Genomic DNA, 144,179 nt, shown 5'->3' with positions numbered 1-144,179 from the left:
CCTATGACGTGAACGTAACCTACGCCCAACCCTATTCACGTACTACGTAACTAGCTTACTTTTTGCTTTCTGATGGAATTTTCTAATGCTTTCGATGTAATACTTTTTTGGTTTATTCGTTGCTCTACTCGCTACATTGTTACATTGTTATGTACTCATCCTGTTCATTAATCAATATGTTTATCGCTATTTGAATATTGTACCATCATTCCTGTATGTACTCAATTTGTCAATATTTGTTATATTTAAAAATAATAAACAAATTTGACGAGAATATGGTCCTTGCAGTTTAGTGGTACAGGCGATACTCCTGGAGGTGCATATTACATATTAAAGACGCATTTTGACTTTCTTGTACAAACAAGGAGTCAAATATCTCTGGTGAGTGCGGTCTATGTTAACAAGTGGTGAAGTGGAGCACTTTTCATCATCAACTTGTCACACACACGTGGGAGAATATGGAGCACTATATATACGGTATATATCATTTGTATGCTATATATGGACTTTTTATGGACTTTAAACACATATATTTTGGTGTGAGTGCTGTTCTCATTTGTTTTATTCATGTCTTAATATTTTCAATTGTAAATTTTAGCTTGAGCTTGAGAGTTCTGTTAATATTAATATTGTTTTTTTTTTTTTAATATAAATTCTTTATTTAAGTAGGAAAGACATGCAGGAATACAGAGACATCTCTGAAATACATTACAGTCAGCAACACAATTCCAAAACAGACACGTCACAATGCATACAATAGATAATTTGTGCATTTGGGGGAATCATAGAGCATATCCAGGGAGTATGACTCCTCTGCATCCCGCATGGCCAGTTGCACGGCCAACGCCGTGCTTTTTTTCTTTTAACCTTTTTGTTTGAGAGAAAAAATAAAATAAAAATAAAATTAATTAAAGATTGAGTTCGAGCCTGGTGAGAACCAGCTCTACAAGCACAGCATACCCGTGCTAACATAGTAACTGAAAAGTGAAAAGCAAAGAAAAAAGATGAAAGGAAAGCCCAGTAAGGAACACAAGGAAGAGGGATAAGAGAGAAGGAGGGGGGAGGAGAGAGAGAAAGAGAGAAAAAAAAGGGGGGGGCTTGGAAAAAGAGAGGGACGAGGACAACCATCTGGATGCGACCACTCCATCCGGGGAATCAGCAGAATCAAAACTTTCAGGAGGACCGGTCCATCAGCTGTTTTTTTGTTTTTTTAACAGAGGTGCACATTAAAAAAGCAAAGAGTTCCACCTGCTAGCTACATACAGGGCTGGTGCAAGGAGTTTTGACACCCTAGGCGAAACCTAATTTTGCGCCCCCCCCCCCCCCCAAGCACGCACGCTCTGCCCCTCACTAAAAATGTTGCGGCACCCATTTCTTCAGCCGTGGTCCACAGGCTTGCACATGTGCCTCTGGACCTGGCCCGAAGACAAATCGTGGATGGCACTAGCTCACTTCCTCACGCCAGTCGTGGTCCACAGTCCACTGTGTAACTGCCTGTCTGTACAAGCAGACAGATACGCTGACAATGCTTTACAGGTTCTTACTAGAAACAATAATAAATGCACATTTTTGTATCTTCAAAAAGATCTGGATTTATTTTTATTTTTTTACAAAGGTGGACTTGAACCGTTAGAGCCCTTTCACACTGGTGCGTTTTCGCGGTAAAAATAGCGCTATTAAAACGCTCCCCATGCCCCTCTCCATTGAAATGAATTAAAAACCGCTGTAAAAACGGAGCATAAAATTGCAGTAAAACACAGCAATTTTACAGCGTTTTTACCACATTTTTAATTCATTTCAATGGAGAGGGGCATGGGGAGCGTTTTAATAGCGCTATTTTTACCGCGAAAACGCACCAGTGTGAAAGGGCCCTAACACCCCCTCTGTACCCCCCTGCACACACACATATCTGTTCCCCCTCTGTACCCCTGCACATCTGTTCCCCCCCACACACATCTGTTCCCCCTCTGTACATCTGTCCCCCACACACATCTGTTTCCCCTCTGTACCCCCCTGCACACCTGTCCCCCCCCATACACATATCTGTCCATCCGTCCCACACGCACATATGAGTGCCCCCTGCACGTCTGTCCCCAACCCCACACATATCAGTACCCCCTTGCACGTCCCCCCCCCCACACACACATACCATTACCCCCCTGCACGTCTGTCTGTCCCCCCACACACATCATTACCCCCCTGCACGTCCTCCCCCCCCCCCCACACACACACACACACACACACATCAGTACCCCCTGCAAGTCTGCCCCCCCCCCACACACATATCAGTACCCCCATGCACGTCTGCCCTGCCCCCCCCCCCACACACATATCGGTACCCCCCATGCACATATCAGTACCCCCTGCAAGTCTGCCCCCCCCCCACACACACACATATCTGTCCCCCCCTGCACATATCAGTACCCCCTTGCATGTCTGTGTTCCCCACACACACATATCAGTACCCCCTCTGTACACAGTGCAATATGCTATTAACTTAAAAGCAGTCAATATTTAATTTTTTTGTGACGGAGTGCTGCCTGTAGTGTTGCCACTATACCTGAGCCAGAGGTGGGGGATTACTTTACTCCGGTCTCCAGGAGAGTTGCGCTGCGCCTGTCCTTGCACACTAGATCCCGGGTGCCCAGGAGAAGGGGGGGAGCGGATATCGCGGCAAGCCCTATGTAGTTGCATGCAGGGCTTCCATCTCGTCCTCCTCCACCGATCACACGGCACTTCCGGCCGGCTCTCTCCCCACATCTCCTCACTGTCGCCGCTACACTGCAGGCTGGGGATAGAGCGGTCCGTCCGGGATGACAGGCGCAACCGCCCCCTAGCCTGGCGGCTGGCGCCAATGCGCCATAAGGCATGCATTTAAAAAAAATGCGGGTCCTTGAGGTATTTAAATAATCTGAATCCCCCAGCAAGTGGCTGGGGATCCGGATTTTGCCGCTCCCGCTACCCTGGCGCTCTAGGCAGCCGCCTGACCCGCCTATTGGTAGCGCCGGCCCTGGCTACATATGAAAATACAGTGGAACCTCGGATTGCGAGTAACGCTGTTAACGAGCGTTTCGCAATACGAGCACTGTATTTCCTAAAATCCTAACTTGGTTTGCGAGTGTTGTCTCGCAAAACTTGCAGGATTCAACGGGTGATGATCGTCGCCATTCGAAAATGTCCGGAAAGGCCGTGAACAGAGTCTTTCCGAGGTTTGCCTGTCCTTGGGCCTTTCTGGCCATCTCCGAGGCTCTCCGGCGCCCCCCACCTCTGGCCGCATGCGGTATCGCATGCCATTGAAGTCAATGCAGAACAAATTATTTTAGTTTTCATTGATTTCAATGCGGAAACTCGCTTTGATATGCAAGTACTTCGGATTACAAGCATTCTCCTGGAACAGATTATGCTCGTAATCCAAGGTTCCACTGTACCTGCATTGCATTAAAAATACCCCACAGTAAATAAATAAATACAGCATTATGTTTTACAAAGCCACCACTTCATAATAAAATACTGTATTAGTAATATTAACAATATAAGTGTTAAGATTATGAGAAACACCTAGCAGCCGAGTTTCGACCTAAAGTTGGCAAACAAGGGAATAATGCAGTCTAAAACCTGCAGTGCGCATCGCCTTACTAAACAAGTCCATTTTAGGCAACTTTATTTATTTTGGTTTTGTGTATTTTAAGTTTCAGCATATCCTCAGTGTAGTTTTATTTATAAACATAAATAAATGTAATAAAGGGGATGAAAGTAGTTGAATAAGAGTCCTGGAAAGAAAAGAGTGCCATATGAATAATGGCTCGGGCTATAATTACATGTATATTTCACAGCGACTGGGTTTCCACTCTGCATCCTTTTAAAAGGTAAAAGAGACAAAATGGATCTACTCTACTATACTGGATATATGGTACCTTTAACAAGAAAGGCGATAACTATATACCACCACAAACTGCTTTGCTACAACATCTTCATTTGTGCATAAATATGTATTATCTTTTATTGCAGAGGAAAAAATTACTATGACGAAGAGGACCACTATACCTAGGCATTGAGTATAAATAAACTATAAAATATAAACTGATAACAATTTCAAATACCTTCCTAAAACAGCAAATTATACAATTTAAAGCAGACCTCGACTTTTTTTTATCATAAAAAAATATATTCACAACAAATACAATTTCTTTATTTGTAGCATTTATTTTTTCATCTGTAACCTGCTTCTGTTCTACATGATTTGTTCAAATTCTTTATTTATTAAATTAGATAGAACAATAACATAACATAACATAACATAACTGTCACAACACATATCCGCAGAAAAAAAAAATATATATATATATATGGTGCTATTTCGGAAGAGCCATGGGTATAAGTTAGCATAAGCTAGTCTGAGAATGAGTTGCTCAATAGCAGGTTAGTGTGACAGTGCTTACAGTCAGGTATCTTTCTCCCTTCAACCAATTAGATTGTACTCATGTACATGTCACTCATGATGAGCGAGTGGATGTTTCAGTTCTATGTAGAAGAGAACTATAATGTAAAGACGTATAGTCACCCCTTAGGCCCCGTACACATGGTCGGACAAAACCGATGAGAATGGTCCGACGGACCGTTTTCATCGGTTCACCTCTGAAGTGGCCGTACGGCCTGATGTGTGTACACACTATCAGTTCAAAATCCGATCAGGTCAGAACGTGGTGACGTAAAACACACGACGTGCTGAATAAAACGAAGTTCAATGCTTCCTAGCATGTGTCGACTTGATTCTGAGCATGCGCAGGTTTTGAACCGATGCTTTTCTGTACTAACCATCGGTTTGGTCCGATGGGGCAGCGGTCCATCGGTTCGGTTTTGAAGCATGTTTAGAAATTTTGGACCGAAAGAAACCAGACCGATAGCCTATACACACAGTCGGTTTGGTCCAATGGAAATAAACTTTGGTTCATTCTCATCGGACCAAACCAACCGTGTGTACGGGGCCTAAGGGTGTCCCAGTGGGGGAATAGTGGAACAGATGAGAAAAGGAGAGCAAAAGGAGGTGGGGGGAAGGGCCAGGGTGATGAAATGTGTGGGTGCAACAGTGCAATTGATGGGAGGACCTCAATCCTTGGTGTGCTACATTATTGATGATGACATGAAGGGTAGGGGGGCTAATAAGCTAATGCAGATCCATTTTAATGCTGCAGGGGCCAGAGACAAGCTTACCACATAAATAGGTCATTTGCGTTTTAATAACCCAGTATATAGTCAAGTTTAAAGTGTTAAAGCGGAGTTCCACCCAAAAGTGGAAGCTCCGCCTATCTGACTCCAGACATTTGGCACCTTTCTTGAGAGGGGGGGAGTGGGTACCTGTTTTTGACAGGTACCTATCCCCACATCTAAATGATCTCGCTGCGGCCCCCCTCCTTCTTCCCCTGCCGCCTGGCTATTCAGAAAGAACACAATGCTCATCCCTACTGACGGGGAGACTCAGCTGGTGGTCCACTCGGAACAAATAATCTCGGCATATTTTGCACCGAGCAAATGGCAGGATCCGGACGGCCAGCTCCGAACAGCAAGGGCAGGACAGTCCGAGGGCCTCTACGCCACCACTGGAGAATAGGACAAACTTCCCTTGGGTCCTCATTCGGATTCCTGTATCAGTCAAGGTGACTCCGGTGGCAGCAGGCATCGGGACTCCCCCAGCATGCACAACGAGGCTCAACCCTCCTGACTAGCATACTAGCTCATTATAAGGTACTTACCTGAGATCGAAGCCCCCGCAGCGGCCCTCGTTTGCCTCCTCCGTCGCCACCATTACTCCCGGAGTGACTTCCAGGTATTGCGGCTCCGGCGCTGTGATTGGCCCGGAGCCGTGATGACGTCACTCCCCCGCATGCACGCCGGAGCCGTCAGTGACGGCACGATCGTCTTCACTAACGGCACACTCAGTGAACCTGTGCCGTTGTCTACGGCATGCATGCGCCGTAGACATCGGTGCAGGCTTTTCTGCAAATATCTCCTAAACCGTGTAGGTTTAGGAGATATTTCTTGTACCTAGATTAAGGCTTACCTGTAGGTAAAAGTGGTCTGTAAGGGTTTACAACCACTTTAACAGCACTATGCCCACTCAAGTGTATGCTCTGATAGAGTTCTCCAGCATTCTGGCTACCCACCAAAACAGCATTCTCCCACAGGGGAAGCCCATTACATATTCTCTACATTTTAGGAAAGTTCCCACAGGGGCTACAATCAGGGCCGGCCTTTGGGGTGTGCAAGCTGTGCGGCCGCACAGGGCGCCATGGGCAACAGGGGCGCCGTGTGGCCATCACAGCTCGCAGAATATGAGTCACAGTCAGTTACTCACATGATCATCACAGGAGTCTGACTCCTACGAGTCGAAGCAGCAGGCGCTGCCAGGTCCCCCTGCGCGCTTCCAGGTCCCCCTGCCGTGGGACTGGGCGAAGAGCAACGCATCGGCTGCGGCACCTGAAAAAAATGGCTGCTGCTGACCTCGACAGGCACACTGCGCATGCGCCGCTGCTGCTCAGGAAAGCCCGGAAACTCTCGGCTATTCTCAGGCAGACGGCGCATGCGCAGTGGCGTCTAAGTGCCGGGTGGCGCCATTTTTAAGGTCATAGCCACACCATCCACCGAAAGGTAAATCACACTGAGCCCCTGGCCCTGCTGCTTTTTCAAATAAAAATAACAAATAAAATGTATTTACTTTTTATAGCCAGCCTACACACAAAAGGGGAGGAGGATATAAGGGACTTAACATAAGAAAAAAAAAGATGTAAAATACAATTATTATTTGTTACAAATATTTTTTCCTCTTTGTGTATGTTTAGGTGACTAGGGGGCGAGGGGTGAAGATGGGGGGGGGCGCCACAGGATTAGCTCGTACAGGGCGCCTGAACACCTAAGGCCGGCCCTGGCTACAATCACCACTTTAGTTATTAGAGGCTTTTCTGCTACACACTCTGCCAATTATACCCCCCCCCCCTTAACATATCTCTAAATTGGGCAGGAAGTAGGGACCTCTAGTGGGCAACCAAGTAAAAACTAACCTTGTCTCCAGAAAGAGCTACAAAAGGGCACTAACAAGTGTAAACGGTAGATGGTTGTCTGGCTCATATAGGTTAACATCGTGTGACAGGACTATTAGTTTTAAAAAGGCTGACAGGTTTGCTTTAAGGCCCAATTTGGCTCAACAGTTGAGGGATTGTGTAGTAATTTTACTATGTTGGTTAATCCCCTTGACAAAACAGACATTAAATCCTTTAACAGCTGGGGGAGGGGTGGTAGTGGTACAATTTTCAGGATTTAACAATTGTCTAGAGACAAAGGGAAGCAACTAAAATGAGAAATTCGTTTTCCTTTTGAGACCATTGAGACAAGAAGTCATCTGTGTGTTTGGAAACATCATTTTCCACTAAATAGCCTTCATTTTTTAAACTACTACGCTTGTTAGTTGCAGTTTTGTACACGTAAAAAAAGACAACATAGTCAGGTATCGGTACAGTATCTTATCTTTCTACTAAAACAATAACAAAAAGCGTAAACCAGAAAACATGAAGTCTACACTATTCAGAGCCAACATCTGTATGACTGAGATTAAGGGAGAAAGGGAAAGATCAATACATGGAGGGGGAACAGGGGAGAGGGAGCAAGGGATACAAATTGGGGTGTAAGTTTCCTCATCAGATTAATACAGAAAGAAAATAAGTAAACTTCATGGTGCATCTGAAGCAATGTCATCTATTATTCAATAGCCAATGGGCCCAATCATTTAAAAATTTTGACCATTTTAGGGAACAGTTGGGCAAAGAGAATTTTGAAGGAGGTGTGGACATTCAGGATTTTTAGTGAGTGAGTGAGTGAGTGAGAAACTTGTAAAGCGCAACACATGCGAACTGAATCGCCTCTGGGCGCTGTATCCATTTCATGGGTAAGGAACCCCTTGACCTCAGAAGAGATGGGTTTTAATCTTACTCCTGAAGGCCAAGTGGTCCGACTCCAGTCGGATGGTGGTTGGTAGTGCATTCCACAGGCGAGGTCCCTGGCCTGGACCTGGTTTAGGACCAAGGGTTTGTTTCCTCTTTTTGTTACCAATATCTTGCCAATGCTATTTGGCTACAATATGTGTATTAAAATGCCATGCATCTCAAAGCCAAGTATTAATTTGTATGTCCAATAATAATAATAATAATAATAATAATAATAATAATAATAATAATAACTGAATTATATGTTGTCAAAATTGGTATTGAAAGAGAGTAAGCCCGAATTTTGGGCTGAATTCAGACCTGAAATGAAAGAACGTGGAATTCGCACTAGAGCCGCTCCGGAGATGTGTGAACTGACTCCATAGAGAGTCGGTCACAATCCCTGCTATGCGAATTGGATGTGGGGAAAACCAGCATCCAATTGCACTGGTGTGAACCCAGCCTTAATGAGGTTTCGTATATGGGATAGTATAAATATTTTAGCTGGTGCTATACTGCCTGCCCAGGATGGCAGTGTGTTCAAGGAATGTAAGGTTTATAACTAAGTAGGAAAGTTGAAATGAAGGAGCGCAGGAGAAAGAGCAAATATGAGAAATATCTCTTTTTATATGAGATGAGAGGTGCTCAGGAAGCATAAACAATTTAGGGTTGTTAATTATGTATAGGGAGGGAGAGATGCCCAAACTCTGAGAAGATTTTGAAAGACTGGGAGAGAGCTTATAGGATTGGTCATGGAAATTATTATGTTATCTGCATAAAGTACTATTTTATGCTCTATGACACCCATTATCAAGTCAGAGAGATCTGATTTTATACAAATGTATTCTGCCAGAGGTTTGATAATTAATGCAAATATAAAGGGGTAGAGCAGGCACCATTGTTTTGTGCATTAGTTATATTAAAGCGGAGTTCCGCCTGCAAAAAAACAAATAAAAGTCAGCAGTTACAAATACTGCAGCTGCTGACTTTTAAAATAAGAACACTTATCTGTCCAGGGCGCCCGCGATGTCCTTGCGATGTTTCCTACTGCACATACGTGGGTCACGCTGCATCTTCTTACTGGTCCCTGCTGTCTTCTGGGACATGTGTGTCTCCCAGAAGATGGCGAGGGGAGGGGGGCAGGACATGGTCTAGTTTGCTGTCGATTCTGTGGCGCTCTTTCCCCTTAAGTGGGAGCAAAGACCTGAATTAGACAGGTATCAGCTCCCCCTAAATGGTACCAAATGTGACACTGGAGAGGGGGAAGATCCCGATCAGCAGAAGTTCAATTTCTGGGTGGAACTCCGCTTTAAATATATTAATATTAAGTTATAACAAATGGGTTAGACGCATACTAAAGTTCCAAATCTGTGCATCAGGAGAGGTAAAGAGTACTGTAATAGTGGATCCAGTGGAACAAGCAAGACCAACTTTGGTTAGTACCTCTCTAAGTTAGCCCCAGTGAATGTCTTTTCTTCATCTAAAGATAGGAGCAGGGAAGGCATTGGACAATAATCTGCCCATTGAATTGAGGCGATAAGGTATCTAGTGCCATCAGGGGCTTGGCGGTCAGCTACAAATCTGACTTGGTCAGGTAGGACCAGTTGGGGTATGATTGGAAAATAGCAGTACCAATTTGACATATATTTTCATATCAGGAATTTGGGAGGCAGAGGGGTCTGTAATTTTCTGGGTCAGTTTGAGATTTTTCTGGTTTAGGAATTGCAACAATAAGTGCTTCTAGTGATTTTTTGAGAAATAGGCCAGTGGCTGCTGCCTGACTTTGGAATAGAGCAAAAGTGTGGTGCTAGTACGTCTGTAAATGCTTTGTAGTATTTATTTCATAATTGAATGTACAGCATCTGGGAACAATAAAAAATGTATTATTAATTAAGTTAGAATTGTATGTAATTATGACAGTATTGAGCATATTGTCCATTACTGCATTGTCATATAATACCCCAACCTCACCCTGTGTCGGTTACCACATATCACATTCGCTGCCTTTGTTGGTAAGTGTGGTTGATCAACCATCAATATATAGTCATTTTCCTTGACATTTTCCCTCTCTATTTAGAGAGTGGTTTATTATATTTATATATACCATAGGAATTCCTGTCGCATCTGCTCCTGATGAGTGGAGATATCCACAAACCGCGTCAAGCTATATTTGATGCCACAGTCACACCATACATGGAATTCTACCCATCCACCAAGTATCATGTTTGACAATGCCACCAATATTTGGACTCAGCATATTTTGATATATCATGTCATCATATATCACTGATATAAGTATTGAGCATGCTGCCGTTGGCATTTAGTAGGCAATGCCACTTCATGCATTTACTTCAATTTTTATGTATTTTTATTATGACTATGTATGGACGCATGTACTGTACCCATTTACTGTATATGCTTATACCTTGTGCAGGCCATGTGTGTATATATATGAAATTATATTCTTTCCTGGACATATATCCATGTTATGAATTAAATATTTTTTACCTTTCCTACCACCGCATTTCAATTGCTTCATTCAAAGTCCCAAAATTCCCTTTCCTTATTTGCTCGAACTAGGGATGGGAGGGGATCCCCCCCTTCAATTCCATTAAGGTATCCATATATGATCAGGTCGACTTGGCGATATTGGTTGATTTTGCAAAACAGGCCTTTGACAACGGTTTTCTGATGTATATTCGGGGCGCATCATTTTACTATAGTAACTAATTTGTTGTTGATTGAAGCAGTTAGAACAATTTACCTCTCATCAGGGTCTGAAAACTTGATATGAAGTTAGAAGCCTATTTTTTTTTTCTCAGAATTAGCAAAAATAAAAAAAAATAGTGAGTAAATCTGGGGAGTTTACTTACCATCAGTTTCTTTTTGCCAAAGTGAGTCTCATTTTACAGGTTGTTGAGCTCTTATGCCCTGTACACACGATCGGTTCGTCGGATGAAAACGGTCCGATGGACCGTTTTCATCGGACGAACCGATCGTGTGTGGGCCCCATCGTTTTTTTTTTCCCATCAGTGAAAAAAAATAGAACCTGTTTTAAAACTTCCTGATGGTTAAAAAAAACGATAGAAAAAAAACGATCGTCTGTGGGGAAATCCATCGGTCAAAAATCCACGCATGCTCAGAATCAAGTCGACGCATTTTTCTCAGCACGTCGTTGTGTTTTACGTCACTGCGTTGGACACGATCGATCTGATGAAAAAATCCATCGGTCCGTTTTCATCGGATGAACCGATTGTGTGTACGTGGCATTAGGCATTTTGCAAGGTGAACTTAATCATGGTTTCACTTTCTTTCTTTTTTTCTTTGAATAATTTTATTGTTTTTTTTTTTTTTATAAGTGACAATAAATTACAATAAATCAGTATTGTAAGAACAGATTTCAAATATAAAATCTAAATATACAAGAAAGCTTCTCATGTAAATAAAGATTAATAAAGTAAAATATATATATTATGTCCTATAATAATAGATTGTATAACAAATAATGTATCATATTATAATATTTCTAGATTGTAAGCTCTAACGAGCAGGGCCATCTGATCCCTCCTGTATTGAATTGTATTGTAACTGTACTGTCTTCCCTGATGTTGTAAAGCACTGCGCAAACTGATGGCGCTATATAAATCTTGTATTATAATAATAATAATATTCATATTCAATATGAAATAAGATGAGATGCACGGAGTAATACATTTTTTTATTACAAATATAAGATCAATAAACAGGTTTAAGTATAAATGCTAAATATTAAAAACAAAGAAATGGGAAAAGATAGAATAATATTTTAAAATATTATAGAGTAATGGGGGATAACAGATTCACTTTCATTTTTATTTTATATTTCTAATAATTGCCTGAAACATTTACATTTAAAATTCTATCACATAAACCAGATTATGAAAGTGATGTAGTTCTTTTTTTCTTATAGGTTTATGATGTCAGTTTTGTACAATCATTACTTTATATCCCCTGCTAATTCTCAGCATCCAGATGGAGTAGCATTTCTGATGTCCCTATGTGGCACAGGCCAGTACTGCACACTGGTAAGTCAACTGTTCATCCATTAGTAATTGAATGAGCTACTACAGTTTTTTTTAAATGATCAAATATTTATAAAGCCTTGTGAAAGGTGATGTTTTATGAGGTAACAAAAATTGCTTTCCTTAAATAATATCCCATAATAATTCAGTCACTAGTCATGCCACTCTGGATCCCGCTGTGAGATGCACTGATTTATTTCGACTTGCTTTCCCCTACACGAGAAGTAATTCACTGTGCAGCCATCTTTGGTTATTTGCGGCCTCATTGCTCATACAGTATTTTATAAAGTATAAAACATATCATACATTTTATATTCTGCTCATTGCAATTTCAGGCTAACTTTGAAGCATCTGACTTTCTTCTCTCACTGTTATGTCATGAAAAAGATGACAAATTTTAAATTTACAAAACACCTTTCCCAACGTGTTTTTTTAATGTCATCAAGGTGCTTTGCCTCTTGTAACATGTTACACCCATATTCACAAATGAAACGGACCCTGACACCCCCCCCCCCAAAGTCCCTGTTTTGACAGCGCCTGGCCATGTTATTTATTCACAGTATTCTGTGAATAGGAAAACTACAAGTACCGACAGCCTTTGCGGTTGTTGGTTTGTACAGTAGGTCTCAATAAACTGTCAGGGTGCTGTTGATCACTCTTGGTAGTTAATTGAACTTCCTGTCAGAGTGTAAGTGCCTACCCATACATGAGGTACAGGGAGACAGTTACACGGAGAGTCTGTGGCATTACACCCACGATCTGCTCATCATGGGTGCAATGCTTTACAGGTTTACATGAAAAAAATTGCATTTATTATTTTAAAAGGTGAAATTATCCTTTAACTGCATGTGCTAATTACCAGTTCAGTGGTGTCTGTCTCAGTTCAGGAGACCTTTCGAACCTGTGTACGCTGATAGACTTTGGGCTTGTGTTGATGGCATCAGTTTGACATAATTTCTAGAAGCTTCTGAGATCATTCAGAATTCTTTAATGGGTCATTTGACCTGCAGCTGACCACTTTCTGAACTGTATTGGACCTGCTTCAAGTGGATCTTGCATTTCCATGGACTTATAATGGAATGCAAAACCTGCTTAACCACTTATCTATCGCCCGCTGTCATATGACGGCGGGACGAAGACCCTCTCGTTCTGGACGGATGTCATATGACGTTGGGTCTTCCCGAGCCACTAGAGGGCGCGCGCATGCCCGCCCCGTCACTGGGAACCCGATGTGCAATGTCCGCCGGGCACCCACAATTGCCCAGTAACTGAGTAGGACCGTGGATCTGTGTGTGTGTAAACACACAGATCCATATCCTGTCAGGGAGAGGAGACCAAAAGTGTGTCCCTTGTACATAAGGACACCGATCGGTCACCTTCCCCAGTCAGTCCCCTCCCCCCACAGTAAGGATCACTCCCTAGGGAACACATTAACCCCTTAATCGCCCCCCTAGTGTTAACCCCTTCCCTGCCAGTCATGTTTATACAGCAATCAATGCATTTTTATAGCACTGATCGCTGTATAAATGTGTCAAAAGTGTCCGATGTATCCGCCGCAATATCACAGTCATGATAAAAATCGCAGATCGCCGCCATTTCTAGTAAAAAATAAATAAATTATAAAAATGATATAAATCTATCCACTATTTTGTAGCCGCTATAACTTTTGCGCAAACCAATCAATATATGCTTATTGCGATTTTTTTTTACTAAAAATATGTAGAAGAATACGTATAGGCCTTAGCTGAGGAAATGTTATTTTATTTTTTTTAAATGGATATTTATTATAGCAAAAAGTAAAAAATATTGGCCTGGATTCACATACATTGGCGCATAGTTATGCGGGCGTAGCGTATCTAATATACACTACGCGGGCGCAGCGCACAGATGCAAGCACAGTATTCACAAAGCACTCGCCCCCAGTCGCTGTTAAAGATACGCTGGGTTTCCTCAGCGTAAGCCAGCATAGGTAGAAGTGGGCGTGAGCCATGCTAATGAGGCGTGACCCCATGTAAATGAAGGACTGAGCGTCATTAAGTTACGAATAACGTACGGTGCATGCGCCGTCCCATGGACGCATCTCTGTGTGCATGCTCAGAATCACGTTGGAACTACTCCCTAAGATACGTCAAATCACTGCTTACGACGTGAACGTAAACGTTTACCAGACCGAGCGCTTCCATCTCGTACTTGAATTTTGTACGTCGGAATTGTCTACGCAAGATCTAAATTTACGAGAACGGATTTTGTTGTCGGAAAATTTGAGAACCAGCTCTCAAATTTTTGTTGTCGGAAATTCCGACAGAAAATGTCCGATGGGGCTTACACACGGTCGGAATTTCTGACCAAACGCTCCCATCGAACATTTCTTGTCGGAAATTCCAAGCGTGTGTACGCGGCATTAGGCTTATATTCTTTGTAGTCTAACCATAGATACAAATCACTTGATAAAATGCCCTAATGAGTTGCAAAGAGAAACAACATCTTTTCAAACATAAGGGGCCAGATCCTCAAAAGAGATACTCCGACTTAAGTGCTGTTCAGTCTGTGTGTAACTTTGGAAACGATCCTCAAAAGGCTTTTTTCCAAAGTTAGACAGAAGATCCGGCATGTGTAATTGAATTACACTGCCTAATTTTAGGATGCAGTACCGCATCCGCCGCTGGGGGCATTTCGAGTCGAAATGCCGTTGCTAGTATGCAAATTAGCACTTAAGGCGATCCACAAAGCTTTCTAGCTTCCTTTTTGCGCCGTAAGTGTTATTTTGCAAGTGTAAAATTAGGGCTCGTTTTACAAAGTGTAAAGTTAGTCACACCTTGTAAAGGCCCATTCCAGCGACGGCATTTGGTATGCTTTCCCGAGGGAGAACTCCACGTCAATTTGTAAAAAACAAAACCGGCATGGGTTCCCCCCCAGGAGCATACCAGGCCCTTAGGTCTGGTATGGGTTGTAAGGGGACCCCCCTACGCCGAAAAATCGACGTAGGGGGTCCCCTACAATCCATACCAGACCCGTATCCAAAGCACGCTACCCGGCCAGCCAGGAAGGGAGTGGGGACGAGCGAGCGCCCCCCCCCCCCTCCTGAGCCGTGCCAGGCCGCATGCCCTCAACATGGGGGGGTTGGGTGCTCTGGGGCAGGGGGGCGCACTGCGGGCCCCCCCACCCCAGAGCACCCTGTCCCCATGTTGATGAGGACAGGACCTCTTCCCGACAACCCTTGCCATTGGTTGTCGGGGTATGCGGGCGGGGGCTTATCGGAATCTGGGAGTCCCCTTTAATAAGGGGGCCCCCAGATACCGGCCCCCCACCCTAAGTGAATGGATATGGGGTACATGATGGAAGCGCGCCTTGCATCACATTTATATAGGCATCACCGTCCCATCATGCTCCGGTAGGTACCCACGTGGTGGGTGCCTACCCACGTGCACCCACCACGTGGGTACCTACCGGAGCATGATGGGACGGTGATGCCTATATAAATGTGATGCAAGGCGCGCTTCCATCATTACAGCGACAACAGGCGACGAGGCAACATCGGAAGACCAGAAGACCCTGGCGTCACAGAAGACCGCGCCGGCTGCCTGTTTGAAATCGAGCTAACACACAAACATAGCAGGCAGCCAGCGCTGAAGAAGAAGGCACCGGAGAGCTGCAGAAGAACCGGGGTTCGCCGAGTCAAGAGCGGAAGAGGGGAGAAGATGGAAGAAGCCCCCCGGAGTCCGGAGAAGCCCCCCCGGAGTCCGGAGAAGCCCCCCCGGAGAGCGGAAGACCCCCGGAGAGCGGAAGACCCCCGGAGAGCGGAAGACCCCCGGAGAGTGGAAGAAGAAGCCCCCCCTGGTAAAAGAGCTAATAACGAAGACAGGGGGGGCGTCCGGAGCAGAATAATAAAATATTTTAAAAAGCCTTGTGTTGTGTGTTTATTAACTTTTACTTTTTGCCTCCAGGTGAATGGATAGGGGTACGATGTACCCCATATCCATTCACTTAGGGTGGGGGGCCGGTATCTGGGGGCCCCCTTATTAAAGGGGACTCCCAGATTCCGATAAGCCTCCGCCCGCAGACCCCGACAACCAATGGCAAGGGTTGTCGGGAAGAGGTCCTGTCCTCATCAACATGGGGACAGGGTGCTCTGGGGTGGGGGGGCCCGCAGTGCGCCCCCCTGCCCCAGAGCACCCAACCCCCCCATGTTGAGGGCACGCGGCCTGGCACGGCTCAGGAGGGGGGGGGGGCGCTCGCTCGTCCCCACTCCTTTCCTGGCCGGCCGGGTAGCGTGCTTTGGATACGGGTCTGGTATGGATTGTAGGGGGACCCCCTACGTCAATTTTTCGGCGTGGGGGGGTCTCCTTACAACCCATGCCAGACCTAAGGGCCTGGTATGCTCCTGGGGGGGGAACCCATGCCGTTTTTTTCTTTGAAAATTGGCATGGAGTTCTCCCTCAGGAATGCATGCCGCTGTCATTTTTTTTTCCCCGACGCAACTTTAAGCCGTCGCGATCCTCAAAAACTCGGCGTAACGTAACTTCGCGCATGCGCAGTACGGCCGGCGCGGGAGCGCGCCTCATTTAAATGGGACTCGCCCCATTTGAATAGGAACGCCTTGCGCCGGCGGAATTTTAGTTACACAGCCTGAAATTTCTAGATAAGTGCTTTGTGGATCAGGCACTTAGGTAGAAACTTTAAGGCAGTGTAACTTAAATTGGATTTTTTAAGTTACGTCAGGTTTTTGTGGATCTGGCCCAAGATGTGTATGTTTTTAGGTCAGCTAACTCATGAATGAAGAATAAAGACAAAAGCATACAGTAGCACAGACACAGAAATACTTTTTTTAAAACTGCATTGGTGAATCACAAGGAAATCAATAAACTTCTTATAAAACTTTGTTTAGAAAACAGTGAATTATTTATATACAGAAAGTTTGTCAGGTTGGGACTTGCTAGCTATCTATCTTCCAGCCTGCTCCACACTATTGAATAAAATACAAACACATGAATGAAGTAATAAAAGGAAACCTGATTGAAAGAGCATGTGTTCTTGGCAACAATGGCAAATAATTAATTGAAGACGCTTGAAGAGTTTGCTGAACATTTTCAGCTGTGATATTAATTGCTTGTCATTTATTCTATTAGAAAAATAAGTTAAAACTAGATTGACAAAATCTGTCAACAAACTCAAACTGCCAGTACAAAACCTCCATATATCTTGGCCTTTCTCAATCTTTTTACCACAGAAGAACCCTTGAAATAACTTTCTGGTCTCAGTGAACCCCTGCTAATAATTACTATGGGCCAGATCCACGAAAGAATTACGCCGGCTTAATTTCAAATTTTGCGCGTCGTATCTTTGTTTTGTATCTACAAAAAAAGATACGACTGCATCTCGGATCGATCCGACAGGCGTACATCTTAGTACGCCATCGGATTTTAGGTGAAATTTTTCGGCGGCCGCTAGGTGGCGTTTCCGTCAAATTCCGCGTCGAGTATGCAAATTAGCTTGTTACGGCGATCCACGAACGTACGTCCGGCCGGCGCATTTTTTTACGTCGTTTGCGTTCGGCTTTTTCCGGCGTATAGTTACCCCTGCTATTATGAGGCGTATGGCCGTCGTTCCCGCCTCGCATTTTGAATTTTTTACGTTGTTTGCGTAAGTCGTTCGCGAATAGGGATTTGCATAGAATGACGTCACCGTCATAAACATTGGCTTGTTCCGGTTTCATTTTGAGCATGCGCACTGGGATACCCCCACGGACGGCGATTGCGCCGTTCAAAAAAAACGTTGTTTACGTCGGGTCACGACGTATTTACATAAAACACGCCCCCATTACATCCATTTTATTTCCGCACCCTTACGCCGCCAAAGATACACTACGCCGCCGTAACTTACGCTGCAAATTCTTTGAGGATTTGAAAAAAAAAAGAAAGTTACGATGGCATAGTGTATCTTAGATACGCTGCGCCCGGCGGAAAGATGCACCGAGGTACGTGAATCGGCCCCTATACTGTATCTACAGCTCACAGTACATAAGCATGATGGTGAGAGGGAACAATGGGGGTTATTTACTAAAGGACAATACACTTTGCATTGCAAGTGCACTTGGAAGTGCAGTCAAAGTCCGTCTGAAAGTGGACAAAATAGGAGAAAGTCGGACTGATTGTGATAGACTAATCTGGGAGAGGTTCTGGAGAAGTCCTAGAGGCGAGCATGGGATGAGGTAACAAGAGAGATAGAGAGAAGGAGGTCTTGGGAGGAGTGAAGAGAACGATTCGGTTGGTATTTTGAGACTAGGTTAGTGATGTAGCTCGGGGCCAGGTTGTGGGTGGCTTTATGGCTTTTTAAGTTATTATCTTGAATTAAATTTGTTGGTTGAGTGGCAGTCAATGGAGGGATTGGCAGAGAGGTATAGCAGATGTTGAGTGGTTTGTGAGGTGGATGAGCCTGACAAAAGCGTTCATGATGGACTGAAGTGGGGATAGCCTATTTAGCGGTAAGCCAATGAGGAGGGAGTTGCAGTGGTCGAGGTGAGAGATGTCCAGGGAGTGGATTAGAAGCTTTGTGGTGACATTGGTTAGAAAGGGGAGTATCTTGGAGATGTTGCGGAGGTTGACGCTGTAAATTTTGGATAGCGATAGGATGTGGGGCCGAAAGGTTAGTTTGGAGTCCAGGATTACAAGAGTTACAAGTTGATAGTTGAGCCATTGATATTGACAGAGAAATCAGGGGAAGAGGCACCTGGGGGAGGAAATATTATGAGCTCAGTTTTGGATAGGTTGAGTTTGAGGAAGTGATGTGACATCCAGGCTGATATGTCTGCTAGTAAGCTTGTGATGCGTGAGGAAACAAATGGAAAAAGCTGGGGGGGGGGGGGGAGATTTGGGTGTCATCAACATAGTGATAATATTGACACATATTGTCACTTCGGATACTTTTGACACATTTTTGGGACCATTGGCATTTATACAGCGATCAGTGCTATAAAAATGCACTGATTACTGTAAAAATGTCACTGGCAGGGAAGGGGTTAACACTAGGGGGCAATCAAGGGGTTAATTGTGTTCTCTAATGTGTGCTCTAACTATAGGGGGGTGGGACTGACCTAGAGGAAATTACAGATCGTGGTTCCTAGCTATAAGGAACTCACAATCTGTCTTTCCTCAGCTCACGGAACTGGGATGTGTATGTTTACACACACGTCCCTGTTCTGCCTCTCGCGCCTGCTAGCCCGCTTAAAGCAACCGACGTACAGCTACGGCGGTTCGCGCAGCAGAGCCAACCTGCCGCAGTATAACTGCGGTGGCTGGTCCATAAGCGGTTAAAGGAATATTTCATTTTTATTGTTTAGCTTTAAACTTAAGTGTTAAGCTTAAAATCACTGCTCCTTTAAAAACGATTGTTTTAAAAACTTTTTGTTGTATTGATACATGGGCAGTACCTGGGTCTACATACACTTTATATGACAATAACTTGCATATAATTAGGACTTTTGATTTTTAATGTTCGTGTCCCATAGACTTTAATTGCGTTCGCATGTTTGCTAGAACTTTTTTTTTTATTTTTACAAATTATTTTTGGTACAAAGAATACATGTAACAAGATACAACATAAAGATATATTCATTATATCAGATAACATCATATATTTCAGCAGACGAAACTCGTAAATTAGATGCATAAGACATTTTGGCCCGGATTCACAGACAACTTACGCCGACGTATCTGTTGATACGCGGCGTAAGTTCAAGGATGCGTCGTATCTATGCGCTGTATTCAGGAAACAAGATACGCCTGAATTTTGTCAAGATACGACCGATGTAAGGCTCATACACCGTCGTACCTTGGGTGCATATTTACGCTGGCCGCTAGGGGCGCTTCCGTTGATTTACACGTCGAATATGTAAATGAGCTAGATACGCCGATTCACAAACGTACTTGCGCCCGTCGCAGTAAGCTACGCCGTTTACGTAAGGCGTACGTCCGGCGTAAAGTTACCCCTGCTATATGAGGCGCAAGTAATGCAAAGGTATGGACGTCGGAACAAGCGTAGAATTTTACGTCATTTACGTAAGTCGTACGTGAATGGGGCTGGGCGTAGGTTACGTTCACGTCACAGGCATTGAGCCGGCGTATCTTTGGGAGTAAATTCAACGTGATTGTGAGCATGTGCGCGCATGCGCCATTCGTTCGGCCATGCATTTACATGGGGTCACGGTTAATTTTAATACGACACGCCCACTGCCTTGCTACTTTGAATTAGGCGGGCTTACGCCGGCCATTTTACGTTACGCCAGCGCAAGAAAGGGAGCAAGTGCTTTGTGAATACAGTACGAGCCTCTCTAAGTTACGTCGGCGTATCGCATATCAGATGCGCTACGCCGCTCTAAAGATACGCCGATCTCTCTGAATCCGGGCCTTTGTCTTCAAATCTTTCTGTATTTGGTAAAACACAACTAAAGCAAAGCTATCTATGCAATAACACAAGTACATAAAAAGAGAGAAAGGAAAAAAAAGAAAAGAGGGAAAAACATAAATACAAAAAAGAAAAGGGTAAGGAATAAAAGCACTAAGGCATTAAGATTATCTGTGTATGTAGACAGGGAAGGTCAAGAACCTTAAAAACCATAAGATGACCAAGAGGCCCATTTTCTATCATATATCTGCATAGTGTCCATGAGGCCGCGTACACACGGTCGATCCATCCGATGAGAGTGGTCCGACGGACCGTTTTCATCGGTTCACCGCTGAAGCAGACCGATGGTCTGATGTGCGTACACACCATCAGTTTAAAACCTGATCGGGTCAGAACGCGGTGACGTAAAACACACGACGTGCTAAAAAAAACGAAGTTCAATGCTTCCAAGCATGCGTCGACTTGATTCTGAGCATGCGCGGGTTTTGATCTGATGCTCTTGTGTACTAACCATCGGTTTTGACCGATGGTCAGCCATCCATCGGTTCGATTTTACAGCAAGTTCTATCATTTTTGTCCGAAGGACAACAGACCGATGGGCCGTACACACGGTCAGTTTGGACCGATGAAACTGGACTTCAGGCCGTTTTCATCGGTTTGGACCGACCGTGTGTACGCGGCCTAAGAGTGTGGTAAACTCTCTTTATTAGTCTAACAGCTTCCATGCCTTTTAACACTTGGTCCCAGGGGACTAACAAAGAGCGCCAATGGAGCGCTATTGCCCATTGTACTTCACTAAATAGAGTATGGGCCACTTTCTGATCTGGGGGGGGGGGGTAGTATCTGGAAGTTCTGCAAAGAAAAGGCACATCTGGTAATTCAGGGTGAGTTGAGTCCCCGTGATTTGTGCCACCTTGGTAGCTACTTTCTGCCATAGAGGCTGAAGCACTCTACAGCTCCAAAAAATGTGGAGCTGTGTACCCCTGTCTGGGCAACCTCTAAAGCAGTTCCCGGGGACCAAGGGTCAAAATCTGTTCAGTCTGGATGGAGTATAGAACCATCTAGTATGAAGTTTTGCCACCATCTCCTTAACTGCCATAGAGTTTGTGCATATTGGAAATCATGTTCAACCAATCCTCTGGAGCTATCTCTTGGCCTGTTTCTGCTTCCCAGCTAAGCATTGCTGATGATTTAATGGGGAGGTGAAGTTAATTTAGATATTGATACATGGTGGAGATAGTATCGTTATCTCTGGAGGAGAATCTACACATATGTTCAAATGTATTAGTAGAATTTGTCAGCCTCCAGGTGGTATGGAGTAAAAGTGTCTGATCTGTAAATATTTGTAGAACTCTGTCTAGGAAGGGTATATTTCCTTTTCAGGGTGGTAAAGGAGCTAAATGGGGGTTCCTGGGAGAAGACTTCCAGGGTGGTTAAGCCATGCAATGTCCATAGGGAGAAATCATGTGTATCATTGAAAACCGTACGAAACCAAGGGTCACCTAAATATGAGGCCAAACAAGTTTGTGGGGTACCAAAGAATATTTTCATTTAAAGAGACAAGATTTGTAAAGACTGAAAATACACTCAAATTAAAGGAGTTAAATCCTTTGGTCTAATTTGGTCTATCCATAGGAGACCTGGAAGGTAATATTGGTTTACTGAGGCCCGTTCAAAACGGAGCCATGGTATATCTTCTGGAGGGGCGTGCCATTGTGCTAATTGTGTCAACCTAGCAGAAACATAATATAGCCATAAGTTTGGTAGTCCTAACCCTCCCAGGACCGGAGGTGTATACAGTAGTAGTTTACTCAGATGAGTATAAAAACAGTCACCTCTTTCTAAATCAATTCTATGGTCTGGTGGGAAACATATAGAGGTAAGGATCTAAAGTAGAAGAGCAGCTTTGGGAGAAAGAACATCTTGGTAGCCTGTATCCTGCCTAAGAATTAAATATGGTAAGATGACCATAGACGTAATAGTTGTCTTATGCAGAAACACCTTTGAGTAATTGAAAAAAAAGTAAAGTTTACTGCGAGAGAAGGGACCAGTTTGATCCCCCAGGTAAGGTAATGATTTCCCGCCAGGGCTTTTTTCAGGGGGAACTTGGCTCTGGCTCAGACCCTTTGGTGCCTGCTCACCGCAATCACTTGTAAACACATAAGTCTGGTTTCTGTGTTTACAAGTGACAGCTCTGCACTCTGTGTGTAACCACCTGATCTCTGCATTCTGTATGTAATGCAATCCTGGTATTTAATGCCCCTGTTTGTTCCCTGTTTCCTGTTTGTTCCCTGTATGACCCTTCTACTGTTTTTGAAATCTGAACGGGGTCGTGGTTGAGTTCCTGCACCTATTTTCTGAGAAAAAAAGCTCTGTTTCCTGCACAATGCAAAATAAAATTTGGATTGAATGCCAGAAAGTGTGGACAGTAGGGTATTGATCGTAAGTGCAGCACATTTTGAAAGGTTGACCCCCAAACCAGACAAGTTTTGAAAGGTTTCGCTGGATCTTTTTGCCTGTTCTGGTGTGAACTGAACTGGGGGGGCCCATCCCTAATCCTGACTGCTGTACTCTACACTACAATACATGCCCTGCACTCAATATAGTATGCTATACATAACATACTTATGACTCTCGCACTTCATTTGCTCCATTGAATACTATATATTATTGACCCCTGCATGTCTTATGCTTTGTTGTACATTACATACTACTGCACTTCCTATGCTGAATTGCACATTACATACTCCCGACCCCTGCACGCTATGCATTTTTTGCCTGAGTAAGTGAGTGAGTGAGTGAGTGAGAAACTTATATTGCGCAACACATGCGAACTGAATCGCTTCTGGGCACTTAGTATTCTTTCCCTACTGTACTTTTGCCCTCAGAAAAGATGGGTTTTGAGTTTTTTTCTGAAGGCCAGGTGATTCGCCTCCAACTGGATGCTGGTTGGTAGAGCGTTCCATAGTCTAGGTCCTTGGATTCCAAATCTTCGTTCTCCTTTGGACTTGTATCTGGCTTTGGGTATCTGGAGTAGATTTTGGTTGGTGAATCGCAGAACGCGTTTGGGGCTGTGACATTTTAATTTTTCGCATAGATATTGGGGGGCATTTCCTTGAACACACTTATGTGTTAGACAGAGTGCCTTAAAAGTGATTCTGTCTTTTACTGGCAACCAATGAAGGGATCTCAGTGAAGTTGAGATTGATTCCCATGTTTTTTTCCCAGTCACGAGTCGAGCGGCCGTATTTTGAACGACTTGCAGATGAATGATTTGGTATTTTGGGAGTCCGAGGTAGAGGGCATTTGCATAGTCGAGTCTGGAGTTGATAATTGTACCCACCACGACTGCTATGTCTTCTTTCGGGATAAAGGGAGTGAGTTTACGTAGTAGGCGCAGCAGATAGTGGGATCCGCTGACTACTAACCCTATTTGTGCATCCATTGTCATGTGGGTGAAAAATGACTCCGAGACTTTTGACTTTGGTGCTAGGGGTGATGGTTTGTCCCAGAATGGGTGGCGGTGTCCATTATTGGTGCGGGAAGTCTCTTTCGGTTGATGTGAAACAGGAGAAGTTCTGTTTTTGAGCCGTTGAGTTTAACCACTTGCTGACGGCCGTACGACTTTGTACGGCCGCAGCGCGGCTCCCAATCTCTAACAGGCCGTCTTTTTACGGCCGCCCCTTTGCTCGTTCCCCGCGTGCGCGCGCTCCCGAGCGCGCAGCGGGGAACTGCTGTGCTGGCCGTGTCCCTTGGACACAGCCAGTCACAGATCGCCGTCAACGCCCAATCGGAGCGGCCGTTTCCTAGGCGATCTGTGCGGCCAATGAGAGATGATCTCATATGTTTACATATGAGATCATCTCTCATTCCCGGCTCTCGCAGACAGCGGTGCTGTCAGGGGAGAGAGGAGACGGATCTGTGTCTCTTGTACATAGAGACACAGATCGGTCACCCCCCCCAGTCACCCCCCTTCCCCCACAGTTAGAACACTAATATTAGGGTACACATTTAACCCCTTCCTCACCCCCCAGTGTTAACCCCTTCCCTGCCAGTCACATTTATACAGTAATTAGTGCATATTTATAGCACTGATTGCAGTATAAATGTGAATGGCGCCAAAAATGTGTCAAATGTGTCCGCCATAACGTCGCAGTCCCAATAAAAATTGCAGATCGCCGCCATTTCTAGTAAAAAAAAAAAAAAAAAATAATAATTCTGTCCCTTATTTTGTAGGCGCTATAACTTTTGCGCAAACCAGTCGCTTATTGCGATTTTTTTTTTTTTTTTTTTACTAAAAATATGTAGAATACGTATCGGCCTAGACTGAGGATAAAAAAAAACGTAAAAAAAAAATTGAGCTATTTATTATAGCAACAAGTAAAAATTTTTTTTTTTTTTTTCAAAATTGTCGCTCTATTTTTGTTTATAGCGCAAAAAATAAAAACCGCAGAGGTGATCAAATACCACCAAAAGAAAGCTCTATTTGTGGGGAAAAAAGGACGTTAATTTTGTTTGGGAGCCACGTCGCACGACCGCGCAATTGTCAGTTAAAGCAACGCAGTGCCGAATCGCAAAAAGTCCTCTGGGCAGGAAGGGGTTTAAGTGCCCAGTAAGGAAGTGGTTAAGGTATCTCTCCGTCATCCAATTTTCTATCAAAGTAAGGCATTTCTCTAGTCCGAGATAATGATCCTTATTGTTGCAGATGCGAAAATATAGTTGCGTGTCATCCGCTTAGGAGTGGTAGAGTAACTTCTGGTTACTGATGATTTCAAAAAGAGTATTGTAATGAGTGACTGTTTGTAGCCCATGTATTGTAAGAATTTACATAATTTATTCTCAAGTCAATGTTGTCTGTTTCAAGGATCATATTACTATACACTACAGTGTATATTAATCCCACATTGATCTTTCACCATCAAACCGTATTACTATTTACAACAAGTTTTGCTACAGCAGGCTAAGTGCATTTCTCATAAATCAATGTGCTGTGAATGACTACATGTCCCAGGCTTGCTAACTGGTTTGCTAAGTATGCCTTCACCTCTAATTTATTTCCCCTCAACCCTCTACATTGGCCTTGTTGTGTGGCCATTTCTTATTAAGGTGTTACTAAACCCTACAACAATAAAGTCAGTAAGTATCAGTGGTGGCTCATCCATTAGGTGCACATGGGCGCCACCCCCCCATCCATGCGTCCGGCCCCTGATCTACATGCAGGGCGCCAGATGTATGGATTCCAATGAAGGGTGGGCTCGGGGCGCAGAGCACTGCACTCTGAGGCCATCCAGTTGTGTGATAATAGCAAATACATTTTTGCTATTGTAACACTGATTCTCTTTCTTGCCAATCAGGAAGCGGGTCGTGAGATCCGTCACCCGATTGGGGAAAGGAGATCCAATCACATTGGCCACCAGGAGGAGGAAAGAGGAGATGCAGGGGAAGCGAGGAAGTATCCGAGAAAACAGCTGATGAGAAAAGGTATTTTGCACTTGATATTTACTAAAACAATTGAATTTCCATGTTCTGTGTACTGTGGGAAACAAAATATAATGAATGCAGGGTCCTGGGTTTAGTAACACTTTAAAGGAGTTGTAAAGTCTCAAGGTTTTTCACCTTAATGCATTCTATGCATTAAGGTAAGAAACCTTCGGTGGTGCCCCCCAAAGCCCCCCTTTTACTTACCTGATTTTTCCAGCGACGAGAACAGCCAGCTCCAGCAGCTGTCACGGGTCCTCATTGGATAGATTGATAGCAGCAGGAACCATTGGCTCCCACTGCTGTCAATCAAATCCACTGACATGGGGGGCAGGGCTGAGTCCTGCTGTCTGTGTCAATAAACGCAGCAGCAGGACTCGGGAGTTTCGCCGACACGAGTGTCCCCATGGGAAGTGGGAGCACTCGACATGGAGTAGGAGCCAAGAGCACCGCCAGGGGGACCCCATAAAAGGAGGATTGGGGCTGCTCTGTGCAAAACCCTTGCACAGAAGATGTAAGTATAACACGTTTGTTATTTTAAAAAAAAAATTACAATCACTATTTTTTTATTTATTTTTTAAACTCCTGATGGATTTTTTTTTGGCCCACTGGGGAGACTTCTTTCCACTTTCTGTCCCATAGCCAAAACAGAAAGAGAAAGAAAATCCTTCCAAAGTGAGGGAATCCCTGGTTGTCACCACAGTCACCAGGAACACCAGTGTCCCCATTGGAAGATATACCCTCTATTCCTGTTCTGGTGACAACTCAAAATGTAGGATTTTCTTCCACTTTTGATGATATTACCTTCAGTACAAACAGAGAGGGTGAATCTCCCTAACGGTGACACAGATGGTGATAAAAAATCACCCAGGTGTTCCAAAAGCCTCTCCATGCTATCCAAAACCAAAGACAAAAAAAAAGAAAAAGTATGCCTATACTTTAAGCTTGCTGGCTCAGATTCACAAAAGAGATACGACGGAGTATCTCTCAGAGTATCTATGCGACTGATTCATAGAATCAGTTACGCATAGATAGCCCTTAGATCCGACAGGTGTAATTGTTTTACACTGTCGGATCTTAGGATGCAATACCGCGGCCGCCGCTGGGGGGAGTTCGCGTCGTAAACCAGCGTCGGGTATGCAAATTAGGAGTTACGGCGATCCACAACGGTTTTTCGCGTTCGCTACGTCGCTGCTAGTCTAGTTTCCCGTCGCAAAGTTAGTCGTCGTTTTTGGTGGCCGTCGTTCCCGCGTCGAAATTTAAAAATGTTTCCTTCTTGCGTAAGACGTCCGAGAATACGGAAGTACGCTACGCACGTCGCCGTTCGAAAAAATGACGTCACTTCGCGCAAAGCACGGCGGGAAATTCAAAAGGGAGCATGCGCAGTAGGACCGGTGTGGGAGCGCGCCCAATTTAAATGGCACACACACCTTTGAATTACGCGGGCTTACGCCGGAGGAAGCCGGCGTAGGTTTTCATTGCAAGTGCTTTGTGAATCAGGCACTTGCGATGAAAACTTGCGGCGGTGTAACGTATCTACGATACGTTACGCCGCCGCACTTCTCCGTGAATCTGGCCCGCTATGTTTAGGTAATTTATATGTACTGGTCCTTGCAATATTCCCTGTACCTTCTTTGTTATAACATTTATCTAGTACAAGGCCAAAGGAAAGAATGATACATAAATAGCTTGATGATAATAATAATATTGCTTTATTATTAGTAGTAGAAGTAGTAGTGGTAGTAGTACATACCTCCCAACTTTTTGAGATGGGAATGAGGGACACCTATTGGCAAAAGTATGTAGGTATAGGACACACGCCCCCTTAACCATTTAAGTACCGGAAGCATTTGCCCCCTTAATGACCAGGCCATTTTTTGCGATACGGCACTGCGTCCCTTTAACTGACAATTACCCAAACAAAATTGATGCAATTTTCTTCCCACAAATACAGGTTTCTTTTGGTGGTATTTGATCACCTCTGCGTTTGTTTTTTTTGCGCTATAAACAAAAAAAGAGCGACAATTTTGAAAATAAAAACATATTTTTTTACTTGTTTCTATAATAAATATCCCACCCCCCCAAAAAAAAATTCTTCATCAGTTTAGGTCAATATGTATTCTAAATTTTTTTTTTTTTAACATTCAATACTTTTACAAATTTTGAAAAAAAAAATCGCAATATTGATTGGTTTGCACAAAAGCTAGAGCGTCTACAAAACAGGGGATAGATTTATGGCATTTTAATTACTGTATTTATTGGCGTATAACACTCACTTTTTTACCCTGAAAATAGAGGGTAAACTGTGCCTGCGTGTTATACGCAGGGGGCTGTGGAACTTCCCTCTTAAAGTTAGGGTGCGTGTTATACGCCTGTGCGTGTTATACGCCGATAAATACGTTATTAACTTTTTTTTAATAGTAATGGCGGTGATCAGCAATTTTTAGTGGACAGATTGGACATTTATGACACTTTTTTGGGGGACGACAGTGCTATAAAAATACACCGATTACTGTATAAATGACACTGGCAGGGTAGGGATTAACACTAGTGGTGATGAAGGGGTTAAATGTGTTCCCTGGGAGGTGTTTCTAACTGTGGAGGGAGTGTACTGACTGGGAGTAGAGGGAGATCGCTGTTCCTAATCACTAGGAACAGACGACCTCCCCCTACTCCCCTGTCAGAACGGGGATCTATTTGTTTAAATTGACAGATCCCTGATTTGACTCTCTGTAGAGCGATCGTTGGTGGCTGGCGAACATCGCGGCTGACCGCCACACGCATTGGCTCCCCCCGCCGTGCAACGGGCGCCTGCTCTAGCTTCTAAAAGAGCTGATGTGCACCTACGCTGATTTGCAGGAACAAGCCAATCTGCCGCAGTATAATGATAGTAGCTGGTCGGCAAGTGGTTAACCACTTCCCGTCTGGCCTATAGCAGAAAGACGGGTGCGCGGAGGTTCAGTTATCGTATATATTAGTGCGACTCATAAGTACCCATCAGCAGGGCTGGACTGGGACAGAAATTTGGCTCTGGACTTCATCCAGACTGGCCCACTTTGACAGGTCTCTCCCATGGCGGCCGGACAACTTAGCACCTATCCCCCCCCCCCCCGGCCACCCAAATGCCCTCTCCCCCTTCACTAGCCACTAGCTGCTCTACTTTATTAGAGTAGAACAGCTGGTACTGGTACTCTTATAGGCATTACCAGTGGGGAAGCTAGACATTATTTCACCCGGGGCAAAGAATCAGTTCGGTGCCCCCCCTTATGGGACAAGATTAGGCAGAAGTGAGAAACTCCCAGGCCATAGCTGTTGAGTCAGCTGTCTGTCCCCTCCCTCATACTCCTCTGTCCCCTCCTCCATGCTCCTCTGGTCCTCCCCCTGCTTCTTTGTTCCCCCCAGGTGAGCACTGCGGGGAGGAAGAGGAGGTGAGCGCTGCAGGAAGGGAAAGACAGAGGAGCGGAGGGGGGTGGCGGTCCGCTGTCACTGAAGCCGGCCCACTGAGCCATCGGCCCACCGGGAAACTCCCTGTAGTCCCAATGGCCAGTCCATCCCTGCCCATCAGTGCAGCCTTTCAATGCCCATCAGTGTCACCCATGAGTGCCCATCAGTGCCGCCTATCAATGCCCATCAGTGCTGCATACCAGTGACCAAAAGAAATGTTTAGTTATATAAGTACTTTTTTACCACTACTATTCCTTTATATTGACTTTTGGAATTTACAAATCCAGCAATGAAAAAATTGGAATTAGCACTGGGAAACACTTTTTGATAGATAGAACACTTTATATACAATAATATAGATCAGACCCAGAGAGACAAATGAGGGACTTTGTTGGGAATGAGGGACAGTTGGGAGCTATAGTGGTGCTATAATTGGTGTTATAACATTGCTGTAGTATGAGGCTGCAGTTTTACATTTTACCACACGATGGCGGCATATGACAACGATCATGTGTATACTTTAGACATCCCTTCCGCCAACCAAAGTACAACCAAGAGACGTCGGGGCACGCTGAGCGCAGCGTGACAAGCAGGTCATGTGATCGGTGTCAGGTGACCCGCTGGCAGAGACTGTACAGGTATGGGAATCGCTGAGGCAGGCTGCCGGTTCGGGGTGTCGCTGTGTGTCATGGCGGTGACATGTTAGTTCCCGGTAAAGGAGTGAAGGGGGGAGTCCCTTGTGTGTGTGTGGAGAGGCACTTTGTACATACAGTGAGCACACGGAGAGCTTGCTATTCCAATAAAGGGTGAGGCTCAGTGAATGAGCCCCCCTCCCTCCCCAGGTGAGGATTGTCATCGCCTGTCAGTCATTATGATGCACAGTACAGGCCTGGAGAGAGCAGACTGTCCTTATAAGTAGTGCTGGGACCTCCAATGTAGAGGAGGATGCCTTGTCCTGAGGAATGAGCCCCGGACACTCAGTGATGGAGAGTGAAGGTGGAGGACAATGATGACAGGGAGGTGAGCAGAGGATCTTGGTAGTCACATCAGGGTTCCCTATAGCAAGAATATGTTAGATCAGGGGTGTCCAACCTGCGGCCTCATAGAGTTCAGCTTTGTGCCCCGGACCTGTCTGTAGGAATGGCGGCGATTCTGTGCAAGAATAGCAGCCCCGGAGGGCCGACACAGACAAGCCCCGCCCATGCTCATCTGTAGGCATACTATGCAAACATAGCTGCAGCAGCCTACATTGCCAGGCAAATGCATGTCTGGAGGGATGCCGGGGCTTCCATGTTTGTAATATCACCGGCAGCAGGGAATGCTGGGCACCAGGTAAATAAATGCTGCATGGCCAGATCTGGGGGTTGTTGGGGTGGGCTGTGTCACTCCCCCAGGTCACTGGTGCAGTTTGGTTTAATGATGGACAGGTAAAGGGAGTATGGGTGGGCCGTGTTCTATACAGAGACATTGGACTCTAAAGTGACATACACGCCCTTGCACTTTTCATGCAGGGGGGTCTCATTATTATTAGGGTTGTCCCAATACCGAGCATTTGTGCGAGTACTTGTACTCGCACAAATGCTCCCGATACCTGGGATGGGAGTGGCAGCTTTTAATAGGGGCGGAGTCAGCATGCGAAGCCAAGATCGAGTCCTCAAGCAGGTAAGCTGGCCTGGCAGAGATGCAGGGTCCATCTGCATCATCCATCATGATCGGTGGCTGGAGCCGTCACATTCGGTAACTGAAGTGACGCTCCGTGTTGCCTTCAGCGCTTGGACATCCCGACGCCCATCTTGGTACGCCCCAAACTCGGCCACATTAAGCCAGCAGTGGACATCTTGCTACACCCAGCCTGAACTATATGGGCTGGGTGTAACAAGATGTCTGCTGCTGCTTTTATGCGGCCGAGTGCAGAGTGTACCAAGATGGGAGTCGCAGGCAGCATAGCAAAATACTAGTTTAGTTCTTTTCTTCTCATGTCATTTATTTCAGTGGCCATAAGTGCCAGCCACCTGTCAGTGCTCAGCTGTCGGTGCCATTTGTCAGTGTCCATCCATTTGTGCCAGCCATCAGTCAGTGCCCACCCACCAGTGCCACTGTCAGCCATCAGTGCGTGCCACCTATCACTGTCAGCCATCAGTGTGTGCCACCTATCAGTGCTGCATAATCAGTGCCAGCCTATCAGTGCCCATCCATCAGTCCCGACTCCCAACCATCAGTTAGTGCCACCTTTTAGTACCCATCAGTCAGTGGCATCTATCAGTGCCAGCCATCAGTGCGTCGCTGTCCAATGACATTAAAAAATAGTATCGGTACCGGCGAGTAATTGGGGGGGGGGGGGGGAGTATCGGTACTTGGTCTTAAAAAAGTGGTATCGGGACAACACTAATTATTATTATACAGGATTTATATAGTGCCAACAGTTTGCACAGAGCTTTACATATGTGTACATTACTATACAGGAGGAATCAGAAGGCCCTGCTCATAGAGCTTACAATCTAGGAGGAAGGATCAAGTGATACGAGAGGTAATAACTGTGGGGGATGAGCTAATGAAGTAAATGAAAGTTCAGTTGTTAGGTGGAGGCAGGATAGGCTTCTCCGAAGAGAGAGATGTTTTCAGGGATGGCCTAAAAGAGTTGGAGATAGTCGGATAGATTGGGGTAGGGAATTACAAAGGATGGGAGAGGCTCTGGATAAGTCCTGTAGGCGAATATGGGAGGAGGTGACAAGGGGACTAGAGAGCAGGAGGAATGAAGAGGACGATTATGTTGGTATTTTGAGATTAGGTTAGTGATGTGGATGGGTTTCTAAGTTGTTAGTATTTTGAATTTCATTTGTTGAGCATCAGCCAATGGAGGGATTGGTAGAGAGGAGTAACAGACGCTGAGCAGTTGGTAAGGTGGATGAGTCTGGCAGCAGCATTCATGATGCACTGAAGGGGATGATGGATAGTCTATGTAATGCCCGGTACACACGGTCGGAATTTTCCGATGGGAGCTTTTCATCGGATATTCCGAGCGTGTGTATGCCCAATCGGACTTTTTCTGTCTGAAATTCTGATGAACTTGGAGAACATGTTCTCTATTTTTCCGACGGAAAAAATTCCTATTGGAAAATCTGTTCGTCGGTATGGAATTCCGACGCACTGAAAACCATGCATTAAATGAAGCAGTTAAACCAGGGGTGTCCAAACTTTTTTCAAAGAGGGCCAGATTTGATGAAGTGAACATGCTCGAGGGCCGACCATTTTGTCTGACATTCTTTGAACCATTAAAATTAGATCTAAGTGTGTTCGTCTGAGCTCTAATACACTGCCCAACAAGAATTCTCTTGCCTTTGTGGCTGTGTGGTGAAGAGATGAGCTTGGGCGTGTTATTTGGATATACTTTATATATTTCTTTTGTGGCCCCAACGAATCCCAGAGCGCTGCTTAGGACTAATGCCGCGTACAGACAGTCGTTTTTTTGTGATGAAATAAAACAACGTTTTAAATCATGAAATAAAACGACGTTTTTGAAACTTCATTTTCAAAAACGACGTTACCTACACACCATCGTTTTTTCAAAATGCTCTAGCAAAGCGCGGTTACGTTCAGCAGTCTTTTCCATTGAAGCTAGCTTCATAACTTGCTTCTGAGCATGCGCGGGTTTAAAAATGTTGTTTTGCCCACACACTATCATTTTCATTGACACAAAAAACGACGTTTTGAAAAACGACACAAAAAATTTAAGCATGTTCGATTTTTTTTTTGTCGTTTTTCAGAAGACATAAAACAACGTTTTCCCCACACACGGTCATTTTAAATGACGTTTTTAAAAACAATGTTTTTTTTCATCACAAAAAACGACCGTCTGTACGCGGCATTAGGATGAGCTTGGGCATGTTATTTGGATATATTACGTATTTATCGGCATATAACATGCATGGGCTCGCCATTGCCATGAATACAGCCTTACCAGCCTTACCATTGCCATGAATGCAGCCTTACCATTGCAACCAATGCAGCCTTACCATTGCAACCAATGCAGCCTCACATGTGCCATGAATGCAGCCTCACATGTGCCATGAATGCAGCCTCACATGTGCCATGAATGCAGCCTCACATGTGCCATGAATGCAGCCTCACATGTGCCACAATTGCAGCCTCGCATGTGCCATGAATGCAGCCTTACCATTGCAACCAATGCAGCCTGACATGTGCCATGAATGCAGCCTTACCATTGCCATCAGTGCAGCCTGATTGATGCCCATCTGCAGCCTCGGAGGGAGGGGGGCGGGACGAGTGCCAACAGATTACAAACAGGGGAATTTCTTGTTTACTCTGTGGCCTATTTAATACAAAGTTCCGCCTCCTATGATAGACAAAACAGTCATCCAATGGCATCCCAGGAGACGGGACTTCCAATACAGACGGTGCTGAGTAAACAGGAGATTCTCTTCATGTAATCTGATGGCGCTCGTCATGCACCTCCCTGTCCCCTCCGATAATAACGCTATATATCGTTTGTGGCCCTGGGGGCCACAAACAATATATATATATATATATATATATATATATATATATATATATATATATATATATATATATATATATATATATATATATATTAATATATATCTCCAAATCCCCAGGGGGCCATATTAAATCAACAGGGGGCGTGCATTTGGCCCGCGGGCCGGACTTTGGACATGCCTGAGTTGTGACAGCCAGATACCCTGACATTCCTTGATTCGTATCTCCTACCGCAAGCAGTGATGGTGAGATCCGTGTCTCCACGTAGCGCACTGGGACTGTAATGTTTGATTGTCGCTGCGACAACCCTGTACGTTTCGACGTAATCAAAATCATCAGAAGGCGAGATTTTCCAATCCCTGGTGCATAAAAATAAAACATTTCTGTCAAGTTAAAAGTGAGCAAATTGTATATTGAAATTCACTTGTTTTTAGCTCTTTTCTGATTGCAGATTGGGAGCCGTATGCTGTGGAGACCAACATGAGACTAGTAATTCTGGATGAGTATTCCCTGGCGAGTGAGTGGGCAGCAAAGTACATATGTAATCGTATCATCCAGTTCAATCCGGGACCAGACAAATACTTCACTCTCGGATTACCCACAGGTTATACCCCTTCAGTTTTATTTGTTTTTGTTTTTATAGTGCTGTTTATACTGTTTTAGGCCGGGTTCACACTATTTACGGAGCTCCTCGTGAATTGGATGCGGGGAAACCCACATAAGTGTGAACCCAGCCTTATTCTTTAGGCTTGTTCCCACATGCAGCAGCCCATGCTGCCCCTCTATCTGTGTTGGATCACTTTTCAGAAGGCGTTTCACAGGCATTGAGGGGTGATATGTTGTTTCACCCTAAAAAGGCAAATGCTGAACCAAGCCACCACTGAATGTTACATACAGTTTACTTTTTTGCCCTGGCTGTGAAGCAAAGCATCTTGGGCAAGGCATGTGTACACCTCGGAGGGGTGCTGCACGCCTTTCCTTAGGTGGGTGGTAAAACTGAGCTCAATTGCTTTTGCTGATCCCTGGCTGTGTGACTGAGCCTTTTAATTGTAATTTTTATAGCAAAGAAAAAAGATAATTAAAGTGGTTCAGAACTCTAAGGATGGGTTCACACTATTGCTGCAGGCTGCTCACAGCACGGGGTCCGGTGCGTCCCTGTTCACTGTTTCACTGAATTTGAACCTGAAACAGACCAAAAGATGCACAGGACCCCTGTGCAATTTTTCACCGGAGTCGCAGTGGAGATACGCAAAGCCGTTCCATAGAGAGCCGATCACAATCTCCTACCATGTGAATTGGATGCGGGGGGAAAACCACATCCAATTTGCATAGGTGTGAACCCAGCCTAAAGGTTTTTTTTTTCCCATAAAGTAGTTGTAAAGGCAGAAGCAGGAAGCTATATGGCGGGAAAACATTAAGTGGCTGATTTCTTTAACCACTTAACCCCCGGACCATATTGCTGGTCAAAGACCAGAGCACTTTTTGCGATTCGGCACTGCGTCGCTTTAACTGACAATTGCGCAGTCGTGCGACGTGGCTCCCAAACAAAATTGGCGTCCTTTTTCCCCCACAAATAGAGCTTTCTTTTGGTGGTATTTGATCACCTCTGCGGTTTTTAGTTTTTGCGCTATAAACAAAAGCGACAATTTTGAAAATTTTTTATATTTTTTACTTTTTGCTATAATAAATATCCCCCAAAAATATATAAAAAAAACTTTTTTTCTTTATCGTACATCACGGGACACAGAGAAGCATAGTAATTACTATGTGGGTTATAGAGAGTACCTTCAGGTGTGGACACTGGCACGCCCTTAAGGCAAGAAGTTCCCTCCCCTATATAACCCCTCCCATACCGGGAGTGCCTCAGTTTTTTGCCAGTGTCTAAGGTGTTGGTCACGAGTGAACATGTGCTCCAAGGAGCTCCACTGGAGGGATCCATATTGGATGTAAAAAGCCTCCATGAAATCCGGATCCGTCCAAAGTGCTTCTGAGCCAAAGTGGACGGTACCCGGGCCCCGGTTAAGAAGAACGGGGTTTGGCCTTTAATGCTTCTCTTTGAGAGCTGGATCCTGGTTATTCAGTACTTTGGTCAATTTCCTAATACCAAAAGTTTACTGACAGGGTGCGATATGGGTCCAGGGGTGTGGTGTTCCTGTCCATGGACCCCGGTCCCTGAAGGTCTATAGACGCTGCTCTCCGTGATGGGTGAAGATTGGACTGTCTGTTATGCAGAGTCCTGCAGCGTTGGATCAGGTAAGTGAAGGTGCTTCAGGACTTGGTCCTAGGAGTAACCTTCCTTTATTTGAGCCATTATGTTTGCCTAAAGCTAACTGTCTGTGCTTCTCCTATATGGTCCTGTGTGTTGTGGGGAGGAGGGGTATCTCTAGTCAGGTAGTTAGCCCCTCCTGTGCAGGGTAAAAGCAGAAAAAAGTTGTCCAAAATGTTTGGCTTCACTTGGCTTACCTGGTTCTCACATGGAGCTGTGGTGTTCCATCCTCATGCATGAGCGCGTAGCGTCATGCGCGCGACATTGATGTGTCTTAGGCGCACGCGCGCGCGCAACTGAATTTTTTGTACGCTGCTTCGATGCGCACGAATGTGCGCGGCGTGCTCCGTGAGATGCGTGTGACGACATGTGCGCGCGTGCGGCTACGTGTGCGCGCGTAGCCTCGTGGTGCACGCCTAGCAGCGGTGCGCATGCGCGCAGGGGGTCTATCTCAGCTGTTCTCTATGAGACTTGAGATTACAGGACAGAGCAGGTCAGGTGATACACCTAGTCCTTATATGCTCCAGTCCACCTAACTGGTTCTGGCTGACGGTGGACACAGAGATCTTGTGCACATACTTCAGTATTTAGTACTGGTGGTGGACAGTGACATTTGCTTAAGGCGCATAGTGGGCTCTGCACCTTGCCAACCATCAAATAGCAGCGTCAGTGCTGGTCTATAGGTTCGCAAGTAGTTGCAACTATTGTGAGTACCTCAGCTTTATCATGGCTAAAGGCTCAGGGACTAGAAGCAAAAAAGCAAAGGGATCGCCATCTGGCTCAGAGGATCTCGGGCATGCTCCTGCGGCTGCTTCCTCTCCTGAAAAATTGAAGGAGGCCCAGGGTGAACCATCAGGGCTGTCAGATGCCTGTTCTGCCCTTGTCCCACTTGCTCCAGTTTTTTGTAACACAGGAGGCTCTGGCCTCAACTATGGGGGGTCTGGAGCAGAGATTAGCGACCTTGATTGCATCCTCTCTCTCAAGGGAAAAACGCACAAGGTCCCCCTCTCCCTCTGAGGAGTCCCTCGATTTGGGGCATGCATCCTCAGAAGAGGTTGATTTACCCTCTGGAGATCTGGCAGAAGGTCAGCTGGAAGTAGTGGACTCTGAGGATTCCACTTTGGGAGAACCCTTTTCGGCGTCGCAATCCGAAAAATTGTTGGTCCAGTCCCTCACTGAGATGGTCCGTTCGGCCTTCAAGTTGCCACTTTCAGAGCCAGCTTCAAGTGCAGTCTCATCTTTAGGCTCCTTAAAAGCTCCTCAAGCTAATTATTCCTTCCCGGTTCACCCCCTGCTGGAAGGGCTTATCTACAAGGATTGGGAACATCCAGATAGATATTTTCTTCCTCCTAAGAAGTTTTCGGTTTTATACCCCATGGAGGAACAATTCACTAAAAAATGGGGCATCCCCAAGGTTGACGCAGCTGTGTCCTGCGTAAACAAATCTTTGACCTGTCCAGTAGACAATGTTCTGGTATTCAAAGATCCGACAGACAAGAGATTAGAGACTTTATTAAAAACCTCTTTTGCTTCGGCGAGAGGAATAACCCAGCCTGCAATTGCGGCTATTGGGATTTGCCAGGCCTTGAAGGACCAGTTTAAAGGGGTCTTAAAGGAATTGCCGGCACAACAGGCCCAGAATTTGGCTGAGTTTCCCAGAGCATTATGTTTTGCCATAGATGCTATTAAGGACTCCATTCAGCAGTCCTCACGTCTCACTCTCTCGCTAGTTCATATGCGCAGGTTACTCTGGCTGAAGAACTGGTCTGCTGAAGCCCCGTGTAAAAAATTACTGGCGGGGTTTCCCTTTCATGGAGAGCGTTTGTTTGGGGAAGATCTGGATGCTTACATTCAGAAAATTTCCAGTGGCAAAAGTACACTGTTGCCAGTAAAGAAAAGGTTTAGGGGGTTCCCCCTCCTTTAAGCGATCCTCCTCTCCTATCCCTAGTACTTCCGGTACCAGGCAGTTCCGACGGCCTCCTGGACGATTCAATACAGGTGGGAAGCCACAGGGCCAGCCTCAGGCTTCCAAAAAGCCTTGGAACCGTAAGCCACAGGCCAAGCCAGCAACTAAGTCAGCATTATGAAGGTTCTCCCCCACTCAGCCGGGTGGGGGGAAGGCTTCAGCTGTTTGCGGAGGCTTGGCTAGACAGGATCCAAGACAGGTGGGTCCTCTCTACGGTCTCCGGGGGCTACAAGCTGGAGTTGAGCGAATTTCCTCCGCCGCGCTTCTTAACCTCGAACGTCCCAAAGGACCTCGGCAAAAGAAGGTCCTTAGCATTGGCCTTAGATCATCTGTTATCCCAAGGGGTAATCAGAGAGCTGCCAGTGGAAGAACAAGGTTTGGGGTTTTATTCCAATCTCTTCACCGTCCCCAAACCAAACGGGGATGTAAGACCCATCCTGGACCTCAAGGCCTTAAACAAGTTCCTAAAGGTCCAATCATTCCGGATGGAATCGATCAGGTCAGTGGTGGCCTCCCTGCAAGGAGGGGAACTACTAGCGTCCATCGATATAAAGGACGCATACTTGCACGTTCCTATCTTTCTCGACCATCAGAAGCTGCTTCGCTTTGCGGTAAATCAGCGCCACTTCCAGTTCGTGGCCTTACCTTTTGGTCTGGCCACCGCTCCTCGTGTTTTCACGAAAGTATTGGCTCCACTGTTAGGCTACTATGGATATGCCTTAGACCTTAGATAGGCTATCTAGACGACCTATTGGTAGTAGACCGGTCAGTGGCCGATCTAAACTTAGCGGTACACAGAACCGTAAAATTTCTGGAATCCATGGGTTGGGTTCTCAACCTGGACAAGTCAGCCTTAATGCCTGTGCAAAGGCTCGAATATTTGGGTCTACTCATAGACACAAAGCTAAAAAGGGTCTTCCTGCCCCCAAGGAAGTTCGAGGCTTTAAGAGAACTAGTTCAACTAGTCAAAGCAAAGCGTCAGCCTCCCATTCGCCTCTGTATGAGGTTACTGGGAAAGATGGTAGCCTCGTTCGAGGCCGTCCCATTTGCGCAGTTCCACTCAAGGGAGCTTCAACATGCCATTCTGTCCGCTTGGAACAAAAAGGTTCAAGCCTTGGATCTCCCTATGTCTCTCTCCCGGTCAGTCCGGCAGAGCCTTTGTTGGTGGCTGGTTCCCCGGAACCTGCTAAAGGGGAAGTCCTTTGTTCCCGTGACATGGCAGGTTGTGACCACGGACGCCAGTCTGCTAGGCTGGGGTGCAGTCCTGGGAGGTTTGTCTCTCCAGGGGAAATGGTCAGCCTCCGAGAGGTTTCTACCCATAAATCTGCTGGAAATTCGAGCAGTCTGTCTAGCCCTGTCAGCTTGGTCAGACAGGTTGAAGGGTCTTCCGGTCAGGATTCAATCCGACAATGTCACTGCCGTGGCATACATAAATCACCAGGGGGGCACAAGAAGTCGTGCAGCCCAAAGAGAGGTGAATCGAATCCTGACCTGGGCAGAGAAATATGTCCCATGCATTTCTGCAGTGTTCATTCCGGGAATAGACAATTGGCGAGCAGACTACCTAAGCCGCCAACAGGTGCTTCCAGGGGAATGGACTCTTCACCCCGACATCTTCCAGAGCATTTGTCAGAGGTGGGGAACACCAGATGTCGATCTCTTTGCATCAAGGTTCAATGCAAGGGTGGGCAACTTTCTGTCCCGGACAAGGGATCCACTTGCTTACGGCACGGATGCACTGGTGTTCCCATGGGACCAGTTCTCCCTAATGTATGCGTTTCCTCCGCTGCAATTATTACCCCGTCTTCTTCGCAGGGTAAAGTCGGAAGGAAGACCAGTGATTCTGGTGGCTCCAGCGTGGCCCAGAAGGGCCTGGTTCGCGGACATTGTAAGGATGTCCGTGGGGCAACCATGGTCCCTGCCGCTTCGGCCAGACCTATTGTCCCAGGGGCCAATATTCCATCCTTCCTTACCGTCTCTCAATTTGACGGTCTGGCTATTGAGTCCCATATCTTAAAGAAAAGGGGTCTCTCTAATGCGGTGGCATCTTTGATTAATGCCAGAAAACCGGCATCCAGACTTATCTATTACCGAGTTTGGAAATCTTATGTGGCCTGGTGCGAGACCAGGGGTTGGCATCCCCGGAGGTATCTCATTGGCAGAATTCTGGAGTTTCTGCAGTTAGGGGCGGACATGAAGTTGGCCCTAAGCACCATTAAGGGCCAGATCTCGGCCTTATCGATTTTTTTCCAAAGGCCACTAGCTACACATTCCCTGATCAAAACCTTTTTGCAAGGTGTGATCCGGCTTAGTCCACCAGTCAAGATTCCCTTGTGTCCATGGGATCTGAATCTGGTCCTTTCTGTCTTACAGAAACAACCATTTGAGCCCTTGGCTCCTATTCCTTTGGTCCTTCTGACCAGGAAGGTGATATTTTTGGTAGCCATAACCTCCGCCAGGAGGGTTTCGGAGTTGGCGGCCTTGTCTTGTAAGGAACAGTACCTTATATTCCATAAGGATAGAGTGGTCCTACGGCCCCACCCGGCTTTCCTACCTAAAGTTGTTTCGAAATTTCATTTGAATCAGGATCTTGTTCTCCCGTCTTTTTTCTCAGAACCTAGTTCTGCAAGGGAGAAGTCTTTACATACGCTAGACGTATTAAGAGCAGTTAAGACCTATCTTAAGGCTACTGCTCAGGTCCGGAAAACTGATACATTGTTTATCCTGCCAGAAGGTCCCAGATGTGGGCAGGCAGCGTCGAAGTCCACTATCTCCAAATGGATTCGGCAGGTCATTACTCAAGCCTATGGCTTGAGGGGAAAGGTTCCCCCGTTTAAGGTTAAAGCACATTCCACTAGAGCGGTGGGTACTTCCTGGGCAGTGCATCATCAAGCCTCCATGGCTCAAGTCTGCAAGGCCGCGACATGGTCGTCTGTCCATACTTTCACTAAGTTTTATCAATTGGACATAAGAAAGAATGAGGAGAGCGCCTTTGGGCGCAGTGTGCTGCAGGCTGCAGTTTGATTCCTCATGTCTGATGGCGCCCGGCTTATTTCTTGGGGTCTCCCTCCCCTCATAGCATTGCTTTAGGACGTCCCACATAGTAATTACTATGCTTCTCTGTGTCCCGTGATGTACGATAAAGAAAATAGGATTTTTATAACAGCTTACCTGTAAAATCCTTTTCTTTTTGAAGTACATCACGGGACACAGAGCACCCGCCCCTCTTTTGGGGTATTTGGGACACTTATTGCTTGCTACAAAACTGAGGCACTCCCGGTATGGGAGGGGTTATATAGGGGAGGGAACTTCTTGCCTTAAGGGCGTGCCAGTGTCCACACCTGAAGGTACTCTCTATAACCCACATAGTAATTACTATGCTTCTCTGTGTCCCGTGATGTACTTCAAAAGAAAAGGATTTTACAGGTAAGCTGTTATAAAAATCCTATTTTTCCTCAGTTTAGGCCGATACATATTCTTCTACATATTTTTCGTAGAAAAAAAATCGCAATACGCGTTCATTGATTGGTTTGCGCAAAAGTTATAGCGTTTACAAAATAGGGTATAGTTTTATGGCATTTTTATTAATATTTTTTTTTACTAGTAATGGCGGCGATCAGCTATTTTTATTTTTTATATTTTTTTTTCGGTACTGCGACATTATGGTGGACACTTTTGACACATTTTTGGGACCATTGGCATTTTTATAGCGATCAGTGCTATAAAAATGCATTGGATTACTATAAAAATGCCACTGGCAGTAAAGGGGTTAACACTAGGGGGCCCGTGCGAGAGCGACGTATAGCTATGGGCTCTCGTGCAGGGGAGCCTGGTGGTCGGCAACCAGTTAACCACTTAAGGACCAAGCCTCTTTCTGAGATTTGGTGTTTTATCATTTTTTTTTGCTATAATTTTTTTTTTAGAAAATTACTTTTTTAATAAAAAAAAATAAGGAAACAGTAAAGTTAGCCCATTTTTTAATATTGTGAAAGATGTTGCGCTGAGTAAATTGATACCCAACATGTCGCGCTTCAAAGTTGCGCCCGCTCGTGGGATAGCGACAAACTTTTACCCTTAAAAAATCTCCATAGGCGACATTTAAAAAATTCTAGGGCTAGAATAATTTCTCTCACTTTAACAATCGCAGCGATGCCTTGCATGTGTGGTTTGAACACCATTTTCATATGCGGGTGCTACTCACGTATGCGTTCGCTTCTGCGTGCAAGCTCGTTGGGACGGGGCACCTTAAAAAAAAAAAAAATATTCTTTTATTTATTTTACTTTCATTTTTTTTTTCTGCCCAGAACTGTACTGGAACGCATCAAACGTGCTAATGCGCGTGCAGGAACGCATATGGAACTAATCTGGAGGATTTTATATATAAATTATATATAATTTTTTTTTTTTTATATAATCATATTGTGTAAATGTTTTAAAAATCTGCTTTGTTGTGTATAATTTGAATTGTATATGTGTATGGGGAGCTATATTTTCTCATTACATATACAGGATTTGCTTTGTGTCTTTCAGTGCTACACGTGGCCATTTTCTAGGTAAATTTATTTCTAAAGGTGCTATTGACATAAATTTGTCACCACATGTTGGTAACAATCCTTGCAATCCATACATACAAAGAAACCAAAACAAAAAAGTTCAGAAATTGAAGCGGCGTTCCACCCAATAGTGGAACTTCCACTTATCCGTCTCCTCCTTACTTTGGTGCTACATTTGGCAGCTGTTTTTGACCGGTTCCATTCCCCACTTCCAGAGACAGCGCCACAGCACTATCTCTTGGAAGTTTGGCCCTCTCCTCCTTCCTCCCCGCCTGGCCAATATGAAAGCGCAGCAGGAAACCGGCTGCGAAACCGAAAGGCTTTATTGCCGGGTTCCCTTACATGGAATGGTGGTGGCTGCACAGCTGATACGAAGATCGGCTGGGGTGCCGACATTGCGGGCTCCCAGGACAGGTAAGTGTCCATATATTAAAAGTCAGCCGCTGCAGTATTTGTAGTGGGGGGCTAAACTTCCTCTTTAAAACGTGTGTAATAAAATGGAATGACACGGGGAAAGCATTGATTAGGCTACGCTTTATTTAATACTCCGTACAAAATCCTTTGGTGATGACAGCTTCAGGACACCTCGTGTATGGAGAAACTAGTCTCATGCATTGCTTGGGTGTGATTTTGGCCCATTCTTCAAGTCTTGAAGGTTCTGTGGGCCTATTCTATGAACTCTGATCTTTAACTCTTTCCAAAGATTTTTCTATTGGCTTCAAGTCAGGTGATTGGCTGGGCCATTCTAGCAGCTTTATTTTCTTTCTTTGAAACCAATTGAGAGTTTCCTTGGCTTTGTGTTTGGGAATATTGTCTTGCTGAAATGTCCACCCTTGTTTCATCTTCATCATCCTGGTAGATGGCAGCAGATTTTTATCAAGAATGTCTTGGTACATTTTTTTCATCCTTTCTTCAATGATATGAAATTTGCCAGTACCGTATGCTGAAAAATACCCCCACACCATGATGTTCCCACCTCCAAACCCCACTGTTGGTATGGGGGTGTTTTTGGGGGGATGTGCAGTGCCATTTGACCTCCAAACATGGTGTGTATTATGGCATCCAAAGAGTTACATTTTGGTCTCATCTGACCAGACTATATTCTCCCAGTATTTCACAGGCTTGTCTAAATGTTGTGCAGCAAACTCGAAACGATCTTCAACATGCATCTTTTTTATTTTTTCCAGCAGCAATGGAGTCTTGCGTGGTGAACGTGCATACAGGCCATGTAGGTTGAGTGCATGACAATTGTACCTGCTATTTCCAGGTCTTTCTGAAGCTCTCCGCAAGTGGTCCTTGGCTCTTGGACAACTCTCCTGATAATTCTTTTCACTCCTCTGTCAGAAATCTTGCGAGGAGCACCTAGTCGTGGCTGGTTTGTGGTGAAATGTTCTTTCTACTTCCGGATTATGGCCCCAACAGTGCTCACTGGAACATTCAGAAGTTTAGAAATCCATTTGCAACAATAAGGGTGGAAAGGTCTTGAGAGAGCTCTTTGCTTTTACCCATTATGAGATGTTTCTTGTGTGACACCTTGGTAATGAGACACCTTTTTATAGGCCATTAGTTGAGACTGAATCAGCTGATATTAATTTGCACTGACAAGGGGCAGGATTTATTTCTAATTACTGATAGATTTCAGCTGGTGTCTTGGCTTTCCATGCCTTTTTTGCACCTCACTTTCTTCATGTGTCCAATGCTTTTTCCCTGTGTCATTCGATTTTATTACACATAAGTTAATTTCTGAACTTCTTTTTTTAGTGTCTTTGTATGTTTGGATTGCATGAGTTGTTATCGACATGTGGTGGATTTTTCATGTCAATAGCACCTTTAGAAATATATTAACCTAGAAAAATGGTGACGTGTTCAATACGTATTTTACCCGCTGTAAGTCAAGCCTAAGTGATTGAAGACAATGCATTTTCGGACTGATACCTTAATTGGTAAAGTGTATATATAAACCCCAATGTTACACATTGCAGCAGTCCTTTTTGATGCAGTGGCTGCATTAGTTTTCTTTTTCAGGCTTTTCTTCTTTTATTTTCACAGGGTAATGTGGCAAATAACACATCTCCTGTCCCAGGGTGGCTATTTATTCCTGCACTAAATCTATAGAAGTGCAACTCAGCCTGGACTTAAACATGTCTGCTTTTGTATTTTTCCATTACGTAGGAGTTAATTTAGATTTATAGAAGGGAGAAAAAAAAAAATACAAATTCTGCAGTTCAGCCTACAGTAAGTGACAAGTACTGGCAAGATCAGCAGGTATTAGCTGTACTTGCTAAAACATTTCTTAGCCTGAAACCTATAAATGAGTGCAACCGACACATCCTAAGACTAGTAAGCTGCAATATACTACATATGTTTTGCTTTTAGGAGGAAGGCAGTGAATGTAAATTGTTTGCGCCCTCTAGTGGCTAATCTACAAATCTCTAAAATGACCAAGCTTGTCAAATTGTGAAAACCGCATGAAAATTTTACACTGAAATGATGTATTCAGTAAAAATACACGATCCTGTCTCTTTAAAGGATGGCACATTTTTTATTTGCTTAGTATTAAATAAGCACTTCAGTATATTTGTGTTTTCTTGTTATTCAGGCAGCAATAAAAAGTATACTTTATTTTTGTAATTCAACTTGACTCTGTTTCTCTTGGTTTTGTGTGAGAGTAGGGAAGGGTTAGTCCTCTTTTTTTTTTTTTTTTTTTTCCTATCTGTCCTTATAGGGATTTACCCCATAGTCACTTCTCTAGTAGGTGAAGGGATGAAAGCATTATTTTTGTAGAATGGTGAAAGTTTAGAACCTTTGCCAGAAAAGTATGAACCCAAACTTTTTTTTTCCTTTATGTATACATTTATACTTTCTAAGGCCCCTTTCACACTGGGGCGTTATTCGAGCGAAGCCTCATCTGCAATCCCAATGTGCGGGTAAAGCACTGCTAAGACCCTAACGTATTTCAGCCAATCTAGTACTCCAATGCATGTTTTTACATGCCATGGACAAGTAGTCTTCCATAACAATGACATACAGAACATGGAGCAAAGTCTATTTGAAGGGAACCAAAGTCCACTTTTCTACTTTACTTTGTGCAGACCCCTTCACAAACCCCTTTTTGCAGTGCCTCAGTGTAAAAAGGGTAAGGCGTTTTTACAGCGCTTTCAATTCATTTCAATGGAGAGGAGTGTTTTTTTTCAGCGCCCAAAAGCTGCTCCAAAGATGCTGCTTGCAGGACTCAGTGTGAAAGGGTCCATTGAGATGAATGGAGAGTGTTTTAATAGCGCTATTTTTACCGCTAAAACGCTGTAAAAACGCTTCAGTGTGAAAGGGGTCTAATAATTTATTTGTGAGGGGGTCTGCACAAAGTAAAGTAGAAAAGTGGACTTTGGTTCCCTTCAAATAGATTTTGCTCCATGTTCTGTATTTCATTGTTATGGAAGACTACTTGTCCATGGCATGTTAAAACATGCATTGGAGGACTAGATTGGCTGAAATATTACACCATACTGTCATTTGTTGATGGGTGGCGATTGTGACACGATTAAATTTATGTTTTAAAATCAGTTTTTTATATGTGGATTTGGATTTATTTTATAGACTGTGTATATTTGTTTTCTACAGGCAGCACACCATTGGGATGTTACAAAAAACTTATTGAGTACCACAAAAATGGGGACTTATCCTTCAAATATGTGAAGACTTTTAATATGGATGAGTATGTAGGTGAGTTGGTACAAATTGTGTGTGTGTGTGTGGTGTTTGTTTCCTTTTTTATTTATTTTTTTATTTGATCTCTGCCCTTCTTTGCACTGAAATGACTGTAACTGGATACACGGGGACTACTGACAGTATAACAGGGAGATTGGGCCAAGAAATATTTCCAAAATAGAATTATTAGTTTTTGATTAGTGTGCCATGGTGATGATCTATTATGAAATCCATTCCAAATAACAAGGAACAACATTTTGGCTTACTGTCGGTTTTTAATTGATCTGTGTTTTTTTTTTTTTTTTAGGCGTTGATAGATAGAAAATAATACATAGTATAGTATAACATTATTATATACTATAAAAAAAAAAAAAACTTTAATTTTTATCAAACGGTTAGAACTCTAAGTCAAAATAAAACATGCCGCAGCACAATAATGGTATGAAACTAGTTATTAAAGCCAAATCCTAGCAATTATTAAAGTGGTTGTTAACCCACCAATGTAACTACACTATCCTCTCTGGTTATGTATGCAATATCCCCCTGTGATTGTGCTTTATAAAAATAATGCAGTATATGCAGCGGGCACTGATCTGACCCGCTGCCACTCTCAGCACGACAGATGCAGCGGGCAGAGCGGAGGATCCCCCACTGACGTCAGTCAGGAGGGGAGGAGAGAGGTGGCCCCGCCTGCTGCAGCTGTAATGCGAGAGGAGAGGCTCGAGGGGGTCAGATCAGTGCTCTGTAAACAAGATATATACTGCATTATTTTTATAAAGCACAATCACAGGGGGATATTACATACATAACCAGAGAGGATAGTGTGAGAAATTTATAGAAATTAGAGCAGCCGGAGCGGAGGGGGCGGGCACAGACATGGAGCTGACAGGTGGGGAGAGAGCACAGAGGACACAGTGGATGACAGAGGCATGTAATCTGACCACAGTGTCAAGGCTCAGCAGCCATGTTACACCATGGTCAGCATACAGAGGGGAGGGCAGAAACTGGCAGAATCAGCCAGGTGATACAGAGGACCAAATTACACAGCACAAGCACTGTAACATGCTTTTAAGGAACAGGATCTTTATTTTTTTTAGGTTAACAAACGCTTTCAAGCTGGTATTCATTTTTTAATTAGACAGTACTGTATTTATGTAGTACAAAGCTTTGTGTGTTTGTACATGAATCTGCCTTGTTTCAGGCTCCTGATGACTCTTTCACATAAGCATGGAGAGTGAAAGTCAGCAGTGTAAGCCATCTGGACCGTGCTTTATAGGAAGGTAGCATAAAGGAAAAAACCTAAACTGTGTGCTGCCACTCCCTTTATTGTTCAATCACAGGTTGGGTGGAGGAGAAGTGACCGGGTACACACAGGCTGAATGTCGGGAGATATTTACCAGTCAAAAAAAAGCGGAAGTTTAACAGACAATTTTCATATATTCAGATGGGTGATTAACTTTACAATGATTACAGAGAATAGAGGGTGTTGTATTGTGCACACAGAGGATGCTCCAAGTTAAAACACTTGACTTGAACCTTATCTTTAGTGCAAATCTACTTCTAGACCTCCTCTCAACAACCAGAATACTGACCCAAACTGTCCTCCTGATTCTACAGTGGATCCTTAAGAGTAGCAGTCTGTGAACTGTCATTGCGGTTTTGTATTTAAAGCGGAGTTCCACCCAAAAATTGAACTTCCGCTTTAAGTGCAGGTGACCCCCCTGCCTCTTTTTGGAGGAATCCCGCTCCCACTTCCTCCTGGGGCTCCACGACATCGGAAGGAAGATCACCTCTCTCCCCCTCCCAGCAATTTTCTGGGACACGTCGCAGATCCCAGAAGATTGCCCGGCCATTCGCAGCACGGCGAAAGGCATTTTTTTTGGCAGAACTCCACTTTAAAGTATATCTAAAGCCAGAACTTTTTTCTTACTTTTAGATTGATGAAGTGATAGGACCGCGGTCAGGGATCCCCATTGGGGAGAGTTGTCCTCTTTCTATGTCTTTGTTACCATTATCACTAGGACAGAAAGTTAAGGGAAATACAAACATGTGAGTTTCTGACGTATACATCTAATGTAATCCAAATTGTGTTTATAGGACTTCCCAGGGACCACCCAGAGAGCTACCATTCATACATGTGGAACAACTTCTTCAAACACATTGATATCGACCCGAACAATGCACACATCCTGGATGGAAATGCAGAGGATTTGCAGGCCGAATGTGAGGAGCTTGAGAGGAAGATCAAAGAAGCTGGTGGCATTGAGCTGTTTGTTGGAGGTATTTCATGAAACTGTGTTATCATTGTTGTCTTTACACATCTTTGTCAGGGTTTTTATTGTTTTGCACAATAGGGGTAAAAAAAATTTACAACATTACCGAAAATGTACTTATGTGCCTGCAACTTTTAAGATTCATATCATATTTTCTATTCCGACTTGTATCTGCAGTTTTCTTTAACATGGATGTTGTGGCAAGAACAAAAGCATAATCTACCCTGCAAATGCTGCTTTTACCATGTAGATGCTGTGAGCTGCACTGTACAAAGTTTCCACCTACAAACAAGGTTCGGTCTTGCAGGTGCTTTGTATGTGGAGATTATCCATACAAATCGGATTCCGTCCAAGCGGATTTGCCTGCTTAGTAGGGGATTTCTCCGCTGGTCCCCGCTGAGCAGGCGAATGACAGGTCCGTTTTCACCCTGCTATGCAGAACAGACACAGCCTGCTGTTCTCTATGGGGCAGTCGGATGGAAACAGACTGCCTGTCCATTTCCATCCAATCCACCAGACGGATGGGGGAATGGTTCCCCATCTGTCTGTTTTTGGTGGACCAGATTGGACGCCAGCGGACATATTCCTGCTGACATTTGCAGCCCCATAGAGAACAATGGGTCGTCCGATTGGTCGGGTCTGCCTGAAAAACTGAAAGGTGGATCCGATCGGTCTTCTGGTGTGAAAGGGGGGTAACGCACCTTTAAGCCCCCACACCAAGATCATTTCCACTCCTCCTTCCCACCACCCTAAACCTGATCTAAATGCCTTTTTTAAAAATGTAACATTAACCACTAGGGTACCGCACGCCGTCAAATGACGGCGGGCGGAATACCCTATTGTTCTGACAGGACGTCATATGACGTCCTGTCATTTAAAGCCTCTAGGGCGCGCGCGCACCCGTCGCGTCACTGGGAACACAATGCGCGTGCCCGATGGCCGCCGGGCACCCGCGATTGCCCAGTAACTGAGCAGGGACGTGGAGCTCTGTGTGTAAACACAGAGCTCCACGTCCTGCCAGGGAGAGAGGAGACCAATCTGTGTCTCTTGTACATAGGGACACAGATCGGTCACCTCCCCCAGTCACCCCCCTCCCCCTACAGTTAGAACACTCAATAGGCTACACATTTAACCCCTTCCCCGCCCTCTAGTGGTTAACCCCTTCCCTGCCAGTCACATTTATACAGTAATCCATGCATATTTATAGCACTGTTCACTGTATAAATGTAAATGGTCCCAAAAATGTGTCTAGTGTGCGATGTGTCCACTATAATGTTGCAGTCCCGAAAAAAAAAACGCAGATCGCCGCCATTCCTAGTAAAAAAAAAAAATCATTATGTCCCCTATTTTGTAGGCAATATAACTTTTGCGTAAACCAGGTTATTGCGATTTCTTTTTTTCTTTTTTTTTTACCAAAAATATGTAGAATAATACGTATCTGCCTAAACTGAGAATTTTTTTTTTTTTTTAAATGGGATCTTTATTATAGCAAAAAGTAAAAAATATTGTGTTTTTTTTTTTTTTTTTTTTAAATTGACGCTTTTTTTTTTTTATTATTTATAGCCCATAAAAAAAAAAAACGCACAGGCGATCAAATACCACCAAAAGAAAGCTTGTCAATTTTGTTTGGGAGCCACGTCACACGACCACGCAATTGTCAGTTAAAGCGACGCAGTGCCGGAAGCTAAAATCTCGTCTGGGCAGGAAGGGGGTGTATGTGCACAGTAGGCAAGTGGTTAAAGTGGTTGTAAACCTCAGATATGAAATATGAACAATGCATATCCCTCTGGTATGTACCTGCCACTATCCAGAGCACTGAGTGTCATTTCTGTCTGCTGCTTCGTTCCATACTGCATGAGTGGCTTCTGAAAGGTTTTTCTGGTACAAGGTAAATAAAACTGTGGCAGGGGAGGAGCTACACCTGATTTATAAATTTTAATACGTTTTAAATAAAGTCTGTAATTCAAACAAATGTAGAGGGGGAAAAAAGAGAAGCCTGCAGATAAACGGATACAATGTATGTAGAAAGATTTGTTTCATCTCTGTTTTTTATTATTTATTTTAATAGACCTGTGCTGGCTTTGCAGTCCTGAGGCGATCAAAGTGCTAAGCACATTTATTTCTCTAAAGCAGTATGGCCGTATTCCAGATAATTCTTGACATGACCCTTAGGCCTCATGCACGCTGAAGGTTAAAATGTTCTAAAAATACCAGTAGCTTAGCAGTGAGTTTTTCAATAGCGTTTTTAGGGTTTTGCTGCGTTAGCGTGTTTTTTGCTTTTTTTTTTTTTTTTTTTTTTTTTTTTTTCAATGGATCAAAAACAAAAAACTTCTCTACGAACCCACTTGGTTTATTTTTTTTTTAAGCCAAAAAATGCCTCAGCCAAAAACTGCTGATGACAGCCTATGTGTGCATGGACACATAGGATAACATGATTGGGAGTTTATTGACTTTAGAAAAAAAAGCCAAAAATGTCCAGTGTGCATGAGGCTTTAATGGAAACCTTCGTTCTGCAGTTTTCTCGTGTATATTTAGCCAGCTTTATATTCTTCCGCTACCAAACTTTTGTCTTGTCTCCATAGGTATTGGACCGGATGGTCATATTGCCTTTAATGAGCCCGGGTCAAGTCTGGTATCCAGGACAAGATTAAAGACTTTGGCAATGGATACTATTCTGGCAAATGCTAAATATTTTGATGGAGATCTTTCTAAGGTCCCGACAATGGCTTTGACAGTTGGTGTGGGTACGGTGATGGATGCCAAAGAGGTAGCGGTGTTATGTTGTATTTTAAATGCATTGTATTGTAATCTTACTTGGAATAGTATCATACAGCGCAAGTGTTTTTTTTTTTTTTTTTTTATCTTGGGGCTTTTCATCTGTTTTGTAATTATACTAGGGAATTTAGTGCACCATTTTGTGATCTGCACATATTGGGGTTAATTTACTAAACTTGGAGAGTGAAAAATCAGGTGCAGCTCTGCATAGCAACCAATCGGCTTCCATGTTTTATTGTCAAAGCTTAATTGAACACGCTTAGGTTAGAAGCTGATTGGCTACTATGCACAGCTGCACCAGATTCTGGGTGAACCAGTTTTAGTAAATCTGCCCCATTGTGTCTTGTCCAAATTTCAGCACAGAACCATCTGCATTGAGTTTGGATGTCATTGCTTTATTTTTTCTCTTATATGAGACATAAAGAGAGAGGCAATTTCCCTAATGCAATATACACAGAAAAAACAAAAAGTTTTAACAGACTAGGCTAAGGGAATCCTAACAGTTTTGGGGAGACCGCTGTCCCTTTCAAACCTACTGTGGAAAAACCATAGATGGTGGTGACAGTCAGAGCTGGATTGATTAAAACAAAGAGCAAAGACTTAATCATGTTGAAGTTTATTGGAATGCTGAAGTTTTCTATTTTGTTTGGTCTAATAGACATCTTTGTTTTATCCTGGCAGGTGCTGATCCTTATTACAGGTGCACATAAAGCTTTTGCCTTGTATAAGGCTATAGAAGAAGGTGTAAATCACATGTGGACAGTATCCGCTTTCCAGCAGCATCCTCGCACTATATTTGTCTGTGATGAAGATGCTACATTAGAACTTAGAGTTAAAACAGTCAAATATTTTAAAGGTGTGTATGGCCTAAATGAGGTTTTCTTTATATCCCAGCTGCATGTCTCTTGGCTGTTGAAGTGAATTAAACACGCAGAGGTTTTGAATGAGCGAGAACACACAACTATCCATGCTATCATTTAAACCTTATAGTGCAGACTGTGCCCTAAAATGTAGAAGTATGCCAAATGTTTATTTCCAGCACATAAAACATTTTGTGACAATTAGATGGTGTTTTAGGCTGGATTCGCACTTGCAGTTCACTGGTGTGTGATAAAGTAATTGCAAAGTCAAACTTTTTTTATTTATTTTTTAAATAAAGATGTTATACTTGCCTGCTCTATGCAGTGGTTTTGCACAGTATGGACCTGAACCTCCTCTTTCTTGGTGGTACCCCAGAGGAAGCTACTGCCTCTGGGGTACCACCTGTGGGCTTTCACCTGGGCAGCGCTGCCTGTGTCCATAGAACGTTTCTGTCCCGTTCCCAATGTAGAGTGATGGGGGGGAATGAAGGCATACCTAGCAAAAAGTCAGCAAGCCTGGGACATTTTACAGCACACTGATTTAATAGAAATGCACTTATCGTGCTGTAACAACTTGGGGATAATACCAATGGTGATTAAAATAGACTGTAGCGTAATGGCAAAAAAAAAAATCTGCCAGGGGTTAAACCTCTTACGTGATCCAACATATAAAAAGGTTTTGCTAGAAATGGAGAATCTTTTTTTATGCAGGTAAAAGTTTTTCTCTTGTTATTAAGGAATAGTGTGTTCTCTGTTCTGTTGTAATGTCCTGCTGGAAAAAAAAATTGGATCCACAGCACTTTCACTAAAATCTTAAACAATGGAATTCAAAGTCTGTGCAGCCACAATCCCAGAAGCATATCCTCTATTAGGCTTGTCTAATTACAAACAGATCTAAGGTGGAGAGCGCATTATGGTTTGTTTTAGCTGTACTATACACCTGCCAATGGTAACCGTGTTGCTCCATACATATTATGCAAAAGAGGAGAGGTGATCACCATGTCACTGGACCCAGTATACTGGCCGCACCCCTATGATATAGAACAAATGGTTGTTCCCCCCCTAGGATGGGACTTTGAAAGCCAGACACTTTGATAGACATGCGTACAAAAGTTTAAAAACATGCACTGAAGCGTATTTATCGGGGTATACCGCGCGCACCCCAAGCTTAGCAAGGTAGTTTAAGGAGAAAAAAAAAAAAACTTACATTTTTGCCCTGCCTCCATCGGTGGCCTTGTCCGGCGTCCGTCTGCGGCCTTGCGCGGAGTCTGACCAGCCTTGTGGGTGTCCGTCTGCGGGATTGCGCGGGGTCCGTCCAGCCTTGTGAGTGTCCGTCTGCGAGTCCATCCGCACCTTGCCCGGGGTTGCAGCTGAGTTTGTTTTTGGATTAGGCGCCTCGGCTGAGCCGAGAGGAGCCAGATTTCCTGTGTGTTCGGCTCCTCTCGCGTGACTGCGGGCCGAGCGCGCAGTACACTCAGGTTGGCTCTAGGCTGCGGCGCTCAGAGACAGCGGGGGATCGGCGTATATCACACACCCACTATTTTCCCCTGATTTTAAGGGGGAAAAAAGTGCGCGTTATACACAGATAAATACGGTATGTAACATTACAAGCATCAACAAAACGTATAGCAAGAAACAATGACAATTCAACTCTCCTATGGATGGAGATCCCTGGTACCCAACGTGTTTCCGGTATACAACCTTCATCAGGGGTGTGTACGGTCAAAATTCTTTACTCGATATGAGCTCAGCACTCAGGATATGGAGTCACAGGACCTTAATAAGGCAACCTATATTTTTGCTACTTTTGGATTTTTGTGTTATCCTGTCAGTATTCAGCTTGCATTATCGGTGAAGGAGGTTTTTCAACTATTTTTCACTAGTTGCACATTTTATCATCATTATTATTTATATATTTTTGCACGGATTGCACCCCTGTTTTTTTTGTTAATAAGGCAACCCCCCCCCGACTCAATGGATGGCTCCAAAATAATTCATGTATATCGCTGTAATGGCTCTTAAATATTCCCATACAGCAATCAGTCTGCGTGGTTGGTGTTTCCCCCTCCTCATGGTGCCTGAGGCTACCACGAGGAGGGGAAACGCCAACCACGCAGACTGATTGCTGTATGGGAATATTTAAGAGCCATTACCACGATATACAGGAATATTGAGTAAAGAATTTTGACCGTACTCACCCCTGCTTGATATCCCCTGATGAAGGTTGTACACCAGAAACGCGACGGGTACCAGGGATCACCATCCATAGGCGAGTTGAAGTGTCATTGTTTTATTTGTTGATGCTTGTAATGTTACGTACTTGAACAACATTCACCTCGGTGCATGTTTTTAAACTTTTGTACGTATGTCTATCGATATTTTCTACTAAAATAAACATTGTTTCTATGCATATCACAGTGTCTGGCTTTCAACGTCCCACCCTAGGGGGAACAACTGTTTGCTTCATACATATTAAGGGCCTTTTTACCTTGCAAAAAAAATGTTCCCTTTTAAATCCTATTGCACTCTTCACACTACCACTGCCGGTATGGTGCTATCTGAAAAGTCCTGCAAGCTGCACCTTTTGGTGTGGTTTTCGAAACCGCAGCTCCCCATTTATAATGGAAAATGAGGCAAACTATCGACTGTGCTTTGCGTTTTTGGTGCATCTTTAAATCATGGGTCCATTTTTTTATGGGTGTGGGCAACTATAAAACTCCTAGAAAACGTACTGGAAATTTAGTTGCATATGCATTTTTACCTCGCTTTTGCTAGGGAGCAGTGTGAAAGCAGCCTTAGGATTAAACTATATTTGGTATCATGAATTGTGTATGTCAGCATCAATTAAAATGCTTTTTTCTTCTTCTCTTCCAAGGTTTAATGCATGTACATAATAAACTAGTGGAGCCAATGCTCAGCATGAAGAAGAACTGACATCCTAGATGGGAGTGGAGCTATGGAAATGCAGCTTTCTGACAAGTTGCTATGCAATTTGGTCTCCAAATGTGTAAAAGTACTGTATTGCTAAGTTCCAATCTCTGCTTAAGTCATTCCATATTACATTAAATATGTCAGGTGCAAGGCTGCACAGAACATGTGCTTGTTTACTTTATACAATACCTGAACTGCCATCAGAATTGGTGTCCAAGGTCATCAGATGTTGCCTTTTTATTATATAATGTAAATATATTGCTGCCTCCTATAATGCCAGTTAAAAGCTGCTATACAAAAATTATTTTACATGCAGCTTTTGCCTTTTACAGACATGCAAGCTTTTTATAGAATGTCTGTAGCTTACCACATTGCTATACATTAGTGGGCAAGCTCTACACGTCTTGCTTGCTGCATATTTTGCTCTTTTGTTGATGACTGAAGCGGTTACCATTTTTGTTACAATTTGTTATGTTTTACAGACATGTTAACATTTCCAGAATATTATTCTGTAGCCAGTTTTCTAAAGAACATTATTTGCAATTGTCTTAATAAACAAGTTGCCTAATAAAATGTCTGTTGTGTATAGTTGTGGCCAGACCTTATCCAAAAGGATCTGTTATTTAAAAAGTGAAATTTTTAAATGGGTGTAAAATATGTGCATGCATTATATGTATGTTTGCTGTTTTTACCTGCCAAAGGATTTGTATTTCTGTACAGCCACATTCATTTCACACTACACAGCCAGACAGGCGACTTATATAGTTTCTGGTCAGGTAATTCTGTTTCCTATGTTATCTTTCCACATTAAACTGGCATTATCAAATTTGACCAGTGAATTGGGGCTCGGAAAGCAATAGTTAAATCAGGAGGTAGCAAAATATTGCTGACCAGCAGAGGTTTGTATCCCAAGAATGGCTGGCCAGGATAAGCAAATGTATTTCAACTGTGAATTTAGAAGTTTGCCTGGAGTTCAACTCTAATCTAAATCGGGGGTCTCCAAACATTTTAAACAAAGAGCCAGTTTACGGTCCTTCAGACTTTAAGGGGGCCGGATGTTGGTGTTAGGAGGAGGAATAGTAGTACCCCATCATTGGTGTCAGTAGGAAGAATAGTATCCTATCATTGTATTCAATAGGAAGAATAGTATCCCATCATTGGGTCAGTAGGAAGAATGGTGCCCCATAGTTGGCATTAGTGGGAGGAATAGTGCCAGATAGGGGCAAGCAAAAGGCCCCAGGTTGGAGACCACTGATCTAAATCATGTAAACTGTACCAGATTATTGATTAAATAATTGGTTGTTATAACATAGAAAATATATAATAAAAGAAAAATTGCACATAGAGAATGGATAAGCTGCCAACACACCACTAGACATATAGTGCAAAACAGGATAAAAGACAATAGTGTGGTGCTAAAGTGGACTAATTGAAACGCACGTGAATGGCCAGAGCAAAGTGTGAAAAGAACGGTCAAAGATGATTTTTATGCACCAGTTATATACTTCCATTCTCTAGTTCCAACCTATTTTTTCTTATGTGGTGTTTTTGACTAAACCATGATGTACATACCAAGATACAGACCTCAAGCTTGAATATGAGAAAACAACCCCCCTTAAATGAGAGTTCTTCAATTTTATTTGTACAAAAAAATTCAAGAAAATACAACCATTTAGGGCCATTTAGACTTGTGTGTTACCACAACATACAGCTCTATGTGCATTGTGGAGTGGTAATTATTGGGAATATCACCCCAATGCACTGTAGCACATTGGAAGGACCGCCATAGTATGATTGGCCAATTTAATCCTGCCCTTTAATTTCAAACATGAGTTATACAGGATAAACACTGGAGGAACCATGGCCTAGTGTATCATATTCTTTGTAGAAAATATAGACGTGTCATTTGTCCGGCTGTCTTTTTAACACATTGATGAATGTATCTTTGGGAACTTCCACATTACCAATTTTCCTCATTTTCTTTTTTCCTTCAGCTTGCCTCTTAAGGAGCTTCATCTTTCTTGTAATATCACCGCCATACTGCCAAGAGATATAAAACAATTCAGTTACTGCCATTATCTTAAGCAGTTTGACAATTTCTGAAACTCCCTGTTTGTTTTGTCTGGCCCTTTGGTGGGGTTTCTTAGCATTTAGCTGTATGCTCTGATGAACTAAGTACATCCTCCCAGCTTTCCAGGATGAGCTCCTTCCTGCATACCATAAAGTGGTCATCTACCCCCTACCAAATCTGTGTCCATTGAAAACTACTAAAAATGGCAGTGTTGAAGGGGAAAAAAAAAGTCTTAACAGGAGCACTTGACTGACAAACTAAGCAAAATGAATTGGTACTTATTATCTTGCATGGTTTCTGAACTATAGGATTTGGAAGGTGCGTGTGTGAGAGAGAATGCAAAACTCCGAATACCACACTTAGGACTGGAAGCTGAGCAGTCACATGTATTCCCTGGGTCTGATCTTTTCCCATTACTGACCTACCAACCCTTGTTTTGCACACTGTGAAAGCAACCATCTCTTTTCTTCAGAACCACCCGACAATGAGAACAGCAGTGTGTTGAATATCACACTTCAGATATACAGCTATGGGCACAGGAATATGGCCCTTCACATACCATGAAGCACACATTTCTTTTTCAGGAGGAATTTCAGACAAAGGGTACATTGGTTTAACATACTGTTTATTCACAATTAACATTTCTAGATGTTCCCTAAAACATCCTAACTTTTCTAGTTAAGTCTTCTTTAACCAATTCCTGCCTGACCTATAGCAGTATGACGGCCAGGCGGTGGTTCAGTTATCCTAACTAGGCATCATATGACATCCAGCAGGATAACAGCTGCCGTGGGGGCACGCATCGCGGTGATCGGTGTGTCAGTCTGATGGCGGCTCTTTACCACGTGATCAGCCATTTCCAATCGCAGCTAATCACGATGTAAACTGGAAGAGCCGTTGATTGGATTTTCCTCACGTCTGACAGACACAAGTAGAGAAGAGATAGAAGTAGAGAAGAGATAGAAGTAGAGATTGGCTGCTCTCCTGACAGGAGGGGTCTGCGCTGATTGTTTATCAGCGCAGCCCCTCCTCGGATGCCCACCCAGGACGCCACACTGGACCACCAGGGAAAATGCCAGTGACAAATGCCGCCTATCAGTGCCACCTTACCAGTGAAGGAGGAAACTGCTTTACAAAATTGTATAACAGAAATAAAGAAAAAATATATTTTCTCCAAATATTCAGTCTTTTTTTATTCGTTTAGCAAAAAAATAAAAACCGCAGAGGTGATCAAATGCAACCAAAAGAAAGCTCTATTTATGGGAACAAAATTATAAATATTAAGTTTGGGTATAGTGTAGCATGACGACGCTGAAAGCTGGCTTGGGTGGGAAGTGCCTGGTATTGAAGTGGTTAAAGCAATTGTAAGGTCCATTTTTTTTTCTTTTTTTTTTATCAACATGTTATACTTACCTGATATGGTATTGCACAGTGTAGTCCTTTGCTGGCACTCCTGGCTCCTTTTTCTTCTTGGTGTTCCACCATAGGAAGACACTTCCTATGGTGGCACACCTGTGGGCTCCCTCCCAAGCCATGTTGCCTGTGTACACAGACAGCGCAGCTCTGCCCCTCCCACCCACTTTCTCATAACAGGATTTGACTGATGGAGGCAGGAACCAATGGTTCCCTCTGCCCTACGCAAAGCCTGTGGGAGAAGACAGGCACAGCTCTGGAATGAGATCAGGCTCAGGGGGAAGTGGAAGCGATACACATACTGAAACTTTTTTTTTTTTTTACCTTATTGCATGGGATAGACTTTACAACCACTTTAACAGTATTGTATTTATTTGTTTGCCCTTCACCTGATGATCTGGCTAGCAACACGGCTACTGTGTTAGAGTGCCTACTCTCTGAATGAAGAGTAACATTTAGACAGCAGCATTGTCAGTCTGGGGGGGAGGAGGAGGGGAGTGTTAATGTATTTACTGCTAGTACATCTAACAAACTGAAGAAAAACTCCAGCTCACACTTTATAAGTAGTTACAGCAAACAGTTCTTTCTTTTTGGGATAAAAGTTTTCCATAAATGCTGATCCTTGTAAGCACCCTTGCCAATGTTAAATGGTTTGTCTCACCAATGTAACTGCTACATTGGCCAGAAAATGTGTGCTTTTAAAAAACAGAAGGAAAAAAATCTGGCACATACACAAAAGATCTGGCACATACACAAATGGGCAGGGGACAGAGTGAGGAATTATGGCAAGGATTTCTTGCTTTTAGAATATCTAAAACCGAGAAGAGGCCAAGGGATGATCTGTAGACCATACATCACTGTTGGCTGAAGTGACTAATCATGAGACTTCGTGAAGAAGATATGCTTCACCAAAATCCAGTAACAGAATGGCCTAGGTATATATTGTAGTTCACATGGTTTTTTATGTGGCACAGATTTGTAACCAATTCCATTGCCAACAAGTTACTAATGCTAAATGCTTACTGGTTTGTTTTTTGTATGAAAACTAAAAGTACACATTGCAATTACTGCCAGTGGCTATAGTTGCTACCAGTAATCCTGTTCTGTGGGCAGAATACAATAGCACTGCTGGAGGGATTCCTCCATCGGCACTATATTGATGGGAAACTTGAGCAAATTTCTTTCCTGCAACCTGGAAAATCACATCTATTGCTTGCCTTAGAGAAGGCATTCTCCTTGACGTATAAGCTATAAGGATCACAATGCAGAAATGGAAATCAGCTGAAATCTGCATCTAGCAAGGGTCTCCATTTTGAGGACCACAGAAGAGTATTGTAACCAGGAAACACTAGATTTTAATATATTGGGTGATAGGTGGTATTGTAAATCTTGTCAAGTCTAGTTAAAGAATTTAGGTTAATTATGTCAACTTAGCAAAATGGTCGAAGTCCACCCCCACCCATATCCATCCCTTTCAAGTCACAGGTATTCTGGCCATATATGCATAGATTTCTTGCATCCAGGCTGCGTTTTGAAATAAATCATTATTTAAAATGTATTATTTATTCCTATTTATTTAAAAGAGATTCCACTCTTAGAGCCCTTTCACACTAAGGCGCGGGCAGTTTTAGCAGTGCTATTCGGACAATTTGAACCCCCTGCTAGCGGCCGAAGAAAGGGTTAAATGTTCCCGTGTAGTGCTTTGCAGGCGTTTCGGCAGCGGTGCCCATTCATTTCAATGGGTAAAGGTGGTGGAGAAGCAGTGTATACACCGCTCCTCCACTGCCCTAAAGATGCTGCTTGCAGGAATTTTTTTTAACCTCCTGCTGGCCCAGCGTAAAAGCACTTGGGGTGGCAGGGGAGGCGTTTTACAGGTGCCATTTTTATGGATGCAGCATCTATCCTCCACCGGTTCTAAGACTGAGAACTGAGCAATCAAACACTACCGATCGCTTGGTTTTCAAGGCTTGCTGAGCAGAGAGCTGCGGACTTGTCAGTCACCGCTCTGCTCCCCCCCCCCTCCTCATTCACTGGAGCACTGGGCTGTGGAGGAAACAGGAGTTGCCGACTCAAGCTCTCAGCGGCTGGTCCAGGCATGTGGGTGGATACAGACTTCATTGTCACAATTTTGCCCGAGCCTGGACTGGTTCTGTGACATCAGCCGACAGCGGGATTCAACCTGCTGTCTGCTAAAAACAGATCACAGGAGTGCAGAATGAACTGCATTCCTGTGATCCACAGAAGAAGTACAGCCAAATGAGCTTTTGACTGTACCTCAAGGCAAGGCATCAGACCAAAAAATTGTGTATACATGATGCTGTAGTGTGTAAAATGTCAGGAATGTGTTCATACAGAGTTGTTTCACTTTAGGTTTACCAACAGGTTAAACATTATTGTTGGCTACATAGAACCAACATGTTCAGCAGTACATTACAACTGAGAGGAAACAAGATTTAACAATAGATTTAACAATAGAATAGGAAGTTCAACAAAAAAGATAGTTGGTAATTTTAGAGAATTAAATAATTAGCCCAAGTATTACTTACACATTTTGCCAAAACATTCTTTCTGTAGGCTTTAATTCTGCAAAAAGAAGTTTATTTTTGTAAATATAACAGATGCTAGTAATGTCATCATTAAATAAACGATATCAAAAGAAATATCAATATACCGGGGTCTAACCCAACTACAGCCCTATAGAAAGGACATGTACAACAATTTAAAAATAAGCGATTGCACAAGTCTACATCCCCTTAAAAGGTAATATTTAGTGGATGCATTTTGTCAGCAATTACAGCTGTCAGTTGATGTGGATAGATCCAATTTGTATATCTGGGCATGCGTAAAGACTTTTTCATGATTTTACCACATGATTTTCAACTGAAATCTTGCTGTCCCGGGACAATAATATTGTTACTCTTAAAGTGAGAACTAAACCTGATCCTTTTCAGCCAAGGAAGCTGCCATCTTGGCCTCTGATCTTTAATTGCCATGATGCTGCACATGTGATCAGTTATGATGGTTTGACAGTTTGGTTGAGAGCACAACCAATGTGATAGTTACATTCCAGACACTTGCTGGGAGTGCCAACTGTTTTTTTAAACTGTAAAATCAATGGCCCGGATTCACATACATTGGCGTATATTTATGCCAGTGTAGCGTATCTTTTTTAGGCTACGCCGGCGCAGAGCGCCAACCACAGCATTAACAAAGCACTCGCCCCCAAATCTACGCTGGGTTTCCTCGGCGTAAGCCAGCGTAGGTGGAAGTGGGCGTGAGCCATGCTAATGAGGCGTGACCCCATGTAAATGATGGACTGAGCGTCATAAATATACGAATAACGTACGTCGCATGCGCTGTCCCGTGGCCGCATCCCAGTGCGCATGCTCAGAATCACGTCGAAACTGCCTAAGATACATCGAATCACTGTCTACGACGTGAACGTAACCTACGCCCAGCCCTATTCACGTACTACGTAAACGACGTAAAATATGACGGCTGGTCCATACCTTTGCATGAGTTGCGCCTTATAGAGGGTGAATAACTATACGCCGGATGTAAGCCTTACGCAAACCGCGTATATTATGCACCGGGTGCAACTACGTGAATCGACGTATCTCCATCATTTGCAATGAGGCGGCCAGCCTAAATATGCGCCCACGATACGCCGGCGTAGGAAAGTTACGTCGGTCGGATGAAGCCTATTTTCAGGCGTATCTAGTTCTGTGGGCACGGCGCACAGATACGACGGCGCATACTTACACTTACGCGGCGTATATCGAGATACGTCGGCGTAAGTGCTTTGTGAATCTGGGCCAATGAGTTTAGTTCAGCTTTAGAGAATTTTTGTGTAGTGCGTTTGTTTGTTTTTTAACAATTTTGTATTTCAATTTGTTTACGTCCAAGGAAAAAAATCACAATTCAAATGAACCTATTCATAAACCGAGTAACAAAGCAGGTACAAACCTTGTAAGTTCCTGATCTGCTTCCTGTGAGAAGTTGCAAGAATTAAAGAACTTTTTTGCAACTGCGCGTTACTCTCTGTAAGATGCATTACTCTGTATGTGGCTGTGTGTCCCAAAAAGGGCTTTTAATTTTGAAGCAATCAAAAAAGTTAGTGAGAAACCTGGGAAAGGGAGACTGGTAATGGGTTGGCAAGTCTAGCAGCAAAAGGGTGCCAGACTTAGTAACACAGAGTAAAATCCACCTGTTGTTGGGGCACCATAATTTTATGAGACAGCATCTATTGCTGTTGCTGCACCTTTCACTACCAATTGCACATTGCATATGCAAAGAAAAGAAAATAGGGAGGGGTTCCAGATGTTGAAGCATGAAAATATGCGATGTGAAATTAATAGTGAAAAACATCTGTCGATTACCGGCCCCCCAGCACCCCCGTTTCACTTACCTGAGCCCTGGAAAGTCCTGCGTCGTGAACGCGCTCGATCTTTGCACGGCTTCTCTTCATTGGATAGATTAATAGCAGTGCAGTCATTGGCTCACGCTGCTGTCAATCAAATTCAATGACACAGGGCCGAGTCATACACTCGGCAGCTATGTACGCCAAGTGTATAACACGGGAGCGTGCCCGCAAGGTAACACCCTCGGGAGAGAGCTTCCCTGAGGGGGTAAGCTATTGCGAGGAGGAGCCGAGCGAGCCGCCGAGTGACCCCCAGAAGAGGACAATCTGGGCCACTCTGTGCAAAATGAACTGCACAGTGGAGGTAAGTGTGACATGTTTGTTATTTAAAAAAAAAAAATTGAACCTTTACAATCACTTTAAACTGAAGAATCAGACACTGGCAAAGGAAGACTAAACCTGCACAGTTCTAATAATTGAAGGCCTAATTTTTACATTCTAATGCCGTGTACACACGATCGGTTCGTCTGATGAAAACGGTCGTTTTCATCAGACGAACCGATCGTGTGTGGGCCCCCCCCATCGGTGAAAAAACTTAGAACCTGTTTTAAAATTATCTGATGGTTAAAAAAACAATAGAAAAAAACGATCGTCTGTGGCGAAATCCATCGGTTAAAAATCAACGCATGCTCAGAATCAAGTCGACGCATGCTCGGAAGCATTGAACTTCATTTTTCTCAGCACGTCGTAGTGTTTTACGTCACCGCGTTCTGACAAGATCGTTTTTTTAACTGATGGTGTGTAGGCACGACTGATGAAAGTCAGCTTCATCGGATATCTGATGAAAATGGTCTGATGGATTTTTTCATCGGATGAACCGATCGTGTGTACAGGGCATTAGGCTTCATATACACATACAGTGAGGAAAATAAGTATTTGAACACCCTGCTATTTTGCAAGTTCTCCCACTTGGAAATCATGGAGGGGTCTGAAATTGTCATCGTAGGTGCACGTCCACTGTGAGAGACATAATCAAAAAAAAAAATTCCAGAAATCACAATTTATGATTTTTTTAACTATTTATTTGTATGATACAGCTGCAAATAAGTATTTGAACACCTGTCTATCAGCTAGAATTCTGACCCTCAAAGACCTGTTAGTCTGCCTTTAAAATGTCCACCTCCACTCCATTTATTATCCTAAATTAGATGCACCTGTTTGAGGTCATTAGCTGCATAAAGACACCTGTCCACCCCGTACAATCAGTAAGAATCCAACTACTAACATGGCCAAGACCAAAGAGCTGTCCAAAGACACTAGAGACAAAATTGTACACCTCCACAAGGCTGGAAAGGGCTACGGGGAAATTGCCAAGCAGCTTGGTGAAAAAAGGTCCACTGTTGGAGCAATCATTAGAAAATGGAAGAAGCTAAACATGACTGTCAATCTCCCTCGGACTGGGGCTCCATGCAAAATCTCACCTCGTGGGGTCTCAATGATCCTAAGAAAGGTGAGAAATCAGCCCAGGACTACACGGGAGGAGCTGGTCAATGACCTGAAAAGAGCTGGGACCACCGTTTCCAAGGTTACTGTTGGTAATACACTAAGACGTCATGGTTTGAAATCATGCATGTCACGGAAGGTTCCCCTGTTTAAATCAGCACATGTCAAGGCCCGTCTTAAGTTTGCCAATGACCATTTGGATGATCCAGAGGAGTCATGGGAGAAAGTCATGTGGTCAGATGAGACCAAAATAGAACTTTTTGGTCATAATTCCACTAACCGTGTTTGGAGGAAGAAGAATGATGAGTACCATCCCAAGAACACCATCCCTACTGTGAAGCATGGGGGTGGTAGCATCATGCTTTGGGGGTGTTTTTCTGCACATGGGACAGGGCGACTGCACTGTATTAAGGAGAGGATGACCGGGGCCATGTATTGCGAGATTTTGGGCAACAACCTCCTTCCCTCAGTTAGAGCTTTGAAGATGGGTCGAGGCTGGGTCTTCCAACATGACAATGACCCGAAGCACACAGCCAGGATAACCAAGGAGTGGCTCTGTAAGAAGCATATCAAGGTTCTGGCGTGGCCTAGCCAGTCTCCAGACCTAAACCCAATAGAGAATCTTTGGAGGGAGCTCAAACTCCGTGTTTCTCAGCGACAGCCCAGAAACTTGACTGATCTAGAGAAGATCTGTGTGGAGGAGTGGGCCAAAATCCCTCCTCCAGTGTTTGCAAACCTGGTGAAAAACTACAAGAAACGTTTGACCTCTGTAATTGCAAACAAAGGCTACTGTACCAAATATTAACATTGATTTTCTCAGGTGTTCAAATACTTATTTACAGCTGTATCATACAAATAAATAGTTAAAAAAATCATACATTGTGATTTCTGGATTTTTTTTTTTGGATTATGTCTCTCACAGTGGACATGCACCTACGATAACAATTTCAGACCCCTCCATGATTTCCAAGTGGGAGAACTTGCAAAATAGCAGGGTGTTCAAATACTTATTTTCCTCACTGTAGCCTACTTCTACCACCGGCTGCAGGAAAACACAAAATCGGACCGTGGTTTGCGTTCCCATCCTGAACGCGATTCTTCCACGTTCAGGAGGGAAGTTAAAGCTCCCCTAACTGCAGCAGCTCCTAGACTCTGGTAAAAGCCTATGTGTACTTTGGGACATAGGTTTTTATGGTTTATGTTTAGGAGCTGGAGTCTTAAAGTTTATCTCTCAACTCATTTTATTTTTAACTTTGATTAGGGTAGGGAACAGTTAACTATTTCAATAGTAGTTTGGGCAATTGATACCATATTGTCAGCACCACCATGAACTTGTAAGTATGTCTCCTAGCAACCCCAAATTAGCATGGCACTTTTGGGTTGCTAGGAGACATACTTACAATTTTATGGACTGTTAAAATTATACAAAAGTTTATTGGTTATAGAGTTCAAATATTTCATAATAAAAACCAGCATTGTGTTAACATGGTCTTGTCATTTTTACAGCGGTACCATGAGTGATAGTCCCAACATGTTTGCTTCTTCAGGGGAATACCTGAACCACTGAGGCTTTAATACTTTGAGGAAACAGAATGTAAATAAACAACTTGATAATCGTGCATTGGTATTAAACAGAATATAATATATAACATCTTCAGTGTTGGGCAGGTCATGCTTACCCCAGGGTTTATAATTCCATTGCGGGCAAGGATAGCCGGCAGTATAGCCTTTCGGCTTCACGTCGGGAACCCTACTGCTCATGCGCGAGGCCCGCTCCTTTATCCTACTGGCCCGGGGGAGGGAGCCCCGCGCTGACGTCACGGGCCGCGGCCCGGACTCCCGGAAGTGTAAAAGGATACCTGTCAAAGACCGGTATCCAGTCTCCCCTCCCCTCCCAAAGGTGGCAATTGTGGCACTGGAGGGGGGGGGGGGGGGAAATCAGATTTTTTCCACTTTTGGGTGGAACTCCGCTTTAATGCATAAAGATAAAAAAAAACTTCTGCTTTTACATCTCCTAAGATTTCGGTCTTTTTTTTTATTTGTTGCGCAAAAAATAAAAACCCCAGAGGTGATCAAATACCACCAAAAGAAAGCTCTATTCATGGGAACAAAATTATAAAATCTGTTTGGGTACAGTGTAGCATGACCATGCTGTAGTGATATAATAGTGTATAGTGTAGTCCGATTAGATAATTGATATTTAGATGTTAGTATGAGGACTATAAATGTCAACTGAAATCTGGCCTGGTCCATTTTGGACTTATAATACAATATACACATATATATTAATATTACAACACATGCAATTGTCATTCAAAGTGTGAGAGCGCTGAAAGCTGAAAATTGGCCTCGGCAGGAAGGAAGTGTAAGTGGTATTGAAGTGGTTAAACATCATTAGATAATCTCAATCCCTCTTTTTAATAGTGTGCTGACCATGAAAATTATTTTTGTTCAATGGGCGCCCCCTGGTGGCCTATCTTGATAACATACTTATAAGTAAGAATTCAAAAAGTGAGGACCTCATGTTTATGTTTTTCTTCTATATACCCAATGTACATAGATTTTATATATATATAAAAAATGATAAATGACAGTCTGGTCCAGTTGTACCTCCTGTGGTCACAAAAGAATCTTGCACGGGACACCAAACCTGAAGCTTTAATTTCTCACTTGACCAGAGGAATGATAGACTCCGGGGTAAGCGTGACCTGGCCAACACTGCAGATTTTCTATATTGTATTCTGTAATATGTTGTTCAATACCTTGCACGATTATCAAGTTGTTGTTTTTTACATTCTCTTTCCTTAATACAGTATTAAAGTCTCAGCAGCTGTATTCTGCTGAAGAACCCCCTTGGGCGAAACATGTCGGGACTATAATTTATGGTACCGCTGTAAAAATAAGTACAGCAAGACTATATTGACACTATGTTGGTTTTTATTGTGAAATATCATAAGGTGCAATTGATGGCATTTTTGGTTGTGGGTTTAATACTGCTTTAAGCCCAATCATGACTCCCGCCACCCACACATTTTGTATTTGCTGACAGACTGAACATAGGGACATAAAAGTAGAAAATATTAAGGTCTACAGACTTACGTTTCTCTTGCGATGATCTTACTTCCAATAGCCGCTTGTACAGCAATTTCAAACAGTTGTCTGGGAATAGATTCCTGTAACCTTTCACAGATTGCTTTACCAACTGAATAGGCTTTTTCCCTAAATAACAAAATATAATTTTTTTTTTACCGTATCTATTTTCCAAAAAATCCAGTAGCCCAATAAAAATGTGCTCATACAGAAATTAGGCACCCGACACCCCAATAACTGTTATTTTAATGGACTAAGGCTCGGTTCACATCTAGGCGTCCCAAATCGCATCAAATTGCGGGACGCCCTTGCGATCCCCGTGGCTTCCAATGGTACCCCGATCGCTGCACAATTTTGCCGCCTGATGAATCACGGTAAAATCGCGCAATCGCATAGAAGTAGTTCTTGAACTTCTTTTGGTGGTACCCTCCACTGATGGTTTATCTATACACATCAGTTGTTTTTATGTTTTATTTTGTTATACAAAAGGGAGGTTGTCACCATTATTGCTAGTGTGCTACTATTAGTTAAACTATTAGTTTGAGTTACGATATAGTTGGTATATGAATTTATGTGGTATAGTCACACAGATTTATACCATTATCCCCTAGTGGAGGGTGCCACCATTACTTTTGTATAGTCATTACAGTAATTGCAAGTAGTGCTGCATTTTTATTATTGTAGGTGTGGGAACACATGTCAATGTTGGCCGTTACCCATTAACTTTCCAAGTTTTGTGTTCACTAGTGTGGTTGCGCAGTAGTATATAATATATATATATATATATATATATATATATATATATATATATATATATATATATATATATATATATATACACACATACACACACACACATATACACACATACATACACACACATATATACATATATACATATATATACACACACACACACACACACACACACATATATATTTTTATTCATATCACTACACAGCAGCGCCGTGCTCTTCGGTGGCATGCAGTACCATCCAGTGCACACGTCATATATATGTGTATGTATATGCTTTCCATGTATGCTTCAATTATTAAAAAATTAGGACTTACATTTCCAAAGCTGACCAATAACTGGACAGTGTTTGGGTGCTTATTGGAAACTGGGAATACTCACAATGTACTTGAATTCATACATCACGCATATCTTAAGCCCGGTACACATGGGCCAAAAATCTGCCAAAAACAGTTGGTTCGCCACAACACAATAGCACAGCAGGGAAAGATCAATATACTAACATTGCTTTGGTTAGTACAGCAATCTGTCCAATTGTTTTCATTTAGCCTGCTGGGTTGAACGAAAAAGAAAAAACCTTTAGGGCCAGATTCTCGTACAGCGGCGTATTGTTGCGCGGGCGTAACGTATCCTATTTACGTTACGCCTCCGCAACTTAGACGGGCAAGTGCTGTATTCTCAAAGCACTTGCTCCGTAAGTTGTGGCGGCGTATCGTAAATAGGCCGGCGTAAGCCCGCCTAATTCAAATGTGGGACAGGGAGGCGTGTTTTATGTTAATGTTATGTGACCCGACGTGATTGACGTTTTTCACTAACGGCGCATGCGCCATCCGTGGACATATCCTAGTGTGCATTGCTCCAAATACGCCGCAAGGACGTATTGGTTTCGACGTGAACGTAAATTACGTCCAGCCCCATTCACGGACGACTTACGCAAACGACGTAAAATGTAAACATTTTTGTCGCGGGAACGACAGCCATACTTAACATTGGTACGCCGCATATACGCCTCATATAGCAGGGGTAACTTTACGCCGGGAAAAGCCTAACGTAAACGGCGTATCTGTACTGCGTCGGCCGGGCGTACGTTCGTGAATTCGTGTATCTAGCTGATTTACATATTTCTAAGCGTAAATCAGCGTACACGCCCCTAGCGGCCAGCGTAAATATGCAGTTATGATCCGACGGCGTAAGAGACTTACGCCAGTCGGATCTAAGGGAAATCTATGCGTAACTGATTCTAAGAATCAGGCGCATAGATACGCCGTCGTATCTCGTTTGTGAATCTGGGCCCTAGTGTATAGGCTTTAGTCTGTTCTGATGCCATTCAATAATGTGGAGCCAGCAATACAAATAGACCATACTACTGCATTATAAATGTACCCATAAGGCCTGTTTTCATAACAGCAGTGTAAATATAAAGCTTTGACAAAGCATTTGCAGAGCTTTCAACAAGCTTCAAGAAATGCTGAAGCCTGCTAGCAGCTTGTTTAAAGTGGCAATCAACACTCCCATTAGAATCTCTGTTGAACCTTTACAAACTGGAGCTGAATGGCACTTTAAAAGCTTCAACAAAGCTTACTGAAAGATGTGCAAATGCTTTGCCAAAGCTTGCTGGTCCCTGCTCTTATAAAAGCTGAAGCCTGTATGGAATAGGCCTTAGTGTTTTCATACTGTTTTTATTAGCAACACTTCTTACCTGTGTACTATAGTCACCAATTCTTCCACAGAACGCCCATTCAATAAAATATCCATTCTGATCAGGTCAGCCGTTTGGTATCCAGCATCCTCATAATCAAAACTGAAAAGATAGGAAAAAATGCACACCGTGGAATCATCAGTGTTAGACTAGAACTATACAGGCCCTACTTGGTGAACATTGTTACTGCAATGCAACATTTCACAAACAGAAAAATAATAACCCTACCACAGCAGAGAAATCAGAAATTGCTGCAATTTACAGAAAATACACAATTTTGTTATTTTATCTTATAAAGACAATACACACTGTGTACCCAGACATTACTGAATAATTTGTCCTGTGATTCATACATCAGGGAATAAATAGCTCTTTGGTAAAAAGCATGAAAAAAGCCAATGCAGACATTTCTTGCTTTTCAGCCTGCAAGTCTAATAAATTACTTTATAGGCCTGGAAACCTAAAAGGCACACCCAAAGCCAAACACCTTTTTCACTTTGGATGGGGCAAGGAATAATTAAATCCCCATTAGGGACATACCAGAGTTACATGAAAATATGTCGACATTGAGAAAGTAAGGGACTTTTTCTAAGGAAATAATCAGCCTCTACAATATATAGAATGAGAGAATTTCTGTAGGACTTGCCTTGCATATCCAGATGACAGAGACTTTAGATTATCATAAAAATCCACCACAACTTCATTTAATGGAAACAGATATTTCACCATGATCCTGTGCTCATCAATGTACACAAAACTTTTGTGTTCAGCACGTCGGGACTGGAAACCACAAAATATATTTTAGTTCAAATATCTCTTTTATTCAATTTTCTGTATACAGGATAGTGACACTTAACATCTGGTAACATCCTATGCAAGACCAGTAGTGGGAAAAACATAAAAAAAGGGAAAAAACAGGGAAAAGGAGAATAAGAGGCCGATAGGAAAAGTGGGAACGGGAAGAGGACAAGAGTGGGAACAGGAAATATCCTGAGGATATTTTAGCTTTAAAATAAGAAGGAAAACCTAGGCTGGGTATGAGATCAAAGACATGAGAAACCTTCACAGAAGTAATGGGCTCATTTTTTTTTTTAATCCACTTTATTTTTATCTTTTCTAATTTCATACATAAATATGCCTATTCGGCATCCATTACAGTTCAGATGAAATACATTATACAACATTTTTATATTCCTATAAGATTCCAATGTACGTCACTGTATTTCTATATCCAACCCCCTCCCCCTCCCTCCCTGTAATGAGCTCATTACACACAATATAGTACAATCTAACATGAAAGTTTGGTTAGTATGAGGGTATTTAGGCGATTCGTTGTAGGCACAGGGCATGAACTTGGCAGCACGTCTATAAAGTGTGAGTCCTTTCACAAATATATTAAAATGGTAATTCTTGTACTTGTACGCATAATTAACCCTTTAGCAGAGTTTATTATATGAGTGAATGGTGCCAATTCCTGCAGTATTCAGATTTTTTCTTCTTAGGGTTCCTGTGCGCCATGGCTCATCCCAACAGCTTTCACAAGTATACAAAATTTATCGGTCAGAGAATATGGATTAAGTGTCCTTTCACACGGGCGGTCTGCCTGGCGGAATCCGCTTTGCTCAGCGGCTGATCGATCCGCTGATCCCCGCTGAGCAGGCAGATGACAGGTCTGTCTCCGCTCAGCCGGCCGGTCAGGAAATGGGTGGGGACGAGCGAGCGTCCCCCCATTACCATGCCAGGCCGCATGCCCTCAACATGGGGGGTAGGTGCTTTGGGGCAGGGGGCGCCCTGTGGCCCCCCAAAGCACCTGTCCCCATGTTGATGAGGACAGGGCCTCTTCCCGACAACCCTGGCCGGTGGTTGTCGGGGTCTGCAAGAGGGGAGCTTATCGGAATCCGGGAGCCTCCTTTAAGAAGGGGGCCCCCAGAACCCAGCCCCCCACCCTAGGTGAATGAATATGGAGTACATCCTACCCCTAGCCATTCACCTGGCTACCCCTAGCCATTCACCTCAAAATGTAAAAAAAAAACACACTACACAGGGTTTTTAAAGTAATTTATTAGTAAGCTCCGGGGGCCCCCCTCTCTTCTTTAGCTCTTTTACGAGGGGGGCCTGCTTCTTCGATGTCTTCTGCGGGGGGGGGGGGTCGGGGGGATGTGCCGGAGCATGTGCACCCGAAGCATGATGGGACTGTGACGTCATAAGAGGCCTATATAAATCGGTACGAGCCGCGCACACGGCATTACAGCGGGAGGAAGCGACGTGTCAACATCGGAGAAGGCAGAAGGCGACAGAAGCCCGGGCACCCCCAGCGGAAGACGTCGAAGAAGCCCGGGAGGGGGGCCGCTGTAAAAAGCTAAAGAAGAAAGTGCCCCCCCCCCCGGCAGAAGAGAACCAGACGGCGGTGAAGACCGGCACACCCCCCCCCCCCGCGCGCTGAAGACGTCGAAGAAGCCCGGGAGGGAGGCCGCTGTAAAAGAGCTAAAGAAGAAAGCGCCCCCCCCCCGGCGGAAGAGAACCAGATGGCGGTGAAGACTGGCACACCCCCCCCCCCCACCAAAGACATCGAAGAAGCCCGGGAGGGGGGGCGCTGTAAAAGAGCTAAAAGAAGAAAGCGCCCCCACGGCGGAAGAGAACCAGACGGTGGTGAAGACTGGCACAACCCCCCCCCCCACAGAAGACATTGAAGAAGCAGGCCCCCCCTCGTAAAAGAGCTAAAGAAGAGAGGGGGGCCCCCGGAGCTGACTAATAAATTATGTTAAAAACCCTGTGTAGTGTGTTTTTTTACATTTTTTTTCCACTAGGTGAATGGCTAGGGGTAGGATGTACCCCATATTCATTCCCCTAGGGTGGGGGGCTGGGTTCTGGGGGCCCCCTTCTTAAAGGAGGCTCCCATGTTCCGATAAGCTCCCCTCCCCCAGCCCCTGACAACCAACGGCCAGGGTTGTCGGGAAGAGGCCCTGTCTTCATCAACATGGGGACAGGTGCTTTGGGGTGGGGGGCCACAGGGCGCCCCCCTGCCCCAAAGCACCTACCCCCCCATGTTGAAGGCATGCGGCCTGGCACGGTTAAGGAGGGGGGGGCGCTCGCTCGTCCCCACCCCTTTCCTGACCGGCCGGGCTGCTGCTCGGATACGGGTCTGGTATAGATTTTGGGGGGGAACCCCACGCTGTTTTTTCGGCGTATGGGGTGTCTCCTTAAAATCCATAGCAGATCCAAGGGCCTGGTATGCTCCTGTAGGGGGAACCCATGCCGGATTTTTATTTGAAATTTGGCGTGGAGTTCCCCCTCAAGATTCATACCAGACGCAGTGCTTGATATTGGCAGGGATCCATATCGGATCCCCGTTAAATATCGTGCCGCGGCTAAACGCAACCGCAGCTAAAAGCACTGTAGAAATGCAGCTGATCGCTGTGCTTGGAGTCTTGAATTCCAAAACAGCAAAACAGCCGGTTGTCTGAAAGGGGCCTAATACTCCCCATTGCTTCGATTCACAGCAATGGATGACTAAAGCCAGATTTTTAGAGCAGGGTAGCTAAGAAACAGCTATTAAATATAACGGCACACATCACAACTTCCATAAAACCTATTGGTAATTATTTTAATAGCTACAGATATTTTTTAGCATGAAAAAAAAAAAAAAAGAAAGAAAGAAAGAAAGAAAGAAAGAAGAACTAACCTGGCAAAGTGACATTATCTTTCCAAAGTACTCATCCGGAGAAATGATTGTGCCCAGTATCATAGGTTCAAGATATTCAGACACTAGAGTCTTATCAGGAAATTCACAGGGGTTTACAATGGTTATTTCTTCTGCTCCATATTCCTAAACAATCACAAATCAGAGAAGCTTTATGACTTCTATACAGCAATCATAGTATATGAACAGCAAGAACAGCTCATGAATGATGAGAACAAATTAAACAAAAGAGTGCTCAGGGGTACTTTTGGATAACAAAGTAGCCATAAAACTCCTCCAGTTTTTCAATGGCGTGGGGCAGAGTTCAATACCCCACTGGGCTATTACAGCAAACCATTACGGGTGAGGTCAAGTTTCTTAGAAATATGAAGCATTTCCCTGCCACCAGCTCTCTTGTGGATTTACTCTGTCCAATGACACAATAAGCTGGAATCTTAGTCTAGAAACCACTGTCATGACCATGCTGGAGGCAGAAGAAACTGATGGAAAGGGACCTTTTAGTTGCTGGCAGAAGCTCTGGAAAATGTCAGTGGATAGAAATTGAGACGATGGCTGACCTATAAAAGACCAGGCTGAATAGAATAAGGAGCAAAGAGGAAACTGAAGAGTGTGTGATGAGAAATATGACGTACACAATGCTATTCAGAGCACAAGAGGACCTGCTAACCCAAATCAAACATTTTATGTGACAAGATTAGAAATGTTTTCAATTATATAACTAATAATCTACTACACAGATAATAGGGGTGCAACGGATCAAAAAACTCACGGATCGGATCGATCCTCGGATCAGGAGTCACGGATCGGATCATTTTCGGATCAGCAAAAAAAAAAAAAAAAAAAAAAAGAAGCAGGTGAGGCTGTTTGGGACTTAAAGTACAATCTTGATGTTTTTACAGATATATATATATATATATATATATATATATATATATATATATATATATATATATATATATATATATATATATATATATATATATATATATATATATATATATATATATATATATATATATAATTTTTTTTTTTTGCTGTAAAAACATCAAGATTGTACTTTAAGTCCCAAACAGCCTCACCTGCTTCCTCTTTAATCCACCCCTGTGAATTGCTATTGTGCTCTTTTTTCCCCCTTTCCCCCCCCTCCTCTCACACCAGTGCTTCACTGCTAACATTCCCATTCAGCTTGCTAGAGCCCAGTGCACAGCGTGACACGCCTCCCCGGGGAGGCGGGGAGGCGTGTCACGCTGGGCTCTGGCAAGCAGACTGGCCGCCGCTCCGGAGCTAGGCCGAAGCCGGGGACTTTCCTAGGCCTAGGCTCCGGAGCGCTCCGCGGATCGCGGGGTGTGCCGATCCGAACGGGGTGGCCCGTTCGGATCACGGATCGGTGACGATCCGTTACACCCCTAACAGATAACATATAATCTGTGCAACTAAAGGTTCATGCTTGCCAACATACTTGGTGAAACATGATTTATGGAATATTAATAGAGATCTACTTGTAAAGTAAGCAAGATGTTTTCTGCAGTGTTAATTTTGTCGACTAAAACATTTTAGTTGACTAAATGAATACTATGTTAGTCGACTAACATACAACTAAATCTAAAACAATTGAGATGACTAAAATACGACAAATGCCATTTTAGTCAAAAGACTAAGACTAAAACTAAATTGAAATTTGATTTAAAAATGAACACTGGTCTGTAGTGCATGTTCATACCTCAATACTAGGGTTGACCCGATACTAGTATCAGTATCGATACAGAGCATTTGCCAGAGTACTTGTACTCGGGGAGTCAGGGTGATCAGTGCTGTGGAGGAGTTACAAGCATTGATCACCCTGTATAGATTTAAAAGTCTGACAGCCACAGCCGGTCCTCTCTCTCAAACCCCCCCGCTGTGGCTTTCAGCGGTGCTCGGTGCTTCTCTCCCACACACGATCAACGCTGACTGTTCCCTATCCTCCTCCAGTCCCCATCTGTCCTTCTCCATGCTGCTCCATGTCTCCCTCCATACATCTGTCCCCCCTCTCTCCTCCCTGTCCCCCTCTGTGCATCTGTCCCCCTCCAATGCTGCTCCGTGTCGCAGTCCGTGCATCTGTCCCCCTCCATGCTGTCGTGGGGTATGATAAAAATAATAATATATTCAATATTTACTGGCAGAAATATGAAAGTCCAGTAGGCCTCAAAATTGAGGTGAAGTATTGCAAATGAAAGCCTTTCAGAAAACAAACATTAGCTCATGTTTGCCAAGTATCCAAGACATTAACAATTGAATTAGCTATCTATAACTTATACGAACCTTGTGTTGAATCAGAAACAATGATGTTTTTCGCAACCAAACAAGAGATGTTTAAGGAGACAATCCCGCCATAGGAATATTTCTACAGATAGCTAAACTGACCACCTTCTAATTTTTATGAACCCTTGGCGGAAACGAAAGACCAGGCCTGATGTGTACTCAGAATGATTTGAACAATGGTATCAAAGTACCTGAGAGTGGTGTTTTGAGCTCTCGGTATGGGGACTTTTTGTTTAAGAAAACTTTGGCAGAGAAACCCATTGTGAATAGATTTTAGTAAATAAACAGTATTGACTCAGCTCTCTCAGACAATAGCAGAAGAACCCAGTTAATTACACACCAAGGACAAAGACATGCATCTATCTATCTATGATATGACATATCCTATGATAGAAGTTAGAAATATTTTAAAATAACTAGATGTTATTGTAAGAGACTTTGTTAGAAGATATATATATATGTGAATTTAAATAGAAGTGTGATAGAAGCTAACCAACTTTATGAAAGATATCAAATGGTGATCATAAAAGAATATTAATTGATTGAGGGATATAACCTGTGCATGTTTAGAAAAAAACAGTTTTTAAAAGATATACTTTTATAAAGGAATATAGAAGCATGTTATATAGGATTCAAAAATATACTAAATTGTATTTTATATAATATAAAGTTACCAGAATGTGCGTATGTGTGTGTGTATATATGTGTATGTATGTATGTATGTATGTATGTATGTATGTATGTATGTATGTATGTATGTATGTATGTAGAGATAATCTCACAATAAAGGTGAGACACCTGGTGGTTAAAAGTAATATTACTTGAGGATCTCAGAGTCCAGAGAACAGTTGATCATTAAGTGGTCAGCCAATAGAAACGAGACACGTCGTGACAGTAACTCCCATTTCTGCAACCCACCTATAAGATAAGGACACATATCGGTTGGGCAGAACCTAGTATAACTTTATAGTCTTATTGTCCTGATGGGTATAAAAAGGGAGAAAATTAGATGAGAGGGATGAATCAATGGAAATGGATCAATGACTGAAGGATGACTGGAGGAGGAAGGACCCATATAGGGATGACTCAGGACTGACTCCGACGGGGAGGGGCACACTTGCACTATGCATGAGGACATATTCTTATCCCATGAAGATCCATAGAAAGCCACTGCAGCCATTTAACTAAATAGAAATTTGCTACCAAAATTAACACTGGTATTATGTTACAGGCAAATGTATCTATGCGTAACAGAAAGGGAACACGCAATGATACAGTTATAGAGTTAAAACCTTTTTAGGCAAGCATGACCTTTATACAACTTAATAGGCAAATGTTTTATCTCTATAGCACATTATGGGAATAGTTAGAACCTCTGTCTGTGTTCCTTCGCTTCCTGTCCAACAAACACAACAGGAAGTTGAGTGGAAACCTCTTTTTCACTTTCAGTTCCGTTGACTATAACATTAGGGATTTCCCATTATTTTCTGCATTTGAACCTGTCTCAGTGTTCTCTTCTGGAAAGACTGGTCTTTCACACATTTAAATAAGGAATGCAAATATTTTACCCAGTCTTTTTAAAAATATAGTTTTAGTTCTGAAAGGCAACCTGTACTTTTCCCTTTTAGGGGAAGTAACAGGTTCACTTGAGTGTGCCCCCAACTGTTCTCCCCCACCACTGGAGACGAGACATACCTAGGTCCACCAGGTAAGGGTGAGCATGTAACTTTCTTCCCACTCTTCTCATGATGCAGTGCTGAGACAATACAAAAGCCAATCATTAGGCTTAAGCACTGAAATGTGATGGTGGGTTGGAGGTGTTCCTTAGGCTTTTGTAAGCTCCAAGTCAACCTCATCCGAGTCTAAACAGTGAAACTATTAAGTGAATCTATTACTTTGTTCTGAATGGGATATCGGGTTCATGTTAAAGCCTAAAGCCTCATACACACGATCGGACTTCCATCTGACTTTTCTGTGGGTTTTGGTGCGAAGGGGCGTTGACTGTGAACTTGGTATGCATACACACGGCAGAACTTTTTCAGCAAACATACACCAAATCATGTGGTTTTTCAGCTCTTTACCGCTACCCTTGGGGCAACTTCTGCAATTGTTATCTTATCTTTAACATTGGTTCTGAGCATGCGTGTTTGTACTTTGGACTTTAGTCCGATGGACTTGTGTACACATGATAGGATTATCCTCCATCAGACATTTGTAGCCGGAAAGTTTGAGAGCATTCACAGCAAACATTTTTCCGTTGAAAAACCGAAAACAAATGTCCGATGGAGAATACACAAGGTCGGATTGTCCGATAAAACACGTTCATCGGACCGTTGTTGTCAAAAAGTCTGATCGAGTGTATGGGCCTTTAGAGGCCGATTTACTAAAGACGTTGAAAATCTTCGCTTAATAAATGTTGTGTGAATGTTTACTTTAATTATCCATTCGCACATTCCTGTTCATTTATTTTATCTGAAAATGACTGGATAATTTAAGTGAATATTTACACAATTTGTCAAGATTCTCACCTCCTTTAGTAAATCATCCTCTTAAAATGTAGTGAAACATTTTTTTTTTGTTAATAATAGCAATAAAAAGTGCCCTTGTGCTGATGGCTCCTGTTTTAGTTGAAATCTGAAGTCCTCTGAACCCCACCGCAACACCCCAAAGTGGTAATCTTCTGAATGAAAAGCATTCTATGAATGTAGGATTGGCAGAGGAATGAAAGTTTCCCTCCTCCATTCATAGGTTTTCATTCATATTAGCACTGCTAATAGTACAGCTTCTACGAATGGAGGAGGTGGGTGGAAAGAACAAGCATAGTCAGCATTCTTGATGAGTGCCTGTTAAAGGACCCTTGGGCTCCATTAATCCGCGCACACTGGAAGATCAATGTTGGAGACAGGGGACAGGAGGTCAGAGGACTTCAGATTTCAACTAAAGCACTAGGAACACTTTGCCTTGGTATAAGTACATCCCTTATATAGGCTTACTGCTCTTTTTGTGTTACTACATAGATAAAGTGAGCAGCACATAGAGGGCAAGGACTGATGTGAACATACAATATGCAAATTGCTGCAAAAATTGCTGGCACTATATAAATACTTGTAACAATAAATAAGGAGTAAAAGTAGCTCTGTGGACATCTTACCTTGATAAGTTTCGGAGAGGTGAGCACAGCCTTGTATGGGACTGTTGGTGATGTCATGATGACAGACGCATTGTATTCCTGCTCCAGCCTTTGGTTAAAAACCTCCATATGTAGAAGCCCAAGAAAACCCAACCTGTACAGGTATATAGTTAGTGGTATTTGTGATTTATGTAGCTACCTGTTCACATAATTGGCAATGAAAATTTTACAAGATAGGCAACACAAAAACAAAAAGTAATGTTTCCAATTTAATTCTAAAATAAAAAAAATAAAAAATGTATACTCAAAAAGCAAAACTGTCACATTTTCAAAATTTGGCAGTAGCATTGAAAGCATTCCAGACATAACATGGTTACAGATGATTCCAGGTATCGATATTTTATTCATAGCTATATTGGTTTAGCTTGGACTAATGTAACTATTGATATACCATACCTGTGGGATGCCCCTGAAAGCTGGAAATCACTGAAGCAGATACTGCTACTATAACGATACTCCAATGTCCTGTGATGTCATCGAGCTTGACGCTGCACTCCACTCGCTCTCGTTTCTTTCGTTTATATCAGGGGTGCCCAACCTTTTGAAGTGCGAGGGCCACTTAAGTGACTTGGTAACTGGTCGCGGGCCACAATCTGCGGAGCGGGCAGATGGCAGGTCCATGTCCGCTCACTATATGCAGAGCAGACACGGACACAGCCGGATCAGATTGGAGGTAGGACAAGTCAGTTTACATCTGTCACTCCTTAGAGGTGAATAGAGGGTCCAATTGGGTTGGGCTGCTTTCACACTGATGCGCTGTGGTTTACCCGTACAGCGGGTGCAACGTAGTGTACCTTTGGATTTTCTGCACTTTGCAATAGACTTCTATTATATTCTGCAGGTTTGGTGCACTTTCAGAAAGCTCACCAAACTTGTAGGTAATAACAGATGTGTATGGCTCGGTGCAGGTAACCTGCAGGTGCGCTGCTCTGCATTTGCGGATTAGTTTGAAAGCAGTTCACCACTAACCATTGCAGAACAGATATGCCCATATATAAACTGTGATTTTAGGAATAAACTGACCTTTAATAACAGTATTTTATTCTATTCCATCCCAGAGCAGGAGGTCGCGGGCCACATTAGAGGGCTCTGCGGGCCACATGTGGCCCCCGGGCCACTGGTTGGGCACCCCTAGTATATATATATATATATATATATATATATATATATATATATATATATAGTGTACCTAGGGGGCACACCTGTAAAGCCTCGTAAAACATGACCGCTTTTCCCGACGAGAAAACTGCAATTTTTTAGATTGGTCGGGAAAACCGGTCTTGTATATGCTCCACAGCATTTTTCCCCGACGAGTAAACTACCCGCAAAAAATCAGAACCCGCTCTATATTGTTCATTGTGTTTCCCGTCAGTCTTTTTCTCGTCGCGAAAACCGCTTGTGTGTATGCTTTTCTGAGGGGGGAAAAAACTGCATATGCTCAGAATCAAGTATGAGACGGGAGGCGCTCGTTCTGGTAAAACTAGCTTTCGTAATGCTGCCGTCTGAACCCCCTGTGTGCCCCTTCCCCCAGCAGCGCTGCTGGCTTCCCTCCTTTCTTCTCCTGCCGGCAGCTGCTGCGAGCACGCAGGGGAATGTGTAAAGATGGAGAGCGGGGGAAGGTAGGCTGCATGGGGCACCGTAATTTATAATAGCAGCCTTGGATGTACAGCTCAGTGTACAGTGCTGGAGAAGACAGTGAGCAGACAGGTAGGGGAATTTTATTACAGAAGAGACAGTGCATGTCTTACTTTACTTCCATTTTCATTTTTTTTTTAACCTTCAATATATAGCTCTTTCTCCTTCCTTGATCATACCCAAAACATTATCCCTGTTTAGATTTCTATTTATTTCAAATATCTAATTTAGCTGATTAGTAATACAATATTTTTATTTTCATTATTTGCGGGAGTACTGAAACATATATACAGTAACAGAACACACTGACCTCCATCCAGCTCCAAGCGCTGCACTGCTGTCCCGGGTAACAGACACACTGGAATCATTTAACGTCAGCTTCTCCAAGGCGCTTTTCAAATTGCTATACTCTGATTGGTCCACTGGAAACATGCCTTTCACAACAACAGGAGACATGTGAAATGAACTGCTAATTGTTTATCTCCAACTTTATCATGCAAATACATTATCTCAGTCTATCATTCAGCCTAGAGAAAAACAAAACTTCAAAGCCAACCTGAAGAGAGACGCTGCATGCATTATTTATCACCATTGCGTATCAATTTCTGACAATGGCAAACGCTGGCAGTATCAGAGGTCCTAGCGCCTGATAATTTTCGTTTTTAGATATTTATAAGACTTGCATGTTTCTGCTGCACCCAGCTGTAGGAAAAGGCTGGATAGTTCTTTAGGTTTAAAAATGGTTCAGTGAGTGGATTTTCTCTGTATGGGACCAGGTGCCTTACTAGGATATTATATATCAGATTGTATGCATTGAATGTCAATAAATCACATTTCTTAGCTACAGATGCAGAATAACTAGAAATTTTAAAAAGATTGAATTTTTTTTTATATTTTTTCGGTGTAAATGTTTTTAACAACTGTAACCACTTCAGCCCCGGAAGATTTTCCCACTTAATGACCAGCCCATTTTTTGCGATATGGCACTGCGTTGCTTTAACTGACAGTTGCATGGTTATGCAAAGCTGTATCCAAACAAAATTTAGTCTCCCCCCCCCCCCCGTAAATAGAGCTTTCTTTTGGTGGTATTTGATCACCTCTGCAGATTAGATTTTTTGCGCTATAAACAAAAAAGTATATAAAAAAAACTTTTTTTTTTTTTTAACTTTTTTGCTATAATAAAATATGCAAAAATAAATACACATTTCTTCATCAGTTTAGGCCAATATGTATTATTCTACATATTTTTGATAAAAAATAAAAATCACAATAAGGGGAGTATATTGATTGGTTTGCACAAAAGTTATAGCGTCTGCAAAATAGGGGATGGATTTATGGCATTTTTTATTATTATTTTTTAGCGAATTTTAGGGGGACCGCGGCATTGAGACCAGATTGGGACCACTGACATTTATACAGTGATCAGTTCTATAAAAATGCACCGATTACTGTATAAATGACATTGGCAGGGAAGGGGATAAACACTAGGGGACGATCAAGGGCTTAAATGTGTTCCCTGGGAGGTGTTTCTAACGGTGGGGGGAGGGGACTGACTGGGAGTACAGAGAGAACGCTGTTCCTAATCACTAGGAACAGATGAACGGGGATCTGTTTGTTTACATCACGACCACCGGCCACACACATCAGCTCCCCTGCCGTGCAGCGGGTGCGCCTGCTATAGCTGTTAAAAAAAAGGGACAGACCTACAGCTACGGCAATTTGCAGGAACGAGCTGACCTGCCGCCGTATGATGACGGCGGCTGGTCAGCAGGCGGTTAAAATAGAACTATAGGCAAAAACAATTTTTTCAAATGTATTTTCTCCATCTATATCCCATTGCAGAGATACTTTACTTCCTGTACAACTTTACTTCCTGTACAATAGCCAAACAGGAAGTGAGAGAAAATCCCTGAAAATGAAGGGGATTTTCTTGGGGACCCCCAGGTGGACAGATCTAGTGTCCCCATTGGAATATTTCCCCTATATTACTTTTCTGGGGACAACCCAAAATTTGGGATTTTATTTTACTTTCACTTTCAATAATAATGCTAGGGGGCACAGGCAGCAATAAAAACTGACAGGTGTTCTAATCCCTCTCTCCTCTATCCAAAGCTAAAATATAATATATATATATATATATATATATATATATATATATATATATATATATATATATATATATATATATATTTGCCTCTAGCTATACTTTAAGTTGAGGTGACAATATCCTAAAGTCTATCTCTAGGAAAAATATATTTTATTAAGTTTTGTATAAAGTGGGGAAATGTTAGATCTTCTGCCAGATTTTTAATTCCGTTTGTGATCCCACTGCCCTGGTAACCATTGTCACCAAGAAAAAAAGTGAATAAAAATCCAATGATTTTCTCAGAACAAAAAAGTTAAGGGGGAAATCTTCCAATTGGGGCACCTGAATTGTCCCATAGTTTGTAGACACAATAACTTTTGCGCAAACCAACCAATAAATGCTTATTGGGATTTTTTTTTTTACCAAAAAAATGTAGCAGAATACATATTGGCCTAAATTGATGAACAAATTAGATTTTTTACTGGATATGTATTAAAGTAAGGAATATTGTTTTTTTTTTCAAAATTATCACTCTGTTCACAGTGTAGAAAATAAAAACCGCAGGAGGTGATCAAATACCACCAAAAGAAAGCTATTTGTGGGAAAGAAAGGACACATTTTGTTTGGGTACAGGGTTGCATGACTGAGCAATTGTCAGTTAAAGTGAAAGCAGTGCCGTATCCCAAAAAAATGCTCTGGTAAGGAAGGGGGTGAAACCTTCCAGGGCTGAAGTGGTTAAAGTGGAACTTAACCCATCAAATTAACCGCTTCCCAAAACGGTTTAAGCCTTGTTCACACCATGCGTTCTGTAAGGGCACAAAGTAAAAATAGGATTTTTTGTACTCACCGAAAAAAAACTTTTCTCTGAGTCCATGGACGGACACAGCTCCTTAAATCTTTACAAGTGGGTTATGTTCCCTGTTTACAGGAGAGGACTAGGCAGAAACATGTTAGATAATTAAATATATGTTACATTAACAGAGTTGAACAGCCCTGCCCAGGGGGCGGTCCCTCCAGACATAACATTCCTCACTGCAGAATGCAGCCTCCGTTCGCAACAAGCAGTACAAACCTAAAAAGGAGGGGTGGGTGCTGTGTCCGTCCATGGACTCAGAGAAAAGGATTTTAAGACGAGTACAAAAAATCCTATTTTCTCTTATCGTCCATGGACGGACACAGCTCCTTAAATCTTGACGAGTGGGACGTCCCCAAGCAGTGTCAAAAACGAGGGGTGGGAACAGTATCAGTAAAAACAATTTTAACTTCACCCCAAAACATGCAGAGCTCAACGGAGGAGGTGCAACTTTAAACAGCCGCCTGCAAAAACTAGCGGCTGAAAGAAGCATCAAAAGATGCACTCACAGCAACCATGTAAATTCTGGAAAAAGCGTGAACGGACGAGCAAGTCGCCGCCTTGCACACCAGTGAGACCAACGCATGATGATGTCGGAAAAAAACCCAGGAAGCACCAATTGTCCTGGTCGAAAGTGCCATGACCGGAAAGGGGGGCCTGCCCCTTAGGAGCATAGGCCTGTATGACAGCCTGCCCGATCCACCGAGAAATGGTGGTCGACGAGCCCACCAGGCCCTTTTGTGGACCAGACACAGACAAAAAAGAGAGTCAGAACTCCGAAACGGACCCGTAGCAGGCTGGTACACCCGCAAAGTGCGCACCATGCCTAAAGTATGAAAGGCAACCTCCGTAGGATGCGCCGGCTGAGGACAGAAAAATGGAAGAACAATGTCCTTATTCCGGCGAAAGGCCGAAACCACCTTCGGAAAAAGGGAAGGTCGCGGGCGCACCACCACCTAATCCTTATGGAGGATCATGCATGGCGGCTTGCAAGACAATACCACCAACTCAGAAACCCCTCTAATAGAGGTAAAGGCCACTAAAGGGACTACCTTCTGAGATAGTGTCAAGAGAAAATCTCTCTGATGTTTCCAAAAGGAAGGTTCCTGAATAACCGAGAGCACCAGAGTCAAAACTTATGGCGGAAGAGATGGACCAAGAGGGGAAAGTATATGACAAAAAACCCTTGCACACAAAAAGGGACCCACCAGGGAACGGGCCGCAAACAAGGCCACTGAAAGAACACAGCCAAGGCCGAAATCTGCCCCCAAACGGTGCTTTAAGCAATTTGTAGATCCACTCCAAGCTGTAAAAATAGCAGGACCCTGGATACAGAGTCTGTCAGTGGATGTCACTCCATCCCTTCACACCAAGAGATGTAGGCCTGTCAGGTGCGACGGTAGATCCTCCGGAATAAGACTACCGTGCCCTCGGCATTGTTGAGATGACCGAGTCGGACAGACCCCGGTCACTTAAAGTCTGGCTTCCAATAGCCATGTTGAGCAAGTCGGTGACTGTACAACAGGAGGAAGTATGGGACCTCGAGACAGAGGGACCTCCCGCCCTGGCAACCGCTAGGGTACTTCCGCTACCAGGCGCCCGATATCGGCGTACCAAGGACGCCAAGGTCAACCTGGAGCATTAGAATTATCGGGATCTCCTCAGCCTCCACTCTGTGGAGCACCCGAGGATGCAACTACAATGGAGGAACGGCAAAAAGTCGCCGATACAGACCCCACAGGGTTACCAGCGCGACTGATGCGTCTGTACCAGATCACTAGACCTAGCCACTAACTTCGACACCCTTGCGGTGGAGACGAGCGGCCAGGAGATCCATGCCCTGTGAGGCTCACCTCCTGCAAGGGAGCCGAAACACCCCAAGCATGAAGACCAGTCGCCCTGGTCCAGCATCTGGCGACTCCAGTAGTCCGCCTGCCTGATGGTAGACCAAAGCCACGGCCGTGGCGTTGTCCAGCTGAAACCAGATCGGACGACCTTGCAACCTCCTCGACCACGAGGAGAAGCATAGCCTGATCGCATAAAATAGTAGGACAATGAAGGTAGACAGCACCTGGTATTCCCAGGCGGTCTCCCACCCAGGCACTAGCCAGGTCCGACCCTGGGTAGCTACCGAGACCAGACGAGAGCGGGCACATTCAGGAAGGTGTGGCTGTAGGTCCATGCAAGTCCAGTGACTCAGGGCCGACTGGACCCCCCAGGTGCCCCCACAACCCGTGAGGCTGGCATCCGACAAATAAACAGAAGCTCCTACAGCCCTATTTAGGGCCTCTTACCCACTTGCTGCACTGACCAGGGGTACCCAGGGGACTCACCTCAGGAGGAGACTGCCCAGCGCTGCTGTCCGCTCTCGGCACACAGCGTGTGAGAGGAAAAGAACCGTGAGACAACTGTGCGGCATCTGCCGGGATCTGTGTGCGCCGTATACAGCACTAGGGGTCAGGACTTCTCCAAGATGGCCACCGAGCGTTCAGAACGCGGCCACAGGAAAATGTCCGACCGCAATGTAAGCTGCGCCATAGCGCGGCTACAACAAAATGGCCACCAATGGGAGTTTTCAATGTAATTGAAAAACCTCCCAAAAAAATGGCGCCAGTGCCGGCCAAATGGCGGCAAAATGGAAAAGCCTCCTAGGGCTTTTTAACAGTGAAAAAACCCTCACAAGAAAGCCCCATACAAAAAAGAAAAAATACAGGCCAGATAACGTAGTCTCCTCAGGAAGGCCCCCCTGACAGTAGCAATGTGAGCAATGCAGCAAGGGAAAAGGAGCAGGGAAGGGAGGAGAAGAGGACCCCCGAACACCAGGAATTCCCAGCCGTACCAACCCACCGAAGTGGGAGGGACTGTACTTACCTGTCCGAGCGAGGACTCGCTGACGCATTCCTGACAGAACTACAACCGCAATGGAGGTAGCTGTCGGCCCGGTCCACTATGAGTGAGACAACACCACAGCCCAGTCATATGTGGACCTCTGAGCAAAGCTCACCGGCCACCTCAGGAGTCATGGAGTATGGCGTGGCAGATCCAGCCTCTTTGCAAAGGTGTGCCCATGCTTGCTGGTCAGACTGAGTAGACTACAAGGATCCATATTATCCAGCCTGTCTCTCAGCAGACAGTTGAAAGATTCTTCAAGAAAAAGTAAAATAAAATAAAATTTCTCCTCAGGGCGCTGGGCCCAAAGGGAGCCATACGTCCTTCTCCTTGCTAGGCAGAACGAAACTGAGGCTACATGCTGCAGTGTGGAGGGTTATGTCTGGAGGGACCGCCCCCTGGGCAGGGCTGTTCAACTCTGTTAATGTAACATGTATTTAATTATCCAACATGTTTCTGCCTAGTCCTCTCCTGTAAACAGGGAACATAACCCACTTGTCAAGATTTAAAGGAGCTGTGTCCATCCATGGAGAATGCACGTATAATCCAAAGTACTCGCATATCAAAGCAAGTTTCCCCATTGAAGTCAATGGAAAGTAAAATTATTTGTTCCACATTGACTTCAATGGGATGCAGTACCGCATGCGGCCAGAGGCGGGGGGCGCAGGAGAGCCTCGGAAACGTCCGAAAAGGCCCGAGGACACTTTGGCTGACCTTGGCAAACCTCGGAAAGACTTTCTACCCAAGATTTGCCAAGGTCAGCCGTGCTGTCCTCGGGCCTTTCCGTGCATTTCCGAACGGCGCCGATCGGCTGTGCTGGGCAGTGTTTGGCTCTGCTCGGCTCCAACGCCCCCCCACCTCAGGCCAATAGCAGTACTGCACACCACTGTGGCCTGAAACATGCTTGTTTTGCGAGACAACACTCGCAAACCGAGTCAGGCTTCAGGTGTCCATTGTTCAAAAGCCGCACCTCCTCCTCGTGCTGTTCCATGATAGGCGGAACACTCAGTTTCCCAGCAGAGCTTGTTCAGTCATCCGCCTATCACAGATGTCCTCTCGTCCAAAGCCGAGGATGAGGGGACCTCCGTGATAGGCGAAAACACTTAACAGAGGCTCTGCTGGGAAACAGTGCTCCGCCTATCACGGAACAGCACGAGGAGGAGGCGCGGCTTTTGAACAATAGACGCCCTCAGTCTGACCGAGTCTCTGCATACAGGTATAAGACGACCCCCGAGTTTTGAGGCATATTTTTAGGTATAAAAGATTGTCTTATACGCCGGAAAATACGGTACTTTGCTCGTATTGCGTTACTGGCAATCTGAGGTTCCACTGTATATGCAGTTTTCTGCATGGGAAAAAAAAGACGTGACATCAACATTGTAATGTGAACAGGGCACATAAAAGATGTGCATGAAAACTGATGTAAACTCGTGTCTATGCAAGTGAATTTTCCGTTAGGTATTTTGCATGTATAGTGTGAACAAGGACTTCCATTCATGCTATAAATGATACATGTCACAGTTGCTTGTGCTCTCAACTGTTTTTACAAGCCAACAAATAGCTATTGTTATAACTGATCACATGGGCAGCACAATTGCAACTGCAGATCAAACAGAGGCCAAGATGGAAGCTTTCTTGGCTGTAGAGAATAGGAGGGTTTTGCTCTGCGTTAACTCAATAAGCCGACATTTGAAGCTGATTGGTTACTGTGCACAGTGTGCGATGCATACTAGCTCAATATGCCTTTCTCTTACAGGGTTTTTTTTCCCCAGGTTTACAACCATCTCAAATACAAATATTTTCAATGAAGCCAATCACGTAGGTGAGTAAACATGAGCTGCTTTCAGGTCCGTAACACAGAATCCAAAAATCTGCATCTACCCAGATAGCAAGGATAACTTGTCACAAATTGGTGGCAGTGTTGAATTGTAAGTCTCTTAACTTTCTGCACATTTTCACTGGCAAGTTGTACACTTGCAGAGAACTTGAAACACAAGTTCTAGTTGACACTTCTCCAATTTGTGGTACATTTGGGTGATAAGTCTCTAGCAAGAGCAAAGTTGCAGTGGTGAGTCTACAGTGTGGGTGCCCAACCTTTTAAAGAGCTCGGGGGACACTTAAGCGACTTGGTAACTTGTTGTGGGCCACAATGAGTGGAGTGGGTGGAGAACGGGTCAGTGTTTGCTTTGCATATGCAGAGCAGACACAGACACAACCCGCGCTACTCTATGGGCCCTCCACTGCCCAGGTGGAAGGAGAAGGATCCCCTTTTGTTTTTTTTTTTAAGATTTAATTGAAGGTAGGCGGGTTTAAATGGGTCAGTTTAAATTTGCCGCTTCATAGAGGGTCCGATTGGGCAGTTTACCCAACACGGCGGGTGCAGAGTATTGTACCTATGGCCTTTCTGCAGGTTAGCTGCACTTTGTTATAGACTTCTATTATATTCTGCAGGTATCGTGCACTTTGTCAAAGCGCACCAAACCCACAGGTAATAACAGAAGTCTATGGCTCAGTGCAGGTAATCCACAGGTACAGTGCGCTACACCTGCAGATCAGTTTGAAAGCAGCCTAGTAACCACTGAAGAACAGATATGCACGCACACACATATACACACACAGTGATTTTAGTAATAAACGAACTTTTAATGACAGTCTTCTATTCAGGTATCACTGGCTGTTGATGTCCCAGGAAGAGTGCATTTGGTATATATGTGACAGGAGCCAGCACTATACAGGAAGCATTGGCTTATGTGGCTCTACTCTGCAGCCGCTTGCTTCCTCTACCGCCGCCTTCATTCACAACACTGATATTCTAGGATGGCGGGTCGGCAATCTTGTCTTGCCAACCTGCCATCCCAGAGTAGGAGGTCGCGGGCCACATCAGAGGGTTCCGCGGGCCACTGGATGGGCACTTCTTGTCTACAGCAAGAGCTCTGAAAGTCTACAGTATTAAAATTCAATCACAGCGACTCCTGTGGTGGGATGACTAATGTGCAACATAACTGAACCAGAATTTTCAGTAGACTTGCAGAATGTTTGGAAAGAAAGTTGATCTGGAGTCACGCAAGTGTCTTGTAAGTGTGCAAATTTCATCCAAAGAGGAACAATAAATTATCAAAAATAAATATATATTAGTATGTACACATACGCGTCTTTATGCATTTAAACGTATCTATACACACAGGGGCAGATCCAGGTAGATTGGTGCAATCTTCCATCCGGCGTAGCGTGTCTATGAAACACTACGCCCCGTAACTTACAGTTTTTTTTTGGTATCCTGAAAGAATTTCCGCCGTAAGTTACGGTGGCGTAGTGTAACTTAGGCGGCGTAAGGGCGCGCAATTCAAATCAATGTGATGGGGGCGTGTTTTATGTTAATACGTCGTGACCCGACGTAAATGACTTTTTTTTAAACGGCGCATGCGCCGTCCGTGGGGGTATCCCAGTGCGCATGCTCAAAATGTAACCGTAACAAGCCAATGCTTACGACGGTGACGTCATTCTACGCAAAGCCCTATTTGCGAACGACTTACGCAAACGACGTAACATTTTCAAAATTCGACGCGGGAACGACGGCCATACTTAACATAGGATACGCCTCATATAGAAGGGGTAACTATACGCCGAAAAAAGCCTTACGGAAACGACGTAAAAAAAATGCGCCGGCCGGACGTACGTTCGTGGATCGCCGTATCTAGCCAATTTGCATACTCGACGCGGAATTCGACGGAAACGGCACCTAGTGGCCAGCGTAAATATGCACCTTAGATCCGACGGCATACTAAGACGTACGCCAGTCGGATCGATCCCTCATTCAGTCGTATCTTGTTTTGTGTATACAAAACAAAGATACGACAGGGGAACTTTGAAATTACGCGGCGTATCCATAGATACGCCGGCCTAATTCGTTTGTGGATCTGGCCCACAGTATTTTACTGATCGTTACACAGGAACTTTTCGCCCAGAAAACACATGTTTAATAACATCAGTAACACTTTTATGGTCGTGTGAATGAGACCTAATAGTTTTGTATTTACTATGGTAAAAACACAACCCAACCAAAATTCATCTCACCTGCAAATACCATTGGCTTTGCAGCTTTAAAACCCGGCAGTGGCTCCACTGGCTGCTTGTACATATACAGCGTGTCTCCTATTTGTGCTTCCTGTACTTCTTTCATTCCAGCTACTAGATACCCCACCTGACCAGGATACCTGCAAAATAAATAATCAATGAATACATTCATACACACACACACACACACACACACACACACACATAGAATAGAAACTATTCCCAAATGGCATAAAAACAATTATTCTATAAGCACAATACAGGGACTGTACCAAAAAGAAAAAAAAAAAAAACGATATCACTTCAACTTGGGGCTGCACTGCAAAAGGTGATGATCTTTTCTAACAATATAAAAAAATACTTACAATTTATCAACTGGCAGTTCCCCGGGAGTCAGTATGCCAACCTCATTCACTTCATAGCTCTTCCCAGAGTGGGCAGCTACAATTTTGTTGCCTTTGCTCACCTCCCCACCAAAGAGGGCAATATTGGCTACCACTCCTCTATAATGATCAAAGTTGGAGTCAAACAGCAGGGCTTTAAGAGGGCTGTTCTTCTCAATTCTTGGCCTGAAACACAAAGAAACTCCACTTAACCTCTAATATTTGTCATTAAATCATTGTCTATTAATAGAGATCTAGCACCAATAAAGGGGTTGTAAAGGTACAATTTTTTTTTTTTCTAAATAGCTTCCTTTACCTTAGTGCAGTCCTCCTTCACTTACCTCATCCTTCGAATTTGCTTTTAAATGTCCTTATTTCTTCTGAGAAATCCTCACTTCCCGTTCTTCTGTCTAACTCCACATAGCAATGCGAGGCTTTCTCCCTGGTGTGGATTTTCGTGCTTGCCCCCTCCCTTTGACTACATGAGAGTCAGGACGCTCTCTACGTTGCAGATAGAGAAAGGAGCTTGTGCTAGTGGGCGTCCTGACTCTCCTGTAGCTCATTTTGTCTAGGGGTGAGCAGAAGGTATAAACTCACCTAATCCTTAGATTCTCCAGAAAACGGCACTCCCCCACGGTTCGGCAGTGGACTGTTCCTGGTCTATGGAGCCTGCTCTGGGTGTAATGACGTCAGAAACAGTCCACTGTTTAAGACCGCTGGAGCACAAGGGTGCTGGACTGATCTTGTGCTGGAAGGATCACGGGATCAGGTAAGTATATCTTTGCTCTTTAATCCCCTAGACACAAATTAGCAGTTGACCTGTGCAGTGCGGGAGCAGCCCCACTGCATGTGAAAAATGTGTTTTGCCTGGATTTGGCCTTTAATAGAACAAGCCATCTAGAAAAGTGGCAAATAGAAGGTTGAGATAAATTATTTAACATTGACAGGGATGCTTACAATGATCAGCTTTTAATCATATAAAAGGTAAAAGAGAAAAATAAAACCGTTGCTGTACGTACTAAAAATGTATTAGCGGGCATTATAATCTGTTAGTCAAGTCCATCTAAAGTTGAGACACTCCGGGCAGGAGTGTGTTACTGGCCGGATCACCAGGTGAGAATAAAAAAAGAAAATGAATGGTTTGATATCTAGACTGATACATGAGTTATATAATTAGTGAAGCATGAGGAGATGGAGGGGTGGAGAGATCAGCTGACCCAGGGAGGCGGTGTAGATCGAGAATAGGAGAGGTCCAAGAACAGAACATTGGAAAACACAGATGGAGAAAGAGGACAGGAGGAAATAAAATTGTAAGTGACACTGAAGGTGCGGTGGGATAGGCAGGATTAGAGCCAACGAAGAGCACAGTCATGGAGCCCAAAGTTGTAACGTTTTTTGAGGCGGAAGGGGGGTTAACTGTATCAAAGGCAGCCGAAAAGTATAAGTGCACAGTCGGGGAGACCAAAATAGTAAAAAAAAAATCAGGAGATGGGGGTGGTTAACTGTATCAAAGCGAGCCGAAAGGTCCAGAAGTAGGCGTATAGAATATTGTCCATTGGTTTTTGCTGTTAGTAAGTTGTTTGTGAGTTTAGGAGGGCAGTTTGTGGAGTATTGATGGCAAAATCCAGACTGAAGGGGATCAAGAAGGTTATTCTTAATGAGGTGGTCACTCAATTGGTTGTAGACCAGGTGTTCAAGGAGTTTGGAGGAAAAGGGGGAAAGGAGATGGAGTATAGGTGGTTAGGATTGGTGGGGTCCAAGGAAGTTTTTTTTAAGTATGGGGGTGACTAGTGCATGTTTTAGAGCAGTGGTCTCAAAGTACCGGCCCGCGGGCCATTTCCGGCCCGCGGACCAGTTATAAATGGCCCGCAGGCAGGGTGGAAGTGGGGGGAGCAAAAAAAAAGCTGAGCTGGCGCCATCTGGTGGTGAGCCGTTGGTATTACAAGTTATTACCACCAGATGTGAGCTGGCGCCATCTGGTGGTGGCCGTTGGTATTACAAGTTAAGCATTACAAGTTAAACAGCAATTCTAATGTCATTTTACACTATTTTCACTGCCATCTTCTTCCCTCTAATTAGAACCCCCAAACATTATATATATTTTTTATCCTAACACCCTAGAGAATAAAATAGCGATCGTTGCAATACTTTCTGTTACGCCGTATTTGCGCAGCGGTCTTACAAGCGCACTTTTTTGGGAAAAAATTACACTTTTTTAAATTAAAAAATAAGACAACAGTAAAGATATCCCCATTTTTTTTAATATTATGAAAGATAATGTTACGCCGAGTAAATTCATACCCAACATGTCACGCTTCAAAATTGTGTCCGCTTGTGGAATGCCGACAAACTTTTTTACCCTTTAAAATCTTTATAGGTGACGTTTAAAAAAATCTACAGGTTGCATGTTTTAAGTTACAGAGGAGCTAGAATTATTGCTCTCACTCTACCAATTGCGGCGATACCTCACATGTGTGGTTTGAACACCGTTTACATATGCGGGAGCTGCTCACGTATGTGTTCGCTTCTGCGCGCAAGCTCGTCGGGACGGGGTGCGTTTTCTGGCTCCTAACTTTTTTAGCTGGCTCCTAGATTCCAAGCAAATTTGTCAAACCCTGACTTACACCAGTGCTGGTGGTAATAATGCGCTCGCTGACACCAGTGCTGGTGGTAATAATGCGCTCGCTGACACCAGTGCTGGGGGTTAATAATGTGTTCGCTGACACCAGTACTGTTGTTTTTGAAGTTTGAAAGTTTGCATGCGGCCCCCCATGGCAAATGAAAACTTGTCTTGTGGCCCTCAGGTAATTTGAGTTTGAGACCCCTGTTTTAGAGAGTTGGGAAAGATGCCAGAAGAGAGGGAGGGATTGAAGATGTGGGTTGGAGAGTATAGGATAGAGTCAGAGGAAGACCACAGTATTTGATAGGGAACAGGTACATGCCTCATACTGAATTAAGAAATAATAAAGTGGAACTTCACCCAAAAGGGAAGTCCTGCTTTTCCGCTTCCTCCTTTACATTTGGCACATCATTGTTTTTAGGGGGGGGGGGGGGGGGTTACAGCCCCCCTCCTTTCTCCGCAGCCTTCATGGGACACGCAACAGGTCCCAGGCAGCTGGTGGACCATTCAGCCTGGCTTGCACATATGCAGTGACAACCCACAGTTAATATGCTGACACTGGGGGACCAAAACCCGATGAAGAAACCAGTCGGGTGAGGACAACGCTGGTTCCCTGGACAGGCGAGTGTCTATTTATTAAAAGTCAGTAGCTACAGTTTTTGTAGCTGCTGACTTTTAATTTTTTCACAGGTCACTAAACAACCACTTTAACCCCACAGCTTTCCCTGTTGTGGAATGATAGTAACTTCTAGACAGTCTTTTCTGACAGTTATTCTATTGCTTCCATTTGTAGCTTTGGAGCAAATTAAACATTTCTAATACTACTCTTTACACACCGTGTGCCTTGTAAAGCACATCTCCTGCAAAAGGTTAACTAGGTGTAATCATATTAGTTTCTGGTATGCAAGTAGCCTTTTAAAGGGCTATATATGCATGGGGAAAAAATTGTGGATGTATGCAGGGCCGGATTCCAGACAAGGCCAACAAGGCCAGGCTTCGGGGCGGCAGTGGGTGCAGGGGCGGCATTGCAGCTGAGAGGAGAGGACAATTTTATTTCGGGAGTCCCCCCAGGTCATGTCACGGATGGTGAGAAGAGAGAAAACAGAGGGAAGAGGAGGTGAGATGGTTCTCAATGTCATATTCGGCAGCAGCACCCCCTCCCGCTTCTCAGTGTCCTGCCGAAAAAGTCCCCCGGCGGATAATGTCCCTCCTGTACTGCGGCATTGAAGGACCCGGCCTTGGGGCGGCAAAGGGAGTAAATCCGGGCCTGCATGTATGTTGTGGTACACTGCAATGTGGGGTGGTGGGTGCATACTGTACCTGTCTTTTGGATTTTTACTCTAAATTAAATATCACCACAAGGCACCATGCAAAGTGCCCTAAAGCACATCTCTTCCTAGAGAATATGGCTACTACACCACTGACTTGTACCCTTGGAAATGCTAGTAGGCCGTCATTGTGATTTAATTTGCAAGGATCCATTTACAAAAAATCCACATAAATTAATGCCAATTAAATCTTGCATTAACATACGTTGCATTTAGGCAGCCTCTTTTAAATCAATGGGCTTTTGATACACCAAAATGTCCCAAAAACAACAAAAAAATTGACATGTCACACGTGAATTACCTTGGGGTTTATTCATGTTATTAATATGATTTGTGAGCAGATTTTCTGCTGAGTTGGGACAGAATGGAATGGATGTCATGTTTTGTGACATGTTTTGTGACATGTTTTGTGACATGTTTTGTGACATCCGTGTCTGATCAGTTTTTGTACACATTTTGACAGCAAACTGTGGTGGACCCACGATATCTCTATGGGCAGCCAGATGTAACTGGACTTGTGCCCATAACAGGTCTCCTCCGACATGTCACATTTAGGTCCAAAAAAAAAAACAGGAAAAAATGTATTCCTTTTCTGTTTTTCTTTTGGAACTGGACAGCTGCACAGACCTGAATAAAGCTTCCAATCGGGTCTGCCTAAAAAACGAGACGGACCTGACTGGAAGACCAATGTAAAAGGGGACTTTATGTATTGAGGTGATGTTCATAAAAAAATGGCACCTTAATGCGTCAAGGCATATAATATGTTTTGCCATGTGTTGCCGCAACACACAGTTGTAAATCTTCTTCCTTTCTCCAATCACGCAAGTGCTACAGTCATAAGGCTAGATTCAGAGAGCCCGCCGTAAGTTTGTGCGGGCGTGGCGTATCTCAGATACGCTACGCCGCAACTTAGTGAGGCTGGGGCTGGATTCACAAAGAACCTGCGCCCTAAGTTACGGCGGCATAGCGTAAATCTGCCGGCGTAAGCGCGCCAAATTCAAATTCTGAAGAGGTGGGCGTGTTTTATGCAAATAAAACATGACCCCACGTAAATGACATCTCTAACGAACGGCGCATGCGCCGCCCGTGAACGTATCCCAGTGCGCATGCTCCTAATCAAGTTGCAAATAGTCAATGCTTTCGACGTGAATGTAATTTACGCAAAGCCCTATTCGCGAACGACTTACACAAACGACGTAAACAACGCAAAATTTGACGCTGTCCCGACGTCCATACTTAACATTGGTTACTCCTCATATAGTAGGAGTAACCTTACGCCAGAAAAAGCCTTACGTAAACAATGTAAAAAAATCCCCCGGGCGCACGTACGTTTCTGAATCGGCATATCTAGCTCATTTGCATATTCTACGCCGAAATCAACGGAAGCGCCACCTAGCGGCCAGCGTAAATATGCACCCTAAGATACGACGGCGTAGAAGACTTACGCCGCTCGTATCTTAGCCTAATTTAAGCGTATCTGGTTTTCAGAATATGCTTAAATTTACGATGGCGTAGATTCAGAGTTACGACGGCGTATCTACTGATACGCCGGTGTAACTCTCTATGTATCTAGCCCAATGTCTGCTCTACAAACTATACTATAGGCACTCTTCCGGGTTCAAAAATGCTGCCTATGATGACAAACAGGGTTGTTACAAATGGTGACTTTTTATGCAACTACGTTTTTCTGTCAGTACAGGTTTTCTTTAAAGAGATCCTGTTAGGACAGGTGATCCTAATTTCAGCTGATGCTCATTTCCATAATTCTAGGCTTCTAGTGCCTGACCTCCAGGAATCAGTGCTAGATCTGAGGCAAGGGAGATCTCTGTAGCATCACTCATGGGGACCTTCCTGTCCTGAAACTGCTTCCAGGAATTAAACAATGACAGCTTCCAGTGCTTGATGGGGGCCCCTGCTGTCTCAGTAACAGCTGCTTGACAACTTCAATTTAAATAATAAAAAAGAGAACAGGAAACAATTAGAGTTGAGCAGAAAACACAGTGCATCCGTCCAGACAACTATACTCACGGTGGGAGTCTTTTAACAACTTCTTGAAGAACGCTCTCCACGTTTGTTCCATATTTTGCAGAGATCTGAACCAGTAAAATAGGAGACATTTTCTTTCATGTCAGATAATATCATGTGTAGTCTGTCATGCATATTCAACAAAAAAATACAATAGAAGACAATATTTAAAGTGATTCGAAAGGTTGTCATTTTTTTTTCTTAATAACAAACACGTTATACTTTCAAACAATCACTTCCAGCGCTATGAGGTCCTCTGTGGTTGGAAAACGAGCATCAGCAAAGCCAAACACTAGGCGGATGCAGCCCTCCTAAGACGGGGTGCTCTGAAGTAGAGCTACAAAAACAAAGGGACAAGAAGGCACACGCACCTAGTTCATTATCAAACACATTTATTAATGATATAAAACCAACTACAAGTGGATACTCACAAACCAATGAACCACAAGACGTGTGTCAGCTTGATAACCTATGATGTTATCAGAGTACCTGCATTCGCACTATATGGCATCTTGGGGTTCATTGGCATTTATCAGTTGCTACTTTTGTGGGTATCCACTTGTAGTGTTTTTTTATCAATAATAAATGCGTTCGATAATGCACTAGGTGCATGTGCCTTCTTGTCCCTTTATTTTATTTTAAACATGTTATACTTACCTTATCCACACAAAGCAGCCCAGATACTCTTAGTTTTGGGTCCCCTGCCGGCAGTCCTGGCTTCACCCCCCGAGTTCCCCCAATAGCAAGCCTCTTGCTATGGGGGCACCCGAGCCGCATTTGTGTAAATGGACATTGTCCATGCCCACACACGTGGCTCGGCCCCCCTCCACTCTCTCCTTATTGGCTCACTGGCTATGATTAATAGCAGCAGGACCCAATGGCTGTGTGAGCTAATGAGGAGAGAGAGACCTGGGAGTGCCGCTGCTCTCACAGACATCATCACTGGATCGAGATGAGGCTCAGGTAAGTATGGGGGGGGTTCCCCCTTTAGAACCACTTTGATTTGCTTGTAATTAAAGGAGACCAGATGTAGTATACCCATCTAGTACAAACGTACTTTCAACCAACTCTAACTTATGTGGAAGAGCCCCATGGATAAATAAATATATATACACATATATATATATATATATATATATATAAAAAAACAAACAAAAAAAAAAAAAAAAACGTAATCGAATGGCTCCCAGTATGCTACACCAGAAGGTTATAACCGTGTAAAAGCTTAGTTCTGCCCTGAAATTACCATACTGCCCTAATTCAGCTTCCCTATTCTGGGTTTACAGAAATTAATTTCTCTAATAGGCTTACTAGAACTTAAAGGGATTGTAAAGTTATATATTTTTTAAATAATAAAGAGTATAGTTAGCTTCTTTGTGCAATGGTTTTGGAGAAAGCGGCCCTGAACCTCCTCTTCTGGGGTTCCCTCCCAGCGCTCCCTCCCGGTGCTCTTTGCACCTCCTTCTTTCCAAGTACCCACCATAGCAAGCCGCTTTCTATGGAGGCACTTGTGTGGGCTCGATCCTGAATTGGCTGTGAGCATCTATTGACACACACACACAGTGCAGCGGAAAGAGCCAATGGCTCCTGCTGCTACATTGGTGTCCCCCATGTGCTCTCTGTCATAGCACTGAATCAAGATCGGGCGCAGGTAAATATTCTGCGAGGTGGAATTTAACCATGGAAGGTTTTTTACCTTAATGCAGAGAATGCCTTTACAACCACTTTAACCACTTGACCACTGGGCACTTAAACCCCCTTCCTAACCAGACCAATTTTCAGCTTTCGGTGCTCTCACAATTTGAATGACAATTACTCAGTCATACAACATTGTACCCATTTGAAATTTTTGTCCTTTTTTTCACACAAATAGAGCTTTCTTTTGGTGGTATTTGATCACCTCTGGGTTTTTTATTTTTTGCGCTATAAAAGAAAAACGACAGAAAATTCTGTAAAAAAAAAAAAAAAAATTGTTTCTGTCATATTCGCAGGTTATTTCTCACACACAGCATATGCATACCACAAATTACACCCCAAAACACATTCTGCTATTCCTCCCGAGTATGGCGATACCCCATGTGTGCGACTTTTACACGGCGTGGCCACATACAGAGGCCCAACATGCAGGGAGCGCCATCAGGCATTCTGGAGCACCCAGGCCAATTCTGACATTTCTCTCCTACATGTAAAAAATCACCATTTATTTGCTAGAAAATTACATAGAACCCCAAAACATTATATATGCAGAGTATTTGGGTATTGCAGAGTATCGAGGTATTGCAGAGCATCGGGGTATTGCAGAGCATCGGGGTATTGCAGAGTATCGGGGATATGGCAGAGTATGGGGATATGGCAGAGTATGGGGATATGGCAGAGTATGGGGATATGGCAGAGTATGGGGATATGGCAGAGTATGGGGATATGGCAGAGTATGCAGAGTATGGGGTATGGCAGAGTATGCAGGGTATGGCAGAGTATGGGGTATGGCAGAGTATGGGGTATGGCAGAGTATGGGGTATGGCAGAGTATGGGGTATGGCAGAGTATGGGGTATGGCATGCGGAAGTGCACGAGGACGTCCCAGGGACGTCCTGTCACAGTAACTCGACCGCGCTGTAGCAGTATTTTTGCTATAGCGCGGTTGGCAAGTGGTTAATGGTTGCAGCAAGTTCAACAGTATGAAATTGTGGATGGCCAACTGCAGTTGTCCTCATGGCTTCTTTCACTCTCTTTCTTTCTCTGTGCAAAGCTGTAATGGGGTATGGAAAACCTGCATCTGCACAATACTATCTTTCTCCACACACATGTCCCTTTGAGGTCAAAAGAACTCCAAAAAGGTAACGAAGGTGCTTAGGACTACCACAAGACATCAAGTCCTGTTTGGATGACGGCTCTGTATTCCTCTCTACTGAACAAGATGATCGTAGAATCAGGCCCTAGGTTTGCAGGCCACGCACACTATATTCAACAAATATATACACCAATAAGACATAACTCTAATGACCACCCACCTAATATTGAGTAGTTTCCCCCCTTTTTCTTTTTTTTTTTCAACCAAAACAGTCTTGATCTGTCAAGGCATGGACACCAACAGACCTCTGAAGGTATGCTAAAGTATCTGGCATCAAGCCATTGGTAGCAGATCTTCGGAAATTCCTGTAAGGTGTAATGTGGGGCCTCCATGGATCAGACTTGTTTTTTCCAGCACATCCCATAGATGCTTGATTGTATTGAGACCTGGAGAATAAGGAGGAACCTCAAACCATTCTTGAACCATTTTTGCCGTGTGGCAGGGCACATTATCTGCTGAAAGAGGACACTGCCATCAGGAATTAACATTTCCATGAAGGAATGTACTTGATCACCAATAATGTTTAGGTAGGTGGTACATGTCAAAGTAACACCCACATGAATGGCAGGACCCAAGGTTTCCCAGCAGAACATTGCCCAAAGCATCACACTGCCTCCACCTGCTTTCTTGCTTTCTTCCCATACTGCACCTTTTGCCATCTTTTCCCCAGGTAAGCAATGCACATGCACCTGGCCATTTACATGATGTAAAAGAAAATGCAATTCATCAGACCAGGCCACCCACCGTCTTCCATTGCTCTTTGGTCCAGTTCTGTTGTCAACGTGCCCATTGTAGGCACTTTTAGCTGTGGACACGGGTCAGCAGGGACGCCCTTACCGGTCTGCAGTTACACAACAAGCATACAACAAATGCCCGTTTTTTCTGCTTTCAACACAACAACTTCATAGACAACATGTTTACTTGCTGTCTAATGTATCCCCTGGACTTTCAGATGCCATTGTAATGAGATAATCAATGTTATTCACTTAACCTGTCAGTGATCATAAAGTGATAGCCGATTGGTGTATAAGCGCACACATACATGCACAATGTTATGGTATGACGGTCATTCAATAAACAACAATAAACATAAGAAGCCTTAGTGAAAAAATATAAAGACTCTTTGCAAACTGAAGTAACCTGCAAAAAGCAGATTTGTTTACAATGGTCAATTCCTATAGGTAACTGCAAACTACACTAATGAAGCACATACTCACCCTAACGCAATCACATGCTGGAATGTCAAACATTTTTTCAAGTTGTTTCTCCACTCTCTCTGGATTTGCATTTTTCAAGTCGATCTTAAAAAATAGAACAATTCACTTTAAAAATCTCAATAGTTGCAAACTGTGACTCACTGATGTGATGTATTCTACAATTTAAAGAACATTTTTCCCTCTCTAGCTAAATAAGCAAAGCCCCAATCCTATTATCTATTCAGCCCTGGATATAAGAAAAGGCAACACTGACCAAGACCTACTGTATGTAAGCAAGGGGCACCCCCGTTTCATCACTTTTTCACAGTTTTATTACTTAATAAGTCTTTGGGTTAAAAAAATGGCAGGAAATTAAAATTTCAGTACACAAAGCATGCAGTGATTTTATGTATGCAGAAATGTGCATGCAGGTGGTAAGAGACTACAAGAAGAGGTCATCATTTAAGTCTAGGTCTGGTTCTGTTGTGGAAGTCCATCCCTGCTGAAATAGGAGTATAAGTGGCTTATTAATAAGCTCTGAGTCTTCCATCAGGGTGTACAGTTGCTACTGATGTTGATCCATTAATCCCCAAAAGGTCACAAAGGACCACTAATGACCAATTACAGCAGGGGTGCCCAACTTTTTGAAGAGGAAAGGGCCACTTAAGAGACTTGGCCACATTGAGTTGTGCAGACAGATGACAGGTCCATGTTCATTGTGCATATGCAGAACGGACATTGACACAGCCCGCTCCACTCTATAGGCCAGTGATGGCGAACCTTGGCACCCCAGATGTTTTGGAACTACATTTCCCATGATGCTCATCTACACTGCAAAGTTCATGAGCATCATGGGAAATGTAGTTCCAAAACATCTGGGGTGCCAAGGTTCGCCATCACTGCTATAGGCCCTCCGATCCGATCCGCCCAGGCAAAAGGGGAAGGATTCCTTTCAATTAAATTTTTTTGCTGATTGGAGCTAGATGGATGTAAACGGACACAAGTCCACCATAGAGGTGAGCGTAAGTCCGGATGGGTCCACCAGAAAAACAGACAGGTAGACCGGATAGGCCCCTTTCACAGCGATCAAATGGTACCCAGCCCCATAGATCAGCTCGTTTTTTGTGATGCAATGCGGGGCATTAGGGGGTATGTTTCAGAATCAATATTTCCTAAATCAGTTTTCTAAGTGGTGTTGATTTTTAAGGGGGTAACAGCCTTTAAATTGCCAATAAGCCCTGTCCAACTCTACTGGACCTGTTTGTGTGCCAAAACGGCCTCTCATTAACTAGGAACATGCTATTATAACAAACATGGCACAATTTGGCACATATGATGATTTCCTATTCTCCTCCTCCTTTTCTCTCTGTGCCCACTGATGACTCAACTCCCGCACATGTTCCGGGAACCTGGCTTTTAGAGGCCAATTTTTAAAAGGAAAGCAGAAATTGCAGGATTGCTTTGTTTTGGCATAAAATACATATGTCTTTCCTGGCATTATATACTATGATTGGGTGCAAACCCTTGTGCTGTGTTAACACATGCATTATGTGCAAAATTGAAGAGAAGAAGCTGGGACAGCCGCACTCCAAAAACGTTACTTTTTATTAAAACTGGTCACAGAACATCACACGCCACAGCACAATCAGGAAAAGGTTAACGCGTTTCACACTGTGCTTCAGTGCTTATTCATAGCTGAAATATACCCCCTAATGCCCCGCATTGCATCACAAAATGTGTAGGCCCCCACATCGGTTTGGATCCACTGAGTAAAAGTTCCTTGGTTCATCTGAGCGGTTACTTTTCTTCTCACATGCATTATGTGCTTGTGTGCCATGTATACTTAATGGCCCCTCAACACACTTTACCAACATGCATTGCAGTGCACCACGAACCGTGGAAACGCACTGCCATGGTGTGCTGTGCTGCATTGCCTAAAAAATAACAAACAAAAAAAGTAGATGCATGTGACCTCTGAAAATATGTATTATACAGATATCTGCACTCCCTCCCCCCTGAAAGGTGCCAAATGTGACACCGGAGGGAGGGTTCCGAAAAGCGGAAGTTCCATTTGTGTGTGGACCTCCGCTTTAATGCATAAGGTAAAAAAAAAAAAAAGAAGAAGAAAACTCTTGACTTTAGAACCACAATGAACGTCCATGCACATGTGTTAAGGCACTGCAACAGTGTGAGCTCTGACTCGCTAGCACATTTTTTAGGTTGAGATCAGCCTTAGGGTCAATACGTTTTTTTTTTGTTTGTTTTTTAAATGGACCGTGTCTGAATGAGAGAAAGACAAAAACTGTACTGCATGAACCCTGCTCAGCCTAACAACTACTTCATTTATGTGTCTGCCAGCAAACTGCGCTCTCCTCCTCCTGAACTGCAAGAATCCAGACAGTGTTTACGGTCTCATCCGCTCCCAGACTGAAGGGTTCGGTTTGATGGCGGGTACGGCTTTGTAAGCTCTTTACCTTGTTTATGACAGGAATAATTGAAAGCTGTGCTTCAAAAGCCAGATAGAAGTTTGCCACAGTCTGTGCTTGAATCCCCTGAAGGTAGACAAAATAAGATACAGTAATAGTGAAACATCTAAATGCTTTTCTGCAATAAGCCTAGTAAACTGATAAACAATTTGCCTTCTGGTGCTGTACATCACTGCTGCTGTGTAATAGGAATTCTAGATTTTACCCCATTGTCGCTTTGAAGTGTATTTTTTTTATTTTCCTTTTTATTCGTTGATCTAAATTCTGCAAAAGTGTTTTTCTTAGATTTCCCTTTACAATACAATAAACGTGCATTTGTCAAAGAAGCCCCGGAGTGGGACTTGTTTCTGTCCACGGTAGATTAGAATTCTTAAGGCCTGTAAATGTGTGACTTGTATATGATCACCTGCTGAACTATTTATTGCCAAAACCCAACAGAACTACCTGACAGGCACAGAATTTGTTGTCCCTGTATGGTGAAGTTCTCCGATTTCATTACACACAGCATCGCGCTAGCCGTGGGTCTCAGAAACCTTTGTTGGAAAAGGCCAGAAGTAACTTCCCGAATTTGTATTTAGCGCAAGACTAATTTATTAAAATGGAACTGAACTCAAAAAAGTTTCTTTTATGTTATAGGAAACATTTATGCCACGTACACACGACTGTTTTTAATGTCATGGAAAAAACAACGTTTTTCCCTCGACGTAATTCTTGTCAAGCCTGCCTTGCATACACACGATCGTGAAAAAAAAAAAATGCTTGAGCAAAGCGCAGTGACATACAACGGCACTATAAAGGGGAAGTTCCATTCCACTGGCGACATCCTTTGGGCTGATTATTCAATTTTCCCTTCTCACAACCTGCTTCTGAGCACGTTTTTGTCCCCGTCGTTAAAGCCTACACACAACGTTTTTCACAAAGTGAAAAACGACGACGAGAAAAAAAAATAGAGCATGTTCTAAATTTTTAATGCCCATTTTTCACGTCGAGAAAAATGCTCTGGAGCCTACACACGGTCGTTTTTAATGACCAATTTAAAAAATTGCATTTTTCTCATCATGAAAAATGGTCGTGTGTACGCGGCATTAGAAATGTTATTTGTCGCTAAGCAGTACCCTGAAAAAGTTTCCCTTTTGTGCTGCAATTTCTAAGGCGACATTCATGGCAACCGTGGGGCTGCAGATGGGCACTGACCCTTATTTTGCTTCACAGTTCTTTATTTAAAATATTTTTTTTTTCCCAAAACTTCCCTCTTAAAGTGAAGGTGTGTATTATACTCCAATAAATACGATGCTTTTTTCAACCCGATCATTAAAACGGCCTTGCCTACACGCGATAGTGAAAAAAAAAAATGCTCTACAACACGTACGACGGCACTATAAAGGGGAAGTTCCATGCGGATGGCGCCACCCTTGGGGCTGCTTTAGCCGATTCCGTGTTCGTAAAAGACGATTTGCGCTTTTCAGTCTGTTACTGCGTGATGAATGTGCTTACTCCATTACGAACAGTAGTTTTACCAGAACGAGTGCTCCCGTGTCAGAAATCTTGCTTCTGAGCATGCACAATTTTTTCCACGTCGTTAAAGTCCACACACGACCATTTTTTACGACCTTTAAAAACGGCGTGAAAAATTAGAGCATGTTTGAAATTTTTAATGCCCATTTTTTAGATCGTGAAAAATGCTCTGGAGCCCACACACAATCGTTTTTAATGACATAAAAAAAAACTTCATTTTTTAGAACCCGAAAAACGGTCGTGTGTATGCGGCATTAGACTGAATTTTAATGTTTTTTTTCATCACATAAAGTGATGGTGTGTACGCGGCATTACACACTAGTGAGCATAACCTCAATAGCAGTAGGAGCTCCCTCTAGTGTTACCTACCAGGCAGTACAGAAAGCATGATGATCTAAAAAATAGTGGTCTCCAAACTGCAGCCCTTTGCTTGCTTTTATACGGCCCTTGGGGCATTATCCCCCCCCCCCCCCGACTGTCAGCAACAGTGGAGCGCTATTCCTCCCACTGACACCAACGATGAGGCACTATTCTTCCCACGGACAATAATGGGGCACTATTGCTCGCATTGACACCAATGATGGGGGACTAATCCTCACTGACACCAATGATGGGGCACTAATCCTCACTGACACCAATGATGGGGCACTAATCCTCACTGACACCAATGATGGGGCACAAGGGAGGACTAACCATTTGTGCACTCGGGCACTGCCCGAGGGCCCCATGCCACTAGGGGGCCCCATCAGGGTTGCCTGGCTCAGTAAAACCAGGGACAGTATGTCAAAATCTGTGTTTTTTTACATGTGTCCCTGATATGTCCGATACCAACATGCTTTTGATGTAAAAAAAAAAAACTTAGATTTTATCTGCCCCGCCTCTGCACTGCCTCCTGGCATGGTGGCCATCTGCAAGCCCCGGGGCCCCGTAATCTTCTATTGCCCGGGGGCCCCATGAGTTGTCAGTCCGCCCCTGATGGGGCACTAATCCTGACACCAATGATGGGTCACTGTTTATTCCTACTGACGCCAGGACATTTTCTTCCAACTCTGGCCACAGTAAGGCCCCCTAAAGTTTGAAGGACAGTAAATTGGCCCTTTGTTTATAAAGTTTGGAGACCCCTGATCTAAAACAAGGTTTCTCAACCAGGGTACCACGAAACCCTAGAATTCCTTCAGGAGGTTGCTAGGGGGTTCCTTGAGCAATGAGCCATTTCTTCCTCTAAGATAAGTTCCCACTGACACCAAAGATCCTTAGCTATCTGTAAGGGGGTAACTCTTTCCAATCACTGCAAGTGTAAGAAGCATTCTTCCCACTGACCATCTCACTAATGGGTCACGAGTTGTAGACCTAATACATTTTATTACGAGTTCCCTGAGATCAGATAATTATTATTCCAAGTGTCTCATTCATGTGTTCATTACTTCAAAAATAGTAAAGGTTGCAATGGAAGAATGTTGTAGGATTTATAACCAACCATTTGTGAAATGTAAATAAACAAGAAGTACCTCATTTGCATCAACCACGAGTATGACACCTTGACACGCAGACAAAGACCTAGAGACTTCATAGCTGAAATCAACATGGCCCTAAAAAGGAAGGAAAACAATTAGACTAAATGTAGTTGAACAATTCATTGTAAACTACTTTTAAAAGGGTAGGTGGTGAAAATAAGGCCATGAAATGCATATAAACACACAACATATCTACTCTGTATTCCCCATGGATATAATTGTATAGCATATCCATCCACTTTTCTGCTCACTTTTATCAGACATCCCCCTTTTCTTACCCGTTTGTACTACATGAGAGCTATACCCAAAGACATCTACTGTAGGATCTTTGCTGCTTTTAACATACAGAAAGTCAAATACATTAAATCTACTGCTAATTTCAACTAAGCTGCCTAAACACAGTCACCGATTAGACTCAAACTTACCTTGAAGATTTCAACCTGACTGGTGACACATGCAAAATGAAGTTACCCAGCAGAGCCACCCACTCCACCTGTTAAGAGTTCTGTGGAATTAGACTGCAGAAAAATTTGCAGAGCCTAAATTAAGGTAGAGCTGCACGATTAATCATTAAAAAAATCGTGATCTCGATTCAAACCCCCCCCTCATGATCTTAATCCGGCATTTCCACGATTCAGTGCAGAGCCGTTCCCTGTTCACAGCTGTCAAAAAAAAAAAGAAGAAGGAGACCTTGTATCATTTGGTTCTTTTAGATCAAAGGGATGAACTTTGGTCTGCAAATGAGGCCAGTTTAACCACGCCTTTTTGTATAATGTGAAAGATGATGTTTTTTCCTGAGAATCGTGATTTTCATTTTATCCTGAATTCTGCAGATCTTAGGTAATTTTAGTGGATGGTCAAACTCTAATGCAGCTGGAGTCGGCAACACCTGCGTATACTTCTGCAGGACCCTGTGCCAACATTTCTTAACACCTCCCCCTACAGTATCTCACAAAAGTGAGTACACCCCTCACATTTTTGTAAAATATTTTATTATATCTTTTCATGTGACAACACTAAAGAAATGACACTTTTCTACAATGTAAAGTAGTGAGTGTACAGCTTGTATGACAGTGTAAATTTTCTGTCCGCTCAAAATAACTCAACACACAGCCATTAATGTCTAAACCGCTGATAACAAAAGTGAGTACACCCTTAAGTGAAAATGTCCAAATTGGGCCCAAAGGGGCCCAATATTTTGTGTGGCCACCATTATTTCCAGCACTGCCTTAACCCTGGTCGGCATGGAGTTTACCAAAGCTTCCCAGGTTGCCACTGGAGTCCTCTTCCACTCCTCCATGATGACATCACAGAGCTGGTGGATGTTAGAGACCTTGCGCTCCTCCGCCTTCCGCTTGAGGATGCGCCACAGATGCTCAATAGGGTTTAGGCCAATGCCGACATTTCAGCCAATGCAGGAGGAATCGGCAAAAATTTGAGTCATGTATGGCTAGCTCAAAGCCAAAGTAATGCATTATGGGAACTCCTAGACCCCTTTCACACTGAGGCACTTTACAGGCATTTTTGCAGGAAAAAAAAAAAAAATAGCGCCTGTATACCGCCTCTTCTGTAGCCCCAGTGTGAAAGCCTGAGTGCTTTCACACTGGGGCGGTACGCTTGCAAAACAGGAAAAAAAAAAGTCCTACAAGCAGCATCTTTAGGGCGGTGTGTAAGCTGTGTATACACCGCTCCTCCACCGCCCCTGCCTATTGAAATGAATGGGCACCTCTTTCAAATCGCCTTAAAAGCGATTTAAAAGCAGCGCTAAGCGGGCGCTTTTAATCCCTTTTTAACCCCTTCTGGGGTGTTAAAAGCACTCCGCTAGTAACACCAAAGCGCCTCTAAAACTAGTGGTGCTTTACCACTAACGCCCGCACCCCAGTGTGCAAAGGGTCTTAACATATATGATTTTATTAGAGTATAAGGAGTGGATAAAAGCAGACTTGTAAGTCTCCACATATTTACAAAGGGTACATTTTTTCAATGCAACAATAAAAAACAGCTGAGGGGAAAAAAAATTCAAAACAAAAGTCCCTGTAGTAATAATATCAAGAAGTCCATAAAAACAATGGGATGGGTAAGGTTAATGCTGGGGAAATCACACTGACAGCATCTGCAATCATAGAAGCAGGACTTTTGGTAAATCCTGCTAACCAAACATGTAAAAGAAAAAAAAAATGAAAAAGGAGAGAGGGATTTACATGTTTCAGGGCGGTATGCCCCTTCCTCAAGCCCTTGGGCTTAGGAAAGCAATGTACCCACCCTGATGCCATGTCTCCTGCATGCGACGTCCCCCTTTCAGCCCTTTGCTTGCATGTTGTTCCGCTGCAAGTGGAGGTCTTCACATACTGACTACTGCTTACTAGCCATCCATCACTTAAGGCTGGAGCCAGACTTAAACCTTGTACACACTAGTAGTTATTTTCATTCAACCCAGCAGGGCTGAACAAAAAAAATAAAAAATAACTGACAGCTCAGGAAAAGACGACGTACTAACTATCCAATATTAATACAGCGATATCCCCTGCTGTTCTATTGTGTTCTGTTCGGGGGATGGCCCCCTTGGCGGACCCCCGATCAAATGGCTTCTGTTGACCTGACTCCAGTACACACAGGCTGAATGTCAGACAGTTTCTATTGAACTGGCTGATGCCGCCCAACAACGGCCCGCGTGTACTAGGCTTAAAGTGGATGTAAACCTGATTCATGAAATTTGAGCTGGGCACATGTATCTGCAGTGTTTTGTTATAGCTTTTCAAAGAGGTAAGTCCCGTAGCTCTCTCATGAAACATCCCTCTGTTATCAGCCTGATAACTCCTGACAAATTCTCTGACACATCAGATAAAAGCAACCTGACATTTCTGTCAGGGGAGGTTGCTAAAATAGATTAGCAGGGAGCTGGCCCTATTATAAAACACCTCTGAGAGTCTCTGTCTATGATGAGAGGGGGTGTGTGCCTTTCCTCCAATCAGCAATTTTAGCTATCTTGGCTGAATGCCCAGACATCACACTCTGTGGTAAACAGGAAGAGAAAATTTCCTAACAAGATCTGAACTTTCTAAACAGTATATAAATGTGAAGACAGCAGATATGCATGTTAAACTTATGTTGGGAGATTTGGTTCATCCCTGTGTATCATCTGAGGCTGTTCACTTTACTGGGTGTATGTAGGGTTTACATCCACTTTAAAGGTCGATTAGCATACTGTTTACATCTTGTATTATGTGTGTATTGATCCAGCTTCTTCCAGCAGATTTATGTAGACAAATCTAAAATGTTGTTCTGGTTAGCAATTCTACTCCTGCTTGTTAGCCTTTAAGTTAAAACCTTCTCTCCCATGATGTAAAGAGAGCTTTCGTTGGAGCTGTGCCACCTGTTACATGATATAGTATAAGGGGGCAGGAATAGATACTGTCTATCGCACCTATCCAGTTAAGAGGTGTTGAGAAGGAATAGGAACACTGGGACAAATATTCAAATTTGTGCACATGTTCTGAGCAGCAACACCACCACATATACCAGGTATTTTGTTATGTATTATAGCAATGCAGTCATGCAGTTACAAAGAACCAGGGGTGGACTGACCATTCGGGTATTCAGGCACTGCCCGAGGGCCCCATGCCACTAGCGGGCCCCATCAGGGTTGCCAGCCTCAGTAAAACCAGGGACAGTATGTAAAAACTGTGTTTTTTTTTTTTTTTTAAATCCCAAGATTATAGCTACCCCGCATCTCCATTACTTTTTCAGTGTGTATATGTGTATTCTGTGCGTGCGTGCGTGCGTGCGTGCGTGTGTGTGTGTGTGTGTGTGTGTGTGTGTGTGTGTGTATACTGTATGTGTGTTTTTGTATACTGTGTGGCCCCATAATCTATTGCCTGGGGGCCTCATAATCTCCTATTGCCCGGGGGCCCCTATAATCTCCCATTGCCCGGGGGCCCCTATAATCTCCCATTGACCGGGGGCCCCCTATAATCTCCCATTGCCCGGGGGCCCCCTATAATCTCCCATTGCCCGGGGGCCCCCTATAATCTCCCATTGCCCGGGGGCCCCCTATAATCTCCCATTGCCCGGGGGCTCCATGAGTTGTCAGTCCACCCCTGCAAAGAACTTAATAAAATATGTGTAGAAGAGTTTACCAGAATATAGTAATTACATGAAATGGTGTGAAACATTTTGCAGAGAATAAAGAAAAAACTCACGGGTGTGTCGATTAAATTTAGGAGGTATTTTTTTCCTTCATAAGTGTAAAAAAGCGATGCAGTCTGAGCCTTCACTGTAATGCCTCTTTCTCTTTCCACTTGAAGCTTATCAAGAACTTGCTTATTGGAGGAGGCTTTAGGTATACACCCTGACAGGAAGAAAAATAACTTTTGTTTAATATGATTAAAGCAGATCCAAATCAATGATTACCGTGGCGTCTCCTTCAAGCATAACTTAACCCAAAAGGACAAAAATACTATATATTGCAGCATACTAGTCCTTCAATGTTGTGGCTGCATTCGTTTTCACTTTTTAAATTAAGGACATTATTATTATTGTTAGGAAAAACATTTTTTAAAGTACCAACAGTTTATTCTGCGCTTTACAAAATAAAAGATAGCACAATAGTTACAATGCGGATTGATACACGAGAATTAGGAGGACCCTGTTTGTGGGAGAATACAATCTAAAAAGGGAGGGTCTAGTGCAGGGGTGCCCAACCAGTGGCCCGGGGGCCACATGTGGCCCGCGGAGCCCTCTGATGTGGCCCGCGACCTTCTGCTCTGGGATGGCTAGTTGGCAAGCCCAGGTTGCAGACCTGCAATCCTGGAGCATCAGTATTGTAAATAAAGCCGGCGGTAGAAGAAGCAAGCATCTTTTCAGAAAGTGCACCACACCTGCAGGATATAATAGACGTCTATGGCAAAGTGCAGCTAACCGACGGGAAAACCACAGGTACACTGCGCCGCAATAGACCGCAGACCATCAGTGTAAAAGCAGCCTTAGGCCCCTTTCACATGATCGGTCCGACCCAATCGGACCCTCCATTCACCTCTATGGAGCGGCAGATGTAAACAGACTTTTGTCCGTTTACACCTGCCTACCTCCAATCCGATCTGCTAAAAAAAAAAAACAGGAGTGGTTCTGCCCCCTTCTATCTGATTGGATCGGAGGGCCCATAGAGTAGATTGGGCTGTGTGCGTGTCTGCTTTGCATATGCAGAATGGACACAGACCTGTCATCTGCCTGCCTCGCTCATTGTGGCCCGCGACTGGTTACTAAGTCGCTTAAGTGGCCCTCTGCCTTCAAAAGGTTGGGCACGCCTGGTCTAGTGGTACAAATAGTAATAGCTGAAAGGTGAGCGGATGAAGAGGGTAGTTTTTGGGTGAAAGTGAGATAGGTTTCCCTAAAGAGGCGAGTTTTCAGGCAGGTTAGGAGATGGCCACACAGATTGGGGAAGGGAGTTTCAGAATATGGGAGAGGCTCTGGAGAAGTGTATAGGAAGAAGAGGTAATGAGGCAGCTCTTGGGAGAAGTGGAGTGATATTTTTAGAAGCAGTTGATAAAGGAGCTCGGGGCTGAATGGCGGATAGCTTTGTATAGGGTTACAATTTTGACAGGTGACCATAGCTTGGCAATGTACTCCTGAGACATGGCAAGATTTATACTGTGGCATACTGGCATTAGCAGATACGGCCAAATATCAAAATAGTTGCCTCCTGCCCTGCTCCTGAGTTTATCACTTTGCAGGCCTGCCATCCAGCCTTTGCAAAAAAGAAGGTCATCCCTCGTCTATTAATTTCTATAGCTGGAGCTATTCTACTTTGGATAATTGAGGGCTGCCATTAGTACAGACAAGCCATAGGAATGAATAGGGTGAAAGATGAACAGTAGAAGCTGGATGCCGTCAAGAGATTTCAAGGACTACTCTACTAAAAGTGATGCGTTTTATTTCAAGCCGTTTTTTTTTTTTTTTAAAAAGGGGAACCATCTGTCCAAGGAGCTCAACATGACAACACAGTGGAACCTCGGATTATAAGCATAAACCGTTCCAGGAGAATGCTCGTAATCCAAAGTACTCGCATATGAAAGCGAGTTTCCCCATAGAAGTCAATGGAAACGAAAAAGAAAAAAAAAATAGTTCCACATTGACTTCAATGGCATGCAATACCGCATGTGGCCAGAGGTGGGGGTGCCAGAGAGCCTCGGAAACACTCGGAAAGGCCAGAGGACAGCTCGGCTGAACTTGGAAAACTGGAAAGGCTCGGAAACTGAGCATTTCCAAGGTTTTCTGAGCATTTATGAACGGCTCTGGCGCCCCCTCCCCACCTCAGGCCAAACGCGGTACTGCACACCACTTTGGCTTGAGTTTTGTGAGACAACACTCGCAAAACGAGTCAGGATTTTTAGAAATACATTGCTGGTATTGCAAAATGCTTGTTAACCGTGTTACTCACAATCCGAGGTTCCACTGTACATAGATCTGACTATGCACACTACAATCTAATTGTACCATTTTTAGACAAGGCACACGTAAGAGCAGACAAGCTAGAACATAGAAAAATTATTGGTGTCACAATAAGGGGCAACAATGTATATAAGTAATAGCTGGATTGTCATTGAACATCTGCCAATTTGTGCGATTATTCCACACACTAACAACCTTCGCTTAAAGCCAAAGCTCCACCCAAAAGGGGAAGCTCTGCTTGTTAGCACCCTCCACTGCCACATTTGCCTAGTGATCAGGAACAACGATCTCTGCGTTGTCCCAGTAAACCCATCCCCCACACAGTTAGAGCACCCACTGAGGGAACACAGTTAACCCCTTCCCTGACAGTATCATACATTGATCAGTGCATTTTTTTTTTTAAGCACTGATCACTGTATGGGTCACTGGTTCCCAAAAAGTGTCAGATTTGTCCGCCGCAGTCCCGCAAAAAAAAAAAACACAGATCGCAGCCATTACTAGTAAAAACGATACTAATAAAAAAAATATATATTAAAAGTCTCTAAATCTATCCCCTATTTTGTAGACGCTATGGCCCAGATTCACAAAGCACTTACACCGACGTATAACAAGATACGCCGACGTAAGTGTAAATGTGCGCCGTCGTATCTGTGCGCCGGACCCACAAACTAAGATGCGCCTAAAAACAGGCTTCATCCCGCCGACGTAACTTGCCTACGCCGGAGTAGGGTGGGCGCACATTTAGGCTGGACGCACGGTGGCGCTCCCATTGATTAGCCATTCAAATATGCAAATGAGGAAAATACAGCGATTCACGAACATACGTGCGCCCGACGCAGTGCGCGTAAGTTGTACGTCTGGCGTAAAGTTATTCCCCATAAAGGAGGTGTAACCCAGCAGCAGACATGCAAAGGTCTGCACCAGGGAACACAAGCCGGCGTATTTTACGTTGGACGTGTCTGGATGGACGTAGGTTACGTTCACGCCGTACACAGTGATCCGGCGTAGTTTAGGCAGTTGTTCCGACGTGGTTGCGAGCATGCGCAGGGGGATGCGTCCACGTCAGTTCGTGATACGTATCTGTCTGGCGCTCGGCCCACCATTTGCATGGGCTCACGCCCACTTCCACCTACGCCGGCATACACCTTCGAAACCGAGCGCAGCGTTGGGAGCACTGGCTTGGTGATTTCCATGCTTGCCTCTCTGCGCAGCGTTGGGAGCACTGGCTTGGTGATTTCCATGCTTGCCTCTCTGCGCTGCGTTGGCGTAACGTACATTGTTTGCGCTACGGCGGTGTAATGTGCTCCCGCTCTCTGTGAATCTGGGCCTATAACTTTTGCGCACACCAATCAATATACGCTTATTAGGATTTTTAGATTAATACATATTGGCCTAAACTGATGAATAAATTAGCTTTTTTACATTTTTTTGGGGGGGAGGATATACATTATAGCAGAAAGTAAAACATTATATATATATATATATTCAAAATTTACAGTATTTTTTGTTTATAGCGCAAAAAATAAAAACCTCAGAGGTTATCAAATGCCACCAAAAGAAAGTCCCATTTGTGGGGAAAAAGGACATTAGTTTTGTTTGGGTACAGCGTTGCACTACTGTGCAATTGTCAGTTAAAGCGACAAAGTGCCGTATCGCAAAAAACAGCCTATTAAGGGGGTAAATTCTTCCAGGGCTGAAGTGGTTAAAGAAAAACAAAAATACATATATAAGAAGTGTCATACCAGTTATTTCCAGCAGTCTGTCAGCAAGAGTACTTTTACCATGGTCCACATGGGCTATTATACTAAAATTCCTAATATATTCAGTGCTATATTCGGACATATCAATTCTTTCCTGAAAGAGATGACACAGAAATGGAACACATTTTACATAATGATGCAACAGAAATAACATTGAACTTATATTTATTGCTCATAGGTGGAGTCCGTAATTTATAGAGATTATGACAGCATCTTAAAGATGGACTTTTAGCTGAAGAATGCAAGCAAGGAACACATACCGACCTGGACCATGTAGAATTTATTCATCATGGGCGATCAATTAAAGCATTTCTAAGCTCATAATGTTTTTTTGGACCTTAATGCATTATCTGCAATACCACTTTCCTACTGGGCACTTTCACCCCCTTCCTGACCAGGCCAATCGCACTTTAAATGACAATTGCCTGGCCATGCAACACTGTACCCAAACAAAATGTTTTGCATTTTTTTGGAGGTATTTAATCACCACTGGGTTGTTTGTTTTTTTTGCTAAACAAATGAAAAAAGGCCAAACATTTTGAAAAAACAAATAAAAAAATTCTTAGTTTATTATAAAATGTTGTATACAAGTCATTTTTCTCTTGAGGCTGCACTGATGGGCACTGGCAAGCAGCACTGATGGGTACTAATTGGCAGCACTGGTAAGCACTGTTGGGGCTACACAGATAATCAGGGCACTGCAGATCAGTGCCCCGATTATCTGTGTGGATTTGCCAGTTATCGGCTCTCCTCACGCACTGTCAGTGTGAGGAGAGGAATGCAGATAACTAGCAAATCCTGTTTACACTGTGATTGAACACAGCTGATCATGTGGTAAAGAGGCGCTGTGATTGCCTAAGAACACAGCGATCACAGATCCCTGCCTATGCATGCTGCAGGGGGCACACAGGCAGCACAGTCATGGGCGAACATCTATAGACGCCCTCCCGGCAACGTGCGACTGCGCTGTAGCAATCTTTCGGCTAGAGCGTGGTCGTGAAGAGTTTAAAGTAGGTTCTAAAGTCAAGACTTTTTGTATCTTTATGCATTCAGATAAAAAAAAAAGTCTTAGTAGTAGTAGCATTGCGCCCTTATCACAATCCTATATTCTTACCCGAGTCCTATCTCAATCCAGCACTGTGCCGTCCACTGCTCTGTATTCCTCTCCTAATATGACACAGAAGTAGCAATGGGAGCCATTGGCTCCTTCTGCTGTCAATCAAATCCTATGAAGAGGGAGCGGCCGTCAGGTCTATGAACTCTCATATGGATCGACTTGGGTACAATCAGCCTGTCCATACATGGATCAATCTCCGCTGGTCCCTGCTGAACCGGTCAAATTTCGATCAATGTATGGCCAGCTTAAGGCTTAGCTGCCCTGCTAGTCTCAGGAGATTTGGCGTGAGATTCAGGGATGCCATTACTGTGCTGCTCCATGTTCTCCTTGGTGGAGGCTCTGACATTAGAGCGCAAAGCCCTGCCTCTACTAAAATAGCCTAGGTGGTGCAGACACATAGGTAGATTCAGTAAGAGTTAGGCCGACTTATCAGTAGATAAGCCGGCCTAACTCAGAATCTACGCAGACGTACGTTTAAGCGTATGCTCAAACAGAGATACACTTAAACATATCTAAGATACGACGGCTTGCGCCGTCCTATCTTAGATTGCAATTTTTCGGATGGCCGCTAGGTGGCGCTTCCATTGCGGTCGGCGTAGATGTAAATGAGTTTGTACGCCGATTCACGAACGTACGCCCGGCCGCCGCAGTCGATCTACGCCATTTCCGTAAGGCCTTAGGAGGCCTAAAGTTATTCCACCTATTAGGTGGAATAACAATGTTAAAGTATGGCCGCCATTCCCCCCGCGAGATTCGAAATTTTAACGTCGTTTGCGTAAGTCGTCCGCAAATCGGGATTTACGTCGTTTACGTCCACGTCGAAATCAATAGGCCTGTGCGGCGTACGTAACCGCAATGCACACTGGGAAATGTAGTCGCCCGGCGCATGTGCAGTGACAAAAAAACATCAAAAACGTGAGGTCAAGCCTCATTGCCATTAAACACGAATTAGGCACCCTTACGCCTGCCGCATTTACACTACGCCGTCCTAAGTAAGGAGGCAAGTACTTTGTGAATCATGTACTTGCCTCTCTTACTTAAGGCGGCGTAGTGTAAACACGCTAGGCTACGCCAACCTAGATTTGTGCGCCCCTACCTGAATCTACCCAACAGTGTAGAACAAAGCATGGTAAGTCAGTAATGGGGGGGGGGGGTGTTGATCAGTAGGAAAACCACAGGAAATACTAGTGGGTAACTCTTTGCCCAATGTTTGCCATTTTTTTTTTTATTATTATTTTTTTTTTTTTAAGGGGGGGGGGGGAGTAACAGCTTCCAGAGTTCAGTTCCTTGTGGGTTCTTATAGAGACCTTTGTTTAATGGGATAGGCTTCTGACGGTTATAGGTAAAAACACAGGTAGGTCAGTGACTTTACGCTAAACAAGCCATCCAAAAAACACAGACACCCGTATGAAGCTGCCCTCGTGTCCCATTGAGCATTAAAAGACATCACAGAGATGGCCCACAGGAACATCAACAGATAAGAATAGGTAAGGAAAATGGATATTAAAGATAACAGCAACATTGTTTAGAGGCGTTATAATGCATGCTTAACCATTGTTACCTTTTTACTACTAAAGTGCACAGCCTGGTTCAGATGTATAGATTGGATGTTTTCCAATAAGCCACGACTTCCACAGAGCGCGCCTCCCAACCATTTCTGAGCAGATAGATGCGTGTTCAATGTACGGATTTTGTACTTCCATAGACTCAGGCATCTTCCAGTGCAATGTGGGCTGAAAGCATTCATCTCTCAAATAGCGTCTATGATCGGCTCTGTATCATCCCGCAAAGGCCTTGCTACATTCCAGCTGTTATGTTTATGGTGGTCGCTGTTCATGTCTTTCACATCCTTACTACAAAGATATATCTGGAGAAGATTGTAAGGTCCTGTAATAAAATTAAAATGTGCACAATAAAACCCAGACTCGAAGATCATTGGTTGTCTGGGATTAACAGAATGGAAGGCAGGATTAGAAAATGGTTATTAAACATCATACGAAGACAAAAAAATTATAATTTGAACATTGAATTTCCCTGCGTTTTATCCCTTTAAAAGCAGTGGTCTCCAAACTGTGGCCCTCAGGCCAGTTATGGTCCTTAGCTTGCCCCAATCCAGCCATTAGGGCAGTGGTTCTCAACCTTTGTAGTCTTGTGACCCCTTGATAAAATTTCCCATGTTGTGGGGACCCCTAACGATAACATTTATTTTGTAGTGTGGGTTGTCAGCACCCAAGGCAAGATAAGTAATTTGAGCCCCCACCTACAGACATTTAGCGCTCCGAGTCAATTCCACTTGTACAGTATTAAAACCCCTTATGGTACATTTTAGGATGTACCACTCTTTTTCGTTGTTCTCCTTTATTTCCCTTTTATCTCTCTCTCTGTCCTAATTTCTTGTTTTTCTCCCCCTTCCCTCTTTCTAGTCATGTTTCTTATTGCTCTTATTCTTTCTCTCCTTTTTTCTTTGTTCTCCCCCCTCTTTTTCTCTTGCTTCCATGTATTTGTGGTATTAGTGGCAATGCTGGTGGAGAATTGGGATGAGTGGCAGTGCTGGTGGGGGGGATGGGATGAGTGGCAGTGCTGGTGGGGGGGATGGGATGAGTGGCAGTGCTGGTGGGGGGGATGGGATGAGTGGCAGTGCTGGGGGAGTTCGGATCAGCCAATTTAGGTGCTCTTGATCAAGGTCATCTAGTGGGGACTTTTATTAGCAACTCTAATCACAGGTAGTGTTACTCACTGTGTCTCCAGCTCTGTGGTGTCTCGCAGCAGTGACACCTATACTGAAATCAGAAGATAGGGTCTCCTCCAGTCCCTCCCACTTCACATTCCTCACCAGTTAGCTGACCTCTAGTCTCTGCCCCCCACCCATGCCAGGAACAGAATGCGAAGAGGCTGAGAGGGCAGACACAGGCTCCAGGAACAGCCCAGCTGGGCTTCCACAAGCTCCAGGGAGACAGCCCTGCTGCATGGACACGAAAAGGCTGAGAGAACGGTGCAGGCTTCAGGAACAGCCCAGGATTCGGTGACCCCTGGCAAATTGTCATTCGACCCCCAGGTTGAGAACCACTGCATTAGGGCATTACTCCTCCCACTGACACCAACAATGGGGCACTACTCCTTCCATAGACGCCAACGGGAAATTATTTCTTCCACTGACACCCTTAATAGGGCCCTATTAATCCCACTGACACCAACAATGGGGCACTATTTCTCACACTGACACAAACTCTGTGGCACTATACCTTCCAGTGACACCAACAATGGAACACTATTCCTCCCATTGACACCAACAATGAAGCACTATTTCTTCCATTAACACCAACAAAAAGGCACTATTACTTCCACTGACACCAACAATAGGGTACTGCAAGTATTTCTCCCACTGACACCACGGATGGGGCAGTATTCCTTCGACTAATAGCCACAATGGTGCAGTACTTCTCCCATTAAAACCACAGATGGAGCACTTTTCCTCCCACTGATACCAATGATGGGGCACTATTCCCCCCACAAGTTGCAATGATGAGACGGTATTCCTCCTACTGACCACAGATACTATACATCTTTTTACTGACAACCAAGCTGGAGGCAATGTTTAATCTCACGAATGCCAGGACATTTTCTACCCTCACTGGCCCCCTAAAGTCTGAAGGGCAGTAATCACCCTTTGTAAAATGTGGAGACCCCGGCTTTAAAGCATAAGAAAGGGAAAACAAATAGATCCTGGATAGAGTGGAGAGGGATTAGAATGCCTGTCAGGTATTTATTGCTTTTTGTGTCCCCATTAAAGCAGGGGTTCACCCCAAAAAATGTTTTTAACATTACATTCAGCCGAGTTGTCAGAATGAAAATCGGCTGTTTTTTTTTATTTCATTGCCGTACATACCGTATTTTCACCGCCGCTTCCGGGTATGTAATCTGCGGGACTGGGCGTTCCTAATCGATCTACATCCTTCTGACCGGCGCATACAGCGCGTCACTAGGGTGCCGAAAGAAGCCGGACTGCGAGTCTACTCTATACGGCGCCTGCGCACCGACGTTCGGCTTCTTTCGGCAACTCGTGACGCGCTGTATGCGACGGTCGGAAGGATGTCAATTAGGAACGCCCAGTCCCGCAGATTACATACCCGGGAGCAGCGGTGAAAATACGGTATGTACGGCAATGAAATAAAAAAAAACACAGTCGATTGTCATTCTGACAACTCGGCTGAATGTAATGTTAAAATTTATTTTTTGGGGTGAACCCCCGCTTTAAGAAGATTCACGCTCTGTGTTTGTCCTGATCAGTGTTGTCATTCTAAGTTTTGAGTTGTCACCAGAAGAGGAAATCGTCCAATGAGAACACTAGTTCTCATGACCTGGGTGACAGCTAGAGGTTTCCCTAAATTTGGAGAAATTCCCCATCACTTCCTGCTCTGGGACAGGAAGTAAAAGGAAATATCCTCATTGGACACAGATGGCAAATGTAAAAAAAAGAAAAAGAAAACTGATAGGGGTTATAATACTCTCTCTACCCACAAAAACATGTATGCATTTAGTTCTGCTTTAAACATGCAGCAAGTGCCAAAAAACTGTTGATTTGCCAGAAATATAATGAGCTCCTGCCTTTCCTCTTTGACATGACAACACAACTCTGAATTCCTAAGCACATGGTGCAAATTTTTGTTGGTTATCTGAACTGGCTCTAGTATGTAGGGCAGGGTTCCTAGATTGTAAGCTCCTTCAGAGCAGACTGATGCAAATGTACAATATGTAAAGGGCTGTAAATCGTCGGCACTATATAATTGCCTATAATGAATACAATCTGGGCATTGACAAGGAGATCAGCAATGACAGCCCCAGTTCATCTAATCCCATGTTTATGTCAGCAGGAGGAGTGAGACTTTGCATGCAAGGATCATGAATACATAAAGAAAAGGAATGAATCTGACCAGTGTCCAGCCACATGTAACATGTGATTCAGCCTCTTCTGATTGGGGGTCACACTGGAGATTTCTGATCTATTGACAAACACATCTCTGTCTGTATGTATTATGTAATGTGTTATGATTCTTCTTGTCTCCTGTCTATAAACAGGAAACAATGTATAGAACAGAGTGACAACAATCTGCTTACAAGTCAGATACTTCCTGCAGAGGACTAGATCCCAGTACACTGCATAGACTGGCCAGGAGTGTCAGACAAGTGATCCTAATATACATTCATATATCTATAGGAGAAAATCATTGCAGGGTGTCAGTACAGAGCAGTGTGACACTGACAACACACAGTGTCCTCTCACCTTCCTACATATGTCCTATGCAGCCAGCACTGACTCCATGTGAGCCTCTCTCTCCCAGCATGCATCGCTCCTCTTAAAGAGGAAATGCCAAATCTAAAACTTTAAAAGGGCAATGATACTGTGTGACAGTGCAGACCTTCCCTGATCACCCTGTGCTAGGCACACGAGCAGCAGTTTGGATGTGCAGTGGTTCCAGCTAAAGGGAAAATGGATGTACATTTCCATCTATTTTATGCATGTTTTAACTCGCGTCAATCTGCATTTTGGCGCACTTGTAAAACGCAGGTCAACACTAAGGATGAGCTCTGGCGTGTTCGCATAGAACACGTGCAGAGCCCGCCAGGAAGTGTGCACGGCGCTGTGCTAATCACAGCCAGGGAGACATTGTCCTGATGCTCGGCTGCAGGGATCGTGAAATGTCTCCCTGGCTGTTATTAGCGCAGCGCTGTGCACACTTCCTGGCCGGCTCTGCACGTGTTCTATGCGAACACGCCAGAGCTCATCCTTAGTCAACACATTTAAAAATGTTTTTTTTTTTGTGTCCTGTTCACACTACAATGCTGTGATGACCTGCGCTGTGGTAAAATGCATACATGCATGGTCAACACAGCGCTGTATGGTGAACAGGACACCAAAAAAAAAAAAAAAGTGTGTTCTTTATGTGTCAATAGGGGTTATTTACAAAAGGCAAATCCACTTTGCACTACAAGTACAAATTACACTTGAAATTGCACTTGGAAGTGCAGTCGCTGTAAATCTGAGGGAAGTTCTGCTGTTTTTATTATCCAATCATGTGCAAGCTAAAATGCTGTTTTTTTATTTTCCTTGCATGTCCCCCTCAGATTTGCAGCGACTGCACTTTCCAAGTAAGGTGACCAGATTTTTTTAATTAAATCCGGGCACATATTTTTTACTAGTAATGGCGGCAATCAGTGACTCTCTGCCTGTCGATTGGGCAAGGCCCGCCTCACAGCCTGTCAAGTCTTAGGCTGCATTCACACCTGAACGCGGCGCATTTTACCGCGACAAATTGCGGCGCTTTGTCCCGCGATTTGCCGCGACAAAACGCGGTAAAATACGCCGCGGTAACATACACAGAAGGGGTGATCAACATTGTCGGCTATGGCCGAACGCCGAAAGCCGCCTGAAAAAAAGGTTCGGGACTTGTTTTGAGCTTCAGGCGTTCGGCATGGAGATGTGAACCATCTCCATAGCCGACAATGTAAAATCATCCCTCCAGCGTATTCGGGGCTGCTGCGGCGTCGCGCTTCAGGCGTATATACGCCTAGGTGTGAATGGAGCCTTAGCCCCGGCTACTACTGGGTGGGGTGCAGAGGAAGATCACCCCGCCAGGGAAGGCAAGGAGATAAGCAGGCAGGCGGCTGGCTGGGACTTGAGCCAAGGCAGAAGAACAAGCAAGCAGAGCTGAATGGACATGCACCCGAAACCCACATGATCATCAGAAAGGGGCACAGATAATGGAAAAAAATACACCCCTAAGCTAGTAGGAGAGACGGAGCAGGTTGTGTAATTCAGATTATTTTTTTTTTATTCTACACGGACTGTCTTTGAAATTGCCCCAGCCCCTGTTCAAATCCAATATGGGCACAAAACCAGGGACAGACTTTGTCTGGGGACAGTGTCCTCAATCTGGGGACTGTCTCCTGAAACTGGGGATGTCTGGTCACCCTACTTCCAAGTGCACTTTCAGTGCAATTTCAAGTGTACTTTGTACTTGTAGTGCAAAGTGGATTTGCCTTTTGTAAATAACCCCCTGTGTTGACCCCTATTTTACAAGTGTGCTAAAATGCTGATGGTGGCCCTGCTCCCAACTGTCCCTTATTTGGAACAAAGTCCATCTGTCCCTCTTTCCTCCTCATTTGTCCCTCATTTTGGTCTGATCTATATAGATGTATATAAAATGCACTTTTTATCTATGAAAACATGTTTTCCAGCACTAAACCTTTCATCCAATTTCTAAATTGCTAAATTTGTAAATTCCAAAAGCCAATTTAAAGGAATAATAGTGGTAAAAAAAAGCACTTGTGGGGTTTAACCAATCTTGTGTTTTTGTACAATTCTTTAAGGGGGTGTGACAAGGGGTGTGTCCTATGTCTGCATACAGTACTTTTGCTCATAGGTGTCCCTCATTACCATCTCAAAAAGGTGGGAGGTATGTATAGACACATTTAAAAAAATATATATATTTATTTTTGTGTCCTGTTTACACTGCAATGGTGCGTTGACCTGCGTTGTGCATACATGTTGCATTTTAATGCAACACAATGCTACGCTGGTCAACGCAGCGCTGCATACCTCCCAATATTTTGAAATGGGAATGAGGGACACCTATCAGCAAGAGTATGCAGACATAGGACACACCCCTTGCCACGCCCCCTTAAAGGAGAATTGTATAAAAAATAAACAAGATTGGTTAAACCCACAAGTGCTTTTTTTACCACTACTATTCCTTTATATTGTCTTTTGGAATTTACAAATGCAACAATTTATAAATCAGATGAAAGGTTTAGCACTGGAAAACACTTCATAGATAAAAAGTTTACACAGCGCTTTACAACTTGAGGGTATAATACACATAGCTCCCAGCTGTCCCTGATTTGGAACACAGTCCCTCTGTCCTTCTTCATCTGTCCCTCATTTTGGTCTGATCCAGGCCCGGACTGGCCATAGGGCATACCGGGCATATGCCCGGTGGGCCGCGGCGGCCCGCGGGCCGGTAGCGGCCCGCGAATGGCCCTTGGCGGCCCGCGGGCCGATCGCGGCCCGCGAACGGCCCTCGGCGGCCCGCATGTCACTTCTACCCAGAGGTGTACCAAGGCACTTGGGGCGGACTGGGCTGGGTTGCAAGAATGCATTTGCCCCCTGGGCTGCTCTAATGTCCTGCAAAAAGGCCACTGAGCTGGCCGAGTGTGCCACCTGCCACAAGTTGTGGATTGTCCACTGGCCACGTCACCTGCCATGTCACCTGGCCACGTCACCTGCCACAAGTTGTGGATTGTCCACTTGCCATGTCACCTGGCCACGTCACCTGCCACTTCACCTGGCCACATCACCTGCCACGTCACCTGGCCGCATCACCTGCCATGTCACCTGGCCACGTCACCTGCCACAAGTTGTGGATTGTCCACTTGCCATGTCACCTGGCCACGTTACCTGCCACGTCACCTGGCCACATCACCTGCCACGTCACCTGGCCACATCACCTGCCACAAGTTGTGGATTGTCCACTGGCCACGTCACCTGCCACGTCAACTGGCCACGTCACCTGCCACAAGTTGTGGATTGTCCACTTGCCACGTCACCTGACCACGACACCTGCCACAAGTTGTGGATTGTCCACTTGCCACGTCACCTGCCACAAGTGGATTATGCACTTGCCAAATCACCTGGCCACGTCACCTGCCACAAGTTGTGGATTGTCCACTGGCCACGTCACCTGGCCACGTCACCTGCCATGTCACCTGGCCACGTTACCTGCCACAAGTTGTGGATTGTCCACTTGCCATGTCACCTGGCCACGTCACCTGCCACGTCACCTGGCCACATCACCTGCCACGTCACCTGCCACAAGTTGTGGATTGTCCACTGGCCACGTCACCTGGCCACGTCAACTGGCCACGTCAATTGCCACAAGTTGTGGATTGTCCACTGGCCACGTCACCTGCCACATCACCTTGCCACGTCACCTACCACAAGTTGTGGATTTTCCACTTGCCACGTCACCTGCTTCAAGTTGTGTATTGTCCACTTGCCATGTCATCTGCCATGTCACCTGGCCACGCCACTTGCCACAAGTTGTTGGTTGTCCACTGGCCACGTCACCTGGCCACGTCACCTGCCACAAGTTGTGGATTGTCCACTTGCCATGCCACCTGGCCACGTCACCTGCCACATCACCTGGCCACGTCACCTGCCACATCACCTGGCCACGTCACCTGCCACAAGTTGTGGAATGTCCACTGGCCACGTCACCTGCCACGTCAACTGGCCACGTCACCTGCCACAAGTTGTGGATTGTCCACTTGAAACGTCACCTGCCTCAAGTTGTGTATTGTCCACTTGCCACGTCATCTGCCATGTCACCTGGCCATGCCACCTGCCACAAGTTGTGGATTGTCCACTGGCCACGTCACCTGGCCACGTCACCTGCCACAAGTTGTGGATTGTCCACTTGCCATGTCACCTGGCCACATCACCTGCCACGTCACCTGGCCACGTCACCTGCCACAAGTTGTGGATTGTCCACTGGCCACGTCACCTGCCACGTCAACTGGCCACTTCAATTGCCACAAGTTGTGGATTGTCCACTGGCCACGTCACCTGGCCACATCACCTGGCCACGTCACCTACCACAAGTTGTGGATTTTCCACTTGCCACGTCACCTGCCACATCAACTGGCCACGTCACCTGCCACAAGTTGTGGATTGTCCACTTGCCACGTCACCTGCCTCAAGTTGTGTATTGTCCACTTGCCACGTCATCTGCCACGTCAACTGGCCATGTCACCTGCCACAAGTTGTGGATTGTCCACTTGCCACGTCACCTGACCACGACACCTGCCACAAGTTGTGGATTGTCCACTGGCCATGTCACCTGCCACAAGTGGATTATCCACTTGCCAAATCACCTGGCCACGTCACCTGCCACAAGTTGTGGATTGTCCACTGGCCACGTCCCCCTCTCTGCATATTAAGTGTTATATTACAGCAGCCTGTGACAGTTTCTTGCCCTCCTAGATGTTATGATGTGGGTTCACACTGGCAAGCTGCAGTTTAGCTGCAGTTCTGGCATGTTACCCTCCAGTCCCATAGACTTCTATTAGGTTGTACATTTTTGCTGCATGTCCTGAAAGTGCACAAAAAGTCCTGCATGCCGCATCTGTGGTGCAATTCCAAAAAATGCAGCAAAAACGCACAATTTCTAATTAGAAGTCTGAGGGACTGGGGCTATGGAAAACCGCCACAGTGGCGGCCTGTCCATTAAGGGCACACAGGCACTGCCCACTCCATTATGCCACCCCCATATGTAAAATGGATAGATTCATGCCTGACCGGCCACTAAGATGGGGTAAGTGTCGGTCAGACAGCGAGTGGGTGGAGGGTGTGTCACAGTGGCTGCATTTGATGGGACAAAGTGGCTGCATTTGATGGGACAAAGTGGCTGCATTTGATGGGGCACAGTGGCTGCATTTGATGGGGCACAGTGGCTGCATTTGATGGGGCACCATGGCTGCATTTGATGGGGCACAGTGACTGCATTTGATGGGACAAAGTGGCTACATTTGATGGGACAAAGTGACTGCATTTGATGGGGCACAGTGGCTGCATTTGATGGGGCACAGTGGCTGCATTTGATGGGGCACAGTGGCTGCATTTGATGGTTCACAGTGGCTGCATTTGATGGGACACAGTGGCTGCATTTGATGGGGCACAGTGGCTGCATTTGATGTGACACAATGGCTGCATTTGATGTGGCACAGTGGCTGCATTTGATGGGGCACAGTGGCTGCATTTGATGGGGCACAGTGGCTGCATTTGATGTGACACAATGGCTGCATTTGATGTAGCACAGCCCTGCATTTGATGGGGCACAGTGGCTGCATTTGATGGGCACAGTGGCTGCATTTAATGGGGCACAACAGCTGCATTTGATGGGACAAAGTGGCTGCATTTGATGGGCACAGTGGCTGCATATAATGGGGCACAGTGGCTGCATATAATGGGGCACAGTGGCTTCATTTGATGGGGCACAGTGGCTGCATATAATGGGGCACAGTGGCTGCATTTGATGGGGCACAGTGGCTGCATATAATGGGGCACAGTGGCTGCATTTGATGGGCACAGTGGCTGCATTTGATATGGCACAGTGGCTGCATTTGATGGGGCACAGTGGCTGCATTTGATGGGGCACAGTGGCTGCATATAATGGGGCACAGTGGCTGCATTTGATGTTTTTGTTCAGTTTGATTGCTTCCCCCCAAAAAAATGTTGAGCACCAGTGTGAGCCAAAAGGCTTGCACTCACAGATACTCCACTGAAAAGTTATTAATTCTCATGTCACTTTTCAGAGGCATTTGACAGACAGTAAGGAGGTGATGCCTAATTTCCTCCCTGCCTGTTTTAACCTCAGCCAGTCCCTCCAGATATTTCACTTTGTACTCCACCTTATTTTCATTACTCTTTATAGGTATTAGATGTTCTCTCACCTTATTCTTTGCACATCTAATACATAATGAGAGTTCTGGAAATAAGGTGGAGTTCAAAGTGAATTTCTAAACCTAAGTTGAGAACCCATTTTCAGAAGATTTGAGGATATTATTAAACTCAGAGACTGGTGGACTTAGGCCATCATAAATAGATTGAAATTCTGCCAGTTCAGCAGAAATTTCAATCTATCAATGTGCAGACTGGTTATACAGACTCCGATCTATCAACTGACTTCAGTACAACAATGGGAAATGTCCAACGATTTCTCTCTGTTCCAGCAATGTGGAGTGATTTCTCTCTCTGTGCCACAAATTTGGAGCAGTCTCTCTCTCTGTGCGGGCATTCCATCATTAACCCCCGCCGCGTGCCCCCCCGGGCTGCTCAGTCTAAAATGCCCGGGCCTATTTTTTGTCCCAGTCCGGGCCTGGTCTGATCTATATAGTTGTATATAAAATGCACTTTAAAAAAATATTTCCCAGTGCTAAACCTTTCATCCAAGTGCTGCATTTGTAATTTTAAAAGCCAATATAAAGAAATGGTAGTGGTAAAAAAATAAAATTGTGGGTAACTAATCATTTTTTTTGTATAATTCTTCTTTAGGGGGGCATGGCTGGGGGGTGTGTCCTAGGCCTACATACTTTTTCTAATAGGTGTCCCTCATTCCCATCTCAGAAAGTTGGGAGGTATGAATACTCTTTAGGCTGGGTTCACACCTATGCGAATTGGAAGCGGTTTTCTCCGCAATCCAATTCGGATGCCAGGAGATTGTGACCGTCTCTCTATGGAGCCGGTTCACATATCTCCGTTGCAGCTATGCATACTAGCTCATTATGCCTTTGTCTTGCAGGTGTTCATTTATTTATTTTTTTTCAAAAGTGGGTTTACAACCACTTTAAATCATATACTCTATATTGACCAAGTTAGAAAATTAAATCTAACCCAACTGTTGTGCCATATTGCTTATTTCTCTATTCGTCTTCCAGGACAGCCTCTGAGACCTTGGGCTCCTCCCTCCGGGACAGGAAACACACACCCCCACTTCTTTAAAGGCGGTCCTCCAGGCCTCCCTCCTCTGTTATTGTGTTTCCTACCGGACGGGAGGAGCACACAGTAGGAACATGAGGATGCTCCAGGTCTCAGGACTATCCTGGGTTCGAGCACTTGGCAGGCTTTCTCCTCAGCCTGGGCGCCCCTCTGACCAAGCATGGGTAGAGCGCGGCTGCCGACTGCATTGCCGTCCTATGCTCAGCGAGAGCAGGACCATCGATGGCGCCAACCCCTTCCCCCCTACCTTTTTCGGCGATGGCGGCAGCGGGGGACGCTGAACCAGCCACAAGGCCTCATTACAGGCGGAAGCTCCGTTCCGGAAGCCGAGGGGCGGGGTATGCGCTCCACAGGGCGGAAGTGACACACAACTTCCGCCGGATGCGCGTCATCGATCGGCGCCGCGGGGACCAGTTCCGATCTCCATCAAAACGGCGCGGCAAGGCAGTTCAGGCCCGGAGCAGGGTATTATCGGCCAGGCCGTGTTGAACCCGCGCAGCATGGAAGAGGCAAGTCAGGCTATGGATCCGTGCGCTGCAGGCTCCGGTGCCTCCCAGGTAAGAGGGTGAGGGAGGGCTTCTCTTACTCTGGGAGGTTGGCACTTTTCACCCTCCTAAGGTGGGGAACCTTTGGTGGAGGGTTAGGCACACTATATTCCGTTTTCCTGCACAGAGGTGTTAGGTTAAAGGGAGTATTCTAATCTAAACTTCCTGGTCTGTTATTTCAGGTCAAAGTGCCGCCTGTGCAGACTCCCAGGAAGAAATGTGCCGTTTGTGGGGCAAAGATGAGTCTTTCTTGGAAGAAGCCAGTATGCCCTGACTGTGTCAGCGACCTAGTAAAGGATGATTCTGCAACAGAGTGCCGTAAAATCCTTTCTTCCGTTAGGGATGAATTGGCGTCCACTTTTTCATCATTCAGAGGAATGATGGACAGGTTGCAAACTCCTTCCCCTTTGCCTAGGGCATCCAGTACCCCTGCCCTGTCTGAAGTTCCAGAGGAGGAGCAGGAAAGGGGGGAGAGAGCAGAAATAAGTGGGTGGACACATTCAGGCCCAGCCTCGTCCCAGGCAGATTCTGCTTCAGGGTCCGAGGACGGAGAAGAATCCTCCAGGGGATCAAGGTATAAGCTGACCTTAGAAGACGTGGGAGATCTGTTAAAAGCGATCTATGACACGTTGGAGATCCGGGAGGAGCAAGTCATACTTTCTAAGCATGACCAGATGTATTTAGGGTCTAATGCACAGAAAGCCAAGGTATTCCCTGTACATAAATCTCTTTTGGATTTGATTTTGCTGGAATGGGAACACCCAGAAAGGAGGCCTTTTTTCTCGGGAAGCCTTAAAAGAAGGTTCCCGTTCGAAGCCGATCCTTCCCAGCCATGGAATAAAATGCCGAAATTAGACGCACCACTGGCCAAGATTTCCAAAAATACGGACTTAGCCTTTGATGATCTAGGAGCTCTAAAGGATCCCATGGATAAGAGGGGAGACGTATTGCTCAAAAGGGCCTGGGATACCTCGTCTATTGCCTTAAAACCGGCCCTAGCGGCTACTTGTGTAGCCAGGAATCTTGAATGCTGGCTTACGCAACTGCAGTCCCATATCTCAGCAGGTACTCCCAGACCGCAACTGCTAGGCTCATTTCCATTACTGTTTAAGGCAGTAGGTTTTTTAGCGGATGCCTCCGCTGAGTCAGTCCGACTAGCTGCTAGGTCAGCGGCCTTGGTCAACGCCGCTAGGCGGGCAGTTTGGCTCAAGACCTGGCCAGGGGATTCGGGTTCCAAGCTTAAACTCTGCGGACTCCCCTTTTCGGGCGACCATCTGTTTGGCCCCGGTCTACAGGAGGCATTGGAAAGAACCCAAGACAGAAAAAAGTCCTTCCCTGAGAAAAAGAAAAAGAACGAGAACAAGCGTTTTTTTCGTGGCTTCAAACAGCAAGGGACTAAGGACCGAGATGGTCACCCCAAAAAACACTGGGCACAAAAGGGGCGTGGCAGAGGAAATATACTATTCAATCCTCCTCAAACCACCCCAAAACCCCAGTGACGCCTCAGTCCCTGTGGGAGGAAGATTGGGGGAGTTCCTCCCGCAGTGGATTCTTTCCACGCCGAGTCCTTTTGTCCTGGATATCATCAGGAACGGCTACAGGCTGGAATTCGATGCGATTCCCCCCCCTATGTTTGTACTGACCAGGTCGGCGAAGGATCGAGAAAAGGCACAAGCCTTAAATCTCCTGTTAGGGGACCTTTTGGACCAAAAAGTCGTGGTGAGAGTTCCCCGGGAGGAGGAGGGCCAAGGGGTTTACTCACACGTGTTCGTGGTGCGAAAACCTTCCGGAAAGTTCAGGTTGATCCTGAATCTCCGTCCCCTGAACAGATTCCTGAGGTACAAGAGATTCCGGATGGAGTCTATATTTTCGGTAACAAATTTTTTGTTCCCAGGGTGCTTCCTAGCAACAGTAGACCTCAGGGATGCGTATCTCCATGTTCCCATACATCGGGAGTCCCAAAGATTTTTGAGGCTGGCAGTACAGAGAGGCTCGGAGGTAATCCATTACCAATTCAGGGCCCTACCTTTCGGCCTATCATCCTCTCCAAGGATCTTCACGAAAGTGTTAGCCGAGGCCTTGGCACCCTTAAGGCTAAAAGCGATCACTGTAATACCCTACCTGGACGATCTGCTTTTCATTTCCTCCTCAGGTCCCCAACTGGAAAAGGACCTAGAGGAATCTCAGGGTCTCCTAGGCTCCCTGGGCTGGCTAATCAACAGGGACAAATCCCAGCTGATTCCGTCCCAGGAAGTCCTGTACTTGGGGTACAGGATTTCCTCGATACAAATGAAAGTTTTTCTTCCGGAGGAGAAGATTCTGAGGGTAATGCATGCAGTGTCTCTGGTACAAACCAACCAGATCACCTTAGTCAGGGAGGTTATGAGAATTTTGGGCCTCATGTCGGCATGCTTCCCGGCAGTGCCTTGGGCCAGGCATCACCAACGTTTGTTGCAAAATACGATGCTAAGACAGTGGGATGGCAGGAGGGAGAGCCTAGACTTCCCAATGCACATACCGACCAAAGTGAAAAGAGCCTTATGGTGGTGGCGAGACCGTTTCAATCTGGAAAAAGGGCTATCCTGGAACCCACCCACGGCCCGGATAGTGACTACGGATGCCAGTGCGCGGGGGTGGGGAGCCCATCTGGGGAGCCATTTGACTCAGGGCTCCTGGTCTCTAACAGATGCACATCGGTCTTCGAACCAAAGAGAACTTCTCGCGGTCTTAAACGCCATACAGGCTTTCCAACCCTTGATTTCAGGGAGCCATCTTCAAGTGAGATCGGACAACGCGGCTACAGTCGCATATCTGAACAAGCAGGGGGGCACAAGAAGTCCACCCCTTCAAGCTATAGCGGACAGGATAATGAGCTGGGCAGAAGTAAACTTGTCCTTCCTGTCTGCAGTGCACCTAAAGGGTTCCCACAATACCCTGGCAGATTTTCTAAGTCGGCAACCGGTGAGCCAGGACGAGTGGTCCCTAAACGGGGAAGTTTTCAACCAGATAGTGTCCCACTGGGGGGAACCCGAAGTGGACCTTTTTGCATCCGGGGAAAACAAGAAAGTCAGGACATTCTTTTCTGTTCACCCACAGGACCGAGCCACGGGGATAGACGCCTTTGCCAGTCCTTGGCGCTTCAGGCTAGCATACGCGTTTCCTCCAATAAGGATGATAGCCAGAGTGCTCCAGAAATTTCTGGTCGAGCCCACGGACTTAATAATAGTCACGCCGTTCTGGCCCAAGAGGCCATGGTTCGCCCTCCTGAAGAGGTTGGCGGTGGATCTTCCTTTGACGCTTCCAGCAAGAGAGGATCTAATTTCTCTAGGACCGCTTCGTCACCCTCAGTTAGGGAGATTAAAACTCACAGCGTGGTATCTGAAGAACAGCTGTTAATTTCTCAAGGGTTCTCAGACAAAGTGATTAAAACACTCTTAGAATGTCGCAAGCCAGTCACCAGAGCCATTTATGGCAAAGTCTGGAAGAAATTTAATTCCTGGCTAGCGGAGCGTAGGATCGATCAGCCCTGTATTCCAGTGATCCTAGACTTTCTTCAAGCAGGAGTTGAGTTGGGGTTGGCTATCAGCACTTTGAAGGTGCAGACGGCGGCCCTGAGCGTATTTTTGGAGTTCCCTCTCCAGAAAAATCAATACGTAAGCAATTTTTTCAAAGCTTTGGCAAGGGTTAAGCCAGTTAAGGTAAGAGCTTGCCCTTCCTGGGATCTATCCTTAGTCCTTAGGGCACTAACCAAAGCCCCCTTCGAACCCCTGGAGAAATCTTCTATAAAATTCCTAAGTTTGAAAACGGTTTTTTTGATAGCGATTACTTCGGCCCGGAGGGTCAGTGATCTGCAGGCCCTGTCAATTCAGGAGCCTTTTCTGTTAATTTTGGAGGACAAAGTTGTCCTTAAAGTAGACCCTTCCTTTTTACCAAAAGTGTCGTCCACATTTCACAGGACGCAGGACATTATATTGCCTACTTTTAGTTCCACCTCAGAAAGTGATGAGGGGGAATTTGGGGATTTATTGGATGTCAAAAGATGTCTCCTATATTATTTAGAGTCCACTAAAGGGTTTAGACACTCTGAATCCCTTTTCGTTAATTTTGCGGGAGCCCGCAAAGGGTATAAGTCTTCTAAATCATCCTTGGCTAGGTGGCTTACAATGACCATCACAGAGGCTTACCAGTCAGAAGGAAAGCAACCTCCCTTGGTTAAGGCACACTCGACCCGGGCAGTCTCGGCATCATGGGCAGAGAGGGCCGGAGCCTCACTGGAAGATATTTGCAAGGCAGCGGCATGGTCATCTTCCTCGACATTTGCCAGGCACTATAGGTTAGACCTGCTGTCGGATAAGGATCAAGCGTTTGGACGAAAGGTCCTCCAGGCGGTTGTCCCACCCTAACAAGTGAGTTTTCTTGCTTATCATCTCAGAGGCTGTCCTGGAAGACGAATAGAGAAAACCGGAGTTAGGCTTACCGGTAACTCTGTTTCTAGGAGTCTTCCAGGACAGCCGGGGTTTTCCCACCCGAGATTATGTACCTAGGTATCTGAGGTATGAACTAACGTTGTGTTAGTATATTATGTCTTTCAGAGCTTCCGGTAGTTCTTGTTTACAACTGAGGAGGGAGGCCTGGAGGACCGCCTTTAAAGAAGTGGGGGTGTGTGTTTCCTGTCCCGGAGGGAGGAGCCCAAGGTCTCAGAGGCTGTCCTGGAAGACTCCTAGAAACAGAGTTACCGGTAAGCCTAACTCCGGTTTTTGCTAATGTTTAACCACTTCAGCTGTCACACCTATTTATGACTTTCAACTTTCTTTTAGGACAAAGTATGTAGAAGGACATACCCCCTGCCATGCCCCCAGCTACAGTGCCTTGAAAAAGGATTTATATCCCTTGAAATTTTCCACATTTTGTCATGTTACAACAAAAAATGTAAATTCAATTTATTGGGATTTTATGTGATAGGCCAACACAACATAATTGTGAAGTTCAGGGGAAATGATAAATGGTTTTCAATTTTTTTTTTCCACAAATAAATATGTGAAAAGTGTGGCATGCATTTGTATTCAGCCCCCCTGAGTCAATACTTTGTAGAACCACCTTTTGTTTTAGTCAGGGAGCTCCTCACAAATGTACTTGCCAACAGTAGTTATTTTGGTCGATTGATAGAGATCTATTGATTTCCCCCTAAGCATGGCATTGTTGCACTTTTCTCTTCTACCACTAGGTGGCCAGGTACTTGGTGGTACTAGATATATGAAGGACAACCCAGGATCAGTTTATGTATATGTGGGCATCCCAGCCAAAGTTTTGCTTATTCTAAAATTGTTCTAATTTTTAAGAGAAAAACACAGAAAACAACTCAGAAAAGCCTTGGTGCCAGTCTGCTGTTCTAAATCAATCACTTCATTGATGATCCATATCTAATTACAGCTGAAGATTATGTTAATAGTAAGTAAACATCTATTCAAAATTGTTTTTAAAGGCAACCTTCCTCTGACAGTTTAGGTCCTCTGTAGGTGTCAATAAAAACTATACTAAGTTTTGCTGCTAGTTCCTTGACATCTTTTATCAGTTAGAGCTCTATTAGGACTGTAGTTGTATCAATGCAGTCCTGTAAGCACACATATTTTTGCATCCTAATTAACACCCTCCTCTGCAAACAAGATCATCTAGTTGAGTTCTAGTACACACAGCATTTCCCTGTCTTCTTGGTCTTAAAGCGGAGGTCCAACCCAATTTATTTTTTTAAAAGTCAGCAGCTACAAATACTGCACTTTTAATAAATGGACACTTACCTGTCCAGCATGCCCGCGATGTCGGCAGCCGAGGCCGAGCAATCGCTCGTCTCTCGGCTGCCCCCGCCGCCATCCTCGGTGAGGGAATCAGGAAGTTATACGTTGTCCGGTTCCCTACTGCGCATTACTGGTCCCCGCTGTCTCCTGGGACCAGTGTGTTTCCCAGAAGACAGTGGGGGGGGGGGGGGTGATGCGAAGGGGCGTGACTCCCACTGGAGTCTATTCCCGGAAGTGGGTGCAAATACCTGTATTATAGGTATATAGGGGAGGGTTCCAAAAAGCTCCACGCTTTAACGTGGTCTATAATTTAGCAAAATGTATAAAAAACATTATAAGAGATGATCAGTTGATGGTGGAAAAATATGGGCAATAATTACTCTGAAAAAAAGTATCTTCTAATAGTAAATCAAGCCTTGAATATAGTTTAAGTGAAACTCCAGTCAAATCTTTGGACTGAGTAGGGAAAAGTCACTTCTTTGGCTTTAATTGTTATCTGCTGGGGTGTGTTAGAAGCATTATTTAGGCTCATGCTCCTACTTTGTTGCCAGTTGCCTGGGCCTGGCTTGTGTGTCTGTTGCTGGGCAATAGATATGGCACTCCCTCTGTACCCAATTGGCCAGTGGCAGCCGCTATCTCCCATCCAGCTGGTATCACTTTTTCGTAGGATGGGCACTGCACCCCCTCTACAGCTACCTAGTTGGTAGTTCCCTACCTTGTCATGTACTGCTTGACTCTGCCTGTTTGACCCTTCTTTGGATTTTTTGTTGCTGACAAATTTAAATATGGGCAGAGAAGGTCATTTTTACCGAGCATAACTCTTTCAAACAGAATATAATGTGGTATGGTTATTATATTGATGACCTGCCATTTGTGTGACAGGAGGATCCATCAGCTATCCCACAGGGATGTCACTCCTGCTTCTGACCGTATCTTTACTACCACTCGTTACCGACCCTTGGCTTGTTCCTCAACTGCGCTTTTGCTTGATCCCAACCTGCAACCACTTGTTACCGACCTTTGGCTTGTTTATTGAGTACAATTATTCTTATTTCTACCTGCTATATCTGCTACTGAACCCCAACTTGCTCTCCTCCTTGTGGGGCAATCCTGAGGGCAGCGACCTGGTAACCAGTGTTGCTCATCTTCCTTTAAAAAAGTAATTAGTTACAGTTACAAATTACTTGTCTGAAAAAGTAATTGAGTTAGTGACTCCGTTACTTCATTGGCAAAGTAATTAGTTACTCAGCAAAGTAACTGGCTTTTTTTTTTAATATTCTACAATGCAATTACGTTCTATAACATCTTTAATATCAAAGATGTTTATATTAACTGATTGAAGAATAAAAACACTATATACAGTATTTTAGAACATTTCGTAATGTGTACAATTATTAATATCATCATTACACTCCACCTGCCCAGGCAGCAATACTGTACAATATAGATTCAGTGTGCAGTGTGAGTGACACTGCTGCAGTGCACACTGAATCTATATTGTACAGTATTGCTGCCTGGGCAGGTGGAGTGTGATGATGACATTAATAATTGTACACAGTATTGCATTTGCTGGGCCTGCCATATACTGTACTGTACACTATACTGTATAACTGCACTACAAAATTCCTTTACAAATGACAAGCAGCGTCACGGGAGGAGGCAAAGTCTGCCCGGACTGTCCCCCCCCCCCTCTAAATAATTTCGGTAACGCCGCCCAGTAATGGGAACGGCGTTGCCGAGATGGCAAAAGTAATCTGATAGATTACTCGTTACCCTCAGGAGGCCCATCGTAACCTAACGGCGTTTATTTAAACGCCGTTAGTTACAACACTGCTGGTAACAGACAACAAAACCCATCTCCGCTATCAGAAGTTCTGGTGAACACTGGTTAGTACTTGGACTCCGTACCTCGGTAGCTTGTGTCATCTGCCAGGGTGACCTGTTTCTATACATATCCAGTAGTGGGTGCCTCACTACTGCTATAAGTACTGGCCTCTGTACCTGACTCCAGATCATGACACATGTTGAATTAAAATGATTTAAATTTGCAGTTCACATGTGAGTCCAATAAGAGGACAATCAATGTTTTAGACATTGATTATGTTGACATTGAGGGATTAAGAATGCCTTTGTATGAGTAATAGGACTTTTCATAAGGAATGTTCGGGTAACACTACCCTTCTGGCAAATTATTGTCACCCATACTATACGTTGTAGATCATTCCAATGTGGGAGTTTTTTAGAGCCAGGTACAAGCTTTTTAGGGGGAATGTTCTGCCATTAATAACAGACTGAGGAAACGTTTGTACACTGATGCCTTTATATCTAGGGGCCTAATAATACCCTTCAGAATGCTGTCTGGACTCTCTTTTAGTGGATAATTCATCAATTTCAAAGAGTGTAAGTAGGAAATGTTGCACACAATATAGACTATATTGTGTAAGTGTACTGTACTTACCTTATTCCTTGGTCCTACAGGTTTGCTCTACGCTGTACAACTGGCCCCCCAAAAAAATTAAAAAGTAAACTAATGCAGCCACTGGATCTAATGATTGGTAAGCTGCAATATTTTACATTTTTGATTTTGTGGTAATTCACCTTATTGATCATCCCCTGAAAAAAAAAAAAAAAACATAGAACCTATGGAGTGTCTGGAGGGCACTCACTGCATGGGTGTATTTTACATCATCTTTAATGATCCAACAAAAGTTAAAACCTTCCCTCATTTTATCCAAAACATAAAGGAAAGCTTAGCTGGAAGTATGGAAGCTACCATCTTATCTGACAATACCAGCTCCCTGGCTTTAATGGTGATCCAATTGTAGATAAATAAATAATGCAGAAGCATTAGGGACTGATTGTTGTGTTATGCCAGAGACAGCCAGGGAACTGGCATTTTTAGAAGGAGGTTTGGAATGGAAGCCTCTGAATTCTACTGAAATCTACCGTATATAGTATTCATAAGAACATTCCATGGTTCCCAAATGTCCACGTAAAACTGTAGACTGTGTTTCCATTGTACAGGGGACTTTACACTGGTAAATCGACTTTTTTTTATTCCTGTTCTCACAAAGCCCAGGGTTTGTAGCACCCGCAATGCCTCTAAGCTTGTTTTACCATTCCACTTTTACTTGTAATATAAAATAAAGCTCTTCTAAACTTGTACATTTGTATTGGCAATTTCAAACTCAGAAAACCTGCAGTTTGCACGGTTGCTGCAGTTTAAATGAAAGATAGACAGTTTGATACTGCAAATCAATACTTTCCTAGAACAAGCCCAGTGGGATATAGTTCATGGTCTAACTAACACCTTTGTGCCTAAATATTGCTGTTATTTAAAAAAATAGGCTGAAATGTCAATTATTTCCCATTGGGTTTCAGATTTTTTACAGCTAGTGCAAAATCCCCAGGGTGAAAGAATTTACTAATAGCTTATTCTGAGCCGTTTGGCCCATTCACTGAAAATCTCAGCAAATCATATTAATGCAGTCACAATATTATTACAGTTCACTAAAAAGACTAACTCTGATAAGTGAAAAATATGTAATTTCATCAAAAGTACAGATTAGTGATGTGGTATGGATACATATCTTCTATACTTCGATTTTATTGGAGCTCGCTGTCGTGTATGTTCAATGTGAACTCTTTTTGAATTATTATTGTACTGTTGACCTAAGACCAATTGCAAAATTGGTCTGTGATAAAACAGGATTGGAACGAATCAGTTGGAAGGTAGAAATTAATATAACTTACAAAGCACAATCATATTATCCACAATGTCAGTCAATGATGCTATCCAACTGGGTATGTAGTTAAAATCCACAAAAATGATAATGCGTATCGCTTTACTTTTTCACACTGCTGGTAATGTTTACCACCTTCTGAAGAGTAATCCATGGTGGATCATTTTTTAGAAGGTGGTATAGTATCGGTCGGCAGGCTTTCAGGAGGCAATACTGCCAACTCCTGAACATCTGCTTTTTATTTTATTTTAATCCTATAGGGGGATTCAGGGGCGGACTGACAACTCATGGGGCCCCCGGGCAATAGGAGATTATGGGGCCCCCAGGCAATAGATTATGGGGCCAAACAGTATACACACACACACACACACACATACAGTATACATACACAGTATACACACACAGACACACAATACAGACACACAGTAAACACACAGACACACACTATACATACACACACTGAAAAGGTACTGGAGAGGCGGGCAGCTATAATTTTGGGATTTTTAGACGAAAAGAATGTCGGTAAGTTACCGTATTTATCGGCGTATACCGTGTACTTTTTTGCCCTGAAAATCAGGGCAAAATCGCGGGTGCGCGGTATACGCCAATACCTGCTTTCCCGCGCCGAGTTTGAATACTGCGCTGACATATACCGAGCACAGTACACTCGTGTATTGTCGGGCAGTCTCGGCTCCTCCCGCGCTGATGTCCTGGACGTACAGGACGTCAGCACGAGAGTAGCCGAGCATTGCCGACAATACACGAGTGTACTGCGCTCTGTATATGTCGGTGCAGTATTCAAACTCGGCGCGGGAAACGAGCGGGGAGGATGCAAGGACGCCGCAGAAGGACGCCGGACCCGACGAAGAGGACACCCGAAGCCGCAGACGGACGCCGGACCCGACGAGGCCGCCGATGGACGCCGCGCAAGACACCAAAACTGTAAGTACAAAAAAAACTTTTTTTCCACAGGATTCGGGGGGAACTTTAGGGGTGCGCGGTATACGCGGGAGCGCGCTATACCGCGATAAATACGGTACAATTCAGGGACAGATGTAAAAAAACACAGATTTTGACATACTGTCCCTGGTTTTACTGAGGCTGGCAACCCCTGATGGGGCCCCCTAGTGGCATGGGGCCCTCGGGCAGTGCCCGAGTGCCCGAATGGTCAGTCCGCCCCTGGGGGGATTATATAGTAAAGAAATCAAACTGCAACCATGAGCAGAACGTTTGGCCCATAATTGTGGTGCACTGATATTGTACTCAATTGGGAAAATCGATAGGCGGTGTCACATGTCAAACTCTGCAGCAAAAGTTAGCATTTATATGGGTAGCCAGGGAGTGGTAAAACCACAACTCAGCCATCTGTTTTTACAGCCCATATCATCTGTGTGAAAGAGCCCTTAGTAAGGCAGAGGCATTGATTGGCCCTGTTAAATCTTAAAGCATAGTTAAGCTGCAGACCACTAGCTTTTTTCTTATCATTTAGCATAGGTCCCTATATTGGTAAACTTTTTCACCTTTGATCAGCTCCAGTTTTAGGCCCCTTCCACATGGGGCGAGCTCTGCTAGGAGTCCGCTTGGTCAGCGTTGCATCTATCCTCCTGGATGTCATCACATGCCTGATGAAGTGGTCCTGTGCGTCCCTGAATCATTGCACTGTCTTCTGTGATGTGATCATTCTTCAATAAAGAATTGGACGCAATTGACGATTCCCTGGTGTGCTGGCAAATATGTACATTGGATCTGTCGGCTGATTCCCACTGAGCAGGTAGGTGGATGGTCTGTGTCCACTCCGCTTCTGCAGGGCAAATACAGACACGACCCGCTTTCCTCTATGGGTGGTCTGATTCGATCTGCTAAATGGAAGGGGAACAGTTCCCCATCTGTCTGTTTTTTTCAGATTGGATGGATTGGCTGTCAGTGGGTGTAAACAGACACATGGCCCTTTAGACCTGCCGCTCGATAAAGGAAAATGGAGGGTCAGATTGGGTCCACCTAAAAAATGACAGGAGAACCCGTCTGTCCGTTCATGTGAAAAGGGTCTTACTCCAGTGTTTTTTTTTACCTTTTAATAAAGTAGGCTTCTATGTAGGTTAGAAAGATTTAACCAGTTTAGTCTTCATTTCAGCTTCTAATGATGAGTTGATCAGCAGACTTAAAGAGGTTCTAAAAGGTTAGTTTTTTATTTTCTAAATAGGTTCTTTTAAGCTAGTGCATTGTTGGTTCACTTACCTTTTCCTTCCATTTCCCTTCTAAATGTTTTTTTCTTTGTCTGAATTTCTCACTTCCTGTTTCTCCTCAGTAAGCTTTGCCCCATCACCTGAGCCGTTCTGGCTGGGGGGTTAGTCAGCGTGCTCGCCCCCTCCCTTGGGACTTCATCCAAGCTGGGTACACTGTGAACACAGCATCTCTCTGCAGGCATGTAATCCCAAGGAAGGGGGCGAGCATGCTGACTAACCCCCAGCCAGAATGGCTCGGGTGATGAGGGCAAGCTTACGGAGGAGGAACAGGAAGTGAGAAATTCAGACAAAGAAAAAAAACATTTAAAAGGGAAATCGAAGGAAAAGGTAAGTGAACCAACAATGCACTAGCTTAAAGGATCCTATTTAGAAAATAAAAAAACACAAATTTACAACCCCTTTAATTATTATTATTATTTTTATACACGATTTATATAGCACCAACAGTTTACACAGCGCTTTACAATGTAGAGGGGGGACACCACAATTACAGTACAATACAGAAGGGACAGGAGGGCCCTGACCATGGAGCTTACATTCTAAAGGGAGGGGGTGGTGGTTCAAAAGATAATAGCTGCAGAGAATGATTTGATGGGGGTGAATGTTTTAGCATGCGCACAAAAGTCACAAATAATCTCCATAATGTTTGTACTGTAATATGTATGAAATGTCACTTCCTAATTGTTGTCTTTCAGAGGGCAAATGTAACATTCTCTAACATTCATTCCTAAGAGAAAATAGCCTTAAAGGGTCACTAAAATGACTGAAATGACTGTTTACAGGGTATAGAGACATAATAGTTAACTGATTCCCTTTAAAAACTATTAAAAATAGATAAAAATCAATCATATAATGTACCTGTAGTTTTTTAGTTTCGTTTTTGCATTTAGTTTCGTTTTAGCATGTTATGCTGTATCTGTGCTGGACAGTGCCATAGAGCAGTATTGGTTTGAAAACAAAACTAAAATCTCCCAGTACTGAGGTGATCAGGAAACAGACAACCAGGAAGTGTCCAAAACAGAGGAGAATTACAGCAACATCAGAGCAAAAACGAACAATGAGGACATGAATCCAGGACTGCAGTAAGGTAAAGGAAGCTATTTAGCTAAAAAAAAAAAATCATTTAGTGACCCTTTAAAGTGGAACCAAACCCATCCAAAACAGTTAGGCCCCATACACACGAGAGGATTTATCCGCAGATACGGTCCAGCGGACCGTATCCGCGGATAAATCCTCTCGTGGATTTCAGAGGATTTCTATGCGATGGCGTGTACACACCATCGCATTGAAATCCGCGCTGAAATCCTCTGCCGATGACGTGTCGCGCCGTCGCCGCTATTATGACGCGGCGACGGGCGCGACGCTGTCATATAAGGAATTCCACGCATGCGTCAAATCATTACGACGCGTGCGGGGAATCCCTTTAGACGGATGGATCCGGTAAGTCTGTACAGACGAGCGGATCCATCCGTTGGAATGGATTCCAGCAGATGGATTTGTTGTGCATGTCAGCAAATATCCATCTGCTGGAAATCCATCCCAGGGGAGATTTATCTGCGGATAAATATCCGTTGGCGTGTACACACCATAGGATCTATCCGCAGAAACCCATTTGATGGGATTTATCTGCGGATAGATTCTATGGTGTGTATGGGGCCTTACATTCATGCCATGAATGACGTATGTCACAGTTTGTGTTCTCATAACTGAGCACACATGCACCATGGCAAATGCTGATCAAACAGAAGCTAAGATGGCAGCTTCCTTGGCTGTACAGGATAGGAGGGTTTAGTTCCACTTTAAAGCGGAGTTCCGGCCACAATTTCACTTTTTAAATATAAATACCCCTGTAATACACAAGCTTAATGTATTCTAGTAAAGTTAGTCTGTAAACTAAGGTCAGTTTTGTTAGGTTGTTACAGCATTTAGACACTTTATAAAATAGAAATTGACTGGGGCCATCTTAAGTGTGGGCATCATGAAGCCAGACTGTATGACTTCCTGGATTTCAGCCTTGCAGATCTCGCACATGCTCAGTGCTGCACAAGCAGTGTCAGATCAGGTTTCAGCACCTGTGCTGTCCAAGTCACATGATTCTTTGAGACTGGGGAGTGCACAGACTCCTGGAAAGTTACACCCACTACATTCCCAGGAGTCTGTGCGGTGTAGGTTAGGAAGCATTAAGCACCTAGGTGCAGGAAGTGGGAAGATTAACTATTCTGCCTAGCAACAACACTTTGAAGGCATCTAAAAAAAAAAAATTTTCGTAAAGGACTAATGACATTTTTTTAAAACTACTGATGTAATGTTATATTTATGGGTGGAACTCCACTTTAAGAACATTCGACCAATAGCAGAAAAATCCCAACACTAAAGGATAAGAACATTTAACCAAAAAAAAAATGAATATGAGGGAGACCTCTGCTATGTGTATGGACATTGCTGTGCTGGCCTCTGACAGTGTAACGAATCATCTTTTATAGAGAGGAATCTCATAAACAGATATGATATAATGTTTCAGAGACAAAACTCTACTGTGTACCAGAAGATCTGTAAAATGTTTCAGTCAAGTAAACTTGTTAAACAATGATCTTTCCTCTCTGCATCATTGTATCAATTCTGTATAGCAGTTCACCGTCTACAGTAGCTGGTTCATTACACTTAAATACTTATTTATTTACTTATCGTTGGCACCATCTAGTGGTCATAATGTAGTATATTTCTGATTCGCTCTATTCTTACAAATGAAAGACATTAAAACTGGAGAGAAAATAGCCTAATAACATATGTTTTCACACATCAAATGTACATGCATTTTCACAGTTCCCTCATATTATTGCCTTTTCTAGTCGCAATGGCACATAGAAAGTATTTTTTTTATATCCAGTTCATGCCACATTACTGGTGTGAACAGTGGTGGCACTTTATGTCTATTCAAAATGCAGGAGAGAAGAGTTTGTTTATTTAAGCAATATAGGATGTTCACTAACTAAAGTGAATGTTTACTATGCAAAGTGAATATTCACTTACCTTTGTGAACCATGTAAAGCTATGTTCAATACCCAATCACGTGCAAATTAAAAAACAGAATTATTGCATGTGATTGGATGGTTGCAGTGAGCGTAGCTTTATTGTAGCACATTCACTTTAATCATTGAACTCTGTTATTTTAGTAAATAATACACTCCCTGTGTGACTGATATCTTATGTCAATAGTGGGTGACCTACTCTGCCTTTGGTGGCT

The 144,179-nt window shown here is 44.1% G+C and overlaps 2 protein-coding genes across 5 annotated transcripts; one reads left to right on the top strand and one right to left on the bottom strand.

Annotated features, from left to right (window-relative positions):
• The first annotated feature begins 29,893 nt into the window (after nt 1–29,893).
• Nucleotides 29,894–55,773, top strand: GNPDA2 (glucosamine-6-phosphate deaminase 2). Of its 4 annotated transcripts, none has more exons than XM_040335000.1 (7): nt 29,894–29,994; nt 34,323–34,475; nt 46,275–46,376; nt 48,459–48,641; nt 51,217–51,401; nt 52,091–52,265; nt 55,145–55,773. In XM_040335000.1, the coding sequence occupies exons 2-7, from the start codon at nt 34,352–34,354 to the stop codon at nt 55,201–55,203; spliced, it is 828 nt and encodes a 275-aa protein (XP_040190934.1). In that variant the 5' UTR covers nt 29,894–29,994; nt 34,323–34,351; the 3' UTR covers nt 55,204–55,773. The 4 variants fall into 4 exon arrangements, with proteins under 4 accessions (XP_040190934.1, XP_040190936.1, XP_040190933.1 ...); XM_040335002.1 differs by having other exon boundaries at nt 29,910–29,994; nt 34,306–34,475; XM_040334999.1 differs by lacking the exon at nt 29,894–29,994 and adding an exon at nt 30,001–30,198.
• A 1,042-nt stretch (nt 55,774–56,815) lies between these two features.
• GUF1 (GTP binding elongation factor GUF1) lies at nt 56,816–121,437 on the bottom strand. Its single transcript, XM_040334998.1, has 18 exons — nt 121,341–121,437; nt 117,621–117,946; nt 114,925–115,036; nt 110,935–111,083; nt 106,730–106,810; nt 103,695–103,772; nt 101,242–101,325; nt 97,178–97,242; nt 91,184–91,387; nt 90,819–90,958; nt 81,227–81,350; nt 79,243–79,375; nt 73,773–73,916; nt 70,737–70,870; nt 70,091–70,192; nt 67,647–67,766; nt 61,231–61,267; nt 56,816–57,240 (listed from the first exon to the last, which is right to left on the bottom strand). Exons 2-18 carry the CDS (start codon nt 117,804–117,806, stop codon nt 57,103–57,105), a joined length of 2,031 nt encoding a protein of 676 aa, XP_040190932.1. The 5' UTR covers nt 117,807–117,946; nt 121,341–121,437; the 3' UTR covers nt 56,816–57,102.
• Between the last annotated feature and the right edge of the window lie 22,742 nt (nt 121,438–144,179).

The sequence above is a fragment of the Rana temporaria genome, chromosome 1 (assembly GCF_905171775.1).
Source record: "Rana temporaria chromosome 1, aRanTem1.1, whole genome shotgun sequence".
NCBI lineage: Eukaryota > Metazoa > Chordata > Amphibia > Anura > Ranidae > Rana > Rana temporaria.
The sequence above is the reverse complement of the archived record's forward strand: the minus strand, read 5'-3'. Positions and strand labels throughout refer to the sequence as shown.

Bases quoted from the DNA above. Each gene is read 5' to 3' on its own strand.
- GNPDA2 (XM_040334999.1), top strand. From the start codon at position 30,177: ATGAGCCCCCCTCCCTCCCCAG. The intron at 48,642-51,216 runs GTATTTCATGAA...TTGTCTCCATAG, and splicing joins CATTGAGCTGTTTGTTGGAG to GTATTGGACCGGATGGTCAT. The intron at 52,266-55,144 runs GTGTGTATGGCC...TTCTCTTCCAAG, and splicing joins AACAGTCAAATATTTTAAAG to GTTTAATGCATGTACATAAT.
- GUF1 (XM_040334998.1), bottom strand. From the start codon at position 117,806: ATGAATGCTTTCAGCCCACATTGCACTGGAAGATGCCTGAGTCTATGG. The intron at 70,871-73,772 runs GTTAGTTCTTCT...TGTGGTTTCCAG, and splicing joins AGATAATGTCACTTTGCCAG to TCCCGACGTGCTGAACACAA. The intron at 70,193-70,736 runs GCAAGTCCTACA...CTATCTTTTCAG, and splicing joins CTGTCATCTGGATATGCAAG to TTTTGATTATGAGGATGCTG.